This window comes from Takifugu flavidus, chromosome 12 (genome assembly GCF_003711565.1).
Source record: "Takifugu flavidus isolate HTHZ2018 chromosome 12, ASM371156v2, whole genome shotgun sequence".
Classification (NCBI taxonomy): domain Eukaryota; kingdom Metazoa; phylum Chordata; class Actinopteri; order Tetraodontiformes; family Tetraodontidae; genus Takifugu; species Takifugu flavidus.
In genome coordinates, this window is record NC_079531.1 from 7,762,662 (window position 1) to 7,884,557 (window position 121,896).

At 44.1% G+C, this 121,896-nt stretch overlaps 5 protein-coding genes across 10 annotated transcripts; 3 read left to right on the top strand and 2 right to left on the bottom strand.

The window, feature by feature from the left end:
- Positions 1 to 17,401: 17,401 nt before the first annotated feature.
- Positions 17,402 to 23,879, bottom strand: shox2 (short stature homeobox 2). 2 transcript variants are annotated; one of them, XM_057050150.1, is made up of 5 exons: positions 23,160 to 23,879; positions 21,584 to 21,792; positions 19,548 to 19,605; positions 19,264 to 19,352; positions 17,402 to 18,675 (listed from the first exon to the last, which is right to left on the bottom strand). In XM_057050150.1, exons 1-5 carry the CDS (start codon positions 23,413 to 23,415, stop codon positions 18,418 to 18,420), a joined length of 870 nt encoding a protein of 289 aa, XP_056906130.1. In that variant the 5' UTR covers positions 23,416 to 23,879; the 3' UTR covers positions 17,402 to 18,417. The 2 variants fall into 2 exon arrangements, with proteins under 2 accessions (XP_056906130.1, XP_056906129.1); XM_057050149.1 differs by having other exon boundaries at positions 17,402 to 18,711; positions 23,160 to 23,878.
- Positions 23,880 to 25,475: 1,596 nt separating this feature from the next.
- Positions 25,476 to 104,189, top strand: rsrc1 (arginine/serine-rich coiled-coil 1). Its single transcript, XM_057049444.1, has 10 exons — positions 25,476 to 25,616; positions 26,111 to 26,288; positions 28,640 to 28,762; positions 42,101 to 42,262; positions 55,918 to 55,954; positions 63,943 to 63,994; positions 87,497 to 87,568; positions 100,530 to 100,636; positions 102,322 to 102,432; positions 103,593 to 104,189. The coding sequence occupies exons 2-10, from the start codon at positions 26,116 to 26,118 to the stop codon at positions 103,683 to 103,685; spliced, it is 930 nt and encodes a 309-aa protein (XP_056905424.1). The 5' UTR covers positions 25,476 to 25,616; positions 26,111 to 26,115; the 3' UTR covers positions 103,686 to 104,189.
- A 141-nt stretch (positions 104,190 to 104,330) lies between these two features.
- Positions 104,331 to 110,442, top strand: mlf1 (myeloid leukemia factor 1). Of its 4 annotated transcripts, XM_057049446.1 has the most exons (9): positions 104,331 to 105,145; positions 105,686 to 105,830; positions 105,983 to 106,145; positions 108,628 to 108,672; positions 109,128 to 109,211; positions 109,287 to 109,415; positions 109,536 to 109,695; positions 109,788 to 109,926; positions 110,007 to 110,442. In XM_057049446.1, the coding sequence occupies exons 2-9, from the start codon at positions 105,769 to 105,771 to the stop codon at positions 110,065 to 110,067; spliced, it is 843 nt and encodes a 280-aa protein (XP_056905426.1). In that variant the 5' UTR covers positions 104,331 to 105,145; positions 105,686 to 105,768; the 3' UTR covers positions 110,068 to 110,442. The 4 variants fall into 4 exon arrangements, with proteins under 4 accessions (XP_056905426.1, XP_056905428.1, XP_056905427.1 ...); XM_057049448.1 differs by lacking the exon at positions 108,628 to 108,672; XM_057049447.1 differs by lacking the exon at positions 105,686 to 105,830.
- Positions 110,443 to 111,000: 558 nt separating this feature from the next.
- med29 (mediator complex subunit 29) lies at positions 111,001 to 112,207 on the bottom strand. 2 transcript variants are annotated; one of them, XM_057049450.1, is made up of 4 exons: positions 112,016 to 112,207; positions 111,888 to 111,946; positions 111,717 to 111,801; positions 111,001 to 111,493 (listed from the first exon to the last, which is right to left on the bottom strand). In XM_057049450.1, exons 1-4 carry the CDS (start codon positions 112,169 to 112,171, stop codon positions 111,266 to 111,268), a joined length of 528 nt encoding a protein of 175 aa, XP_056905430.1. In that variant the 5' UTR covers positions 112,172 to 112,207; the 3' UTR covers positions 111,001 to 111,265. The 2 variants fall into 2 exon arrangements, with proteins under 2 accessions (XP_056905430.1, XP_056905431.1); XM_057049451.1 differs by having other exon boundaries at positions 111,310 to 111,493; positions 111,892 to 111,946; positions 112,016 to 112,204.
- A 739-nt stretch (positions 112,208 to 112,946) lies between these two features.
- ppp2r1bb (protein phosphatase 2, regulatory subunit A, beta b) lies at positions 112,947 to 120,863 on the top strand. Its single transcript, XM_057050713.1, has 15 exons — positions 112,947 to 113,105; positions 113,728 to 113,818; positions 113,947 to 114,047; positions 114,312 to 114,544; positions 114,658 to 114,805; positions 114,885 to 115,040; positions 115,724 to 115,838; positions 115,940 to 116,010; positions 116,736 to 116,870; positions 117,706 to 117,879; positions 117,993 to 118,053; positions 118,881 to 119,035; positions 119,116 to 119,258; positions 119,338 to 119,429; positions 119,524 to 120,863. The coding sequence occupies exons 1-15, from the start codon at positions 113,028 to 113,030 to the stop codon at positions 119,553 to 119,555; spliced, it is 1,785 nt and encodes a 594-aa protein (XP_056906693.1). The 5' UTR covers positions 112,947 to 113,027; the 3' UTR covers positions 119,556 to 120,863.
- Positions 120,864 to 121,896: the final 1,033 nt, after the last annotated feature.

Sequence of the window (121,896 nt, forward strand, 5' to 3'; positions counted from 1 at the left end):
GTACTGCCCCATCACCAGCACCACCACCATCAGCTTCAGCACAAGACTGATCCATCAAGGAATGTTAAAGGAGGTTGTTCCTCCCCAGTGCCTCCAGACAAATTAGACATAGACCCAATCAGTAATTTAGACATTCTCCAATTATTACAAAGAATAAAAGAAAATATTGTCATCGAGAATTATCCTTGTCCGGATTGTGTCATTTATGTGCACACTCCCAACCTGATGTCTAGAAATCAATGTCATCAATGACATTTTTTTAAGTAAATACTTTAAGAAATCTGAGAGGTTCAGTTTCATATATTTTAGTTTAGTTTAGAAGAGCCATTTGTGGATATTTGGAATAAAACAAACTGGGAAGTGCAACAAAGGCTCATGGAAGGGATTGAAAAGGAAACTGCTGCGCAAGCAACGATGGGCTCGTTTTTAATCAAAACTTCAGTGAAGAAAACGGGTGACGTCTAAAAATCTGTCATTTTGACGACCGTGATATTTTTGTAGAATTAAAGAGGAGAGGGTATCACCCTATGATGTGACTGCTGCATTGATGAAATTATCTATCTTGAAATAAATTAATATGTTTATCAGGTACAGAGGACAATTTAATAACTCACCTGTCAAAAACAGCAGATTACGTCTGGAGGGGCTGGCAGCTGATAATTACCCGCAAATCACGCCAGAGGTTTCAATATTTGTGAAAGAAAATTGATGAAACACAATCTAAATTGGGTACAGTAATCCGTTCCAAGTTGTGATGGGAAAAGGCCTACGCAGCCAGCTTGAACGAAAAAGATTCCTGGGGTAGATTTAAAGAACCTTAAGAGCTTTTACAAGCTCAGTTTCATTCAATTTACTGTCACTCTTGAGTTACGAAATCACTCCATTAGGAACAGTTTTCTGACCCCATACGTGCTCCAATGTGACGGATTGAACTCCAGCACTGCTCCCCTCTTAGACCACATGCTAAGTGCATCCTCGAGTCTGTATATCTTACTGTCGTCTCACTATCGGGTTAACGCTGCCTGGTCCTGATAGATCTCTCTTAATGCATCTTGTGGTCATTACTGCAGGAAAGAAATATCCGCCCAAAGCCATTCCCACTGTCTCGGATATATTTGAACACGGCCACGCGTACGCCGCCAGACACGTGCCGTGGATCACTCTTTCTGTCGCAAAACGTCGCATTTGTAGCTATAGAGTGATCTCCATTTAGCTCAGCTTAAAGTTGGGAAACCGTTCACTTAGCTTTGTCCAAATTCAGTAAGTGAATAATATAACCCGACCTGCACTTATAAAAAAGAATTTTTTTGTTTTGTTTTTTTTGCTTAATCTGCGCGAGACCCACAACCCTGAAATGTAATTGATCATGTCAAGTGCTATTTCTTCACCAGGATTGTTGCCAGGCAACCACAAAGGACCCCAGGAAATTATGGCTCAAGATACACAAGAAGGTAAAACAAGACCTGGGGAATGCTCCATTTTCAGTTCGCCGAATAAAACTATTAAGATTAAGTTCTGTCAAGATGAAACAACCAGTAATGAAAATCAATTACCCAGCATCTACCAGTTAGAGCCACAACTTATTACAATACAATTGGTTTAAATATATGGCTTCTTAATAGTACTGAAGCAACATTTAAAGGGTGCTATATGCATGCCAGGCCAGTAGGTGGCCAGGATTGATTTATTAGTGAGCAAAAAGGTGAGCCTCAAGCAGCCCACAATGAAAGACCCCTCTGGGGTCCGGGGTGAGAAAACCAATAACACATAGAGTTGATTGGGTTGTTGACTGTGGCCTCTGGACTGTCGGTCCAGTCCTCTAAAACAGCTGTGCAAAGTTGCTCAATAGTGTCAGAAACTGGAACTCACGCTTGTACACGTTGATCCAGAGCATCCCACACATGCTCAATGGGAGACGTGTCCAGTGTGTCTGCTGGACATGCAAGAACCGGGATGTTTTCCAGGTCCAGAAATTGCGTGTAGATGTGCGAAAATGGGGCTGTGCACAATCGTGCGGCAATATGAGGTGATGGTCGCGGATGAATGGATGAAACCACTCACCTATGCTGTCTGCACTGTACAGTCAGGTCATCCGTGAAGAGAACACTTCTCCAAAGTTCCAAATGCCATCAAATGGAACCATTTGCCCAAGTCAGTTACGATAAAGAACTGCATTCAGGTCGAGACTCCGACTCCGATGCCGAGCATGCGCATGAGCTCCCCTGAGACAGTGCAGGAAATTCTTTGGTTGTACAAACTGATCGTTGCAGCAGTCGTCCAGGCGGCTTTTCTCAGATGATCTTGGAGGTGAAGATGCTGATGTGGAGGATCTGGGCTGGTGTAGTTGCACGTTGGTTGGTTGAGAGGAAGAAGGGATTCACAGAAACAGCTTTGAAGGTGGCTTATGGTAAAGAAACGGACATTTCATTCACGGACAGCAGCTCTGTAGGACGTTCCTGCAGTCGGCATGCCAATTACACACTCAAAACTTCTGTTGTGTTGTGATGTGTGTCTTTTATGGTGGCACAGCTGTGCAATAATCATGCTGCCTAATCAGCCACACCGGTGAGGTGGATGGATTATGGCGGCTCATTAACACGGATTTTGACAGATCTGTGAGCAATATTTGATAGAAATAGAGAAAATAGATATTGTGGAAATAGAAAAAAACTTAGATCTTTGAGTTCATGAAAAATGGGAGCATCATTTGCGCTTTAATTTCGTCAAAATATCATTCTGCTGCATACATTTTCTCCACAACTGCAGTAATCATGATAGTACCGGTAATAACAGATGTACTACCTATAGCTTTTTTTCTCAAGCAATACAAAAGATACCACGTGTATCGTCATCAAACTTTGAAGCTTCTTTCCAAGGAGTGCACTTGGCGAGCAGACAGAGCATCCGCCAGCGACTGGCAGAGAGGCGCGATGGCCAGCAGAGTTTTTAATCCGTCTGTCTCTGTCTCCTCTCTGTTATTAACCCCACGCCCTGACTGCCTGCTCCCCGTGACACTGGCCTGCTTCACCTAATGAGCTACCAATTACTACAAATTAGGCGAGAGACCGCTCCTATCATGCACTGCAAAGACCTCTCAACAGTTCTGGAGATCTGGATATTATGGGATAAGGGTCCTCCGCCTGAAGAAGGAGATCTTAGGCGATGCCGCTGTCAGTTTTACACGTGCATGTGTTGCTGTGTTGTGCACCGCTGGCTGTGTCAGGGTGTGTTTAGCCTGGCACCTCTACCAGCACCTCGGATCATTTGTATTTGCACCTGCTCTCACTTTGCTGCATGTGTGTAAATGTACACCCACATAGTTGGTCTTTGACCTTGTGCACCTGGCTGTTCCGCAAGACCATCTTCACCCTGGCCCATCACAATGTTTATTCATTTATTTATGGAAAACCATCACCCCTGCCTTGGTCTCCTGCGGCATTGAGGGAAGGCAGCCCAAATATATGCATGGCAGCCAAAATTAATTAGGCATCAATTAACTCATGCTAATGCGCGTGCATCCGATGTTTTTTTAAAGAGGCCGTCTGTCAACTAATTTGTAAAAACTGTTCCACAGAAACGTCAACAGCGAGGAACAGACAGTGTATTGTAGGCGATTTTTCTCTCATAGATGGAGAGCAGTATGAAATCAGAGTGGACGAGAGAAAAGCCTTGAGATGTTAATAAACAAAGCTGGAGGAGGGAAAGAATGTGGCCTGCAGAGGTCACAGCTCTGCAGCCCCGCTTCTCCTCCTCATTTGAGTGTGTCCCTGGCCCAGAATGGCCTGCAAGCTACCCACACATACACACACACACACACAGACAGACACACACACACACATACTCACACGCAGCGAGCGAGAATGTGTGATCGAGGGAGAGGAAAGAGAAGTGAGGCGTTTATTTGTTGCTTCGCTCTTAACAGGCTGCTGGTTCGGCAGGGAACCCCCAAAGGTAGTAGAGACAAAGCTTGTGTGCGCATGCATGCCTGCGTGTGTGAGTGAGTGAGTTTGCGCGCGTGCGTGTGTGTATTTTGCACCTGCTGTCTTGCTACTTTCTTTTGCCAGGAGGTTTCCAACAGCTCTTGTGTTAATAGCGGGCTAGCCCCTTCAATAACAAGGAACACTAGTTGTCTGAATAAAAGTCAAGAATTCATCAATATTGCATGGCTGCATTCAATTAAATACTGCGTGCTACATGTAAAAATCTTGAATTATAACTGAATTACGTTATTCAGTCTTCTCAAACATTTTTTGCCCCCCACTAAAACAAAATCTTGTAGAGATGGTTTAGCATTTTAGCAGCAGTCCCATCTCACTATGTGTCACAACAAACATGAGTGGCTTAATATCTGGATGGATTCAGTTGATTTTTATTCAAATCACTTTATTTATCCCCAAGGGGCATCTTAAGTGCACGCTGAGTACTCCAAAGTCACCTCCAAGTCCTCATCGATGGCCAATCACAGTAAAGGAGCCGGTATAAGGGACAACCATAGCTGTTTGTCAACACTAAGTACACAAGTACTTCTTAAATATGGACTTCAAAGAACATGAGGCATGAGCATTGGAATAGCCGCAGAGGTGAAATGCATTGTTAAGTAATGTCTGATGCATACTTGATAAAATAGGTAGAGCAATTTCACACCCGGACACTTGGAGTGTACTTGGTAGTTTGCGTACATTGCGCCTTGTGGGTTATAAAAGCACTGGAAAGGTTTTGATTTTTGGATGTGATGTCACTTCCTTATTCACTCGTGCATTTTTGCATGGATTCCTTAAAAAAAAAAACATTTATCCAACTTGAGTCCATTTTTGTTCAACCTAGAGCCATGTTGTGGTTTATAGGAGAGTGTTTTGTTTTAAATTAGACCCATATTTGAAATCTACTCTGAACCAGACATGATTTAAAAAATCCACCATCCAGCATCGGATAAAATGCCGTGTCATCCGACTGCTGATGGGCAGGATGGTAATCTGGCTCTCTTGCTGTGTTCTGTTAACCTCAGCCTGTTCACATTGAGGACTCTTAGCAGTGTACCGACAGCTTGATCAATAGGTCAGCGTGCTGACAGCAGTCCTTTGGGTCCTGAGAGAGGGAGAGACCGGTCGGATCGAGGAAGGGGCTAGTTAAGTGATCATCTAGCCTGCAGACAGCTGGAGTTCCACGGTTACAAACAAAACCCACAAAACATTTACCGAATAAGAAGAACCTCGACCGCCTTAACACCCACCAGTGTGCTCCCTCCTTCCTGGAGGTTACCATTTTTTTCAGTGTAACCTTTTTAAAATGTGCAGGGACAGCCTGGCTTGAATCATTCCTGCATGCGTATTATTAGATACCCTGAGCCGTCCTCGCGCTACTCTTAAAGGCTAGCGCTTGGGAGATGCCTCAGCAGATAACCCCACATTTACATTCAAACAGAGCTTTTGACAAAGCCTTAGCAACAGGCTTCTTCAATCAGCGGGCCGGCTGCGTGGCCCCGGACTGCCTCCTTCTCTCCTCTCCTTACAGCCGTGATCTTGAAAAGGAGCCTCAAATTGGAAATTATTACACATTAAAGCCTCTGCGCTCAGGCCGGGATCGAATCGGATCGATATCTTGTCCGGCACAATAAATCAGATGCTTTCTTTACCTGTCTCCGCTTTCCCCTTTCTGCTTTTCGAAGTGGCTACAGGCCACTGCTCAACTGGAACATATTTAAATTTTCTTGTAACAAATTAATTCCAACATTTTCTCTTGATTGAATTAGGGCAAGTGCTGGTGCTGTCACAAGTGTTTGGGCTGCTCCTGGGAAGAGACAAATTGCCAGGCCTGGACATGGGTAACAAGCGGCGGTGTTGAGTCGCTGATAATCTCCCCACTAATTCTCCATTACAGCAAAATGAGGCCATAAATCTTCCTGACAGCTGATCGATGTAAACATTGTTTCCCCCATGATTGCCAGCTCTCCCAGCGGAGCTACTGTCCGCTCACAATCCGCTGAAATTACTCCGGCACCAGCCCTCCCTCCCTTCTTCTCCCGGAACTCGTGCATGTGTATGTATGTGTGTCTGTGAGTGCATGTGTGTGTGTGTGTGCTTGTGTGTCCGACTGGCCTGGCGGGGAAACCAAAGTCACTGCTGTCCTGTTGAGGTTGCCATCTAATTTTAGCTCAAAGCTCGCTAAACAAATGGAAAATATTAATCAAACTGTCTGGTTTAACCAGTGGCACCAGCAATCCTCTACAAAAGCGGTCACAGGGTGTTGAATGAAATAAATAACAACGGAGAGATTTGGGGGAAAATTGAGGCTATTGCATTCCAGTCTGACGCCGATTTCTCTCTGCGTCAGGAGTCACTCCTCCGCCTTCGGTGGGTTTAATGGCATAAGGCAGAGTAAATGGCCCAGAAAGATTGAGTTGTCAAACAGTGAAAGCACAAGGCTCGTTATCAGTGTGTTCGCTGCCTGATAATATTCTGCACCATTATTAAAATCCAGCAAGCGCACAAACACAGGGAGAGCGGTGACTAAAATGTATGCGTACATCATGTTTGCACATTTGTTTTTGCAAACAAACAGTTTAAGACTGCAATCTCCAATTGATTTAATTAGATTAATGGTGCGTAAATGTTGGTGGTCGGTCACAGTCGTGTACACTGAGTGCTCATAGTTGGCTAGCCAGCTGTCTGCTGTAATACCACATTCTGCCACTAGAGCAACAGGCAGCGGGCTCAACACCAGCAATTTAAACACACAATTAATTTAACGCAATCTTACATGCTAACATTCACCTTCTGTATCAACATTTGCCTTAATCGATCAGCAAGGCAACCTCAGATATTATAAAAACTCGGCTATTATAAGTTGCAATTTACTGATCTCAACTTTAATGATGATATATATATTCTTACATATATTTTCATAATGATTTCTGAAGAGAATCTGAATTAATGCTCCCTACTATATCAATGATTTCAAAATTGTCAGCACAGGTCTAAACCCAATATATTTCAGAACAATGTCTTTCCAACCAATCTCTCCAACAAGCCTTTACACCCAGCTATTAGGCCACTTTAATTGACACACCCTCTACTTTGCAGCTAATGTACAGCCTCTCCGTCGATCTGATGTGTAATAGAGCGTTTATGAGTCCTGTGACCATCACACACCCCGGGGGCACATACAACAGTCCGGGAGACTTCCCACACTGGCTTTAAAGGTTACTCAGGCCAGCACTCCATCGCAATCGGTCCCCGTCTGGCTCCGTCACGAGAATTATGACTTCATCACCCTCGAGAGGAGAGGAAGACAGAGAAAGAAAAACAGTTTGTACTCATTCGTCAATGTCCGTCTCAAATTACTGCCCGACCAATCACTGGCAGGGATCAATAGGGAGCATCTGAGATGGTGGTGGGGGGAGGGGGTCTACGGCAGCGTGACAGGGGCATGCTGTGGGGAAGGGAGAGTCTGAAGATGCCGCGAGACAAAAGAATAACTGATCAATAAGGCAGGATGGATTTTGTCATTTTGAAAATGGCTGTCAGGGCTGTTCACTCCCACCTGCTCAGAGCTCAAAGTGGCACACCCGTCCATCACGACACTCCTCCGCGCATCCTTTCTTCTTTACAACCGCCATGAATATCGGAAGGGATATCGAATGTAAATCAAGAGTGTCTTGGTTTGGCTTGTTTTGAACTGCAGAGCCCCACCCCTCCCCCCTTGAAGGGGCCCGTAACTGCATGACGAGAGGGCTGCACGTACCTGGGCGATGAACTCAATCGGAAACAAAGATCTCCTTTATTTGGATGCTCTTCCCTGTAATGGGTGTTTGATTGGGAACTGAAGGCCTTATTGACAGGAGAAGTGGACTGATTAATGAGGGCTTAAGCCAGTAAGGATAACAGTCGCTCACACAGCTTATTTAACGCTAAAGGAGTGACTGATGGTCCGCCACCGTGGTGTTGTCTAAATCAACCCAGGGCCATAGCCAGGGGGTTGATTGTACGGAAATGGAGCCATTTATTAGCACACTTTAAGCTTTGAGCCGAGGATTCTAGCCGAGGATTCTAACACAGCCACGTGTATCTGCTCTCAGCGTGCAGATACCTCTAACAGACTTACCAGCTAATTATAATTAGATAATGAGCAATGTGAAAAGTTTCATTATTCAATTTTAAGGTCAAAAGAGTGTTTTATGTTATTATACATAACGTGGGTACATTTCCCCAACGGCTTTAGAAAACTCAATATAACACGCTTTCAGCAGGCTGTAATTACTTCTGGGTGCTAATTAACAACCTTAAAGGTATCCGTGGTCAAGAGTGCAGCCATAATATAAACATATAAGTTACTTGAGACATAGAACAAGCATGCCTCGCTAGCAGCGGGCACGCTGTCTGTTGCACTCAGCTGTATACAGTTTTATGCTAATTGTTTGGCCTGAGGTGCAGAGTTTTAAAGAAGGGAGCAGTTAAAGGCAAAGAAAGCGTGCAGAGAAGCTGAATGAATATAGATTATCAGTATTATGTCTGTCACGGGGGTCAAAGGTGACTTGTTTTGGGCTCGGCTGAAGCAATGGTTTCAATTCAGCGGATCAGAATAGCACAAATTGACACCAAGACCCATCTGCCCACTGAATTAATCCTGCACTCTCTTCCATTTGGCTGTTTTTTGTTTTCTTTATCAGCTCTATCCATTTCTTTATTCATTCAGTTGACTTTTGAAAGGGGAGAGGTGACATGTCCTGGGGCATTTATCTGCATGTGCGTGCGCTTTTTTTTTCCCCCAACAAAGCCAACATTTCAAGTGTAACATTTGTAGACTGAAGGGTCACCAACAGTTATATTTTCTCTCTCTCTCTCTCTCCCTCCCTCTTTCCTTCTCTTCCTCCTGCCTGTGAAATCGATCGCCCGTTTGTAGGGAGCTCAAACGGAGCGGGCGAACAGATTTGGAGCTCCGCCGGCAGCTCGAGCAGCGCAGAAATGCTGCTGGGGAAAGAGGTAGGCCAAAGTCAGAAGCTCTCCCCACACTCACCGTCAGTGCTCGTGACCTTGAGGCCACGGCGAGCATGCTAGCGAGTGAACGGGTGGAGGAACCGCCCGGCATGCCTTGTTTCGTACACAGAGGAATTTTGGGAGGCAGAGTGGAGGGCAGGTCTGTGATCTTTGGCCTTCTTCTTAAGTGAGTGCAAATTAACTAAAATAAAACTTTTAAAGGTCAAAAACATTAATTACTTTAGAATAAGTCAACCGGGCTCTGGCAACAGGTGAGGGGAGTTTCTGAGGAGGATTAATGCAGACAGAATACATCATAGCTGCCACTGTCAAACAGCACAGAGAAGATGTCTGCCAAGAAACCCGCCTTTGGTTTATAAAAATAAAGTGTGTGTGTGTGGGGGGGGCAGAAGATGACACACGGGATGGTTGTTGTTTTTTTTTAACTATCCTCCCGTCTGTGTGGGGTACACAAGTGTCTGCACGCGCTCCGTCTCTTCCTTCCTGCTCTGTCATAGCCGTCTCAGTGGCGACCGGGGCGACGGAGCCCCACGGGGGTCAGCCATGTAAGGAACATAAAAGGCCAATTTAATTTAGCACGTCCGCGGCTACAAAGTATTTTAATTTCGACAGCTGTGACTGAGGAGTTAATATTTGACTTGTCAGAAGTGGGGCCGGGGCCAGTGAATCATTGTAATTCTCATTAAGAGGCTCTCCCCCAGCAGCACCCTAATGCAGAATAATGAAAGCCAAGACAGAGTGAGCTTCTAATGCCAGTTGAGGCCTATCTTTTAATATTCCTCTCTTGATGGATTAGGGAAGCGGGAAATTCATCTTGGATCATAGGGCCTAATTTAATAATGGATCATTCCAGGAGTATTGCATTTTATAATAATCTCATTTTAAGTGTCGTCTTCCATTTTTACTGTCCCATATGTATGCTTATATAATGGTACCAGAGGGATGTGTTCTTACAGTGCTCGACTCTTTCCTCGTGTCCGTGTGCTCTCGCCAGACCGCAGCGCGCCGTCTCCCCGCGGTCTGCAGGCCCGCAACTCAGGTTTTCATTTCATATTTCGGTCATCGGGGCAATTGAGTGAGCACTTTCGAGAAGTTCGGTCTGTCCGGAATGTTGCTCTATCCGCAATTGAGTCTTAATTGTGTTTAGGGAGGTCAATGTTGTGATTGCAAATGCCACCCAAAGGACCCAAATATTAAAAAGATGCTTTGGGTTTACGCTAGACTGAAGCTCTCTTGGTAAGAGTAGTTGCCTTGTATTAACTAACTTTTTAGAGGGACTAAAGCAAAGAAATCTTACTATGTGTAATAAAGTCTAGTTGGATGAGCATGCAAGATATATGTTTTTTTAATGCACATGCAAAAACAGCCAACAAAAACAATCGGAGTGCCATATTTCTCATATAGTAGCTCACATAAACCCTATTAAACAAGTCTTAAACCACGTTATGGGAAAAAATATAGTAATTTTTATATTAGCAGCAATGTAGGCAACATTATTATAGTGCTTGTGCTTTTCCATATCGCTTCCAGCTGCTCTTATATTACTCAGTGGTCTCAGTGTTTCCAGTCGTCCAGGTCCTGAACTACTAGCACTGCCTCAAGATAAAATAATTAGCAACGGCTCAAGTTCAGCTCACAAAGTTGGTATAATCTTTAGCTCCATCAAATAAAGAAAAAGAACTGCATTTTTGTATTTTCTATAGTGATGGCATAGTTGGTTTTGTTTTAGTTTTAGGGCAGAAGGGGGCAGCACATTTTACCACAGCAACATTTATCATGGAAGCTGTAAAAGGAAGGACCGATCATGCAAAGAAAGCAATTGGTATAACACTGCGCAATATTTGGCTGTATTATTTTCATAAAACAAAATGAAGCAGCTGCTTTTGCCTTCACATTTCCTCAGTAGGGACACAGCACAAGGTCCCACCATCATAAATGGGTAAAGAAATGCACAAGTCATGAGACAATGCCTTTAATAACGGATTTTTAGCTGAACGACCTTTATGATTCACTTTTTTGTTCAACTATGCTTTGTGCGAATGACAAAATATTGAGGCAAAAGCTCAGTTAGCTACACCTTGTTATTCAGCAAAGTGAGAATGGAGACTAAAATAGACAGCTCAGGTGAGCTCAAAATTGTTTCTTATTATATCATAATTTCAAGCACAGCACAATTCATTCATTTTCATACTGATCTCTGATGACACATACAGAGCAACACCTCGAACCGGAAAAGCCGTCTTGTTTAAAAACCGGAACCTGAGCATGTAAATGGTTAAGGAGGACACTTCAGGCACCAGGCTTGATCTCTTTCAGGGGGTTGGGTGAGAAAATCTGCACACACCAGCTACATATCAAGCAGGGAGTAAGACTGACTCACCAGAAACACCTGAAAACAGGAGAAAACAGCCGGCCTGGGTTTATCCAAAGGAGACACCTACACCAAGCAGCCAATTAGCATGTCATAATTTATTTGTTGAGCCCAAAGAGAGTTATATGAGGTTATGCGTCTGTTTTTTGTCAGGGTAAAATGAGGTAGTCCACTGATTTGTTAAATGGTGAGCTGTAGAAACGCTAGTAGGTGGATTTTATAATGCTCCTGTCTGACAGATCAAGGCTGTTTCTGCTAAGCTGCAATAACCAGCTGCTGGCTGCAGCCTTCTAATTACCATCCAAACATGACTGTGGTATTTAACTTTCCGTAAACGCTGAGATTTCGTTCAACTGCCTTCAGTATCATGGCTTATATCAACACGTCTCTCCCGTTCACATCTAGTCAAACACGACAGGTTTCCGCACGTACTTATTACAGTAATGTCAAGCCAGTAAACGAGCCGTCGTTATCGTGACTTCCCAAAGGTCACGTTGCAATTACTGTGTGTTTGTATGCGAAGGTGCTGTGACCAGCCAGCGTGGATTTAGCTTACATTTCTGTCTCAAGACTTACTTAGGTGGTCCTACAACATCACTTCCAGCGCACAGTGTGATACATGTGACCCTTTAAAAGGGTCCCTGTCATCATTAAGATAAGTGGCCGTCTCTCAAACATGCTTTAGCTGTACAAAGTGCCTCCTCTTCGAAGCACTCCTGTCTTTGGCACCTCTGTGGAACTTACATCTGTCTCTCTCCATTCTGTTCCACCACTCATCTGGTGCTCTTTAGTCCTCTGAAGTCCAGATCCAGCACCAGTCAGTCAGTCAGTCAGTCAGTCAGTCAGTCTCGGGGAGCCAGGGAGCGGTTTTTAAATCGTAAATGTCACTGCAGAGAGATATGGTTGTTTTTAATCGGCTTGTTTCCGTGCTCTGTGTAACACGACCGGTTATCTGCCGCAGCAAGTGTCAGCTATTTTAGGATGCGTGCGATTTTCACTCTCTATACACGTGTCGCTTCCTTGATGTGTTTCCCATTCCACTACATAAAAAGGGGAATGTTGTTATCTGCTGGAGTGCGCGAAGTAAAGTTCACTCTTTCTCGAGTTTTTGCAGTAAAGCACCCACTAAACCAACACGCAAACATAAAAATGTTGCACATTATCAACGCCGACAATTGTAAACATGTTGTTAAGTGGAATGAAAACACGTGTATCTGAAACCACGCAAGCGTTCCTTGTTCCCAGCTCACTAAAGAGAGAGTTGGCTGGGAGCAGGTAACAGATCAGCATCAGCCCGATGGAGTAATTTTTTTTTCCTACTGCTTAAGGCATTCAGAACACACTAGTCATTTCTTTATTGACATATTTGTGCCCTTAATACTTAACTTAATTATCAGTTGATAATTAGCATCACAGGGTATTGTGAGAAACATTGAGTGCACTAATGTGTGCGCTTAACATTTCCACCCCCCTACAAAATGGCATACACCCTACTTATTGCACTATATAGGGAATAGGGGTGATTTCGGACACAGCAGGAGAGACAGAGAGCTGCTGTCACACACCAAGAAGTTGCGATATGGCCGGACGGGGGGGAGGAAGGAGCAAAAGTGTGGGCCAAGTTGCAAGCTCTATTTTTACATCCCATTTTTGGAATGAGATAGTGTCCTCCGCTCACACCTCCTGCTGTGGAGGCCTATTTCATTAGACGTTGGAAGATTGTTGAGCATTTGCTGTAATCCATTAGACATCCACACCGCTGCAGGGCCCTGCTTGCATCCTCCGGTGCAGTTCAGCCAGTTTGTTTGTCCTGCTGGCAGCTTGTGGCATCATTATCATTACATTAGAGTGGATGTTCGCTCAAAGATATGCACGACCTTCCGCTGAAATTAGCTCCTGACATTGCAAAGTTGACATTAGCTTTATGCTAAGCTAATTATCCCATGTGCAAGTAGCAGGATCAATGAAAACTTGCCTGCTTTTAAATTCAAGCACATCTAGTGCAGCTGACCTCCTGCTCCTTCCTGCAGCGGGTCACAGATATAAATATACAACAGACATGAAATATAATGGTTATAACAGTCCAGAAAGTTAAATTTAATTACTAGAATTTTATGCAAGACAGGGAAAATGCATGTGGTGCAGAATGTGGAAACAAAATGATCCTTGTAAATGAGAATGAATCATAAATTAACTCTATGTTGTGTCTATGGAACAGATTGCCTTTACAGAGGAGATGCTGCTGCTGCCTCTTTTAAGAGTTTTCATCCCTCTGAATTTATCCAGCGATGTAAACAATGCGTTTGTGAAGAACAATCGGTAACAAAGTTGTCTGATCTCTGTGAATGACTTAATCGCTCGGACAGATGGGCGCCTGGAATTGTTTGCATTTGAAATGATTTACAGTCCCAAATTCATTGTTAGCATTCTGGGGTGGGGGAAAAAAACATTTTTTAAATGAAAAAAACACAGACTCGCATGTTTTCTAACATCAGCAGGATGCGTGGAGTTCTACCCTGCAGATTAATGACGACGTGAGAACAACCAACGGCTTCATGAGCAGAACAGCCCAAACAGGTGATTGATGCCACCGCTGGAGAACCTGGGGCCCTTTTCCATCACATGTAAACTTTGCCTTGACCACACGTGTCTGTCACCGGCTCAGAGAGCATTCGAGCTCAGCTGACAGATATATAAATGGTCATAAATGGTTTCCTGGACAGAATGTTGAAAAAGCGTTTAACCCTGGGGATGAATGATCCCGGGACCTCCCGGAATTCAGCCACATTAAAAAGACACTCGAGCATCCTGATGCAAATATTGGGTGATTTGTCGGCTTCTTCGGTTCGGATCATGACATTTAAAGATGGCATTTTTGTAAACTACAGACAGCACCAACACAATCAATACAGGGAGAGTTGGGCCGGGGCTTCCAAGAGGCTTTTTGTAATTCAAGAGTCTGTGTACAAACATCTTATGATTGAAAAGCAAGATTTCGATTATACTCACACACAGATGATTGGATCTTACTGCTTTGTAAATACTGTTTAACATTTACCGTGTGTCCTTAATCTTCCTCTCATTTCATCTTGTTCCCTTCTTCTCTCCATGCATGAACCTATGGACAGAAAGTGCACGTAATCCCACCCTTTCTGATTCCACAATAGACCAAATGTCACATTTTTACCCCCACTTTTTTTTACCACCAACAATCAAATCCCCTCAGAGGTGCTATCGTGCCTGCAGGTCTCAACACATACACCCTTGTTATGTCTTCCTCCGAGGGCAGGGAGTTATACATTATGCTATCTTCCTAATCTGCAAGCCAGCTGCAACAGGAAATGAATTAATAACAAATAAAAAGCGCCCAATACATAAAAATGTGTAGATTGCCCCAGGGCCCCTAAACAGGAAAAAGTGAAACAATTAGACTTCTTGTTTTGTTCTGACCTCTGTTTTGTTTTGTTCCGCTCTGCCTCTGAATAGCAGGAGTTGCAGATAGAGGCCGTCGTTTCTGTGCCTGTAATCAACGCGGCGAAGCCTCCCTGGTCATAGCAGGGGTCAAATCTGTGCGAACACCCACTTTTCATCCATCAGTGAAATGAAATACAGCGCTGCAGCACCGCAGCCCACACCGAGTGCCGCGGTTAGCCGCCCAGGCCCGCATGGTGCACACATGCGATAACAGGCGGGTACGGTGTCCTAATTGCCGGCCCGAGTGCCATTGAGGGAGTTTTCAGCAGGTTCCTTTTCCCGTTTCGCTCCGTTTGATGCCTCTGAAGTCGGCCTTTTATCTGCCGCCGCTCCTGATGGCTGTTGTCTTTTGGCGCGGCGCTTGTGTGTGCTCTGCTCTTTGGAGCGCTCTAACATGCAACAAAGGCAGGCCCTCAGAGAGGAACAAGCAGAGGGAGCTCTCTCTCATACACACACATGCCTTCACACACTAATGCACAAGCATGGATACAAACAATGCAATCACATTTAGCCGCAGACAACAAAAAAACAAGTGCCCGTGCTGTCAGTAATACCACTCTGTGTGACTGTTTAACTGGTCTTGATTTGATAAAGGGCCAAGTGCGGGAAATGATAGTAGTGTTTTTGTCTCAGGGGTTGTAGTAGAGTAAATATAGCAACAAGACAGTGCTGGATGATATGAAGGATTCCGTGGTGTGGAATGCCGCTGTGAGTCACCAGGCTGTGATGATCGCCGTGTAGATGTGTGCGTACGTGCACTCACGCCTATTGCTTCTTGCGTTCCTTTGATGAATTTGAATACTCAAATGTAATTGCTCCTCAGCGTGGTGGACAATTATCCATTACAGTCCAAAGCATGTGTGTGAGTGCGTGTGCGTGTGTGTGTGTGTGTGTGTGTGTGTGTGTGTGTGTGTGTGTGTGTGTGTGTGTCAGCGGTTGACAGTGAGAAGAAGCCAGAAAGAGAGTGAGCCTGCATGGCTGGCTCCTGACTGGCTACGTGGGTGTGTGGGTGTCTAAAGAGTGTGTTGAGAGGAGAGTGAGAGCCCCGGTCGTCTCTGTGTCTAATCGGGAGAATACTTGCGTGTCCCCGTCTCGTCGTCTCCTGGGCCTTTCGTGGTGGAGACCTTCCTCTCCGTCACTACACCAGGACGTGCTGGTGTGGCTCACATAAGCGGCGGCACGGAGATGCGGAAAACCTCCCAGAAAACTTTCGTTCATGTAAGTCCAAAAGAGGACACAAGCAGAAAATTCTCAATGCAGATGATGTGTTGTTTTTAGTCAAATATTTGGAGGAATAATAATGTTTAATGCAGCTCAGCCTGGTTCATGAAGTCCTAATGATGTAATGATGTGACCCAACTGCTCCCAGAAACATGACCTCACTCTGCAGTTGTTCGCAGCAGTGCAGCTCCAGGGCAGGCGCGCCCCCGAGCGCGGCGTTCCAGAGAAGCCGGGCGCGCTCCCGGCCCAGCAGTTTCCCCCGTTCCGTCTCTTCTATTACTGGCGAGGCTCCCGATCAATAATTCAATAGTTTTGGCGTCTAAATCCTTCCCAAACAGACGAGACGCACAAACACTCCAGACTTATAGCGCAGCCCTCTGTAAGATCAGTATTAATTAAGACGTTTTGATTTAGTGTGGAAATATCGGAGGAGCAACGGGAGCTGTTTTTTTTTTTATTTTAATATGGTCTAATTATAAGATCTGGTGTCAGGTGTTTATTAAATGTTCAATAAGAGGCGGTTAAGATGTCAGGCGATGAATCAGGCGGAATTTGTAAGTCAAGTGAGGCGGGCGTTCATAAATTATTTTTTACAAAGCCGTCGTCTTTGTTTTACTTTGCAAGCTGCCTCGACATCACCATGCATAATTCCAAACTTCAGGTCACGACCCGAACACCGCCAACGTTGCCATTCTGAGATCGGCAGGGAGGTCGAGGGGGGCGCAACGAGAAGAGACATCGAATACCATTACCCTATATGTCTTAATGTAAAAATATTTATTTATGACAGGAAAAAACTGTGTTGCTGCCTGAAAAAAAATCGATTCAGCCTCAACATAATCGGGACATTGAAGCACTTGAGAGCAAAGTCAGACCACCAACAGACGCCGGCTGTAATTAAATTAAAAATGCATATTTGTTTCATATAATCATCAAGCCGTGTGGGTCATCGTTTGCTTTTTCAAGATTCTCTGAAGTTCAAAATCTGAACGATTTTTAGATATTAATAAGCACAAATGGACCAGATTCAAGAGCATATTTGCTGCAAACGGTCTTTGAAGCACGGAACGGCCTTTGTCTCCTTATCCCCGATCTGTCCCTTTTGTGCAGCCCTACTGGAAATTACCCGTTCTCCTTTTCAAGTACCACATAACCAATTTATGAATTATGCATCGGTTTGGCATGAAGGCAGCAACAGACCCCCGTGTTCCTGACTAAACGGGCCTGTCACAACTGAGCCGTTATCAAAGTCTCACTCTGGATATTGTCACTTTAAAAAAAAGAAAAAGAAAGAAATCCTCCATCTTAATAACAAAAATAATGATAATAATAAGTGTCGTCATTAAAGAAACTTTAGTTAATTTATTGTAAGAACGAAAAACAATTTGTTTAGTTAATTCACTTTTCACATGAGATGGAAAAAGTAAAACAATTTCATGGATATCCTTTTTTTTAGAAACCCGTGCTTCTGTTAAGTTCACTTTCACTGTTATAAAAACATCAAAATTACATACAAAGCACATGGTTCTTTCCTTTAATACACTGAAATGAAGTGAAATAGGCTACAAAATGAACAAATTCCCCACAAGGCATTCATAAAGCCACTAAATAATAAAAAATAATGCGTGTGCGTGTGTGCGTGTGTGTATAAACATATTGTACACGTGCCCGTACCGGTTTATATACAGACTTTTTCGTTTTTGTGGCATTTATGAGCATGTTCTCCTTTAAAAGGGGCGAATCACCATTTTGTATGGACGCTATCCTGTGGAACTTCCGCCCGGCTTGCGCACAATTTTATCTTCAGATGAACTTTTCAAACTCTGAAGTGTGAGTTGCTCTTCATCAAAGACGGGGAGAAGGGAGAAAGTAAGGCAGAAGAGGGATGGGGATTGTGGCAAACTCATGCAAACGCCGTTCGGGCATTTGGAGGGGAAAAGTCCTCAATTCCTGTCCTTTTTTTTCCGCTCTGTCCTTTTGCAGAGAAAGTGTTCTATAAACGAGGCCAGCCTCTATATATAAGTTCAACAAAAAAGAAACATAATAGCATAAACAGAACAGAACAACAGAGTGGTTCGCCAAATTGACCGTCCCAGGCGCGTCCTTCTCGGGAGTCGGTCACGTGTCAGCATCGCTGTCCATCCCAACCGTCCAAAAAAAACAAAAAAACACGCAATAGTCTTTTGTTCTGTTCTTTCGTCTCATAAATAGCCTATATCTTCATTGTTATACTCGTCGTCCATCGTTTAAAAAAACATAAATATAGTCCATGTTTTGTTTTTTTGTCACTTTGTAGCCTAAGTGTTTATGTTCAGTGTCTGACAAGCGGACGCGGCGTCCTCCCGTCTATACCTGGCGTCACAGTCCCAGCGCCTCTGCGTGCTTTTTGGCCTTCAGTCTCAGGTCGGCGATGCTGGAATTCTTGCTCGTGTTCTTGGCGGCGGCCGCGGCGGCGACGACGGAGGCGGCGGAAACGGAATCCGCCGCGAGCGACGCCAGCGGCAGGCCGAACGGCGGCGCGGGGAACATCATGTAGGGCGCGTGCGCCGCCAGGTGAGAGTGCAGGTGATGCTGCGCGTGGGCCACGGCGCTGTCCAGCTGCAGCTGAGCCTGCACCTGAAAGGAGAAGGGCGGCACGTTGCAATGACTATCCTACGGGACGGGACGCACGGATGGAGAGAGAAGGGGGAGAACATGCGTTAACTTGGCTTGTTACATGACCTGCGGCCTGCGCAGGATAACCTAAAGAGGCCCATAATTCAATGGGGTTTGATGCATCAATCCAACCATACTAGCGGCTGAATCACATAATTACTGCAACTGCCGCTATGTTGTCATAAAATGTTAAACATATCAGTTGTATAGTGAGACAAAATTTGACCTGTGCGCAACCACACACGATGATCCTGCACTTTATTGGAAATAAACGGAAAGCAAGGCTAAAGAGGCTATTCAATGCACAAATCTAGAAAACGAATACTAATTAAAAGTCAGATAAATACCCAGCAGGTGCACCAAAATCATCATTTGTGATCCATGCATGTCCATAAATACCCAACTCTGCTTCCCAATTAAATAGCACGCTTAATCTCTTCATTGGAGCTGGAGGTCTGCGCATGGCATTGGGTATAAGTGCCATGTGCCAAGACAGCACTCCGGGGACCGGTCTGGTTTTAAGACTATAGCTGCTTCAAAGTAACTTGCCTGTGTGAATGGCATCCTCAAAGCCCCCACGTTGACATATGGCGCTACACGACAAGCTTCAAACTGGTTCGCAGCTCCAATCAGGACTCCTGTGAGCGGGGAAAAGAAATTAATAAAAATTACCCATTATGGATGTGAAAGAGACACTAACGCAGTCCAACATCCACAGTCACTAAAGACAGCAGAGTGTTTTTGATGGAGTAATTAACAAGAAACGACCCCAAAAAAATAAAAATAAATAACAATGCATGAAGAGGACATGTCACAGGATTTTTTAAAGCTACCTTTATGTAACTGGTTTTCCTGTTTTCTGCATTTCGCTCGTCTGTTCTGGAACCAAACCTGCAGGGACAGAAATTAATTAGAGACCCGCTGATTGGCAGATGCTTTTGAGACCACGTGTAATTCCTCTCAAAGTGACACAACAACCGCAGATGGGGGGAAAAAAAAACACAATATCCCAGAGGAGCGCTGAAATATTAATGCCACTGCTTAACCCTCAGATTTGAATTAATACATTTACAACAACCAGAGCGCAGGATGGAATGGAGAGGCAAAGACACCGGAGCGAATATCCGCCAATAATGGGAACATTAAAACCTTATTAGGAGAAAAGAAGCGTCCTTGTTGGAAATGTGCAGGCCTATTGGACTATAATAAATAACCTTGTCAGCGTTGGTTTCATCTTTCTATGGATTAGTGTCCCCGAAGAGTTGAATGGGGGGTGGCTCTCAGATATCGAATAACAGCAGCGCTATTACCGATCTGGACATCAGAGCGAGGCGATCCGAGAACATCTCCCTCTATTTCTCTCTCCATCTCACTCTCACTAAATGACCGATGAAATTAATTACCCTTATCTGCAGAAAAATCCATGTCAGAAAGACGCTTAAACGCCTCGCAGTTCCGTCTAATCACCGCACTCGCGCGCTTCAAAGACGCGCCTCTTCTTCTCTTTCTGCCTCCGTTCACGTCGACGCGCGTCAGTTTCACATGAACGCCTTGAAACGCGGATTAAACGGACGCGTCGGCTTTGGATCTCCAAGACAAAGCTCTGGTTAAATTTGCCCACAATGCAACATGTCAATCTGGAGCCTCCATCACACGAGGTCCGTGCACGGAGAGTGAGAGCGCGGTGGATATTTCCTACTTATTCGGCCGTCATCTTGGCTTCATTTATTGACCACCATGTATTTCATTCGGAAGTTCGTGATGCGCGGCGTCAAGTATAATATATTACCACAATAAAATAAAATATAGTTATCGATTAAGACATAAATTTGGAGGGGTGAAATCAAATGTGCCTCTCTGTTAATGCAAGATGCACAGAGAGAAATCGAGAGGGAGCGGCTCTTGATTTGGGTTTAAAAAATACATAATTTATGCAAATCCCTGAGCTGCTCTTCTTGTTCGACACAATGCGCCTTACTGGTGAGATTCCAGTCCAGTCCGACGGAGTCCTGCAAAAAGCTGGCTTTAACTTTTTTAAAGGGGGGCTGAAGGGCGAATTTGGGAATGAGAGCTCTTTTTTTAGAGTGAGACTTTTTTATGATTCCTTTTCTTGAGCGCCATGTTCAATATGAAGACAAATGCTCAGTCGTCCCCTGAGCCGGGGCAAACACAATCAAAGAGTATGAATAAAAAATATATTATAGGCTTTTGATACATCAGATGAGAGGAGCTGGATAAATGTTCATTGTGTCCCCCCCCTATACCACGAAGTCCCGTTACACAAGACATATCTGAGCCCCCCTTGTGTCCCCCGCTACCCCAACTGGCTGAAGTCTTACTGGGTTTCTGCGCAGATGGCCTGAACTCATGCAAAAAAAACATTAACGACAAAAAACCCCTGACAACTCTCTCTCTCTCTCTCTCTCTCTCTCTCTCTCTCACACACACACACACACGCACGCACACACACACACACACACACACACACACCACACGCGCGCGCACACGTTGCAGGCAAATATTTATCGGCGGATCTGTTTCACTGGATTTTGGACAAATTAGTAATAAATCAGGTTCCCTGGTAGCAGTTGGTCTCAAATTAAGCAGTAATTACGCAATAATAATTACAAAAAATCTGGAAGGTGGGGAATCAATCAGTAATTTTCAGGAAATAGTAAACTTCACAACACCCCTGGGGGTTTCCCTGATGAATTTCACAACTTCAGATGTGCTTGTCCCTATAAATGCATTGATCATCTTATTATTGTTGTTAATATTGATGATGAATTAAATACAAGTTTTTTACCTAAATATTTCCATTATTACCACCCCCACTCCTGTCTACTGCCCCCCTGTGCGCCTCCCCTACCTGCACTCGGGCCTCCGACAGTCCCAGTCTCTGGCTGAGCTCCTCCCGCATGAAGGCGTCCGGGTAATGGGTCTCGTCGAAGAGCCGCTCCAGCTCGTTCAGCTGCTCTAACGTGAAGTTAGTCCGACTTCTCCTCTGTTTGATTTTGGTCTGAGCTTCGTCCTCTACAGGTTTTGAGTCCTCTTTTCTTTCTTTGACGTCTGTGTTGCCTGCGAGTCGCAGACGAAACGGAGTCATCAGTACCTGATCATCCATGTGTGCGCATGCACACACAAATAATTACACACGTAGACGTGTACAAATTTCAATACTTCAATTAAAGTACATATAGATAACATAAAAAACAAAGCAAGAATAAAAGATGGATATTACTGTTTATATACAGTGTATATAGAATCTATCTATATTGGAAAGAAAGAAAGAAAGAAAGAAAGAAAGAAAGAAGAAAGAAAGAAAGAAAGAAAGAAAGAAATGCCCTTCCGGAACTCAAAGAGCACAATCAAACCCGGGATATTTTGTAGAGCTACATAAAGCTGTTTAATAATTTACTGCTTATAAATATGTAATACCGTGCCCAATGCTGGATGTCTGATACATGCTTGTCGCGGTTCCGCGTTTAAACAGGCTGCCCATGATGAACACATGTCATTTTAACAAGCCCCCTCCCTCACAACTGTCCTGTTTGTGCGTTTGCAGATTATTTTAGGACCAACTACACCTGAGAGGCTTCACTGAAACCCAAGACGGAATCCATCGGCTTTTATCATTGTATTAAATTGAATGCATTTCTTGTTATTTGATAGCGATATTGAGTCGTTTTGATATATATATATGGAAAAAGAGGCTTTACATAGATTTATAATTTTGTAATTTTCATGGCGCAACGTCACAATCTTGAGGAAAAAAAACAAAACAAAACGACACAAATCGACTTGGATGTTTTTGCCTCGGATGTTATCACCATCGGATTTTTCTTCTTGGTCAACTTTTGTGCCTCCATAATAAAACCGAAGCGGGCAGGCCTCCCACCAGGGGACCGAGGAAGTGACAGCGCCTGCGTTCCACCTTTCATGCGCGCTGATGTGCATGTCAGATGCTTGATACGCCATACCTTTGGCTTCCACCAAAGAATACGAGATGACTGACAGTCGAAGGCTCTCTTGTAATGAAGCGAAATTAAACACCTGGTCTGCTTTTAAGGCGATTTTGGATCCGTGTCGGAGCGATTTGGTTAAAAGTTAAAGTCATTTCAGGATGATTTTCCATTCATTTCCCATTTTTAAAAATGGGAAACGTGATTTAAATGCCACCATTGACGATAATCACCCACGAAAGGCCCTGCTGATGGTTGGGATTATATTTAAAAAGTTTTAAATGGTGTCAACCACATTTTTTAATGGCTCAAACGCCGATTTATAGTATTTTATAAAATGATCTCCTCCAAATCGAGAGGGAGGCTCTTTTCTGAATAGAATCTGCCGTTTAAACTCTGTTTTGCAGCTAATAGTTGCTGCTCCATCATCATTCCCCCAGCTGTAAATCCTCCAGACATGCCTCCAAGAACAAGCGGTCCTACCGTCAATGAGTTTGGGGCTCCCGGCGTCCCTGATCCTCTCCGGCCCGTGCATGTCCGTCTCTCTGCCCGGTGAGATCGCAACGCTCCGTGCGACAACCACAGCCTCCTCTCTGCTCCCCGGCTCCGCCGTTAAAGACTCCCTGCTCCCCGCTCGCGTCGAGCTGGTCTCCAGCACCTCCCTGTAGGTTATCACTTCCTTCTTCTCCTTCACTTTCTGATCGAAAGACTTTGAGACGAACGCGGTGAGCTCTTCCATCCCTGCCGCACCGCGCGCACACACACACTCTCTCCCACACACACTCACATTCACGCACGCACTCTGCCGTCGCTCCACGGTGGTTTAAGACATCAATGGTCGCGGTTCTGTTTTCAAGTCGACCCGGAGACGGTTGCTGCCAACTCTGGGAGAAGGTATGAAAAATGCTCTCGACCAAGTCCTCCTTTTGGTTGCGGAGTTGGGAACCTGCTGGTGATCCGCTATTGAAGTCACAGTATTTATACTTTGCGGCGCCTTGCCCCCTTGATCCGTGCAAATTACCTCCCCTCAGGATGCCGGGATGAGCCCCCCCCTTCCTCTTCACTGATACAGGGGAGAGTGGGGAGAGAGGTAAAGCACACATGCACAAATTTGAGCAGCAGCCTCGCTATTGGCCATTAATCCAAGATTGACAACAAGGACTAATTAATTTAATTAAACGCTCATTCACTGCTATTGTCCCGAGTTAGTTTTTAAACACCCGGGAAATGGTCATGGATCCCCCCCTCTCTCTCTCTGCAGGGGTGTGGCTTAAAATCCAGAAAATGACAGGAAGGAGAGAGAGAGAGAGAAAGAGAGAGAGGCACATGGATGAGCAGTCCGTTCTCAGTCTGTCTCTGTAATCGGAATAAGTCGCAACGATGACACGGAGAAAAGAGGTGTTAGAAAACGGGGACAAGCAGCTGGGCATGCCAAGTCAGGACTTCTGCTGGAAAATTTCTAAAAAAGCTCAAGCGAACATCTTTGTCTACGCGTCAAGTCGAGTTAGGTTTATAAAAATAGAGTCTCTGTTGCAAGCACTCATTCTTAAAAATGCGAATGTAATACAAAAACTAACCTCACTGATATTATTATTGTAAAATAATATTAGAACTGGGGATCACATTTAAAAAGCAAAAAAAAAAAAAACACGAGCTATGCTTCTGAAATTGTCATTATTGGCGCGATTAAAGCCTTAATATTCATTCTCAAAGGACTTTTTAAGCCATTAAGATGTTAAATAGCACGCTGAACGTTTAATTATAATGCCCTCTTGCGATTCGTTGCCATTGGGCTCTCTAATTAATGTTTTCATCCCCCCACCGATCGACGAGCGGATATTTGGGAAAATAAATAAACAATGGCTCACTTGCGATAGAGAGGTGAATGCCAGGGAGAGAGAGCAATTAAGAGCAGGTACGATATGGCAGAGGAAGAAACAGGATACAGCGGAACTTTGACAATGTCGAGGCGAATTTGATGCAAAATTAAGTGTGTTTATTGATAATCTATATAAAAACCCTCCACACCAGGGCTTTAACAGTCCTCCTAATTAAATATTAACAGTGTTTTGCTCCAACCATAGGCATTAATTGCTTTTTTTCCTGCTGCATCTGAAGTGAAGAAGAATTTCTAATAGCAGAATTAGTCTTTTAGAAAAAGCAGATACGTTCTTGGTGTCAGTAAAAAACACTGGTCTTTTTTATTGAGTCGTTTATTGTGCCGTTTTTGAATTTTATAGTCATTTTAACACTACTTTGTAAAAAATCATTTAGAGACTATATTTCTGCCTTGTTGTATGTTTTAGATTTAGCTTTTGAGATAGTTTAACCGAAATTGTGATTGATATTGATGTATATTTAATTTCAAATCGAAATTTGAACTTTTAAAGAGACATTTTGTAGTCCTAACTTAAAATTCTATATCTGTCAAGTCATTTGTGTAAATAAATTAGAATAAGGGTAAATAACTGTTACAAAAAACACAAACAGGCAATAATCGTCATACAGTCTATTTGAATTCACCTTGATTTTAACTGACAAAGACAGAATATACATTACCATTACAGAAAAATCTATCCTAAATCAGCTATTAATGGGTTAGAAAAACCATACATTTAAGGTACATTTTATTTAAATTATTAATGACGTAAACTATTTTTTAAGAATTTAAAGCACTTTAATTTCTTATTTTTGACTTGATTTACATAATCATAAATACAATTAAGCATTCCTTTATTATTTAAATTGTTCTTCGGGCGAATACGAGAATACTACGCCAGATGAGCGCCTTAAATCGATGCCTCGGTGTGCTACTATAGCGCCTGAACTCGTCGATCGATGCAGTCCGGTTCGACTAACATAGTCTTCAAAGCCAGGCATGGTTGAATTTTGAAGCTCTGCAGCAATTTAAAGCTGGGGAGCGGGATTTTGCATTTTAAGGTAATTTGGTTTTGTTGCCTGAAGCTTTTCTCTTCCTTTTATTTTGTCCCGTTGACACGAAGCGTTTTCACTGTCGGCTAGAAGACTTCGGTCTGGATTTAATGAAGTTAGCACTATTAGCCTGTTAGCTAAGAACATTAAATCATGCAATTGTTTGTTATTGGTCATCTCTCTAATATCTTGTGCAAGTATGACAACGGTTATGTTAAAGATGTGCACGAGGTTTAATAACGCAAATCATTCTTTGTCCTTTTATTTGTCAAACTGCAGGGTATGTGCTAAGTGTATTAGCGATTTCCAAATCTCGTACAGCTTTGTTGGCTTGCATAATAAACGAATCCTAAAAACAAAACAAAACTCACAACATGAATTAAGGGCTTTCATTTTATTATGAACATGTCGTAAGTTGTTTATCTCAATATTAGGAGTCATGATTAAAATTGAGACGCATATTCATCAGGGACTTTCTTGTTGTTTGTATTCCCCCTGTACAGCCAGCATGGGTCGGCACTCTGACAGTGAGGACGATAGCCGGAGCAGGAGGAAGAAAAAACAGCGCCGACGGTCATCCTCCTCCTCCTCTTCCTCGTCTTCATCGTCCGGCAGCAGGGTGACCAGCAGTCGGAGTCGGAGGTCCAGTCGCCGGAGTCGTTCTCGCTCCAGAGACAGAAGGTTAGAGCGCTCAAATCTCAACTGTAGCCGAAATGGTTTTATTTTTTGACGTGCAAGCAGGAGAGATTCTTAACATCAGATCAATCCAAATCATTTGGCATTGCCCAGATCTCTTTTGTAGTTTATTTCAGAAGCAGATTTCAGAATCAGAAGCAGATTTATTGCCATTGTTCATGTAATACACAGTATTACACAAGCTAGGAATTTGTCTTGGTGTGATGCTGCGACATTCAACATAAAGAAGACAACACTAGAATAAGATAAATAAAATAAGACATATATCCATCCATGTTTGATCAGCACATTGCAGGATGGGTGGAATACATTATGCAAGTGCTACTAAGCCTGAATAGCTTCCACTTGTTGCAGACAGACACGATAATGTGGCCACTGCAGGCACAAAAAAACATACGGTAATCAAAAGTGTTTTTGTGTTCGTCTTCAGGAAATGCACTTTCATTTTCAAACTGTACTGAACCAAAACTTGTGCTGTAGTAAAACTTTTGAATAAAATACAACCCAACTTTAAATATAAGGTAATAAGATCCATATGGCCAAGTAGCAAATGACATTGTTCCCTTTTGTAAACCCAGGAGTGACTGTCAATGTAAATGCCTTCCATTCAATTATACCTACTTACTGTATTGTTGTGTTTTTTTAGTTTTATTTTTTGCTTTGACTACAAAATTGTTTGTGCATACGCACGTATGGCTAATTTACCGAGGAAACAGTAACTCAATGATCATTTTGGATTTTGTTATAATTTAATGTTTTCTGCAACATTCACTAACCTAATATAAAAGCCAGACATCAAACAAAACGTGTTCAATTCCAGGAAAGTCATTTTTTCTTTAACCGAGTCTTCAGTGATGTTTGCTGGTTTCTTTTTCTTGTTTTGGTGTAGTTTCAGGGTTGTTATAGATGCCTTTCAGGATGGAAAATGAACTTGTAGGTTGATGGATATAAAAATAAGGTTATGTTTAATGGCATATAAGCAAACTTACTCTGCTTTCAAAAACTTCTTCTCATTTTAAAATCCAGCACTCTTTTCCTGAGTAGTCTCCATGGATCATGGTTCATGTCTTTGCAGCCTAACCTCCACAGCTGCCTCTGACTGCGTGCGACTGTCCAGACAAGGCCGTTGATAGTAATTATTTATGAGCCTTGGTCAGGGTCCATTAACACTGATTGCAAGTGATTGCAAGGCTGAGCAGAGCTGGATTGGGTGGACAGCATAAACCCTCGCACCAAAGCCCCTCATCTAACCTCCATATGTTTTGATTAATTAGCTGAGAATATGTGTATACATGTGAAGATGCAGAGAAACTGGACTTTTGTCCATGACTGTGCATGAGACATGTGTGTGTGAGGGTAAAACATTGAATGCTTTCACTAAGCTTTGGTGTTAAAGCCGTGCTCCTTTTTGGTTTCAGAGCATTACATTTTTAGCTTTTATGTAGGATTTAAAAGGAACCCGAGCTAAAAGGGAAGCCACCTTTTGGATCGCCACAGCTCCCGACTGTGTATTCACCACGCTGATGCGTGAGGACGTCAGGCTGTAGAACTTGTTCCATAAAAGCCTGCTCGTGGGACCCAGCCTTTGGAATACTAATAGATATTATTTGCGTCACTCAAAGTGATACAAATTTGGTTTGATAGTTTTGGCTTCTGTTATTTCTATTGCTTTTCTCTTTCTTCTCTTTGGTCTTGAAGAGCTCCCATAAGATCTTGTGTGTGTTTTGTGAGTGTGTCTGCACTGAAATGACTTTATGAGGATCAGTGAGTTTAAATGAATATTTCTCCGTTGTAGAAGTGATTTTGGGTGCAGATATGTGCCTTGCTCTATGGCATCAGCCGAACAGCGAGTGTGCGAAGACCAACACACATTAAAGGACCGCAGGCTCACGTGCATGAACTCGGGGCAGGCAGCGTGGCCCTGCTGCTCTCAGTTCTATTGGAAGGGGCCCACAAGTGTAAAGTAGCAATGAGCTCTCTGGGATGTTTGGATTTAATGAGCAAATGGAACAATTAGGAACAACCACTTTTCTTTGATAAGAATTTCAGACGAGAGTCTGAAATAACATGGGAAATAAAGACCAAGAGAGGCTGCTGAACTTTCTTATCCATGCATAATTGCAGTGAATACATGTTCCTCTCAGCGACTTTCGGATTTCTTTTTTCTTTTCCTGAACTGCCCTGGGTGTTCTGACTGTTGCGCTGATGCTGATTTGTCAAAAAAGCAAAACAAATGACTGCAGAAACCAGAACCCAGCGTTTGAGTGATGTTTTGTTTAAAGGGGTTCTGCCAATGCTCAGATTAAATTAGCGTGTTTGTTGTTTGCTTGCTCCAGGAGGAGAAGACGTTCCAGCAGCAGTTCGTCCTGCAGTTCATCCCGCAGGAGGAGGAGCCGCAGCACCGAGAGAGAGAAGGGGAGGAGCCATCGCAGGCGCAGGTCACACAGTCGAGAAAGGAGGTAATGCTGTCTCACGCGCACACGTCACACAAAAACTTAGAGCTGCACTTTTGTTAGGTTTATTTATGAGTGTTTCAGACTTCATTATCAAAATGTTTTCTTCACGATGGGAACCAAACGAGTGGGAGTGGGCGAGATGAGTGATGGCCACATCATTTACAAGCAATATCAAATTTTTGACTTGAAGCACTTTCTGGTGTTTGTATTACAAATCAGTACGTGGAATGCCATTACAGACTTTTCTTATTTAAAATGGCAGTAAGACTTTTGGAAGTTTACCTCAGCGTAAACAAACACATCATTTTGTATTTATGTCTCATGTCATCAGATGGCGCCACATGGAATCTTAGGGCTGAATTAGTATGTTGCGCACGCCGCGTGTCTCGGTGTGCCCTGACAATTTGTCTTACTGCGCGAATATTAATGAAAGGGAGACACGCAGAGACAGCAGGTCATGTGCAACAGCAGTCCAATCCTCTCCAGCGCTCTCCTGGCAGCGGCTCTCCTTTCACTCATTAATGCAATTAAAACATCATTACCCATACATGCTTTGTTGAATTATGATTATTATTGCTGTTATTACCATTTTTTCACAAGCAACGACTTATTCATGCAGGAACAATGTGTGCACACCTGCAACACACACACACACACACACACACACACACACACACAGACACAGACACAGAAGCGCGTGTATCTCTTTCAGAAACATAATAGCAAAGTCTCTGTGTGTGGTGATCCATGTCATTAGCATAGCTAATCTGGTGCTAATGAACCAGTAAAATGTGTTGTTTTTAACCCCCTTCAACACAGAAACACACACAGAACATGCACACATGCGCAAATGTAGAAACGGCTGCTTTAATATATGCACGAGTGAGTCCCCTTGTTTATTTGAGTATAGCTGCAGGGGAGATCATTTCAATCACAAAGAGGAAAAATTGTTCTGTTAAATCCATGACAGAGTTGTCAGAGTCCAGATGATGCACCACTTTTGGCTATTAAAGACACCACACTTTGGCTTTACAGTCAAAAGGCCACAGATCGGGCTTCAGCGAGCCCCCTCTACTTTGAAATTAGACGGTAAATGTTGCAAATTAAGCCAAAAAACCCTTCCCCCGCCCATTGTCGATGCAGTGGCGGTGTCACTCGCCGCGGCTCCGGTGATTAAAACATCAGTTGAAAAAGGCATTAACGGTACTGCATGACATGAAGGGTGGAAGGGATTTGGAGAGATCTGAAACCACGTTCGATGACATGTTTACAATTGCCGCACTGTGATTAGGAGAGACGCGTTGTGTAAGCGGCTTAGCGGAGAGCGAGGAGCAGGTGGGTCGGGGCTGATTGTGGCCGGACTTGGTAGCTGTGTGCGGAGGCACTGTTCAGGATGTAAATATAAATATATGCATAACTGTTATTGATAGCCACATGTGGGATTTCATATGATAATTAGTGCTAAATATTCACTATTCTCTTCTTTGACAGGAAGCTACTCAGCCATAAATTTGCTAATTGATGGCAAAGGGCTAATTATTTACTATATATTGAATATTTTAAAATCTGTCTGTAGTTTTGTAAAGAAGTTGAATATAGAACAGGCTCCACGCTGTGGTCACATGATGAAAATAGGTTTGTGTCAGGTGCTCTGGCTACCATTTGTCAATGGGGAGGGGGGGTGGAACGAGGCAACCCACATTGGCTGAGCGGCTGGCTGATGGATCAGAGCGGGATTGAGCAGACAGGACCTCATGATTGATAAGCAGATAGGATATGAGGTGCTGCCCGCCACCCTCACCCACAGCCCTGGAGCCGCCCGGCAACGTCTGCGGAATACGAAAGAGACGGAGCACGCTGACCAGTGAGGAAGAGAGCGGATGAGAAGTTGGAGGAGAATGGCAAAGTGTGGGGAATAGATCGAATAAGTGCAAGAGGGGGAGGGCGCAAAGGAGATCCTAAAGGGGGGGAAAATGAAGAGGAAAGACAAAAGCGTTGCAAGAACAGATAGGCTTGAGAGGGGGATATTATTCAGAAGAAATGAGAATAATAACGCCCGCATCGGAATATTGCCAGGGAGAAGATTAGGACCATAGTGGAGGCCGTCATGGGTTGAAGGGAGGGAATATTATTACCTCCTTTCTTTTCAATCTCTCATGGATAAATAAAAAGTTAAAAAAAATACATGAAATAAGAATAATGCTCTATCTTGTGTTTACCATCTATCGTTGCTTACGTCTTCTCCTTTTTTCTTTTCACTCTGTGCCTGCAATCAGAGAAACAGCCCCCCCCCAGAGGTAGCCGGTCTTGCCCTGAAATGTAAAACAGACAAGAGGAGCAGATTACCTATTTGCCATTAATGTTTATTCTCTTTGATGTGAGCAGGCAGAGGTGTCTGTCTGTGTGTGTGTGTGTGCGCGCGCGTGTGTGTGTGTGTCTGAGGTTGATCGCGGGTATGCATGTACGTACAAAACTTGCGCGAATGAGTGCTCGTCAGTGGGTGGGGGTGGTGTCATGATTGAGTCCACGGGGGCAGCAGCACACAGATCTGATGCGTACCCGTTCCAACAAAGCTGCCGCGGCCCCTCATCACAGTGGGATCACAGGCGCGTCTTTAGGTGAGCGGCAGGCTTTTACGGGCGGCCGCAGGGGTTAAACGCGTGTGGCTCCGTCAGTCATTGTGTCAGCCCTCCTCTCGCTTCGCTGAGGGAAACGCCGCGGAAACGCTGCTGGGAGGCACTGAGGTAAAGCAGGTGTGACAAATCCACCACTTAACCTTTCACCGGCAGGCCCGAGAATTGGTTCTATTGGTGGATACGTGCCACATTACCACGTGTTCACGCTGACGTGCGTACACTCCAGGGCACGCGCAAATAGTTGCATATTTTTTATTAATATTTCAGGCGTCTGTTGACTTAGCAGGGAAAGAGTGCTAACATTAGGGTTCAGAGAGCAGGGTTCAATAAAAGATCATGTCACCCCCACTCTAATGATCAGAACCTCTGAAGGCTGTTTTTTCATTTAAAAACTTTATGAAAATATCAATTTTTATCTTTAAATGATGACATCATAGTTACGTTAGAATCTAGAACAAGCTTTAGATTTAGATCATAAATTACAGCTGACATTAAAATTAAAGGCAATGACACATTTGATTGATCCCTTCAGGGACGTTGACCTTTCTGCCTTCAGAAAGGTCATAGGTCAGAATTGACCCAGAGCAAGCTTGATTCACCTTTTTACTCTTCTGGTTATGAAATGTTTGTCCATTATGCTCCTGGTGCTGCTTGAACTTGATAATCTAGATATTTTAGTTTTTCAACTTCAGCTCTGCGTTCTTTACTGGATCACAGACAATGCGTGTGCACGCACATACGTGCGCTTGCTGGGACTGAGCAACGGCTTCGTATTTATTTCACGCAGCAATTTTCTCCCTGTCTACGATGAGGTGTTGTACATCTGCTGGATAGCTTTTCAAGCCCAGTGCCGACACAGAGCTGTCACAAGGTCATCCAGGCACCTCAGAATTCAGGGAGGGCTGGAGGAGAGGCACCAAAGGGCCCGAGATGGGGAGGAAAGGAAGACGGGGCGGCAACGAGCGCGGGAAGACAGAGCTGGGGTGAAGAAAATCCCTGACATTATTGTGGCTTCTTGGCTTCTCAGCTTTTCATTGCACCTGGATCACCAATTCCCCTGTTAGGCAGTAAGGTGGAAATATTCCTGCACATGTGTGTCCAACAGTTATTTATCCAGTTGTGTGTGTATGATGTCGCAGGTGGTTTCGGGTGTTGCTGGCTTCATAAGGGGAAGAGCCCTGAGTGTGTTGTGAAAACATGACAGGTGAAATCTGGATTCTTCCCAAAATCGTCGAGATTCTGTGGAGCGAACCCTAGGTCCATACGGCGGTGCTGATAGATATGAAATAAGGCAAGTCCCTAAATCCTTTGTGTTCTCACAGTTGCACAGCGGTCTCCAGCGAGCCATCGCAGAATTTAATAGCAGGCTGTTTTTCATTCATCTGTCTGTTACACCGTGGAATCCCAACATGTTTTCTCATCCCACTTCTGCAGGATGACACTCAGCCCTTTCTTCCTTCTTTCCCCATTACCGGAATCGCTGCGTTGATTCCGACTGAAAGACATCCTGGTTTACTTTGGCTGCGTCTTATCTGCTCCATAAAAATCAGCACACTTCCCGTCCTGAGATCTGAATGCTTTTGTCCCCCCCCTCCCCCCCGTTCCGTGTTGCTGCATTTCTCTGTGTTGTCTTTTTTTATTTATCCTCTGTAAAGGCCAGTCAAGTGCTGCTCAGCTTTGTTGTCAGAAACCTTTATTTACCAAAGGGAGGAATAAGTGAATGACACAGACAGCCTCTTTCATCCTCGTCTAGCCGCGAGCAGTGTTCCCCATCACCGCCAGAGGAACCCCTACTCCCCCTCCTCCCTGCGCCTTCTCTCCTCACCCTTCACTTTTGCCGAGCCACCATACCCCTGCCCTGTGCTGCCTCACACACCCATCCTGTAGACTAGCCCACTCCCCTGGGTAGCAGCCTAGGTATAGACTGCGCTGGTCCCAGTGGGCTTTACATCAGTCTGTCACAGGCGGTCAGTAGGTCCAGGGGTCCTAAAAGAGCCTCAGTGGATTCACAGAGACTACCCTGTATTGCTTATGTCCATCTGTTGTACAAGCGGCATTAAAGGTGCTTTGATCATAGGGCAGGCTACTATGTTACATAATCTATTATGTATTTCTGCTGCCTACATATACTATACTACAGGTGTATGTCGGAAAATGACCTGCTTGGCGGAGGTCGGCGCTCTCCCAGGCATTCTCTAGTTCCTTCCCCCCGAGGAGGTTATCTGACGGGCAAAATGAATCAAAAAGTTACGATCCGGATTTTAATGAAATCTTTAGGAGTTGTTGATAATGGGCCAAGAGCTCATTAAATCAATTTTTTGTTATTTATATTTTTGAACAAGGTGTAAACATAAAAATAGAATTTTTTGCTTTTGTTCTTAAAGCGGGATTATTTTACCAACTTCCCAAATGTGAAAATTAATAGATTAGATGATGTCTAATTGTACAAATGTTTCAATTAATAAAGCCTTTTAAAGGATTTCCAATTTAGCTTTAAATTATGTGACACTTTCGAGATTAGCAAAACCTAGAGTCAGAAAAGCACACATTTATAGTTGTACGATCTGGGAGGATTTAAAGTAGCAAATAAACCAGACAGGTTACTTTTGAAATTGCAGGCAAAATATCACTTTTTGATCACACTTGCGTAAATAAAACTGCCATAATGCCAAAGACTAATCCGCAGCAGTCGGCACGGCCTCCATGACACCGTGTTTACTTTTTGACGGTGTAAACCTTTTTATTTTTTCTGTCTGGCCAGACGGAGGGAAAGACAGAGACAGAAACAGTTTTAGCTCTGGCATTGAAAATTGAACACCAAATCCATCCCTCTTTTCTGCATTCTCCCTCTCTCTTTCCCATTTAAGCGTCTTGAAGTTCATCCAAATTGGGTTTTAAATGCCAATTAGGGGGTTGAATGTAGTAAAATAAAAGCAAATGCAGGCAGGATGGCCTCACCTTCTGGCTGGTTAGGCTTCAGAGAGAGCCGAGTTGGACCTTTGGCTCCCAGCGAGGCTTTGAGAAAAATATCCCGCCTAATGAACACATTAATTAGAACCATAACTATTTATAAGATGATAATTAGAAACGAAGGGAGGTAAACTAGGCTTTTCCTGCAATTAATGGAGGATTAATTACGGGAGCTAATGAAGTGGATTTTTGAAACACGTGGAGGTGAAGTACAGAGATGTGCAGCCCGCTTTGTGATCACTGGCATAATTATTTTCTCCAGCGCCAAAGCGTTTGAGGCCCCGGTCCTCGCTGACTCAGGCCGCCTAATAAGCATCATTGCGTCGTTATATATGCACTTAAAAAGACCTGCCACCGAAATGACTGTCTAATTATTTCTAATTGGCAGGCCTGGCGTGTTGTCATTGAGCTGTTTGGAGCCACGGCAGAACCCCGGGTCTAGTAATACTCTGGGTGGAGGGGGGGCTGGGGGAGAGAGTGAGAGAGGGAACTCGGGGAAAGTTAAAAAGAGAGTGAGGGAGGGGAGAGGGAGCTGTAATGGTTGTAGCCAGACCTGCATATTTGCACATTTCTTCCCACAGCAGGACAGCAGGTTCTCATGGTGTGTGTGTGTGTGTGGCCTTCTCAGATAGATGATTAGTTTTTTTATTCCCCTCATCTTAAAGACTTCTGCTCTTAATTTATATGCACATAAACAGCGTTGTATGTTTGCAGTTTTTCTTGTAACTCTTTATCATGCACACACTGTGTGTGCATGATGAAGGGCGGGTGGGGGGGTGGTGGCGCTCCTTTATGGAGCGTGTGATACAGTGGCCAGGTTTTGAGCCGGTCCGGAGAGAGCATACATGGACAAACCTCAGTCAGTCGTGTTTACCTTGTATTCTGGTTGTGATCTGGCTTGAATCATATGGACGCCATCATTTTCCAGGACCCCGAGAACGTATGTGTCTACAAATATGGTTCAGCCTGACGATATGATGCCGGCCTGGCATTTTTATTGACTCGTAGTGCACTTTAAGAACCGAGTAATGGAAAGCATGTGCATTTTCTAAGGAGGCGTCGATCTCCACTGAGGCTCCGTCAAATTGACAAATAAAGTTGTTTTGCAACAGTGTCTTAAAACACCCTCCATCTTCCTTCTGTCGCTCCAGAATGACTCCAGAACAGAAACACTGGTTTGTGGAAGCAGCACCCGTGCTTGTCTGTTCAAACAAGGACACACACAGGAACACAAGCATGTGGTTTCACTCACGATTTCGATTTAGTTTCAGGCTGAAAAAAAGCGAAAAATTATAGAGAATAGTGAAGAAATGAAACAAGGATCATGTGTGCCTTGACTGAAACCTTGACAGTCCTTTTTGAAAATAATGAAACACTTTCTCAGCGTGCGCGGGAGTTCCTCTGTTCGAGATTTGTCTTCTGCCTTCGGTCTGTTCCATCCGTTCTGAGGTTCTTGGCAGAGCTGAGGAGGAACTGGAGATGGATAGATCGGTGGAGGCGAACGACGAGCAGAATCTGCCGTCCACAGGCCAAACCGAGAAGCGACGCTGCCATTTTGACTTTAATGCAAAGTGTGAAAAACGAATTATTTTAAATGCATGGACCAGTTTTTGACCCAAACGGGATAAGGAAAATATTGGGCATCAGGAATCCCTTGATGCTGTTAATACGATCATGATCCAGAATATAGATGATTGGATTTTTATAATCGTGAAAACAAGTTCATGTGACATCAAAACAATTAAAAAAAAAAAAAAAAATCAACATTAAGTAAATGAGATTCATATCAAACTGTACACTCTCACCCCTCACTATTACAGCCACCAAAGTGATTAGCAGACAGGCTGGAAACTGTCATTTCTACAGGCTTCTTCTAAATGGGACATTGGGATGACAAAAAGTGACACATTTTGTGCAGGGAAGAGGATTTTTCTCCCACTATGGACGGTTTATTTGTCTCTCTACATCTTTTTGTTCACTGTCTACAGCTTTTGTTTTTTTATTTTATTTTTTTTAAAAGATTTTTAGAAAGTTCTTAATGAGACGAGTCTCTGTTCTCCTCAGAAGACAACTTTGTTATTCCACAGAAGGGAAACGAATAGTGCCATGTTTTTTATGGTGCAGTATTCCAGTTTTGTCTTGGGTGTTTAATTAAGTGTAGTTCCCCTTTAGTAGTGGAATGTGTGCCTGCTTTCTGTCGGCCCGGTCCTCAGTACCTTTTACAGTCCACCCACATGGTTTGTCTCAGCATTTATGATTTTTCTTATACCGTAGTTGTGAGGTTCCTAAATCACTTAAGCACACGGGGCCCGACGGTCCACATTTAAACAATAAAAGGCTGTTATGCCAAGGACCCTCAGATCTCCCACCACTTCATAAATGCGTTCGTATTAAAGGCAGAAAAATACATCTTCCTCCACGGGTGGGGGGGAGTCTGAGAGCACACCTGCTAATTGGAGCCAGATTGATGTGAAGTATGACTGTTCTGTCTTTTATTTCATGGCTGTAGTCATTTTCCCCTTCTTTTCTGTTTTTACCTCTTTTTTTTTTTGCTTTGGTTTTATTTTCTAACTTTGAGGGCCGTTTTCTTGCATTTCCCCCTCCCTCCTTACCCTCCTGCTGACCTTCCAGCCTCCCCATGGGCAATCTTAATCCGCACCTCACCACACACCCTGCTCTCCACCGACAGCCAAAACAACTCTCTCCCAATGTGGTGGAGCTAATTGTTGTGGGCTGTGATGGATGGAAGCAGGATGGAGGGGGAAAGTAGGGTTTCATCTGCATGAGTGGCTGTGAGCGAGTTGGCAAGTTAGCACCTAGGCTAAGTTTGACCTCCCCTTGACTTGTGTCTGGGCAGCTTGGTTGATCCAGGCCCCCCCACCTCAGCTCCAGCTGCTAATGGGTGTCATGTCGAGCTGTGGCTGCAGAGGGGTCACAGGTCGCTGGTGCACACCAGACGGCCAAGTTTAGGATTGCGGGGAGGAGGCTGAGTGACACTGTGCATACGCGGCGATGGAGACGCTGGGCAATCAACATGTGTGTGCGTGGTAAAGTGCGCACACACATGCACACACCTGGAAACTGCAAGAAGTCATCATTCTCCTCCTCGTCGGGTCCCTGTTGTAGGTTCATATAGATCTGAGGAGCCCATGAAGGCGTTTGAACTCTGCTAAATGACTTGACCTTGTGGCTGAGCGCACGCATGTGATTGGGTGGGTATGTCGGCCAGGAGGAGTGAAGCGAGTGGGTGGCCCGGGGGCTCATTTGCGCTCGCAAGCATAGCAGGACACTGCAGACGTGTGTGCTAAATTAAAAGCAAACTGGAGATTATGACAAATCTAAACATTGCTTTTATGAAGCTGAGGGCGACAAAGAAAAAAATATTTCTGGGAATCTTTCATCGCCTGTCTTTGCTGTGTTAATTGCGCTTACAATCAGCTACTTTGCAGCATTTCCTGGTGCGCTGTTCAGCACGCGCGTGCGTATGTATATTTATGTGTGCGCGGGTGGGAGACTGTGCGTGTAGCTGCGTACTGTGAACCAAGGGAACAAATAAATGTGGCTGCTTGGAAGGGGGAAGCAGCTTGGGAAATGAATTTCAACAGCTCTCGTAATTAGAGGAATATCATAAATTAAACTTGTGTCTGCCGTTGCGTTTGAAGAGCACTCAAAAGCAATAAATTCTAGATGGTTAACATATTTGCATTCCATTCAGCAGGCAGCATCAGGCAATAACAGCTGTTTTCCACGTCTTTTGGCAGCAGGAAATGCACACTGCTCACTCAAGGTGCTTTTAGACACAGGGAAAAAAAAGGGAAAAGTGACTTTTAACTCGAACAAGAAGCTGCTGCCGCACGCGCTGTCACTGGAAATAACTCAACGGGGAGCGGCGCATTAATGAAGTTCTTCAAATATGGATCTTCTCACTTTCAATAGGCCAGTTTCTATTTCAATCTGTGTATTGCTTGGAAGGAGTCATTTGGCAAGCTTTTTTGTAGCCTCTTTTGCATATGTGTGCTCCTAAACAGTATTTAATTCTTAGGTTTTACAGAGAACAGTTCTCCTCGGCGTTGGTTAGCTGAAGCTGCCTAATAGAATAAATTACTGAACAAAATTTTAAATTATGTACAGTAACAAAAAGTATATACCCAAGTTTTCGTATCATTAATAGCCAGGATGCCAAGAAGAATAATCTAATGGCCCCACTGATGACTCCTGTGTGTTGTATGTGAGAAAGATTATGATCGGGCAGAGGTCACATCATCAGTGTCCAGTGAAATGGCTTAAAGTTACATGGTCATTAATCACCATGGGATACTGCCTCTGCTGAGAAGATCGCCACATTAGAAAAGAGGACAAAAATAAAATGGACTGTTTTTAGCTCCCTCTCTTTGTGGGTGCGGCATGGAGCGCTTTCCTCCGTTTCCACGTCGTGACTTTTTGGGATTCTTTATCTGTTTTCATTTAAATAAATGACTTCAACACCTGAGGCAGAATTAAGATTTCTATTTTCAAAACGGCAAAAAGTGCACCAATCACGTCGGCACATTAACCCGAGCAAATGTAATCCGTTACTTTCGCCCCAGGTTTTCTGTCCCCACGCGGCTTTGTGCGAATAATGATTTAACTGGAGTCGGATTCCATTGGAGACGTCCACCTTTATCTGACACTAGTGGTATCGCGTAGCTTCCATTAATGTCCAATTTTCAATGAAAACAGAAATAGAATACAGTGCGATAAGGCTAACACACCATCCAGCTTCACACCCGACCGCATAATTACTGCAATGGGCTGCGGTGAGGGATCATATCCTGGCACACGGGGGGTCAGCGGCGATAAGCTTTAGCCGAGCTCCCAACATGCAGCATAATTACTCTATTGATAATTCTCCAGGAAAACTGCCTCAGCCAATCGCGGAGCTCCGATTTTAATGGATTGGATGGTGAAATGAGGGAGGGATGGAGGAAGGTGGTTGTGAGGGGGCAGCGTCTGGATGTGTGTGTGCGTGCGTGTGTGTGTGGGAGTTGTACAGTATGTGGTGGTGACCAGCAAGGGCCTTTATTAGAAATGAAAATATGTTTAGGCCATAGGGGGACCCATTTTCCCTGGAGATAATAAGGCCAGTAAAATGTAAAGCAGGGGAAGGGCTTGGCATGAGGTCTGACTGCGGCTGTTTATCTGTGTGTCCCGCATTAGCCCATTTATCCCCAGCCTCAAATTAGCTAATCATTCTCCAAGGGGAAGGACTTGGTCAGGAAATTGACATTTAGCAGCATCGGCTCACTCTATTAACTACAGTAAATTTAATTTGCCGCACACCCCAGAAGTGGGCCGCTTTTCTGTGCCATCAGAGTGAGAGACGGCGAGGGAGATGGAGCAACGGGCAGAGAACGCTTGTGTTTTTTGCATCTGCTGCTTCTGGCTACAATTTGCTTGGCTGAAAATATAAGACTTAGGCTTGGAACACTGTAACTCTGCTGTATTCCCTCTCATGTCCTGTTGATTACAAACATACGCAGGCATTGTCAACACATAGATTCACTCATTCCAAGGTCTGCCCGGGCCATTGATGGATAATCTCGCCTAGAGACTCTAAGCCCCCCAACCAAAACACTAGTGTTTTGCTTTTCCCTTTTTCCTATTAGCTCTGATAATCCGAATAGCTTAATCCAATTAAAAAAAAAAAACATATCACAAGTGCTAAATCAAATACCTTGTGACTGAATGACTGGTCTCACCTCTACTGCAGAATCTGATGTTTCATAAACATCATTTTTTGATAATCTCCACAGGACGTCTGCTTCGGAATCTGTTAATGCAGTGATGTTGCCTACACTTAGTTTATGTAAGGAACAAGACTGTTTGAATCAGTAGTTGCTAATCCTATTTCTGTCCTTTCTTTATGCCCTATCTTCCAATCACCTCCTCCTTTACTCAACCAGACCATATGAGCCTGGTCCTGCTCAAGGTTTCTTCCTGTTAAAATGGAGTTTATCCTTGCTGCTGCTGCCTGTTGGCTAGGGAGGGTTCAGGCTTTGGTTTTTTGTAAAGCACCTTCAAACAATATGACGGTAACAGATGCTGTATAAATAAAAATTGATTTGCATCCAAAACACTAAAGTTGGGTTCAAATGATATTTGGCCAGCATGAGAACCAAAAAAATTAGAATCTCTTTGAAATCTCACTTAATAATTGTTGTCTAATGTAATAACATATTGTATTACTTTCTTTTCTGATTATAAATACTTTACAGATTTAGCATTTAGACTTACCTTTTCTAATAGATAAGCTATAAAAAATTTGGTGTTATGTCCTTTGTTTTATGGACAAAAAGAAATTTACACTCAGAGAAAACTCAGGTTGACTGTTGAATTAACAATAATGACAAGTGAAATTGACCAATATTGAAAATAAGCTGTATAGCCCTTTATTCTAAATGAAAATACTAGGAAGCATCTATCATTCCAGCCATCCCTCTGTGAAATGTTTGTGGAAAAATGATGGGTTTCATGTCATTTATTTACCATCTGACCTTTTCTGAAGAAGCAGATTCATTTCAAGGTGGGAGCCCTCCTCCTCATCCTCCTTGCACCGCAGCCGGCGATGGCGAACGCCATCTTAATTGATTGCAACAGTTGTCAGAGTGTTGTCTGTTAGAGGGGTGACAGGCGTCTGAGGGAAGTGATTAGTTTCTCTGTCAAGAGGGAGACAGCTGTGGATGTCCCAAACTGCAAACTAATAAAGAGGGGAAGCAATAAAGCTCGTGGGCAGCAGGTTTGACTGTTTTTATAGACAAATCAATAAAATGATAGATGATGGAAAATAACGGCATCCCGATTTCTACTGGGATTTAGAATCACACACACACATACAGTAGAGCTCGATTATTTTAGAGGGTTTCCAAGCACAACGGAGGTGTGTGCAGTTAAATATTGGGGGTAATTTGTATCTCTGTGCAACCATATTGAGCCATGATTTACACTTTCAATTATCCTCTTTGTTGATTTTCAGATGATGACTGTGATCACATTGTGAGTGTGTGTGTGTGTACGTGTGTGTGTGTATAAAGAGTAAATTTCCTGTTGTAAATCTTTTGGAGACCAGAGGGTCTGTGTCAGGATCAATACCCAGCACAGGCCTTCCTCTGGGCCCGCCTCTAATTGGCTCCATTTCTACTGTCTCCATGTGTGTGTGTGTGTGTGTGTGTGTCACAGCATGTGATCGTATATAACACAACTATAGGGCTCTGAATGAAAGAGGAATTTGTTGAAAACTTTATTCTGGTATGAGGTTTTTTTAATTAAAGTTTGTTCAAAAGTTTACGGATAAGAACTGTGATTTAATATTATGTTTCCATCCAGACAAGATGCTCATCATTTGCAGTAAAGTCTGTTGGTTCTTGTTTTTAGACATATTTTCAGCATATTTTGTTCCACTTTTTCAGTCTTTATAGATCACAAGAAACTGCATTTTTACACTTTTTTTATGTAAGAAAAGCTCCAGCATGTGGCCTCTTTGGCTGCTGCAATTCAAATGAAATCTGAAATACTGTAGTGACTGTTTATTTCAGCTAGTTTCTGTGTTCAGCCCATCATTCAAAAGGCTAAATGTTGCAACCTTTTCTTCACTTTTGCAAAGAATATCAGCGGCTCGCTTCTTCACGCCTCGTGTGCATTTAATGAGCTGCTGAACGCGCCTCATAATTTTTTTCCCTCCCTTTCATTCACACCACAGGAGGTCTGGTAGCAGGAGCCGTGGCGGACGGAGGAGCCGCAGCCGAGAGCGGGACCATAGCCGCCGCAAAGGCCACGACCGGGAGAGGGAGAAGGAGCGGGACAGAGCACAAGGCAGAGACAAGGAGAGGGACAAGACTAAAGAGAAGGCAGACAAGAAGAGGTGAATTGACTTTTGACACACGATCACTCATGCAAAAGTAGACTCAAATACACCAAACATGGTAAGGTACTGAGGTGGCCCAGCTCAATCTAAACTACAAAGAATGGACTTCAAGCTCCATCTCACTTCCTCCTGATGTCCATCCATCACTTGCTCCTTCTATCCATCAGTCCATCATTACCTTCTTCCTCTATTCCCCGTGCAGTCAAACAGGAGGAACCGTCGTCCTTATAACGTGGCAGAATTCCCTCATGTAGGACAGGATATCATGGTGCTCCACAAGTCCAGTTCATACAGAATGTTCTGGCCTCCAGATGATGTCTGATGTCTTTAACTCCATTTTTCATCCTCTGAGCCTGCCTGCAATAAGCCCTGAAAAATAACATCACATGCGTCTCTGCTGTACTTACACACGCAAAAAAGCTGCACGCCATATTGGGACTGATGCCAGTTTGGCTGTTATTATCACTGACCTGACCACAAGTCAGGCTTCCTCATTTAAAACAGTTTTTCTAGTGATGTAAACATGCCATGTGACGATAAGATGTTAAAGACTTAAGAGATGTTTCATTTCATTGTAAAGTCATCCGGTTAGTCTCCTGCTGATTGCTGTAGCATGTTTTTAGTAAATACTTAACATAAATTTAGCAAAACTACCATAAGGAAATACAATTCTCTTTTTTTGAAGATGCCGCAAAAGAAATTCCACACATTATACTAGAGCTTGGAGTTCTGCCACCAACGTGTCCTTCGAGGTGGCATGAAGCGATGCTGATGATTCTCTTTAGTGTCCTCAACAAGCTCAGCCCTCAGAGGATTGACACTTTCAGGAGGTGGGTGGCTGAGCTGAAGAGCAACACAGAGCAAAGGTTAAAAGGAGCCATATTACAGGAGTTACAGTTACCGACCTTCTGCCCAAATACCCAGACCCTCTAGCTGCAAGCCAGGGAATTAATAAGAGAAAAACCTCCACAACTTCCAGCTCTGCATGACACAACAAGTGTGTGCATCCTGGCAGACCGAAGCGGTTGATAGGCTCTAAAGATCAGCATTGTAGCTACACATGCCATCTATTGACCAGTGCAACAAATCCTCGACCAGGAGGGTGGTGGTTATAGGTGTAATCGTGACGTTGATGCGCGAACTAAGCTCCCAGTGTGGCCATCTTGGACAAGTCGGTCTTGAGTGATTAACGTCATGACAGCAGTCGCAGAAGCTTAACTAGAATCAGCTCAGCATCAGAACATCTGCTTTGATCTGACTGAGAACCTTGCTTTTTCACCAAGAAAATCTGGGGTTAAATGGAACATTGAGTTTTGGTTTTGGGGTAAAGTTCAACATTTATTGAAAGCTCCATATACCATATATACTGATATATATTGCCTTTCTAAGATGAGTATCGGGCAAACAAATAAAGCTAAAGTGAAATGTACGCCCAGCAGACCATATCTGCTTTCATATTAAGGTTTCAATATCCTTCAGCATCGATAGGAATCTCCTCCTTTATCTCCGATTCTGCTTCAGCTTGTCTGCGTGCACGCGTTTGCTGACATGCATAGATAATGTGTTGGTCTGTGCGTGCGTGTTCCCACCTGTAGCAGCGTTAATATACCAGCGTTAAACTGACTTAAATCTGTGGTGTGATATTGGCATTATTCCATCTATACCAACCGGTGCTGACCTGCTGTCAGAGGTGACATTTACGTGCACGAAGAGCCACGAAGATCAGACCTGAGAATCAGTACTTCCACTGCTTATTTAAAGTGATAAGGTGAAAGAGCAGTCAGTTACAGTATATCATACTTTAATCATCTAATCGGCACAGGTGCCATAAATTCAATGTGATCCAAATGATGTAGGTCTGTGGACCTTAAAAGGATGTTCAGAATGTCCGTAAGCCACCTGACATGGATGCTCCTGCTTTTCACCAGATACTCCCTCAGGAATTGAGGTGCCTAACGAGTCCCCTTTTAGCAGGAGAAAGACCGAGCAGCCAGATGTTTCACGCATATGTAAAACGGTACATCCTGAAGTCACATCCGCTCTTTAATCTTTTGCTCCTAATCGTGATGCATCTTCTCACACACAGACACACACACACACAGACATGCACTATTTCAGCTTCATTTAGATCCAGTTTTCCTTGTTGGGAAGGAGGAGAGGATTGATGCAGGGTGGGGTGTAGAAGAAGAGGCTCAGGAGCTTTATACTGTCTGTCAGGATAAAAGAGGGGCCCCTCGGAGTGAACCGTGACACCGTGTCTGTGTGTGTGTGCATGTGCGTGCAGTGTTGTCGTCATTAAACATTTATCACTCCTCTAATATGACAGCAGCCGACTCGGTGCTCCAGCGGCATGTTTTCATGCAAAATTTATTGAAAAAGACGAGCCGTCGTTAGGAGATCTTGTTGCCTTTCACATGTGGCAAAGGCTAAGTGGGTGAATGTCGGCTGGTGTGTTTGTGTTTACCCAGAACAGTGTACCCGGTCAATAGGTCAGTTTGCTCTGTGTAATCCACGGTCTTGGCGTTCGAAGACAAGATCAAGGCTTCCTTTAAGAATTTAACCTCCACAGAACCCATTTAGTTTGCAGTTTTTCTTTTTTCAGTGAGCAGAGCTGCATGTGTGCTTTTGTAAAACAAATAGCTCTTAATCAAAATCATCCATCTTGCTTGAAATATCCTGACTCTAATCGGTTCAGAACTGGACACAAATGTTTATATGAACCCGCACTTTTCTTATACAAAACATAATGATCTTAAAATTGTCCGTGCTGGTGTTTCATCCATTCCACTTAAGTTATCATCATTTAGATTTGAAAATGAGCCGAAGGGATTTATTTTGCTGGCTTTTATAATGTTATATTAATTAGTTATAAACGTTGCTGGGAGGAAACTGGTGCGCGGCTTGCTAATTTGCAGTTTTGCAATATTTTAATTACGTATGAGTTTTTTCTTTACTGTGGAAAATACCATGACTACATTCCAAAGATGAAACATGTTACTGCATGTATAGAGCCAACATGCACTTTCTTCCCGAATTCAGATAGCATTCGATTGATGATTTATTTATTTATTTGCTTAAGTCAGCAAAAAAAAACCTTGTATGGAAGCAGGTATTCCTTCCAAGCAGATAAAAGACGCGAGCGCAATTTAAATGCAACAACATTTGTAACTGAGTCCCACCTGTAATTAATGAGCACAAGCCCAGGGACTACGGCATATGACAGATGGCTGGTCCTTCAGTGAAATGGACCACTTTCTAAAAATATTGAATTTCTTTGGAGGGGGCAGATTGTGGGATCATCATGGGTTGCGTTGGTTCAAGGTTTTTGAACAGGCTTAACACACAGATGCACATTAGCGTGCACCACTCCGCTTTACGGCTTCTAAGGCAGAATTTGCCAGCTAATAAAAGAAGTATTTTCTGATTTTCTCTGCGCGCAGTACCTCTGTTACCGACCATCAAGGTGGCGGACATGCGTGGGACGGGCGGCCCCACTCCACATCCTCAATCAGAGAGGTCTGTCCAATTAGGCTGAACTCCCTGTCTGTGCCAGGTCACGTGAGCAGTGTTCGTCCATCTGGCTCAATTTCATGTCATTTGAGCGTGAAGCGAGCAGAGGCTGGCCAGCGTAGGCACGGAGGGCAGCACAGAGACCTCTCACGTTAACAGAGAGATTTCTTTTCCCCGCGCATGTAGAATGAGAGTTTGTATAATGAGCCCAGGGTCAAAGGAATGAAGTGATTACCTCTTATTTGATGTCTTTGTCTATGATGGAATCAGTTAGAAATTTCTCACCGAAGGCCTCCAGGTTTATGCTCATGAAATGGCTTAGGAAAAAGAGGCTTTAAAGCCTGTTTTTCTTTTATTTTTGCCCACCGAGGAGTCACTTTTTCAAAATAAGTGTTTAGTAATTCTCCTCATTAAAGATTTCCCCCCCCCACCCAACAAGCTAAACGGCACCCATCATCCCCACAGGGGGCTCATCTGTATCCACAGACCCTAGTTTGGCTTGCTTTTCTCCATCACTCAACCTTAACCTATGAAAGCCTAGAGGGCTGTGAGGCAGAGTGAAAAATAATAGAAGACCCTGAATGCAACCATAGAAACACACACGCGCGCACGCACACACAGAGCTGTTGATTTTCTCTCCCTCTACTCACTCTGAGGAAATGATTGTCTGGTTCTCTGCCTCTGTTGAACATCTATCGGCTCATTAGTGTTGATAATACACAGGGAAAGTAAGTGTATTGGTGTGTATTTGCGTGTATGTAGCCCCTGCCTGCGGCATTGTTTTAGCCTATTGGGAGAATGCGTAAGGGTGGTGGGTATGGGACCACTGGCTGCTGTGTGTGTGTGTTTGTTTGTAGGACTCTAGGCTGTGTCTGGCTACGGGAGTGGGTCTGGGGAGGTAAGAGAGACTTCAAATACGGTCCTCGAAAGGTTAGGATGTATTCTTTGTGTGTGTGAGTTTTTGCGTTGGGGCCAAAAGCAAGAAAAGACATGGTACGCATGTGTGTCTCTAATAAGTTTATCTGCACAGGGTGGCGGGGGAGGGGGTGTAAGAATGATGTCTATTCAAAAAAAGGTGGACACGCATACACAGATCCCATTAGACAAACCAGCATGCACCCCAATTGGTCCAGTTTTATTGGCCCGTGGCTGTATGCACTAGTCATTAGCCACACACAGATAATGAGCAGAGATTGGACTGAGAACAGATAAGTTGTATGAACTTTATCTTTACTGGATGGATGGTTTTTTCCACAGTCATTCAAGGGAGGCGGAGATTCTGCCCCCTGGTTCTATTAGCAGATATATTGAATAATTCTTGGTGTGTGTAATGAGCCTAGTTAATACATTTGACCCCAAAGTATTTTCTGCTTTAAATATTTTGTCAATGATTTGATTAAGCCAGTAGTAATAATTTTGAGCTGCTGTTCTGAATGACCTTTCCTTATTCTTGTGGTTGTGGATGGTGGAAAAAACACAGGGGAGAGAAATCTGGCCACGTTTAATCACAGGAGAGACACACCGAATGGGCGATAGAGAGCTGTGACAATCCACTTAGTGCGCTCTGTAATCTGTTTAACCATTTAGTGAGTTGTTTAAGGACTGTGCAAACACTCACACACATACACACATGCGGACACATTAGACTCGCTGCAGGCTTCTGCTGGGCGCAGAACACTCAGCGTCCGAAACTGCTTCTCGGTGCAGTAACATGTTTAGAGTTTTGTGTGTGTGTGTTTGTTTGCGTATGTGTGCATGTGTGTACTGTGTTTGAGACCTGCTGCATTGAGAGAAGCCAGGAGCCTGGAGCATGATGACAGAGACCAGACCTGGCCAAATAGAAGACCCCCCCCACCCAATCCAATTTCTCTCCTCTCCTCTCCTCTCCTCTCTCCTCTCCTCTCCTCTCCTCTCTCTCTCCTCTCCTCTCAAGAGTAGAAGGATAGATAAAACAGACAGAACAATGTTACTTTTAACTTGTGCTATCTTGAGAGAAATATGGCATTGCCAGTACGGCCTAATGGCATCGATTATACAGTATCTCCTCCAGACATACTGTAAAGTACATTGTCTCGATAATGGTAGTAAGTAATAACAAGAATGTGAAAATAAATTTGGATGAGGCATGTGAAAGCTATTTATCCCGCCTTCTCTTTATTTTCGCATTGATGTTACTAATGGACTAATGGTTTCCCTCGTTCATGTGCTCCTTCACTGTGCCACTGTTGCTTGTTTCATCGCTGCAGTCCTCGTTTGAACACACAGACTGGATCTGAGTGGTGTATCGTGGTGATATTCCAGAAGTGGCAGGTCAATAATGCAGGCTGGGTAGTTTAAGGAGTTCTTTGTTATAGGTTAAAACTTTCCAGCTTAAATACAGCCTGTGCACTCTACAGATGGAAGTTTTGAAAATATTTGCTTTCGTAAAACAGTTTGTAAAGACCAACACAAACTTAGAATTCCATATTCGGTATGAAATAGACATTAAAATCTGCTGTGTTGAAGCAGGAAGACTTATAAAAGTGTTGCAACCAGACTAAGAGTCAAATCCACTACATCATTTTTAAAGAAATGTGGGTTTAATACAAGTTTTTGCTTTATTTATTTCTATTTACCAACTTTTAACATTTTTCCTGAACATTTCCTTGTATATTATGTTACATAGAAAAAAAGCCAGTTTGGCTGCTCTGATTGTGTCTGTTCTTGTAAATGTAAGCTAGAAACTTGCTTCGACCTTCCTGTCTGTTGCCGTGCCTTGAGAAAACTTGTTCCTTTATGCGTCTGTGAGTCGAGTAAGTTGTTGAGTCTATTTGTTTTTCTCAATCACGATGAGTGTTTGTGATTCCAAAGGGTTGAAATTGTGGGGGAAAAAATTAAATATTGGAAAAATCTCAAGCGTCCAAGTTGACAACTCTCTTTGTGACCATTAGTTGCTTTGCTACAATATTCAGTAGTTGTCACATGTTTGACTGTAATCTTGAAGTATGGACATAAATGGATTCTATATGCAGCACGTGTGTCTGCATGTGTGTATCCTCCCAGTGTTTGTCCATCTGCATTAGTATGAGACCCCTGTTAACTGTTTTAGACCTCCGTTTCTTAAAGTCACACAATCACCGCAGAGCAGACCGCAGAACGCTCGGGGCAAAGTTGTTTTGTCTTCTGACGGACAGAGAGAAAGAGTCTTATGGAGGGGGGGGTTGGAGAATCGGCGCATGAAGAGAAGTGAAAAAGGCAACGTAGAAAACGGTGCGTAGGTGATATGAATAACAATGTACGTGGTGTGTCTCTCTGGACCATGATAACCTGCAGACCAAAGCCCGCTCCTTGTGACAGGCTGGCCTTTGTGGCCACTTTATCCCGTCTGTACACTTGTAAGGTAGAGCCGGGATAATCGCACCTAATCTAATTAAGACTAAAGAGGGCCATGACTGAAGCTGGCCAGAAGCAGACTGAGCACACACACACACACCAGCAAACACAGCTCAGCAGCAAAATCCTGTTTTCATCAGAAAAATAAGGTTGTCATATTGATTATGCAGATGAGGTGCTAACGGGGACTAACTGCCTCTTGGCCAGCCGGTTACAGCTGACACGAGGAAGAAAGGATTAGGTCAAATGTGGCTTGCAGTTTTACTTCTTTATGCATCAGTTTAAGGGTAAAAGGCCTTGTTGCCAGTAAACATGACAGGCGGACAGGCAATTTACATGTTTGTTTTAATTCTTCTTCCAGGTTTATTTTTTATTAAGTCATAGTTTGAGTATACATGAGGTGCAACAATGCAGTTTCATCATTTCATCATTTAATTAGTTTTGGTTGAGCTTTGTAGCAAATATAAAAACATATTTAATATAATTTAAAAATATTTCTCTTTAAGAATATTTCTCGTATAGTTTTGATAGAGAGAAATGACCAAAGTTAATAGTAATATATAGTCAGTATATTACAGATAGTAATAAATATGGTGATTATTTGTGACTGTGACAAATGTACACTTTTGTCATTAGGGTGAAACAGTTACAGTAGAATGCAGCCTAAAGCCCACATAAGTGAAACTTTTGGTCATCTTCATTACAGTAAAAAAAAAACACTTTAGTTTGACTAAAGTAATCACTTGACTGCTGCATCTCGGGACAGATAAGGACACGCTGTATATGCACGTCAGTGAGGATACGCCATGTGCACAGACTTGTCTTCAGGTGTAGGTGTTGCCAGCCAGCAGCCAGATTGCTGTTTCACCCCCCTTCACTCCTGCTCTATAGAAAGGCCTGAGTATTCTCTCTGTATGAGGGTGTGATGTACAATTGAAGGGCAGGATTGAAACTGATTACCTTGTTAACTCCTGGCACCCGCTGGCAGCTTGAAATAGACCTGAGCGCCAGGGACTGATTTGCAAATGAATTACCCCCTTGCCCAGCCCCTCCCTCCCCTCCCTTTCCTCCTCCGTGCCGTCCTCCTCCTTTTTCTTTTTTTTTTTTAAAGTCTATTCGGTGCCAGAATCATCTTTTTATATTGTGCCATGACAGATGCTGTGCCGGGCTGCCATTGTTCCCTGTCAGTTTTTCTGGGACCGCGAGGAGAGCCAAAAGATTTCCACATGTGATTTTTTTTTTTCCCTAACACCAGGGTCCCTCCTGCAGTATAGCCCATCGCTTTATTCTTTGTGTACCAGCGCTGCAATCTACAGAGTTACGGAGCAGGCGGAAATATTGGGGACCACCATTGTCTCCATTTCAATGATGGAGAGGTATTTCTCTGATTAGGAAAGGTTCTAATTGGGAGGATATGAAAAGGAGCGGCAGCTATTGAAGAAACCACAGGGAAATTGATTGCTCTCCATGTCCCCCTTTTGCTTTTTCTCTCCCCGTCATTGTCCCTCTCTTCCTTTATGTATCAAATTAAAAAGAAGTCAATTTTCTTTCAAACTTGGCCCCAGCATTTAATTCCCATAAGCTCCAGAGTCACTATAGTCCAGTCTTGACGACGGATAATCTGCCGAGATATTTTCACTCCACAATGTTTCATTTGCGAATGAAACTTTCACACGATTCATCAATACTGATATATGATTTAGTGCGTAGTAAATATTGTATAACCTACCAAGTATAAAGCAAAAGATTGTTACGTTTTCAGCAATTGAAGGCTTATTGTCAAAAAAGTGACCAAATACATAAATATATCTGTTGAAAATTAATTTCAGAAAGACAGAAAGTATTGGGGGTTTTACGTGATATAAATCCTGTCATTCTGTTTATATTCTGGCTCCACGAGTGTTTCTGTTACTACACAGGCCGCAAATGAACAGGTGTCTGTGGCGTGCGTTTCTTGTGGGGAGCCACAAATCCCCCTTTCTTAATTTCTTTTTTTTCCCTGACTTTTTTATTGACTGCGCTTAACCGCCTGTAAGCAACATTAAGTCCTGGAATTGTTTATCCTGTTTTTAATAGACTTCTTCTCTGCACCATTTTGGGATTATGCTAAATATACCCCCCACCCTACCACCACTCCCCCATTTCAACTATGGACAGCTTGCAAACTCGCCCGTGTGTGTGTGTGTGTGTGTGTGTGTGTGGGGGGGGGGGGGGTGTATCCGCACGCTGAATTACATAAAAAGCACAGGTCTGTGTTTTGTGTGCTGCATAAGAGACTGACAGCCCTGAATGCACACATACATTATCCCTCTGTGTCTGTGTGTGGGGTTCGTGGGGGGTGTTTTCCAGACCCCTCCCCAGCTGTACAAGCCCCTAAGAAGTAGATGAAGAATACAATTTCAATGTCAATTGGTAGCTCTTTTTAAAAGGAGCAGTGAAGATGGTGATCAGGACTCTGTGAAAGCTGCACAAGTTTTTTTTTTTTTTTATCATGTATGTTCGTGTTTATCACCTTCTCAACCAAATGTCAAGCCTCAGTTCTGAGGTAAATAGGCAGATGTCACTGAAGTGTGTGTGTGTGCGTGCGTGCAGGTGTGTGTGCAATGGTGTCCCCATCACATTGACTGTTTAATAAATTTGCCTGCAATTCTATCAGCAGTCAAACAACATCTCAATGACGCGCTTGACAAGGCATGCAATTGTGGAAAATGGACACACACACACACACACACACAGAAACACACACAGTTATCTGATGAATGATGGCTCTTTCATAGTGTTACAGTGTCTCGTTTTCCCTTTGATGCTTTTCTTTTTCTCCTCTCATCACTATCAGACTGATATCAGGTTGAGAGGCTGCCATAGAGAGAAACACTGTTTTGGTAGCTGAGAGAGAGAGAGAGATGGATGTATTAACTATTTTCAGTGGGAGAAATGCATGATGTCATCAACATTGTCAACAGTTTGGGAGAAAGAAATTCCCAACTTCATTCTGTACTGTGTTTGAAACCGACCAGAGACAGCAAAGTAATGAAGTAGCAGAGATTCAAATATTTTAATTGCATGGACATCAGGTTGTATTTAATAAAGCCATTCACTGCCACTTGTCTGGGAGGATGGCCTGAGCAGTGTGCAAGTAGAATCACGACAACTTCTTGTCTTCCAATGATATTTTTTTAATATTATTGGAAGATATTTCATATTATAATATGTACTAATGCTGTTATGATAATTCAAGGCCATTGCTTGACATTTCATACACATACAAAGCTAGATTACTCATCATGCCCGTCACAATAAGGTATTGCTGTGTCATACTGATGACAAGTAAAAGAACATTAGTGGCCCCTGTGACTTCATTGAAAAGTGGCGTAGACAACTCGGGATAAAATGTCCACGCTAATGTTTGGCTGATGATCGCCGGGCTAATGGGCAGCTCTGTTAGCTGCAAATCAAATAACTGCCTTTGCATTTTAAGTCTCGCTGTCGCCTCCATTTGACTGACTGAAAGAATTTACCTAATTTATCTCCCCCGTGCCAGTGGTTGTGTGGAAGAAGAGGAGGAAAGGGGATGGGGATCTATGGAAAGCTGGCAGACCTGTAACTTGAACAGGACTATCAGCTCATTTGGCAGGGAGTCTGTAATTGTCCGTTAGCTGCAGCTCAGGGGTTCGGGAGAGGAAACCAAAACTGCGAGGCAGGTTTGTGATCGGGTCAACGCAGACTGAGGGAGGCAGATGAGATAAGATTAGGCACCAGTGGGAGTTACACTTTTCACAGCAAAACATTACCAATGTGAAGAATAGGAGCTAGGACAATCTACAATGATGGAACAGAAAGTTGATAAATGGATGAATAAACAGAGCTAGGAGGAGGAGATTGCAGACACTGATGTGTTTAACTTGGTCAGTATTGGCTTTGCCAGGCCACAGATTAACCTTTACAGTCGTTCATTCAGTTTTACTTAATTTAACTTGGGTAACAATTTATTGCATCCTGGAGCGATGACACGTGACACTGCTCCTTTCTCTCCATCCTCCACTCTGTCTGGTACCCTGATTCAGCACAGCTCTTCTGTACATGGTGAAAATAAAGAAATAGCTTTTTCCTCTACGTCAAGTCCAGTGACGGATGAATGATGATTCAATGTTAGGCTTTTCTTGATCCGAACAAACTATTTTTTATGTAAAAATGATGCGGGGAGTTGTATCATGTTGAAGTCGAGGAGGATTTGACGTGTGACTCAGCGGGGCACCTGATAGGTCAGATTCTGTAGTCATGGCTGGTTTAGCAGTAAAGTGAAGAGGAGTTGGATGTTTTTTGAAATGGATGTTCAAATAAACATTCTTATAACTATTGTAATAACTCAAGGAATCTGCTGGAAAGCAGAAAATGATGGGCTGACGCCCTCAAAGGCTGAACCTCGAGCAAATTTGGGGTGAGTTTGAAAATGGTTGGACAGAGCTGCCATCCAGTTTTTGTGGTCAGAACAACCATCTGCATATCAAAATCATGTTTTTCTGAGGCAAAATATTTGCTTAAAGTTAGGAGCTGTATTCATTTCACACCGCTGTATTTCATGCCCTACTGCAATAATAGACAAGCACTGCGGCGTGATAATCTCTGGTACTCTGCATTACTGTTTGATTCCTGCTCTCTATGTCTTCACTCCTTCCATCACTCTGCTGCATCCCTCGCCCCCGCTCTTGGCCTCGGTCGTAATGCGCCCCGATGGTTGTAGCGAGCAGTCCACAGCGTCTCTGAGGCCTTGTGCTACACCACCATTACTATCTGGCTTGCCTCCACTACAAATTGGATGAACAGGCACTGACACATTTTCAATATTATTACATTAAACCAAGTGGATTTTGATTGATAACCTAATATTGGGCTAATGCAAAACATCAATCATGGCAAGTATATTAATTATTTAATATTGTGGTGTAATTCAGAAATCGATGCCGCCTCGGCACGGAAAGCGGAGGAAGGGAGGGAGCGAGGGAAGCGAGAGATAAGGAGGAAAGGAAAGCTCCGTCCCTGTAGACCTCAGCAGATTATATGATGATTTGAAAAGAGAGATGAGATGTAAAGCGATGAGTCTAATGGATGGATCCCCTCAGCCCGGGTGCGGACAGCGACGCCCAGCTTGCCCTCGATAACATCAGGACAGCAGATGACGAGGTGGAGATATTAAATGCAAGTGAAGAGCTTCATAAAGGGTAGATCAGTGTGAAAAAAGAATGGCGAGGGAAGAGGAGTGCGAGAGGAAAGAAAGCAGAGAAAAAAGCTCAGAGAAACAAGTGGAGGAGGAGGGATTGAGTGCAGCGTCTCCCCTGTGTTAGATTGTTTCTCACTAATTGCGCTTCATTAGTGGATTACACACACTGTCACCACGGTAACAAATGTCTTGCTGTCTGGTTGCCCGTCATGTATAATGAATGTGGCGGGGTGTTTGTCACAAAGTAATGTAATTACAGCTAGATGAAGTTTGCCTTAAGTGGTCGACTTGCATGTGGCTCCACGACCAGAGTAAACAAGGAAACATCCCTTTTTTCCCCCTCAACACTTCCTGTTACGTACAAACTCTCTTTGTTGAAAGGTTTCAGCTTTCTACCAAATGCAGAAATACAGTTTTTAAGAATATTTCTGTGTCTAGCATTTGTATGTTGTGGTGGAAGTTTGCAGCCTCAGTGTGTGAAGGCTCTTCCGGATGGACGGATGGACGGGCGGGGGGAAGTAGGAAGGCTGGGATGGATTAGAGAGCATGTAATTTTAGAGATGGTGTAGATTTACACCGTGATGCTGCTGGCTGCATTAGCGACTGAAGCCTGTCGATAAACCTTCCTCCTTCTCTTACACACACATACACACACGCGCACACACACAGTCTGGGTGGAGTTGTCAGTAATGGGGGCCAGAGTTGGAAAGGGTGCTGGGGTGGTGGGGTGCTGTGTTCTCTTGATCTGTTGATTTCCACTGCTGCATATTTGAAATGTGCCAAAATTGCATCTATTATTTACTGCCAATTTGCTCGTTTTAAAACCCACTACCCCCGCCCCTCCCCTCCCACTTCCTCGGCTTGCTATTCTGCCGCCGCTACCCAGATAATCACACACACATTTTTTATTAATTCATAGATAATAAGCTCCGAGTTCTGTCTTTGTACTTGGAAATGATTGGGACTGCCAGCACAGTGCGGCATCGGTGCTGGTTAACCCCTCTCTGGTGTTGATGCAAACACACACACACTAAACACAATTCAGCCTGAAAAAGGTTATGGTGGGAATAATTCCTTCATTATCTGTCTTTTCCCCTTTTAAACAACATTAATTAACCTTTTTCGTTCCTTCATTACACATCCTTTTCTCTCTTTTTCGCTTGATCAGTGAAACTTGGACTAAGTGTCTATTTCTCACTTTACCAACAAGAAAATTAGTTCAAGGCAAAAAAAAATAAAAATTGGCAATTAAATGTGTTCAAGGAAAATCTCTGCTGCCAGTTTAGAAAAATAAATTTCCCCGTGCGGCCCCTAAATGTTTACATTTAGCTTAAATTGCAAGAACAAATTGCGAATTACCTAATTAGTGAAAAAAGCCTTTAATTAGTGATTAAAATACTCGAAGCCATAATTCCAGACAGAAATGATTATGATGCATTTCAATGGTTTGTTTTTGTGTGTGTGTGCATGTGTGAGGAAAAAAAGTCCTTCTATGAAATGACATTTTGCGTTGCGACTGTATTTACAATGGGGGAAATGTGTTGTGTTGCAGGGATGCCGCGAACATCAAAGGCGGGCTAGAACATCTGGTAAGTTCTATTTGACACCCTCCTTTTACCCCTAAACGCACACACGCACCGACACACACTCTCATGCACGTTATGCTCTTTGATATCTGCATCCCTAATGAAACCTCCGGAATGGGAGCTGAATACCTGCAGCTGACAGGCAGGCAGAGAGGGAGGAAACACTGATTGAGGGAGGGTAGTGGCTCCTCCAGGGTCTTGTCCATCTTTAATATTAGCTTTTCATTTATTCCCAATCCTGCACTCACGCGCAGGTTATTCATTCTGTTCTCGCTCAGCTGCGAACATTTTTTTTATGTGTATGTACCTGTTTGCTGATGGATGAATGAAAGGAGGTTATTTTCTCCTCCTTCCTCCCTTCCTGCCAGCGTGGGTCCTGCACTCAGTCTTCCGCCATCTCCGAACCCACTGGAGACGTCCTCCAGGGACCCATGTGAAAATTTAATGGTTTCCAAGGTTTCTGCTGCTCCTCCCTTTAATATGGGGTCAGAGAGAAAAGGTTCTCACTCTTTTTTTTGGGTGGGAAGGAGGCGAGGGTTTGATGTGCCCCGTATTCCAGGGTATGAATTATAGAGCGGGGTCAGCGAGGGTCCCGACTCTCCGCGGATGTCGCAAGCCCTCCCTCCCTCACCTCGTTGCATACTAAAGTGCCGCTGCTCTGCCGTACGTAAATGACTGCCCTCACCCCACCATGAGTTACACAAATGACCCTGGATCTGCCAGACCGGGCCGGTGACCCTAACAGTTCTTCAAAACTCTCCACCAGCAGGCGAGGTTGACTTGCCTGAATCAAGCCTGGTCTTCCACTGACAGGTGGTGTTCCTCCTTTGGCAGCTTGTGGCACATCAACGCTATAACTTTTTTTTTATTTTGAGTCCATTATGTCATGTATAGATTTCTCCTAAAGAATCCAACATGGTAATGGCCTGGCCTGTGTTCTGAGATAGCGGCGCGAGCGTCCGGAGGTGTGATTGATGTGGTTCTTCATAAAAGGTGGTGTGAATTATTCAAGAGGGCATAGCGTGCATAAACAAGAATAATCAATACGCCCATTGGCACTTAAAGTACATCTGGGCAAACATTAAGCAGTATGGACTTACCCTTAAAGCCAAGTGGAGGAATGCCAGCCGATTTCCATAAGACACAGATGATTCTGGGTCAGTATGGCTGCATGGTAGAGCACAAATAAATGCAATTTATACAGTATAGGTTATTTGCATAGCAGTATTTTCTTTGATGGCTTGTTTTCATGGCAGAGGTCAGAACGTGTGTTTGTTTATTGTAGACCTATATGGACAGATGGAAACACGCTTCTATTTTATGTTTTTTGCTTGATGCGCACATTGGTTTTTTCCTTATGGTTCCTTTATTTGAATCTGACATTGCAAACTCCAACAGTATGATAAAGTTTCGAATTTATGGATGCGTTGATGCGTATAGGGAGATTGCTCTCCTGTAGTCAGCCCGGGGAGCACTGGATTCTGATTAGGATTCAGAACCGTAAATAATGAAGCCCATCTCCCTCCGAGGTGGAGTTGTCAAGCCACTCTAAATGTTCCCCTTCATGGTTTAAATGTACGTTCCCATAGATTTCAGGTGTTTGGATTTTATTTGGATGACCTTCCTGATTGATAGCACGTTGACACTTAGGACAGTTTGGCCTCTCTTTGTTATATGATCTGTTGTCTGTTGTTTTTCCCAATTAAATTCATTCTGTTTTTTGGAAGTCGTCACATTTGTATGGATGTAAATCCTCTGCTTGATTTTCCTGATGAACAATCTCTGCCTGTGAAGCCAGTCTGAGTGGCTGCAGCACAGTAATTAGGTTGGCAATCAAGATGTATGTGGTCTGAGACTTGTTTCATTGTTCACATTTGTTTTGTTTTTCACGTCTGAGCGGCTCGTTTGCGATCTTTGTGGCTAGGCAGGGAAAAGACTCAAAGTTAATTGCTCCCAGTGCTCTGCGTTATTCCCGGGCTTTTTGTAAGCGCACGGAACGGGGGAAGCACCGAAGTTTGAGCCGAGCGATTCCTCGCTCTGGGAGGATCGGCGCGCTGGTCAAAGAGGTGGCCTACAGCAGCTAATCAGTCCAGATGCACCGCTTCTTAGCAAGGGAAGAAGAAAGCCGGCAGCTCGATCAATACGCGAGGAATCAGCCTCATCAGGATTACCGTCTCAATCAGCAGCTGGACCCATCGTTCTGCCTGAGGATGGATGAGAGATGTTGGAGAAGAACGGGGGAGAAAGAGGGAGATGTCATCAGCCCTGGGATAAGTTTTAGTAGTTGCGGGTTAGTGTAAAACTTCAAGATGAACTACAGTCTAATTTCAAAGATGTGCTGTTATTATGCTGTTATATCTTTACTGAACTACGGGGCTACTTGTAGATAATTTATAACAGTGGTGCTGTTAATTAGAAAATTACCCTTATTTGGATACATTCATAATACTTCAAAATCAAATCTCAAAATGTGAAAACGGCGTATTTCCAATGAATGTTTCTTTCTTTAAAAAAGGAAAGTTGTATTCCTTGGTACCTGTTGGTGAGCCTTTTTTCCAGTACATTCAAGGATCCTGGAACTAAAGAAGAACATCAGCTGCAAGAGATATACTTCATTTAATGTCATTTGTGTCAGATATTTTATCCTTTCTGGTGTTCCGACATAGATTTAGACTTAGAACTGTCAGTTATTAAACAATGATTGCTAATATTATTCATCAGATTTGATATGTTTTACTACAGGCTATTAGAAATCTAAATAACTAAAAGTTTAGACATGAACTGGGAATGTATTCCATTAATTCTTTAGAAATTTATTTGGGCCTGCACAGCACTCCTGATCCTGTGTTCTATGTGGGTCGGCGGGGAAACGGGATGGTGGTCCCTGTGTTTGACAGGTCACATGGCTTTCTTTACAGAGGGCTGATGGCCCTCAGTGAGTTGAAGAGTTTACTTGGGCAAATGGCCTCTGCGGCCTACTGACAGATACACAACAGCAGCTGTAGACAGGACAACACTCAGACACCATAAAAGAGACAAACCGGGGTCACCGGCTGTGCCAGAGGAGCAACCTGATCTTATCAGAGTTCTGCAGAGTTCAGACTGGAACTATATTATGTGATTATTTTTGTTGTTTCCCACTTTTATCCCTGTTCTCAGGCTTGAATTGTCTTATTAAACATCTTTATCTCTTCCTTTTTTTATTTCTCTCTTTCTCCCCATCTAATGTGCTGAAGAGATGGGTAAAAAACCTCTGGATAGATAAAGGATGGGATAGGGGGTGGCTTTCGTGTTGATCATCCGAAAACAGATTTCCATGCTTATTACACTAATGATTTCAGGATTTTTGATGTATCAGCGGGGGTTGGGAGGACTCAGAAGCCTGATTGGCGTCTGTGAGGGAGTCTCGTTCTCTCTCATCTCGTGGCATTGCTAAGTGATGGAATAATTTGAGTAACCTCTGACTCCATGCAGGATGTTCAGAGCCCCTATCGCCGCCCGCCGCCATGCCACAACGCCTCTCCCGCTCCTCAAGTGTTCCCCCAAAAATCGCCCTCCCAAACAAAAGCACGATTGCATTAATTTTCAAATGATGATATTACATTAAGCGCAGGGATCTCATATATCAAAACGTGAGAACTACTCCCTTACTGTATGTGCTCCATCTTAATGGTATCGCTGGATGTCAAGGGCATGGAGGAAATTAAATCGGAAAGTGCAGATAGACCAAAGAAGATATTATCTCTGGATGATTGCAGTTTTGATAGGTATTCCAGTGAATTTCATTTTCTCCGGATGGGGAGAAGATGAGTTAGCCTGCACATTTGCTCATTTTTCTTCTACATGATTTATGTGAGTTGAGTATAAAACTCTCTCCTTCCACCCGCCAGCCCCCCTTTCACCCTTTATCAGGAACACACACACACACACACACACACAACACACACACACACACACACACACACACACACACACACAAATGGTAGTAAATTACCAGCTTTGAGTCGTATCTTGGATACAGCAGTTTACCTGATTGTATGCACTTATCGTATATAGCTGTGTGTGGGTGCCCTGCAGTGTGTTGCGTTTGCATGTACACGCATGTTTGAGTCATGTGTATTTCCCTTGGATAGTGGGGGGCCATCAACGGAAATTATTCCGGGGGGGGGGGTGGTGGGGTGTCATTACTCAGACTTGTTTACATTCTAAATGTGTAATGAAATCTTGTTGGTAATAATGACGGGAATAAAAGTTTGGAAAATTGTAAAAGTGGTGAAGTTTGAGAAATGAGCCCCGGCCTGTGAAATAGCATTTGGGGGCAGGAAACGACATTATTATGCAGTGCTCCTGCCCGCCTTAGACATGAAGATGAACTACTGGCGGGCCATAAAATGCTGTTAGCCCTAGCCTGAAGTATGGCACATTGTAAAAGAGCCCTGATCCCATATTGCCATTATATATAAAAGTATAGCCATACACAACATTATTTTTCACATAAGATGAGCTCCGATACGGCGGCCCAGGCCCCCCAAATACAAACATTGATAGGCAGATTTCCCCCCACCCCCTTATAAAATATATAAATAAACATATTGCCATGGAACCCATCTCTGCCCTGATCTTATAGACCTCGATATTAAAAACAGAAATATTGCATTTTCTAGGGGCTCTGTTTTCCCCTGTCCTCTTTTGGGTATGGGATGCATTTGTGTGTTTGTTTTTCGGGAAGGGGGGGTTGAAAGATGAGGAGGAAGCCGAGCGGTATGCAACAAATGAAAGCAAATGGAAACAGATGAGGGCGTAAAAAACACAAGATGAATATTTAGCACTTTAATTAAAGCTGATGGTGTGTTTATATTGGAACTCATTATTGACAGATATAATGGAAACTCTGCTTCCATTAGGGTTCATCACAGCAGATAATGATGATGTCATATGTCATTGATGTTCTTCTCTGTAAAACAATCTGTATTGTGGTTTTATTATGTTTTAGCTGATTCACTTCCACATTTTCAACTATTTTTAACCGAACCTAGAGAGGTTTTTTTTTTTGTTTTAAAGGGACATGTTTATTTTTGACCAATGGGACTCGCCTGGCTCTTACGTCCAGCTGAACACGCCTGAGATTGTCTGTCATCGGCGGTGAGTGGGCAAACCGACAGGCCTACTGTGAGGTTACAAGGTTCTCCTCACTTCTGAGGCAGGAAGTTAACTATGTTAAGTGTCCATGGTTACAATAATAAAATAATTCCTACAGTATTTTATACCTCCATAGATCATTAAGGTTGCCTAAAATCCTTGATGAGAAAATCAACTTATGCCTCTTTGGTACCACTGTGTTTTCTCCCTTTTTCACAGAGTGTTGATCAGTTCAGGACATGTGAGAAAACCACTTTGCATTTGTACAAACACAGAGAAATCGAGTCCTTGTCTTTGTGTCTTATGTTTGTTTGTGTGCCTCGAAAAAGCACAGCGGCATTTCAAGAAAGACTGCTCTCAATCCCAGCAGGGGGACCTAAGATCTGCCCCTTGGGAGCCCAGTTAATGACTTGTTATTGTTTACTAATGAATTAAACACAGAGCAAGCGGGCACATGTGTGAATTAAAGAAGAAAATAGTGTATGGGAAGCAAACAGACTCACCATTGCATGTGGGTTCTGCACCATTATGGTGCTTGTAATGATAGTTTAATATAAATTGACCTGCATTAGCTTTTTCTTCCTTTAAGTTCTTTCAGGCTGAATCCATTTGCACATGTTAGAGAAGGTACCACCATAAATCTTTGAGATTGTAGTTGGTAACATGAAATCATATTGTAGGATTTCAGATTGAATGATGCTGGGAGCCGAATGTGTTCTTCTTTTTCTTTTTTTGACTGACTTAATAAGGAAGCACCAGCGATGCAGCTGCTAAGCCTTGCTAGTAGATCATGCAAGCATGCATACACAGATGGGGTGGTGTTCACTCATTCAATTCATTTTGGACAGATAGTTTGATCAAGCTGTCTGATTACAGACCTGCACACAATGAAAACATGTAATGGCATCACTGTGTCTTCTCTACAGGAAAACAAAAAAATCCCCATTTGAGGGTTTGAGCAGGCATCATAGCCGTTTTCTCTCCTGTTTGCGTTGCTTTACCCACAACCGGCAGCAGTTGTGTGCACGTGCATGCATGCGTGCGTACATCAATGATGTGCGGACTCTTGCCTAAAGGCCAATGTAAACAAATGCTAATGTAATTACCAAGGGGGCGTTGTAATAAACTGTAACTAAGATGATTGCACGGCACACAATGGTCAGGTTTGTTAAGCCGTGATGTACGATCGCACTAAGTGACTGATTGCACCAAGACTGATTTCTGTAGCATTCCAATTATTCAGGAGGCTAAACCAGTTAGCATTTCAATTCAGCTGAATCCCACCAGGACCTCATTTTCGTGCCACGCAATCCTTCCTTTTGCTATAAAACTGGTCCTGTAGAGCCAAGCATGCCAGAAAGGGGGAATACAATAGTCTGATTTACGGTGCTAAATTGCATCTCCGCAAGGAGGACGAAGTGGTGTGAAAAGGGTGTTCACGCTGTGCTCGCGTGTGGGTAAAGGCCTCAAGTGTTCTTCATCTTCTCTGATATAATAGTGATTAGTAATTTTAGCTGTCAAGCAGTGCCAGTCAGTGTGAGGCTGATACTCCATGTCACCTGCTGCAGGCGATGCTCATGCACGGGCGTAGACACATCCATGTTGCATTAAGCAATCTTCAATCTGTCTGCGGTGCCTTGATGTGCGTTCCTTCTAGGATACAGCACTCTGACACTGCTGCATTAAAGGGGGTCATTATATTTCTCGGGCTGCCACCGAAAAAAAGTGACATTTTTGCAAAGTGACAAGTTTACAATTTGATAAATCACATTTCATCGCTCTGGGCGGGTGCTGGAGCCCCGGAGAAGGAGCGGGAGGAAGAAGAGCCATCTGTGGGTGAGGAGGAGGAGGAGGGGGGGGGGGGGGAGTGCTGCCTGTCAGCGACGCCTCGGCCCCGTCGTCTAAATGATGCTCCCAGGCAGCAGATTCAGATCTCATCCCCATTAGCATTTAATTTCTCTCTAATGCTACACACAGTCGCCACCGCTGCATGGTAACGAGGCCCGCGCGCCTCGGCACCATCGAAGGAACCTCCGAGAGCAATCTGCGAGCGGCGCCTGCCTTTTACAGCCCCGCTCCCTGTCACAGCCATCATTCTTTCTTGACAATTAAGAACCTCAAATCTAATAGCAGAGATATTGGAATTACAGCGGGGCCCTTTTGAGGGCACGTCAGGAGAAAAAGGTGCACCCCTCTCAATACAGCTGTCAAAGCTTAAGCCTCCCCCATTTATACCCGCTAAGCGTTTTTGATGCACACATTCGCACGCAGACTCACACACATATGCCGTGAACGGGAAGGGGAATATGTTGAGTCTCTGGCTGTGATCTCTGTAAAATATGGTCTCGGTGCCCTCTTATCTAACTCTCCAAAGACTTGTTACAGCAGCTTTTGTTTTCTCTCTCTTCCTCTCTCCCCCTTTGTCTCTAAATTTCTCTTCATCTCCTCCTCATTGATTCTCCCCGGTGTGTCGGGGATGTTGTTGCCTTTTTTTTTTTCAAGAGCAGGGCGTTTAGAGACGACTGGAAGAGTAGATTGGTGAAGTTGTCCCCTGGTGCCCCACAAGGGCAGTTTCACTATAATGGCTGCAGTTAAAGATGATCTTGGGTAAAATATATCTGAGCCTCAGGGATATGGTAGTTTTTAGTATTAGATTACGAAGAGTAGATGAAGTTGTAACAGTGTGTGGCTGTCTGGGCTGTCGCTGGCTTCTTTTTGTGTTATTTCGGGCAGAAGCTCCTCCTAATCCCCACTCAATTAAAGCCACACTCAAGGCTGTCCTATCATTTCCTGTTTTCTCTTTGGGAAGCTCTCTCTAATACACAAGAATTCTGTTCTCTTCTCTTTTACAGACTCCGGCAGAGCAGGCTAAAGTTCGAATGCAAATGGTGCTGCAGGCTGCAGGTAAGTGCATCAATACTGCAAATGTCAGGTGCTCGCTCATCTGTCCCGTCACACTGAATTGAGAAGCGGTTTGCGGAAATACAGTCGGGATCTGTGGCAGTCTGTCGTCAGCTGAATCACCAATTCAGCCTTACTGTATGTGCAGCAGGGAGAAACGAGTCCGTCAAAAAAGATCACAGATGTAAGCTACCGGGTGATCCAAGCAGGGACTCAAAGATAAAACAGCCAGTGGGTTTTGCTTATTATTAAGTAATTTTATCGTATATGTGAGTAATAAATCTCAGACACTCAAACAGTTCCTGCTTTGATGTGAAAATGAGTAATACACTCTCAACTGTGTCCCCCAAAACCCCCAGAAAGCCACAAACGCTCATTCTCAAACACTCTTGGTCACATATTCACTTTAGCCTAATTTCAGACCCTCCCCTCGGTACATAAGTCATAGGTATCCTCCGGCCCATGGGGCACTGTATATAGTCCAGTGTGTATTTGAGAGGTAGTGTTGCAGGCCACATGTGACAGGCAGAGATTGACTGTGGAGAGAGATGTGCTCATGTTTACACATACACACACACACACACACACGGGCCCAACTCTGCAGAGCGGGGCTCTGATTTCACCACAGGAAATATATGAAAGAATGGAACATCTATACATCATCCATAAAGTACACAGCAGCCATACTTTCCTCAATCAAGGCAATGTTGTGTTTCTGTGATTTCATCGATTTGACGTTTTTATGCATGTATTCATCGCCTTACGTCACCCGCCTGGACGCTGATTATGTTCTGATGGTCGTGAAGTGATATTAAATTGAGCGCGCGGGAGGGTACTGCAGACACAGACCCAGGACCAGGCGACAGGCTGCAGCAATGTTTCATTTCTTGGACAATTCTGATGTTTTCCTCTTACCTGTAGTCTGACTGTCAGTGGGTGGGCCCTGCTCATTTGTTACAATATCACAAAACCCGATAAAGTGAGAAATAATTCTATTTCGGCGCCCATTGAAGCTTCTGTATCTACAAAAAAAATATGGATCTGTTCCTCCAGGCCGCCGTTTTGAAATCTTCTCATTCCACTCGGCCTCACGCTTTGATTGTCTCTCCCTGTAATTGTCCCGCCACTTTTTCATCTTTCCATCTTTCTTCCAGCGCTCTTGGAGAGAGGGAGGGATGGAGGCTGAGGAGGCAGCAGCAGATGTTGGGAGGTTGTGTGAATGTTAATGTCCTGACGTAGCCATGGAGCTTAAGCCACCTCCTCCTCCTTCCCTCCGCTCCTCTCTGAGCGCCCGCCAGGCTTTCTCTCCCGGGGTCTCCTGACATCCTTAAAGCCCGTGGCTCTCCACTCCTCTCCTCTCCTACGCTCTCCATCTCCCCCCCACCTCTCCCTCCTTTGTCTGTCTATGGACTCCCTCTCAGTAGAGAGCAGATCATCCCATGGCTAAAGCAGCTCAGGCCTTTGTGTTTGGGGGGCTCTGTGGACCTGTAATGAGCCCCCTCGGCTGGCCCGCTGGCCTGCTTAGCACTCACTGGGGCTTTCTGTGAGCGTGTGTGTGCTTGTGTGTGTGTGTGTGTGTAGAGTGGGATAAGGAGGTGAGAGGAGGAGGGCAACACTGGCCCCCAATGAAAGAGCTGGATGGATATGTTTATGGGTCACTTCCTGCTTGGCCTACATATCAAACACACACAGACACACACACACTAGCTCATGCTTCCAAGACTCCCTCACTTGCTGATTTCATCAAAAATAAAAACAAGTCCTTGCGATTGCATTTCCTATGAACTTAGTAGTTTTTAATAGTCTTAATGAGATCTGAATAAAATGGGCTTCATGTTTACAATACAGATATTCTACCTTTACAGATAAAAAAAAGAATTGTTTGGTTGTTTTATAGCGTCATCATGTACAGAACAAAGGTTAGTGTGTAAACATAGAGCCCTTTAAGCTCCACATCAGCACAATGTTCTCATATCTATTATATTTCCCTCTTTTCAGTCGCTCGCTGGCCTCTTTTCACAGGGCCGTCCAGTCCGCTCAAAGGAACGCGAGCACTGTTGCGCGGCGGCGGGCCCCTCTTATCCACCCGTCAATAGGCAGCATTTGCAGAACACCCACCATGGACCTGAGGGTCAAGGGTCATCAAAACCTTCATCTTCTCCCCATTTGAACCTTTGACAGCAGTAAAGCAAACAGTCCTTAAGATCTCATCAGAGGCTTGAACTTGGCAGGGGCTCAGAGGTACAAATTAACGCTCTCCTCTGGTTTGTTGTTTAGTTACCTGGCTGATGTTTATATGGACACTCACTCTTATTTTCTATTTTGATAATCTATTAGTACATGTGGGTTTAAGATGCATTTACACACACTTAAGGATGATTGAGCTTTTTTCTGACGAATGACAATATTAAGCTAAATACAGCTGTTTTTTGTATAGTTTTAATGTAATTAATGCATTAAGACAAAAATACACACTATATCTCATTTATTATTTAGCTGTTTCTCCTCTCCTGGCAGTGTCAGCTTGTCACTGTGTTTTGCACTGCACTGTGGTATTTAGAGAGATTCTGTCCGTATTTCTGCGCAGCAAAAACAAGTTAATTATTCATTTATAATCAAATTCTGAATGTTTAACTCAGTATGTGTAAATCCCATCCTCTCTCTGTCACTCTCAGATATATATGGGCCGTAGTTATTGAGATTCTTTACCTTTTTTTAAACAGCCAGTCAGGTGTGTGTTGCCTTTGTGCTCATTTGTGATGCTGTTTGGATGCTTGTGTTAGCATGTGTGGGTCTGTGTTCTGCGTTTCTATTTTTTTAATGTTTTTATATCAGTCTTCTGATCGAGTGACAAACATAAAGAGGCAGTGGGGGGACCAGCCAAGCTTAGCGGCATCATACGATCAGGCTAATTCTTCCACAGTAAATACAGGGTATTAGGCTTCTCTGTCACAGCAGGGGTCCTGTAGAGAATCACACCAACACATATAAACACACACACACACTCTCTCTCAAGCTCTCCGCTCCTTCCCTCAGCCTTCCTCAGTACCGCTAACCCTCCCGCTGCTCCCTCCCACCCCCTTAGGCCCTGACAGATGTGTGCTGAACAGACCACATACATGGAGGGTGTCACCTTACCCCCTCTGGAACTAAAGGACTAATGCACCACATTTAGGAGGCTGCCGCCCTTTGTTCTGCCGGGAGAAGCAGTGACGGAGATGCAAAATTTGACACGGTGGCCAGTGGTCGCCTTTATCCACCAGAATTGTGTACTTTTTTGCTTTAAGATCTTCCTTCCATTTTTAATGAGGGCACTAATTCTTTGATTGGGGCAACACAGGACTGCAGAATTCCTCTCACTTCATCTTTACTTCGGGCATCCTGGCAGCGTCTTTCATGTTCTTTTGTAAAAAGGGGGATTTCTCTGTAGAAAACATGACATTTACAGTGTAATAACTCCCAACAATGTGCTATTTTCACAACAGTCGCCATTCATCACTTGAGTTTGAGCATCTTTAACTGAAACTCGGACAACTTGAAGGTTACCTGACATTTTTCAAAGAAGGTGAACGTTTTGTTAAATCGCAGGATCCGCATTCTTGTTTCACAGATGCAGAGTGTAGTTGGTAAATATACAAAGATGGAAAGGAAAAAAAAAAGTGACCGCCTTTTCCAAATAAAGCAGTTTCCAGTGTATCAAACACACTGTAGCCAACCAGTTGCACAAGCTCAGAAATCCCCTTTGCTTCTGTGCAGGAATGTGTCTCCTTTTGTCCTTCGGGACTGTAATGGCACATGAGTTGTCCTGTAATTAAGTCTCTGTAACCATTGATCAGTTGGATTTATGTGCCATTACCTCACCGTTCCACTCAGCGGCTGTAATTATGTCCCGCAGAGAGACGGAGCGTTAGCGCAGCGCTTCCAGTTACACAGGACCAAAATACCTGAATAAGCTTTTATTAAACAGCCCCCGCCCGCTCACTCGCTCAGCCCCCAACCGAAACTGGTAGCAGATGAGAGGGGCGGATGGATGGATGGACGGATCTGTCGAGCTCACTTGCCATGCCTCATTAGCCTAGCCCCTCCCCGAAGAACCGTGTTTCCATGTTAAAGGTACACATGAGTAAAGAACGGATGCGTTTAAATTTGTCACATTTGAAACCCCCCCCCCCACACACACACACACAAACACATGCACACACACACACACACATGTGTCAGCGAACCCACTGACCTCAGAGCTGCTCTCCTCGGTGTTTTATGTCTAATTGATTTTTGGTTTGTTTTGCGGGCGTAATAAAAGCAGATGTTTCTCCTCGCCACCCCCCTCCCGCTTTTCCAGTCACAGAACATTTACAGTAACGGAGGCTAATTTTTTAAACTCAACACGATGTGGTTGGCTGATTGAACTCGCATTAGTAACGTCGTCAATAAACACAAAAGTGAATAATAGGCGCTTTTATTTTTCTTCCTTGAGTGAAAAATAATTGACTTAAGATGGTTGTTTAGGGAAACTGACTGATTCATGAGGTATTTTTTTGGGTTTGACCTTTTTTTACGTTTGCATGTGTAGGTCCTCTAAAAGGAGCAGGTTCACCAATGAATGACTTTTGATTTAACCAATTTTATTTTGGTGACGGCCTTTTACATGATTTCCTTTCTGTGGGAGGTTTATTTGATGAATTGCTTACCTCAAGCATACATTGTTCCCGAGGCCCTTTTCCTAGCCTTCCTGTGTGTTTGTGTAAATAGTTATTATGTTGAGGCAGGATTTTAATAGTTCTCATCCATGAGATGTTATGTCACGTTAGTTATGAGCTATAAAAGTGTATTTCTGTTAGGATTTATTGCAAACATTTACTGCTACTACTGACAGGCAGCATCTTGGTGTATTCTTGGAAAAAACAGAGATGTTTAAACTCCTCTGTTTCACGTCTCTGTTTATGTGTTTGGAGACACCTGGTGATCCCCCCCCCCTCTCTCTCTCTCTCTCTCTTTCCTCTACCCTCCTTTCCTCTCTCCTCTCTCTCTTACTCCCCCTCTCCTCTCAAGATTTCCATAACAGAAAAAAAGGGAATATTCCTAATTTGCCGCCTTCCATAATTTAGCAACATATGGTTTAAACGATTTTGATGCAAATGCATGTGCTAATTATTTGCAGACGAGCCTGAAACAGCCCAGCCATTGAAGTGAAATGAAAGCAAATTTGCAATCACCTTAAATTTTGCTAACCATTTGCTGTTAAGTAAACTTTCTAAGTAATTTAATTACTTGGACCGCTGGCAGGCACTCAGGGGCTTTTCTTTTTGCCTCCCAAGGGGGGAGAATGCATACGCTGAATGCAAAGGAAATGAGATGAGTAGGTGAGAGAGGACGGCGTCTTCCGCTATCAACAGTATAGCTGAAATCTCACTGTGTTGAAGGTACCGACAGGGAAAAGCATTTTTTGGTCTTGTCCTTTTTTTCCCCCACTAAATGGTGGCGAATCTTTTAACAAGTCATCCCGTAACCACTGTTGTGTTTGTACGTGTTGTTCCAGGGGTTGAGCAGATGTCGCGGTCTGATTGGCCCTGGAGCAGACATTAATGGATCGCAGCAGAGTTTAAACGGCGCATTTCTGCCTTCATGATTTGTAATCATTTCTACCGTCTGACAAACTATCCCTCATAGCGGCGAGGGCCAAGGAGGCAGTGATGGCAAAAGTTAAATTGAATTTTGACTCGTATTGTGTCCATGCAGCAAGTTTTCGGCTCCAGCTCTTCACTTTTGGCTGCTTTAGCACTTTTAATTGATGTATGTAAGATGACATCATCAAAAGTTGAAGAGAATATTGTTGGCGACATGTCGCGTTTCCTCTTCTGGGAGGTTAATCAAGCTTGGTTCAGAAATGATTTTGAAAAACACAAAATCAGGCTCTCGGCCTTCGAAATGCAAACTAATGCTGTGGGTTGTGCTTGACTTTTAAACCCTTTATTAAGTTGTCATCATTTAAATGTTTTTAAATGACCATTTCCAGATGAGGATGCAATAATTTTGAAATAGTATAAATGGGGCTTTTGAAAAAGACATCTAATCAATTCTCTTGCTCACAGCGATTTTCTTTATTGATGACATCATCCGGTTTATGTTTAAAATCTCCATCTCCATATTACATCAGCTCCACAGGCCTGTGAAACAAACACCTTTATTATGCAAATAACGATGGATGTGCATGTTGGATAAGAGATGGGCGGCTCATTTGAGACACTTTCCTCAGCTTTTTCCCAGTGCATGCTGGGATCCCCCCTCCCCCCCTTGACCCTGAGTAAAAATAAGCGGCTATCGGAAATGGACGATCTGTCATAGACGGGAGAGGATGGAGATGCAGGAACCTTGGCCTTCACACACCAATCATACTTGCTTCTTCTGGCGGCCCTTTTGATGATTGAATTGATTTGTTGGATGACTTTTAAAGGCGGCAACAACTCCAAGGCTTGTCTGATGTCCTCTTAGAGATAACATATTCCCTAATAATAGTCGCTGACAACGTGTTTTGTGTTGTGTTCACTGTTGTTGCGGAATACTAATTAATTTGGTACTTTGCCTTAAACATTGAAGTGTCGCACTTACAAGGCCTTACAAATCCAAATCCAAACTAATCCAATCGCTCTCTTAATCAGATCTGATGCACTTCAGAAATGTAATTTAAAAAAAACAAAGCATAGTTTTTGTGGTTCAGTACATTTGGTGGACTTCATTTAGAGTACGCACATTCAGACTCAAACATCCGGTCTGAACATTAGCTGTGCTAATGTGGTTATTAGTTCTTCATTATTCTTCTCTCCAGAAGTGGCTCTTTGTCGTCTTTCAGCTGCTGCACGCTACGATTGTCTATCAGTTGCACTGTTACTATGTTGCTTCTGGTTGGTATGATTTCTTTATTCAGACGTGCGTGGATGCAAAATAACCTAAGGGATCAGCCTAACGGCAGATATTGGATTATTGGGAAGGAATCTTGGCAGGTTAATCCGATTTCTCATAATCAAATCACTGACTGATAAAGTACATGTCGTTTTTCTGTTTACAGGGTAATAATGTTGAAACTCCAGTCATCAGATGATCCGATTTTTATGGTCACGTAAATGCAACATTGAGATCTGGGCAATTTAAAAAAAAAAAAAAAGTCCATTATCAGTCCTGCACAAACTTCCCATTTACACTTACACTCACTCAATCTTTACATTTGAAATTCCCTTGTAGTTTCTCCTCAGAGCTCCTCGTTAAAATGTCCTTGAGAAGGAAGCTGAATAATGTGTTCGCGTGACACGTAAAGTTGTCACGCTCCCATCAAGCTGTCACACTGATTAAAATTTGGCAGCGGTAACATTTAAAGAAACATAAACATGGCTATAAATAAGAAGGCTGCTACTGGGCACGGCAGTATGTAAACGATGTAAATGTATTTACCCAGCGTCAGTCACAATGTACATAGAGTGGAATCATTACCTTTGTTGTTTACTGGTTTTTGACCTTGGATGTAGCAGAATACTAAACAAACATGGTCTTTTCTCAGGGTAACCATAAAAATGCATTTTCAACGTAAGCTAAACATAAACATTGTCAGTTAACATGTACTTCCTGTCCTAAAACACTGCAAATCATCTGTAGATGTTCTTGCTAGCATAGCTCGGCTTAACTTTTCTGCAGCTTCTGCAGCTCCACCTACATGCCTGCTCCTCCACATACAGGAAGTCCAGGGCTGGGATGGAATTAAAGTAATAAAAACCTCTTTGTTTTAGTTTGTATTGGACCATTCATCATCAGATTATTTAATACGAGGCTGTAATTGTGCCATCCCCAACCATCACTAATGGCCGTGTTCGTCTGTGTTTGCTTTGTTGATGGAAATGAATGAAATTAGGATAAACAACCGCAGAGTCGCATGTAATCAAGCCTTGATTAATGCGCCAGCATTTCAGCACTGTTTCTCATTCCACAACACCTGATATCTTTCCCATAAACAAATTCTGTTTGTCTAAATGAAGAAATTAAATGACGCATTTGATGAGTTTATGATTGACCCGGTCCAGCTAGCGGCTCATTATTCTCTGTCTGTTGAGGCCAAGAGGTATGTGACTAATGCTCTGTCACTTCCTACACCAGGATTTATTGCCGCCACTGATTAATGGCAGCCGAACAGCATTTTAATAATTTTATGATTGTGGTTTCTGGCAGTCACAAAGAGAGAGAACGGAAGATAGAGGGTAGCAGGAGGGAGAGGGTGTGTTCGTGCATGTGCGCGCAGAGTGTGCGGGGTGGTGGCGGGGAGTACGCGACAGAAACTGTTCATCCAGATTAAATGTTTTTTTCTTTTTTTATGCAAACGCAGGCTGTGCAGATGGGGGCCTTGATGATGCGTTACGTGAACCTCCACACAAATCTTCCTGTCTTGCACTTGAAATGTAATTCGTGCTCTTTACAAAAAAAACAAAAACGCCAACTCGTTAACGCGTTTTTTCGGTTCCAAAGCGACAAATTCGTCCAAAGTGGCCCATTCCCGAAACGATTGTTTCCCACCAAGACGTGGAGAGCACAAGCGATCTGGCTAATGACGATCAGCCGCTGCAGGTTGGGAGGTGCTGGGGCCCGTTTTGCTACAACTGATTTAGATTCTGATTTAAAAGAGCAGAATTATTGTCCCGTATGGAACATTTCCCCTGACATTTTCCTCATAAACCTTCACATTCATCTCTTTCTTCATCAGGGGCCAAGTTTCATGTATTTTTTTTAAATTAAAAATCAATCTTTCCCCCTTATCAAACTCCTTGAATATATGAGAATTGTAGTTGAATCAAGAGTTCACATGTCACCACTAGCTTGGAATCAGTTTTTCATTTGACTAAACTTAAAAAAAACCCCGAAAGAGCTGGCAGATGCTCGTTCATTGCACTGTCCAAGTGATTCACATAAAAGATTTCCAAAGACTTGATGAGGGGAAGAGTTAAGACGACAACAACAGCCTCCACGTCCCCTTTGTTGGTGTATTAGCCTAATTAACTCAACTGTTGCTACATCCTCCATGTTTTAATTTAGCTTAAAGGAACAGTTCACTGGGAAATAATAATGCATCGTTCATTCCTTATTCATGACTCTCTGCTCTGTGGGTGGAGTGGTGGGGGACGTGGGTGGACTCATTGGCCTTCTTGAACTTTTTGAGCACTTGTATACAGCACCCATGTTTACAGCACAACATGTTTCTTATTTTAGCCCTGAAATTAACTCGGTGTCAGGAACGCTTTAATGTCCCGATTATTTAAGCCTTTTCGACATATTATGACCCTCTTCTGTATGTTTGATGTATTAACGTGCACGCGCGGGCTCTTGTTTGTTTTCATTCTCATCAGGGCCAGTTAAACTCAGCATTCCAATCCAAATATCTCGCAGAGGTTTGCGTTCCTTTCCTGCCACAACAGCGACCTTTCAAAGTGAGCGATAGTTTGAATTAGATTAACAGAGGTCATTTTTCCTGACTGGGAGACACGCGAGTAAACGCAGAAGGGCCGATAAACATTTAGACACCTGTCGTCTCCAATCTGGAACTCCTGGCCTCAGGAACAGATGGAAGCCAGGAGTCATTTTAGCGTGATAAAGTCCTAGTTTCATACAGATTGTGCTTTTACACACCACACACACACATTGGAGTATAATTCTTTGTTTCCCAGCCACACAATACCGGGAAATCTGGGTTATAGGTGGAAAAGTTGGTGCTAATTAAACAAAATTCAAGTTTTCCTTAATGTGCAACCATCCTGGAGAACCTATTGTTTTTATAGTTATTATACTTCATGGGTGAGTAAAACCTTTTTCTACTGTCTCTAAGTTACTTAATCAACAAGTTACTGTACTTGGCACTTGTCCCCTGTCACCATTGCCCGCCCCTCCCTTCCTCACGTCGTCACGTCACGTCTTTCATTCAGTTTTGGCGTCACGTGTGCACGGCGCGCTCAGACATAACAACTCGCATAACTCATTTGCGCCATACATGAGGCCGATGACAGCAACATCCACCCCCGCTCATTCAAAAGGGAGCCGCCGCCACATTGTTTACAGTGGACCAAACGCACACACACGCACCCATTGCCAATTGTTCATTGTCTGCCACCCCCTCCACCCACCCCCATACCTCTTTGCCGGCCTGAACATGCTTTCTGCATCAGAGGAGTAAAGAAAAATAAACAGCTGATTAATTCTGTATCAACCCAAACATCTGCATTTTGGTTTAATTAGTACTGTAAATCAGGCAGCAAAGCCCCCCTGGGTGCTGTTCTCCTCCAAACCAGCACCCCCCCACCCTAAAAATCCGGCCATGTGTTTGAGGAGAAACAAATATCAGAGTGTAAGCCGGTTCTCTTTCATCTCCTCGTGCAGAAGAAGAGAAATTATGTCCACTTAATTCCGCTCCTTCTTCTGCCCATGTATTTGCATTCTTCAGGTATTTCCCCCCCGTCTGTTTCACCAACTCTTCACGCGCAAATGGTTCCGTTTTTCACAGCTCCGACATCTGCAGGACACATGGAGCGCAAAGTGAGGGGGGTGAGTACGGGGAAGATGTAATGTGGCTTTATCTGGTGAAGGTGGCAGCAGTTCTTATTACCAAAGGCTAATCTACTGCTCGCTGGTCAATTGATGGTTTTTTACACCCCGCAGACAAATAAATTTGTCACTCTGGGCCATCAATTTGTACAATCTTCAAACTGAATCACTTTTAAACTATATATTTCATCTATTGGGTGTATAGGTGTGTATATATCTATAGCTTTATCTTGGATTAGCTGTGCTGCAGAGGTGAATTAGGTGTATAATCTCATTTTAATCCCCATTCTGATGGGATTTGACCTTTAACCCCTGGGCTGAGCGAGCGTGTGTGTGGCAGTGGGACCGGTTGGGAGCGATAGCTGGGCATACAGGGAGATTGTCGAGTCCGAGAAAATCAAGTGGCGGGGGGTGAGGGGGAGGACATATGTTGGAAGGTGTCTGCAGGATCAGAACGGGAAGTTGCGTTTCCAAATGGGGCGAATGTGTCGTTATATGAGAAAACGGGGGATTAAATCCCTCAGCCAGCGTTCTTAGGCTTTCCTTACAAGCTGGCTTTTCTCCACACTCGCTGATACGAGAGCATTCACGATACATATATATAATCCAAACACACACACACGCACTATTAAACTGGGTGGATTACAGCTCGGGGAATTACAGTCAGGGTTTCTGTTGTCTTGCTCGGTTCCTCTCCTCTGCTTTCACTGCCCTCGCTTGTCAACAGCCCCACTTGGCCCGGGCTGCCAATCCCGAGCTTTGATGAGGCGGTGTCAGCTATTTGTTTGGCCGAGCACAAACGGATTTGTGAATAGGAGCGCGCAGAAGAGGGGAGAAAGAAAAGCCGGAGGAGAGGGAGAATGGCCGTCCTGGCATGTGTCGGGATTGAGAAGTAATCTGCCACCTTCTTCCTCTTCTCCTCCGTCTTTTCTCTTGTCTCTCACTGGTTGCTCTTTCTGTTCCGCTCCCTTTATTCTTAACTCTCCCCGTCACCCTTTATCTCCTAAACGCAGACCACGCCAGCATCGGCTTGCAGCTGATTACCGGTGTAATCACTCACATTTTAGATGATCTGATAGGAGAAAGGGCCTACAAATCATCTTAACGCCCTCCTGAATCCACCCAAACTCCTGTTGACGGCAGCCAACAACCGCCACTTTATTTCTGTCCTCAATATTTTCTTTCTTGAACAGTAGGCCAGAAAATTCTCCCAGAAAAGCCCAGTTAAAACAATGGCCCAGTAAGCCCATTCTGCCAATATCCAGCGCTCAGTTCGGTGTAATGTAAGCCCTGGATTTGCCGCTGTAAGTAGATTTGGGGCACAATGAAAGTACAAGTGGAGTTGACGTAGCTAAGTTTGTGCTGTGTCTTAGCAGAGGCTGATCTCTGCTTTTGCATGGACTTTTTTTTCCAAATCTTTTTTTTTTTTTACAGTTTTTCCAGCTTTTAGGACGTAAAATTTGGATGCGGCTACAAAAGCTTCGATTCTGCAGGTTGTTTGCTGTGACGGTGTTTTGATATTGACAGCAAACGACACTCGCAAACACAAAACTTTTTCAGGCGCTTTGTTTCATGGCTCCATTTGGAAATTAAGTTTTAACTTTCAGACGGGTATTTACAGTTAAAAACTTCTCTCAATATCCCATCTGTATCCCACATAAATGAGTCCCACTTAGTGGAAGTAACTGGTGTAATTTATAGACCAGCAGAACTACTGCTGATGGTACGACTAATTAGACCTTAAATGTGGCCATTTTATAGCCATTTTGTGCTGTTAACACTGATGTGTGTGCGTGTGCACGTGTGTTTCGCGGGTCTAATCTAATGTAATAGACAAAGATCACTAAGAAGTTACGGAAACAGGAAAGAAAGATGATAACTTGTGTTTTTGGATGTATTTTTGACATAAACATCAGAAAACACATATTTAAATGCACTCAAACAAAAAATAATGTACTTTTCCTTGTGATCTGAACAGTGAATCACACACTCAAGCCCCCCCCCCCCCAGCAGCACCCTCTGGGTCCGGTGGTGGGACTTGCTGCACAGGGTAAAGACAGATTAAGATGGCCTCAGAGCAGCGATACGTGGCTCGATGAACCAGCGGGGGAGCCATTCTTGTATTCTTCCCCCTGGTGGACCCCTCCACAGGTCCCACTGACCCGCTGACACGAGGCCAGGGCCGCATTATCAATCAGTCATTGTTATGTTGAAGTTTGGGTTTTCGTAAAAATAAGCACTATATTAGAGCTACTTGAAACCCCCATTAGGGCCCTGAGACTCCGAGAGGATCATTGTTCTCTGAAAAATGTTTGTGCGTGTTCGGGTCTCCTGTAAAATCCTACTAAGCCACTTCACTGGTCTGGTTTTGTGGGGAACCGGCGCTGGTATGATCAGTGGGTTCAAGCTCGCTCCTGACCGACGCTGATGTCGATGTAGCGGTTGAAGAGAACAATTTCAGTGTCGGCTCCCTGGTCATTACGTTACTTCCACTGTTTCCAAAAGTGCGGCCGAAGGTTGGATTACTGGAAAAAAGTAAACACCGATTTCAATTTAAGTTTTTTTATGCATAATTAGTGCATATATGGACATAATTACACGATATTGTGCAAGTGAGACGGGCCTCAACTTTTGCAGGCCTCTCAAGAGAATTTATATCCCATGAAGACTTAAAAGAAAACGTGTGTCACATGAAGTATCACCGGATCTCAATTTGGCTGTTAAACATGTAGCTTTGCTGATTTTCTCTGTTTTTGTGCAGACTTTTAATTGGGCGGGAGTGTGATTGATCTACTACAGTCCTGTTCAGTGCGAATTACAGAGCTGTCGACGTCTGGAGGCAACTCCCCTCACTTCAGCCTGTCATTTAGTGGGCAGAACTTCTTCCTCCGGTTTGCTAAAACAACAGAAATCTGAAGTGTGTCGGTTGTCGGCAGGCACACGTCAACATAATAATGTTCATTAGCGAAGTCACGGTCGCCTGCCATTCAATTTTAGCTGCTACGGGTGATACTTTTTAAGAAAACACGCTCATTTTTAGCTAATTGTTTGTGCCGCAAACTGCTATTTTTCAGTCTGAGAGTGTTGATTTCTCACACTAGAAGGAAATAATTTCAAAAATATCTCTCTCAGAGTTGAGTCTTAATTTGACCGTACCTGAGGTCACACCCTCTGATAGTGAACTTGTTACCGACTTGTTAGCATTACCGACTCGCCGCCTTCTCTTTCATTTGCCTTTCTTTCTTTTGAACTGCTGGTCCAGAGCCTGAAATTATCACCGGCCTGTCTGCAGAGGACCGATCAGCTGCTCGTTACAGAAACAGCCTTTGAGTTTTCATCGGCCTTTTGTCGAGCGTCGGCACTTAGTGAGATAACAGAGTCGGTGGCCTTTAACCTTTCGAGCCTTTCAAACGTCGCCGGGCTGCCTGTGTGTGCACGCTGAATGCTCTTCTGAAGTTTACGCAGACAGGGCATGCGGCACGGCTGCAAGTACTTTCAAATGAGCCCAAACTAAGCCCATATGCAAACAAAACCGGGCAAATTAAGAGAACTCTCCTGGCCCGTTACTCCTGAGCCGACGCAGAACCGAGCGAGAGGGGAGGGGAGGAGAGAGGCTCTCTGTGTTCTCATTGAAGGGCCTCTTCCTTTAATTGTGTTGAACAAAACAACGGGGGCTAAGTAATGGGGTTCTCAAGTGAAGCACATTTGGATAGATTGTGTAACACCTCGTGTGGGTGTGAGGTGGGGAACGGCAAGGAGAGGGAGAGAGACACAGGGCGAGTGGGCGGCATTGTACGGCGAGAACAAAAGGCAAACGTTGGCAAACGGACGCATCCGCTGAAAAGCCCGGATCCAAACTGGCCGGCTAATTGCCGACATGCATTGTCAGGGAGGAGGCAACGCAACAAAACAGGGATAAAGATTAATTTTCAACAGCGTCCCCCCTCACTGTCACACAGACAGAAACAAATCCTGTAAATTGAAAAAAATGAGGGTGAATAAACCTCACGGTGATCAGCAGATACACACACACACACACACACGTACAAACATCTTGTAGGCTTGTGTTGTTTGCTGCTATTTTCTCGTCAGACGGAAGAGAAGCGGCCTGTGGAACTGATGCCAACGTTCATATTTTTAGGTCAGCTGTAAAGGAAACTCAAAGCTAATGTTTTTGGCTGCACAAGTGCCCTGGTTAATATAGTCAGTGTTCATAATCAGCTCCCATTAGGAAAGTCAAAGGTCAATGAGGGGTGATTCTCTGGCTGGGAGGGTGTTTTTGTTAATATTGCTGTTTTCTGGAGACAGCTCTCATGTCTCCTGACACGTTTGCTCTGCTTTCAGCTCCCTCAGACCTCCTTGTCCTCCTCTGCTGTTCTTCATCGCCGTAATTGCTCGTCATTCATGCGAACAGGTTTCCCCTTTATGTCTTTTATCACAACAGTGGTTTTTAGAAACGCACTTTGGCGATTTGGAGATGAAAGGGATGAAATCATCCCAATTCCTGCCCTGCCACTGAGCCGCTCAAACTCTCTGACAAAGCTGTCAGGCTCCATTTTGGTTTCGGCTGCCAGAGAGAACTTAGTCTGCCATTTATAATCAACGTGAGGCAGTGCCAAAGTCCCACTCCAGCCCATGTCAGAAGCCTCCAACCGCTCCCTGTTTTCAGAAGTGCGAAATGCTTTTTTCTCTTCGGCGTGTCTGTCTGCATTCCCGTCTCTACCCTTTCTTCTTGGCTGTCTCCCTCTGCGTGGCTTGCTGTGTTTACTGAGAGCACTGCAGGATAAACTCCCAATATCTTTGCGTTTTCTTTGGTTTAACCGATTTACAACCGATTATTCCTCTGTTCACTTTTGCAGACAGATGAGAAACATGAATCGCAATAATAGGAATGTTCCTTTATACAACACGGTATAATCTACTCAACCATCACACCGAGAGGGCCTTTATGTTGTGTAGAGAAGGTCCATCTTTATGGCACAAACAGCGTGGAAGTACTGATAATCACCTTTTATTTAAATACACATCCCCAAAACACAGCAGGTACAGAGTGGAAGTTTTCCACTTCCGCCCTTGAACCTTGTAACCTTTGTTCACGTGAAGGATATTGTTTATATGGCGTTAAAAGAAGCGGGCCTTCACAGAAAGCTCACAGTGAAGCATCTGATAATAATTTGATAGAAGTGAAGGCTCTTTTTACAGTTACTGCCTGCTGATCAGTCAGAGCACACGAGGAAGACACCAGGTTGTAGAGTCTCCCTGTCCACCAGTGTTGGACACAGCCTGTCTGTCATAAAGAGCCATGCAGTTGCAGGTGTCCCACGATACGCGGTTAAAATGGTCCATCGATCGAGATCATTGGCAGTTGATGATTCTTAAGGCTGCTCCTTAAGTTTGCTAAGGCTGCTTTTTGAATGGATCTAACAAAGCTGCTGATGGGGAAGAAATAAAAGAGGTCGGGCATTTTTTTGGCCTTGGAGTTCTGTGACAGGCTGAGTGAGACTCTGTCATTGTCAGAATTACATAATTGTATTTGTCTACCAGGACAACTGGAGTAAGAACACCTGTTTTAGGTGCACCTTTATGTTCTTGGTACATCAGTCGTTTTTTGTTTTTTTCATGTCTTTGAAGTCATTTCCTGTCCTGCTTCCTCTTCCCTGCTCAGCCCACCACTCCCCCCAGCACCTCGGATCTCAGCGTGGCCCCGCTCGACTAAAACCGGTGCGTCCGTAATCTCCGTGCCGGCATGTTAATTTTCAAGTCAAAGGGGCAGCTCCCTTTTCATCACGATGGAGGTTGCGGAATATTCAGCATGCTGCAGATGTTCATGAATAATGTCTGCGGCCAAACCCCTGGCTGAAGCCGGGGGGGACAGAGGGGCGAGGAGAGTGTGTGTGTGTGTGCGCGTGTGGAGGGGGGGGTGAAGCCAGATGAATTACATGTAGGGGGGATCTGACAGGCGGCGTGGAGCTTTGTGATCATTCCAAAGTTCTAATAATCTCTCTCACCTTCTCCATCTCCCCAGTAATAAAAGAGAATAGGTGATTGCACCCCGGGCTATGTTCCCCACGTAATGACTCCTCCAAAGGCGCAGAGCTGCCAAGAAAAAATGAACTTTGAATGAGCGTCGAATTGGCCCTGACAGAGCGATACACCGTGACACAGATTCTGTAGCAAAACAGACGTAGCACTAATTGATTATCAATATTTTAAGCAAAGTGATATAAATAAGCATTAAGGGATGAGAAAGAATGGAGGGGGGACAGGGTGCCTTGGAGGGCGGAGCTGTCATTAGTCCAATATCTCTCGCCTTCTCCGCGCTTCAACCCCTCCTACATCCAGACGGCCTCCCCCATCTCTCCTCCTCCCTGGTGCCACTCTCAGCCCGGCCTCTCTAATACTCACCGTCTGGCTGCTTTCATCATGTTTGTATTCATTTCCAAATATTTCCCTGCACAAATTTCTACATTTTTGGCTTTTTTCTTTTCTTTTTTTTTGCAGTCCATGCAGGTTGGCGATCTTGAGCCTCGGGATCCGTAATTTGGAGTCCACTTATTTATGATCAAGGTTGATAACTAATCGTGACCCATCATTTGTTATGGCGATGCTACGGAGCTAGCAAATGCTAGTGGAGACCACCAAGTCGGTGTCTATTGTGCTGCGTGTGTTTGTTCCTGTAGCGTGCTCACTTGTGCTGAGGCCCACTGATGCGTCCAGGGTCCTGACTCTCTCCTACTTCTCTTTTCTGAGCGGATGCCCTTTCAAACCGCCCTGCTTCAGCGCACCGATCAGCGGCGCCTGTTTACCTTTCACGCGTGAGGGTCCTGATAGGTTTAGTCCCATCTCCGCCTGCACAATGGCGTCCAACCAGCTTTCAGCAGGGGGACCACAGCCCATTCTCCTCGATTCAACAGCAGGCTCAAGTGCATTCACAGTGCAAAAAATGGAGAAATGCAACACACACATGCGCCTGCACAACGGATCATATTTTTGCATTTCTGTACTTTATTCAGAATAGCAAAGTTTTTATTGACTTATTTAATCTTCAGAGTCAAAGTCGGGTTTTGGAGAGTGCATTTTGGACATTTTATTGTGTTTATTGAGAACATGCCACAGACTACAGGCACTTGCTATCAACCAGCGGGATTATATTCATACCAACAAAATTATGACAGCAATCAAAAGAAGAGAGATCTATTATAACAACATTTACATGTGTAGTTAAATCATGAATTAATATTGATTCATTGGACGCTTGTGACTCATTTCCAAAGAGAAATAATTTTTGGGAGACGAATGAAATGAAAAATAAATTAGGAAAAGAGGCCGCGGCATGTGAAGACATGGCAAGGTTAAAGTTGAGGTTGAGATGTCATTCAGGGGCCCCAGGCATGCTTAATATTTCACCGCGTGATCCCTGCATTATGGATTCGCTCTTGATTGCTCCTCCAAGACCGTTTATGCTCGTCCGAGTGAATTCCTCATGATGGAACTTTTGGATTCTTTTCAAAGACGTCTCTCCTCTTTTTTTCTTTATCCAATAAAATGATTGTGATTCCACAGCAAACATGCCCATGTGCTGTAATAATTCCTGAAAGGCATTTACAATTAACATGAGGTATTTCCATAGTGAGATGAAGCGCTTGAACTTTGTTTGACCCAGTGGTTGCGTTATAGTTGCTTTGTTGTCGGGTTCTTCCCTCAGGCTTTCATGGCGTGTGTGTGTGTGTGTCTGAGTGTTTGTATGTGTGTGTGTGTGTATTTCTCAGGTGAGTTTACATGTATATGTGCGTGCAGCCCATGGCAGTAACCTTCCCCTCAGATCTCTCCCCAACCGCTGGAGGCCTCTGCTCCTCCCCACCTCTCCTGTAGCTCCTCTCTGGCCCAGGGTCCAGGGCCTCCACCTCTCCGGAGCGCACAGATGAGGCTGCTGCAGAGTCATGGGATCCGTTTTTGCCCTTGGGTCTGAAGGGCAGGCTGTGGTTCTGGACCCAAGCCACCCACTACCATACAAAAGAGCCTACTCTTTTCCACAAATCAAACCTGTTTTCACCCTTTTGCAACATTTTACTTGAAGAAAAAAACGACATGAACCCTGGTGTGTTTTAAGGAGCACAGGGGTTTAGATCGTGTGGCTGTGTATTATTAAAAAGTGATGTTTTTTTTTTAATCCTCTCACTGAAATCAAGAACCAAAACCCTGCCTTTAGCCCAAGTATTACACACCCAAATAAAGAAAAACAATGCAATGTTTGCATTGAAGTAAATCACTTTCATGGATTAGCATTTTTATTGTAATTGCAAATATTGGCCCTAAAAAAAAAGTCTGTTCGCTGGTTGTCTCATTCCTCCTTGATTTAGTGTATTGTATTAATTTTTGCATTTAATAACAATAACAATACATGACTGCAACAATTGTGTCCTGGTAAAGTCATGCATGCAGTAACTGTACAGACTGCACAGGCTCACTGTTTGTTTTTGTTTTTCAGCCAGCTGTTCATATTCATTTTGTATTTGTAAAGGGTTGTTTCATGGTTATTTTCACGTCCATGTCACCGTTTCTGTCTGGGCACAACAAGCGCCGACTGCAGCGGTCTGCCTGTGTCGCCTGTGTGCTCTGCCACCTAGTGGCCGATTTTGGAACCGCGTCTTCCCACGATCCATTTCATCCCTGTCCACCTGTTGTAGATATTTCACCCGTATCAACAGATATAGCAGGCATCTGTGTCATGGTTCAACTTAATTGCCTCAAAGAAGAAAGCATTTCTGCACCTCTTGGACCCCATAGTCTGAAGGTACAAAGGTCAGGTCATGTGGAGGGCACTTATCGTGATGCTGAGCTGCCCAAGCTGTTATTATTCACAGAGAGATCACAGAATAAAGCAACTGCAAGCTGTTTGATCATACTGACACAATGTTATATACCAGTACTTTTCTATCACTTCAGTTTGCTCTCAGCTCCAGTGTAACTGCTGAAGTACAGTTAATGTGATCTCAGCCCAGGTTTTGTGTAACCCAGGAGGACAATAAGCCTCTGGTTGCAGCCAATTTCTGTCAGTAGTTCAGCTGATACACAGTTATATCCCAACCATAACCTTCAGACATCCTCTTCTCAGTACTCGGGAAGCAGTTTGTTTTTGAATTGTATTGTAAAAAACGTGTTTAAATATGTAAAATGCACCACCCAGAGTCATATTTGATGGCTGAAGTAAGATTTTAGCCGCATGTTGCGCTGTCCCTCTGGAACCAAAGCATTCCGATCAGGAGAGGTGTTTTCATTTGTGATGAGTTCGCACATGAGCAGAGAGTTCTTAAAATGACAATTGCGTCACTCATCTATAAAATGGTCAATCCCTCTAAACCTCGACGTTTTCAAGCTGAACCAAACAGAACCCACCGTCGCCAACTGGGCCGCTTTGTCTGCATACGGATATCTAGTCCAACGTGTTTTGTCCGATTCTGGCACACAGTCTAAGTGGATAACTGCTGCGCTGCCCTCTGCGTTGAGCATGGCTTGTTTGTGAGTGTTGTGTTTATTGACCAGTGTGGGCCCACTGCTGCTCCTCTCTTGTTCTCTCGCCTCACGAACTCTATAATATGACTTTTAATACTTGCTGCAGCAGCCTTAGGCCCCAGCTAGCGTGTTGAAAAACACCTCTCTCCTTCTTTTTCTCTCACCCTCTGCCCCCATCCTTCCGTAATAACTCTATAACTCACCTCAGCCTTAGATTTAATTGCTTATCTGTGTGTAAACGTATTAACCCTCTGCTATATCTGTTTTGCCGGCGTCCCGGGGGCCCGACGAGCCTCTCCGACCGCCGCGCCTTACATCCAATGAATAGTCCTTCTCTGAGTGGTAATAGGGAATCAGCATTGTAGCAGCAAGCATCGGCGGTGTGTAAGAGATAAATCAGATTGGGGGTCTTGCTTTGCCAGTTTATTGAATCTAAATTGCGTGCGCTCGTGGCCCCCGCCGGCCCTACACGGCCCATCCATCTCCCGGCTGATAATGGAGCGGGCCCGATTCCACCTGGTGGGAGCATTATTACATTTCCCCTCTAACGAGACCCAGCTAATCTTGCCAAGGGAGGAGGACAGTGAAGAGAGAGGAGTGAAGAAGGATGTCGGAGGGAGGAGCGGAGAGCCCCAGTGAGGAGAATAGCGGTAGAAAGGTAGATTTTTGAAAGGAGGGGAGAAATAAAATACATTTGCAAACATTCTGGCAGCCCGTCTCTGCCTCCCAATTTCGCTTTTCTCTCTTTTTCCCCTCCTCTTTGTGGCGTTCCTACCCTCCGCCGCTGAGTTCAAAACATCTACCGGAGCCATCAGAGCCACACGGCCTTCCCCCCCGGGGCCCCTGAGCTGCAATTACACCCCTAATCACGATGCGATTTCACCGTCGGTCTCTGCCCAAGCTTCCCACCGTTGGTCCACAAAGACGGAACGAAGTGAAAATGAAGTGACTGGCCTCTTCTGCTGTTTATGAACCACTTTACAAAAATGAAGTGGATGCACTAATTTAAGTAAAACGCTCTATATTCTGCAGCAACATTAAAGTAATATGTCTTAATTATGTGCACAGCATTAAAGTACTGCAACCTACCTGTTTGTAATGTACCTTTTTTAATGATAAACTGCTTATTGATGTAATTAAATCCCATCCGTGGCTCCGTGCTCAGGCCTACTTTCATTGTTTTGAGGGGGCAGAAGCCCCGTGAGGCAGTGTACTGATGAGAGATGGATAAACAGTTTGATTTGCTGCTATCGCCCCCAGGCACAGTGTACTGGAGAGATGAGCAAGAGGAGGAAGAGCGTGCATTAGAACGGGGAGGGGCGGGCGAGGGCAAGCAGAAAGAGAGGAGAGAGAGAGGATGAGAGACCCTGTTGGGGGAGGGATGAACGGATGGAGGTGGAGGGATAAACACGGAAACAAAAAAAGAGGCGACAAATCGCTCCTGTTGTTTGTGCACAAACAGACGAGGCTTTTCCTCTCATTTCTGGCTCATTTGTTAGTTTTCACTGTAAGTTTCTTTTTTTATTTCTCCTTCATGGACCTGATCTGTCAGCTTGTCCTCCCAGTTTCTACCCTCACATTCCCCCCTGCGCAGTTCACTCTGTTTCCTACCTTCGTCTCGCTAGCCCCGAGTATATTATGAAGAACTCAGAAAGGAGTTCACACACACGCGCACACACACAATTAATTATGTTTGGACTTTTATAGATGTAATACATTATCCAGCTCACCCTGTAACCCTAACCTTAACAGCATGTCTTAACCCTGAAACAGCCCTTTGAAGTTGGGAGGACCAGCCCAAATGGCCAATCTTCCCCAAAATGTCCTTCCTACCTATCTAGTAGAATATGTATGTTGGTACTCAATTTGCAGCATGTCCAGAAATGCGCACACTTGTACTTCTATTGATGTGAGGTAACCATAGACACATTTCATTTCCCAGACCTTTGAAGTTGTGGGGACCAATAAAGTGTCCTCACCTCCTGAAACTGTCTTCACTTTGCAGGTGCTACACAGTGATGTCGCATTTACGAAAACATACACACAATTACACGAATACAGGGAAACTAGCAGACATATATATTTTTTCAATTAAACTCACAGATAAATATAATTAATTAGGAATCTTTTGGTTTTATGTCTACTAAATGCTTTATTGGATGCAGTAAGAAAGCACAAACTTTTCTAAAATGTATGGTAATTTTCTATTTGTGGATCTAAAAGTGGTTGCTTCTAATTCAAGATGTAAAAAAAAACAAGTATTCATTTATTTGTCTCCACACACACATACACGCACACACACACGGAAACGGAGGAGGCTTTAGTCATCAATGTAGAGTTATTGTTAGTAAAGATGTGGAATCTCCAGACCTAACCAGCCATAACGGCAGTGTGACGGGTTCTTTGTCTCCACCAATTACTGAACAAAACAACCCAACAGTTCTGTCACAGTGAGACCAGCTCGACCCCTCGGCCTCCTGCATCACACAGACAACAGACACACACACAGGCGCGCACGCGTCGCCTTCTCATTTCCTCCCGGCGCGGAATCAAACGGGCGAGGAGCGGATCCAAACGTGCGCACGCAGGTGTCGAAAGTGATGCAACAAACCACATTTGGACACCCACGACTGTGCCCCCAACACAAACATCCAGGCACACTCACGCCCACTCTCACGTTGTGTAAACTTCCCCAAAAAGCAGCGGCGAGCGTCGTCTCTCCTCTGCCCGCTCTCTTCGGCTTCCTCTCTTCCTTGTTTTTTCCCCTCTTCCTCTCACAAAGTTTAAAGTCATTAAGCGTAATGATATTGGAGACTCAATTTTACACAGCTTACTCATCAACCAAGTAAGATAGCAATAAAGGCAAATGGCTCCACAGAGGCCTGAACGCCGCAAAATAAATGATGCGCTGCAACGGAAATGTAATTAATTTAGAGGCAGTATTGATAGTCCTGCCATACATGGCATTATATTTTTAATGTGGCTTAGCATTTTGATTATTCAGGCTGAGCAGCGGAGGGGAAAGGGGGAATTGAGACGCCCTGACGAGTGTTAACTCCCTCCGCATCGTTTGCTTTTAAGCTTTTCATTACGCTGACGATAAACACCTTTAAGAAAGATGTGTCGCCTTTAACGGGGCTGCGGAGGAGCACCAGACAAAGCGTGACGAATATTTATGCCGACGTATTGAACGCTTCCTGCTCTGTTGATATGTTTGTCCTGTTTTTTGGGGGCTTTCCCTGTGATAAGTATTTTTGGCCAACAAATATTTGCATTTCCCCTAAAATGATCTTTGAGTGGATTTAGTTTAAGACTGATGCCATTGTGCAACAAAAGCAGTAACAAATATTAAATCTACAGATAAAAGGAATAAAAGACCTGCTGCATCGCATCTACAGTAACATTTTTTTTTTCTTTCAGCTAAGACGGACGAGGTGCTGAAAGCTAAAATAGCGAAGAGAGAAGAGGAGGCCCGGAAAAAAGAAAACCAGGGTAAGTTTATGGTGTGTGTGCGTGCGTGTGCATGTGCTAATGAATACATCAGAGCTAATTAATATCGTAGCAATTCTAACACTTTTAATTGGGTAAAAAAAAATCATTATTACTAAAAAGTTATCATGCAATTTAACAAAAATGCCCAAATTCATAATTTGCATCAAGTCAAGATTTTGACTGACTAAGATTTTTAATGTTCAACTTTTCATACTTGACAAAAATGACATTAAAGCCTGCTGTTAGCAAATTTTATGTGCTCATTAACTGTAAGGACAATCAAAGGCGTCCTTGTGCTCTGAGGAACAATTGTTCCTTTATTATTCAGCTATACTTCACACACACGTGCACGTGCTGACAGGTACAGCCTCTGCGCTTGCACGTCCAGGAGATTTATAAAGCAAAAATGTGCTCGGCGCTGCAGGCAGTAAATCTCATCCTGGAGAAACTTGATGCACATTTAAATTAGGAGTCAGTTGTTGTAATAAAAGTCTTTATATAGAATAATGACCCCTGTTCTGACCCCAGGTGTGACGTAAACTGGAATACCAATTGCGGCGCTGTACGTACGTGCGCGCGCGGCAGGCACGGGCAAAGGGGCAGTTCGTTCCACCGTGGGTTTTGTTATATCGCTGCATTTTCTCACCACTCTTTTTCTTTTTAGCAGTGCGAATCCACGGTAGCGTGACCTTTAAAGTCAGCTGACCTTTTAGCCCAATGAAAGACCAACCATCAGAAACTAATTAGCTGTGCACTGATGCTTTTGCCCCCAAATTCGAGGAAGGATTCACTCCTTCCGTCTCTCTGTTGGACCTTTTTGGTATATCATTGTGTTTTTATTTCAGGCTCACCGTTCACGCTGCTTTTTTTTTTCCTCCTATGAGGCGTTTATGGTCCCAAATGTTCTTTCTACAGACACCACAGGCAGTGATTGTGAATCTAGTTTTTTTTTCTTGTTGAAGATGCGTTCCAGAGTTCTTCCCTCGTAGCCTAGAGTCATGAAAAATTGCGCTAATGTGGAAATCCACATGATGTTGACTGCAATTTCTGTTGACAATTTCCTTATTATATATACAAACACTTATGGAAAAATGGGGCCTTCTAGCTCTGTCTCCTCCTCCTCCATTGTCTTCCCACCTCCATTCGCTGTCATCTGCCATCACCGCACCTCTCGGGCACTTCTTTATGTCTTGGAGCGCCTCTAAAAGTGGCCCCGATCACTTGTTACTGTCTCGGTTAGTGGTGCGGTCACAAATCCACACCAACACAAGCAGAACCAGCCAGATCCATCTTCATCCTCTGCCCTTCCTCCCAGCACAGCTAACAGGGAGGAGGTGGGCCACTGCTGCTGCTGCTAAACAACAGATCACCGGGGGTCTCCCGATTCCCCGCAGGGCCACTCGGAGGTCAACGCAACTAGAAAGTTTACACTTGAACCGCTAAGTCAACTGAAATGAGAAAACCTTTAAAGAGAACAGAGGGGAGAAGCGAAGAACACAACCACCTACACTCCTCGTTCATAAATAGATCCACATCCCAGACTGGCAGCGCGTTTGAGTTAGCCGAGCCCTAATCGAAACCACCAAAATCTGATTCATGTGAAAGCTATGATATGCAAGCTATTATTGTAGAGGAGCTGCGGCGGTACACAGCAGAGCCCTGTGAGAAAACAGCGATTTTTATCAGCAACCAAGAGAGAGGAGAGGATCAATAACTGCCCCTGTGGTCATCAGTTAACAAAGTAGTGTTCACTTGAAAGGAGTGTTTTGGCTCTCTGGTAAAGGGCAGCCAGATGATGCTAGTGGTTGAAAAAGGGAACATGTGATATGAAAGAGTGTGAGACTGAGAGGGGTGGAGGATTTCTTTGTTAGTTTCTTGCCTTGTTTAGGCTATTAAACCGAGAGATGCTATGTGTTTGCCCGGGAGTCTTTTAGACAGCTCAGCGCATCCAAATATCGGATGGACCGACTGCCAGTGTGAAACGGGAGGTTGCGTGAGCTTCAGTGTTAAACTGGCACTTCGTAATGAACAGCCACTGTGTGTGAGTGTGTGTGTGTGTGTGTGAGTGAGAGAGAGAGAGGGCTGCGATATGTATCAGATGCATGAAAAAGACGTCCTTAAAAACAATAATACAGTAACTGTTTAGTCCTTTCAGTCAATACTGGGCAGGAATGGGTCAAAGTGATGAGATAAAATGCCTCTGAACCTGTTTTAATAGGATTGTTACTCCCACTTTGTGTGGTTTGAGTTCAACACAGACAAAGAAGTGTGCTAAGGAGCACGAGGGCGCGTTTACAGCCCCTCCTCCACTACAGTAACTTTTATCGTTTACCTGGGATTTAAACCGGTTTCCACCGAAATTACCCAGGAAAGCAAGTTTCCCTCAACCCGAGACAATGCCTAAAAAGTACCTAGTAGAACATTTTAGATTCCCCAGACAGTAATAACAGCTAGGTATCCCACGATGCATTTCATCTCAGCCAGTGACAGCAGCAGCAGCAGTGGAGGGAAGTCCATCCTTCCGGGTCGTCCTTCAGAAGTGTGCAAGTCCATACTAGCGTACTTCACACTGAGAAATGGCCAACGGGTCAGTACTTCAGTAGCACTTTTTTGATTAATTGTCTCTCTTTCTGCACAAATCATTGGCAGTGGTGTCATTATGGGACAATTACACATATCGAGTTAAAACCAAAGACTGGCGCGCCTCGATAATGCAATTAATGCTAATCAATTTTGACCAATCACTTAATTATCATGTAATTAAGTTTTTGCTTCATAGAGTAGCATGTAGTTCATATTAGGCCTTTTTAGCCTCCAAATGTTTTTATTTTAATATTAAGTGCTCCGTTTTAAACATGCTAGCAGGTTAAGTCCTAAATCAATGTGTGATCTCCGTACCGTCTGTGTGGCGCCGTCTCCCCCCGCGTGGCTTCGTTCGCACCTCTTATTAATTCCCCATGCTTTTTTTCATGCGCAATTTTTCCTCCAGAGTATAATGCTAATAAACGCACCTGTTGCCCTGATATTTCAGTGTTGAATTTTTGTTAACCCCGACTCATTTCCTCTCACGCCAGGCGTGCACCAACAAACTTTGGTGGGGGGGACCTTCGGTTTGCGCAGCCTCTCGGCTGCATACAGATGAATGCAGGTATGAACTGGACATTAGGCTGCAGTTTGCATTTTAGTTCCTTATGCTGCTGTCCCCCCCCCCCCCCATTACCTCAAAACCGCCACCAGATTGGGAGATCATATATTTTAATGAGACCTATAATAGCTCTTTAACCCATATCATTAGGGGAATATATACCTATGGTTTGCTCTTTTGGCTGTTAAACGATAGGACTGTTTCCCTAATTACGCAGTGTGTAGGACAGGTCACGGGTTGGGTGTGTAACTGTCTGTGTGCGTGCACCGTATGTGTGTGTTAAGGAATTATATGACCATTAAATATTCAGCCGCACCACCCCCCCCTCCCTCCAGCCGCCGCCCACTTCCTGGACCTAGCATCCATTAATGCCTCATCACCATTTAACTAGCTCCGTTGTCAATCACCACAGGGCCTCCATTGAACCAGAGCAGGTCTGGATTTTCCCGTCTTTTCCCCGGGGTTAAAGCGGCGAAGATGCGCGTTTGATAACTCCGGGATACGAAATACCAGTAAAGACACGACTCCGCGTGTTTTAAAAGTCTCTCCTGTTCTTTGCAACTGCAGCCCAAATACAAAAGTGCACGATGCACGACGCGATCCCGTTTTCTAATTGAAAATAACAACCAATCCCTGGATAACGAGCTCTTGTACAATCCCAAGCCGTATCCCTTCAGTTGCGGCCTATCTCGGCTGTAATAAAAGACAGGAAATGAGAGGCAAGTGAGAGCGCTGGCTTGGACATTGATGCTTAATGTAATCTGCCTTGAAATCAAATTATTTGACCTGGAAAGCCTAACAATACAAAAACTCCTGCCAGGCTGCTGTTAAATATTTAGCACGTGCCTGTCATGAATACAAATGACGCGCAAATTAGAATCTACAGGCGCGTGACCCCCATATCACACCACAGGAGCACCGGGGTGGGAGGGTGTTTTAAATGTTTTAATTACAAGGGGCCGCGGTGTGGCGCGCCACACCACCGTCCATCGTGGCTACTTGAAGGACAAGCGGTGAAATTCACCCGCTGGTAAACACGTCCGCGCTCTCATCGCATTAGCTAAACACGCGGAGATTCGATAAAGAGCGTCGGAATTATACTCGGCTATAATTATAGTTCCCAGCATGCTCTTGAAGAGTAGCGTTATACCTTCTTTTAAAGCTATGCGATCCAGCCAAGGACTCCGGGGAGGCGCCGTGTTGCTCTTGTGCACTCTGTGCCGAAGGAAGATCTGTCTTGGTGATTTTGATGTAAGAAAATCTGTTTTGTATCGACCTGGTATTGATTGGCGGAGTTAGCCTCATCTCCTGTCGTTACTTTGGATAAATGGCCTTATTTGTTGTGTTATTATGTTCAACACAATCATGCCAGGAACAGTCAGGAATATTGAGCCGACACTTCATTGGTTTTACGGCTTCTATTAGTTCCCAGAATTAAAGGGATTGTTTTTAGCCGCGCGGTGCTAAAGAGAGCGCCCTAACAATCAATTATGATTCCGCTTTTAAGGTCTCTTTAAACTTATTTCATTTTTCCCCTCCTGATTGAATAATGATTGATTTAGACATGAATAGTGCTACAGATTCAGTCCAGCCATCTCTCTTTTTTTGATTTTTTTTTTTTTTTTACCCCCTCTCCTCCCTTTTCATTCAGGTCTGTGGTTCCCTGCACATTGAAATGATTTGTTATGCAAGGCTTGTAAGCACTAAATCACAGTTATGGTCCCAGGGGAAATAAATTTGGCAGAAAATCAGTGTGAGAAGATTTAATTATCACGAGAAGACCTTTTTTTTTTTCCTTGCCTTGGCCCAATGAAGCCCAACCTAGCTCTCTCTCTGTCTCTCTCTCTAGCCTTTTCCTCCAGATTTGTTTCATTGCACTCTGATAAGCCAAGCAATTACCGCTTTATTGATTTTTCATCAGCACAAATTTAAAGTTGATCCCCTTCCCTACCCCTCCCCCCCCTTGTCTCGCCCACCCCACAGGGCGATTAGGTGACCTCCCTCGCGGGCGGCCCCATCAGCAAGTGGAGGCCCAAACTGCATTCTGTGGGAAAACCCCCTATGTTTCTTTGTTGTCCCGGGTTAATGGGATGGGGAAGCTGCTGCTGTCACTCCTGCGGCCTACGATGGAATCATTTTTATGAGGATATCTTTGGAATGACATTTTTGACCTGGTAGCGATTAAGCTATATCCGACCGTAGTCCAGATTACACAGGAATTGACCGTGCGGGCCTCCAGCCTGCGATCACTTGGGTCAAGCAGACAAGTGATTGACAGCGCCCTTTCACTCCCCACTGAATGGTAATCGTTTCTCGGGTCACCCTTATCAATTAACCTTCTACGGGTGGACCTTGCTCCAGATGCTTTTTCTAGATTTACAGTCCATCTGAAGGAACTTTGTCCTAGAATCGGACATGGGACGTGACAGTTAATTTAGCTGATGGTTCCAAACTTCAGAATTAAAGACCCTGTGTTTTCCAGTCCCCACTTTTCCTGCGTCTGGATATGATCAGGCACAGCGACGGTTACTCTTTGCAGGCCCACAGGGTGGTCAGAGTTGCTGCGGTTAAACACACCCTCAAACTGTCACGGGTCAGAGTTCTCCGGCATCCTGGGTGGCTGCGGCCACACGTCTCCCCACCCCGTCTCCCGTCAGGTGGATCGTTAGACATCAAGAGTCACTTTAAGCCTCTGTGTATGCCAGGTTATGTGTATTTTTGTTGGGGAGGAGGTAAAAGGGCTGCCTGTGTGTCTCTTTATTTCGGCCTGTGTGATGTTGTATTGCTTGAGCCCAGTAGGGGGCGTCAACTCCGTCATAAAACACAAGAAGACTTCAGTAAAAGTCTTTTGCTACGTAAATTTTTCAGGGTTATTTTTCTGCCACTCAAGTTATAATGCAAAAATGTCTGCAGTTCTATATTTGCACAGCTAATTAACAGGCAGCGACATTTACTTAAACACTTTTTTGTCTTGAGAATGAACAACATCACTGCAAATTGTGGCGTTGCTGTTTTTTTTTTAACATTCCCTCCAGGAAAGCTAAAAACAGACACATGCTAAATTTTATAGCACCAAGGTTATCAGTCTTCATTAGGTGGAGGTGGGCTGCATTTCCCTAATTAATTACTGCTCAAACACACACACGCACGGCCATGACCTTTACTAATATAGTTTGTGGCCGTCCATAGCCCCCCCACACACACTCAAACAGAGTGAAAGGAAGAATCAATTACAAGCTAACTAAGTGAAAGAGTTAGCCGCTTGATGGCTGCATGTCAAGAAGACTATAGGTCACGGTCCATGCACGTGCGTGCACATGGGCTCCTTGGCGTGTTGACGTCCAAGCCCGTTTCCTGGATTCACATGACATCATTTTCATCTTAAAGACCTGGCCCCAATTAAGTAATGAGCTGCGCGATGTTTTCCCTAATGACAGTGTTGTTCGTAAAAGAGCTGCTGACCAGCCAGCGACCGAAAAAACAACCACTGCACTTTTTTCCTCCCTCCTGCCTGCGCACGCAAACACAGAGAGCTTAGTTTAACGTCAGGTTAATGCGTGTTATTTCTGGTAAAGGGCAGGACTTTATATTCGAATCACAGTAAAACGGCGCACCGCCTTTTAAGAACTCCATCCGACAGATTGTAGCAAACAGATCTTGGATGGGATCACGACATGACAAAGTGGCCCATTGACGGAGAAATCCACAGTGATCTTGAAGATCTCACCCCTCAGCCTGTGAAAGCTTCACTCTTTAATGAGATCCTGTGACGCTGCCCAGACTCAGAACATCCACCAACACTCATATTCCTCTTTTTACATGCTGACACACACGCTCACACACCTGGTTTTGGTTATGGACTTTGTTTTTTTTCAGCTGGCTCAGCGGGAACGGTCGGTCATAGCTGGGATTTCAGATTAATAGCCGGGTTATAGTAAATTAATTTTAAACTTTATAGGCAATTAATCTCCCAAATCTATGATTCTGCTGTGATCAATGCATTATTTACAGTATGTTGCGCAGCGGCTATGGTGTCAACAGTGCACCAGTAAACACGTCAGCCGTGATGAATGGCGACTACTAAATGCGAGCAAATGACAAGTAAATAGCCAAGGAGCCATTTTTTAATCTCTAATCCAAACCAGGTATTTGAACGATAGAATCTGGAATCTCGGTTTGTCGTTTCTTCCAGAAAGCTTTTCTCATCCTGGTTTCACGTGCATTCGAACGTGCAAATACATCTTCTTCCGCCATTAAGGGCAGTTCCAAACAGCCCACATCCCACATTCATCATCAGTGACTACAAACAGACTTTGTTCCTTCAGTTACTCGTGATAATCTGAGAAACGGAAGGAGAGATCAAGTCAATCCACAGGCAGAACCGGGGTCAGCCGAGGTAAGGCAGTTAGGGAGGCAGATGTGCAAAATGGGGGAGGGGAGAACCGCAGTCGGGAGGGATGAGGCAAGATGTGGAAGGAGATAGCCGAGCCGCGGCTCGTGGCTGCCATGTCAACCTGTCATTAGCAGCTTGTTTGGGCATTTAATTCATCATTTAGACCTTTATTGACTGCTGAGTGGGAGATCACTATCACCTGAATTTAGACACCAGAAGGCAACCGGGGGGGGCTGCTCATTCACAGGCTGCTCTTCCTTTCCCGACGCATAAACATCGAGGCATTTAATACCAGAAATGTGGGCATAGATGGTGCGTTTTCTCATTTCTGGGGAAGGAATATGTCAGATGATTAATTTAAACGGTTATGTGGGAACAGCTGAGAATTAGCGGTGCGCCACAGAGGCCACAAAGCCCTCAGAGACCAGTTGACACGACAATAACAAGGCAAGCACCGCGGGGGATCGCTTGGCCCTGCATTTGCGGTTAAAGGTGCATCATTGGGAGACTGCCTGCGACACACGTGCACGTAGGGTCTCCCGGGAACAGGCTCAGCCACCTGCTCAAGCATCGGACGTCTCCCTGCTCAAGCAGGAACTTACAGACTTATACATACATATGCAGGCACTCCCTGGGGACCTGCTTGGGACATCTGGCTCAGGCTGTGGCAGTCTTTGTGTGACCTGTTGACCCTCTGGCAGCCAGCAGCATCTGCGTCACATCACGCCAGAACCCGACGGCTGCTTTACAGACAATCGGCAGATGAATCGAGAGAAAGCTGGTGAGGGCCTAGCTTCATGCCACCGTTTCCAACTCCAGCGCACGTTGAGGTCTCATTTTCGGATTAAAGCTGTGGGCTGTTAGTTATGCTAATCTTGACACGCGGCTTTGGCCTGCTAGCTATCAATGGGAATCAGCAAATCAATGGGCCTAATAGCTGCTCATTAGCCACTCCATGCATTTCCAGGGCGAACATCATAACCTGTCAGCAGTCCCTAATCAATGGAAGCCAAAAGTATTACCTTACCTCAGCCCCCACTGGACTGATGTTTTTGCGTCTGACTCAGGGCCCGAGGACCGGCCTGAGCCGCTCCGTAGCATTAATATCAGACTTTGTCAGAAACATTTACAGTTAAGATCGCTCTTCATTTACATGTTTTAGAGAAGCAATAATACTTAACCTATTGCTTTTTTGTTGTTGTTTTGGCTCGTTGTTCAGTCTAGCTGCCGAGCATGCTCTTCGGAACAGCCTGATGTTTGCGCCCGGAGATTTGCACGTTCAAGACTTTGAAGCAGCCAGGATGCTGCTGCTGTTGCCGCAAACGAGGCTAGGCCGGAGCCCCTCTTTTGCCCCCAGCGTACAGCCCCTGCTAAGCTTAACCCAGCTGTTTGATGCCAAGCACTGCAAGTGTGTGTGTGTGTGTGTGTGTGTTTACGCAGCTTAGGGGTTACATAAACAAGAGCAGCTAGCCTACAGGTAAGAGCCACAGGAGACCAGACGAGAGAGAGGGAAAGCAGCCGCAGCGCCGGTCTCTTTACCCTGGCGTTCCCCCGGTATTGTCACTTTTGGAGCTGAGAACTCGCTAATGAAGGACGAGCGAGAAAATGACTAAAGGAGATGGCAAACAAACACGCGCACGGAGTCCTTGCATGTTAATATAGTTAACTAGGAGGATGCGAGTGCCGGTGTGTGTGCGAGTCCGCGATGGATCTGGGGCTACCGGAGGAGAGACAGGGAGATGTGGGCGGATGGGGGATCGGAGGCGGAGGCTGGCAGCAGGGCAGTTGGCCGCTGGTGCAGAAAGAGAGAGAGAGCAGGGCAGGGAGGGGGTCGCGCGGTGGGGGTGCCGCCGAGATAAATCATTAGAGACCAGGTTATTGAAAATGCAGGGAGATAAAAGAGTGAAGAAGCCAGTAATTGCCTTAAAGATCAGACTACAAAGCATTACTTTGGATTTTACAAGGCCAGCCAGCAACAAAAGAGCAGTAATTTATGAGCTCAGCGTAAAAGAATAGCATAATTACATTAAAAATTAATGCTAATGAGGGCTAAAATGGGGAAGGTGGTTATTATGAAAGTTTGTATTCATCTTCCCGGGGTTGAATGATGGCTAGTGGCTTGATTAATGGCTTAATTTCTATCAATTAGCAGGCAAAAAAAAAAAGAAATCTCTACCGAGACGGGCCTAAATTGAGCATTGAATTACACATCTTTACCACGGTGGGGTGGGGGGCAAAGGAGAGGGCATGCTATTGAATCAGTGGAAAACAGGAGACGTGCACGCATGAAAGCCGGACACGGGTTTAAAAAACTTCCACCCGGGGAAGGTATGATGTGTCTGTTCTGTCCTGGAGAAGACAGACAGGGATGCTGAGGGGAAGGGCATCAAATTTAGCACAGATCTCAGTAAATTACTTGAAATTATTCCCAGTTAGGCTGTCTAAATTAAATAATTCACCTTTTTTGAGCTTATCCACTTCTGCCCACCAAGGCCGACCACCGCTCCATGAACTGTTAGCCCTTTTGCTGTAGCCTGGAGATTTAATACATTAATGAAAAGCCTTAAAGCTCTCTATTTACCATTTGATTCCAAAACCATGTCAAAGATTCTCTGCAGTTTCAAATTCAATAAAAGAAGCACTTTTTTTCCAACCCCACAATCAGAGCAGCGCTAATTGAGCCGGCGCACCAGCGAGCTCAATTACTGGAATTCCTCGGCAACGGCAACATATTCAGCCGAGTTGCTTTTGATTGACAAACCGTGGATGGAAGTCAAGTGTACAAAGACACAATGATGTCCTCGCTCGTATGAATGTGCACTTGTGTTGTTGAATATCGCCCCCTTTTGGTGAGGGGGGGAACTGCGCATCTCCTCTTCCAGGCTGAAGGAGATGGGATGAAATGCGGTTTCATTGGCTGGTTTGATTTTTTTCTCAGCCGTCCTCTGGTCTTAATCAATGAGGTGGACAAACAGCTATTTAGGGAGAACAATAACCTATTGACCGTGAGCCGCTCATCAGCTCGGCTGACTGTCCAAAGAGATGGCGGGAGAGCTCCCTCCACTGTGGACGTGCACGGAAAGATGCAGGTACGGACTGGTATCCGTTGCTGAGCTGCACTTCCTGATCCCCGATTCAAAAATAAAAGTGTTGATTAGCTTTGAGCTCATTAGCATTTGTGCTCGAGCGCCCCAGTGTGCCAGAATTACCTCATCAAAAAGGAGCAAAAAATCTTTTCGGTCTGTTTCCCTCCTCCGTCTCCCTCTCTCAGCTTTCACTTTTTCCTCCTCTCATCGCCGACCGGGACGCATTCCTCGCGTGGCGACAATTGAGTCGACCTGTTAAATTAATTTGCCGGATAATGTGTCAATATTAAATATCAACTCTGACCTCTCCGGGCTGTTGAGTGCACTCGCCCGGCTGCAGTATCGATCTGCGTCTGCCTCTCAGCCCACCAAGCCTGCACTCAAAGTCCATTATTTTTGATTTTCTCATGAAATTCATATCTTTTACCACTGACATCTGACAAACAGCATATGGAAGTCATTTTATCTACTAATAACAGCTTTGTCAGAAAGTCCGCGGTTTTAATGGATTCCTACAGCGGATGGCTGCTGTCGTGTGCGAGGATGCACGTTTGTGGATAAATGTCACCGCTGGGAAGCGCTCCTTTACGGGAGTTAAAGGGCAGCTAATGTAAGGACTTAAATAGTGAATAATGTGGATCACATGAATTGTTGGTCAGTTTTCTTCCGTTTCCATGTGCAGCAGACTGGTTGTACCAGCGTGAAGGACAGGCCGCAGTCTCCAGGAGGATATTGGGCCAGTGTTCATCAGATCTTCATTAAGCAGCCCAGTCAAGGCTGCGCAGCATCTCTGCACACCTCCTCCCGCACAGGATGACAAGCTGATAGTCTGTCAGAGAGGAAGCCTTCATTCCACTTGTCACTCAATTGTCCAATTTTGCAGCGCATTAAAATGAAAACTGAGTTTGTTTGAGTGCTATTATGAGCCATAATAGCCCGTGTGTGTGTGTGTGTGTGTGTGTGTGTGTGTGCAAGCAATATTTAGCAAAGCTTGGCAGTGAAACTGGAACAAATATTCATTTATTCATTAAACACCAGGACCATGACAATTTGTTGTGACACCCTTTCTGTAGTCACTAATGGATTGAATTAATCCATGTGGGGGTGTGGGGGGGTGTTTGCACAACCCATCGAGTACTAAAATATCCATTCTATTAGCAAGGTGAGGACATTTTTTGGTTAGTTTGGGGTAACGAGCTGGTGGCCTGCAAGTCCTCACAAAGATAGAAGTACATGGAAATGTGTGTGTCAATGAACTGAGCACATTTTGGCTGGTCCTCACAACTTTAAAGGTCGATTTGATGGACTTGTAAGGTTAAATTTAGAGGTAGGTTAGGAGGTGGGAAATGCATCATGTCTATGAAAAGTCCTTACAAAGATAGAAGTACAATATCTATGTGTGAGTGTGTGTGTGTGAGAGAGAAGCTGTGCTTATTAACACCAGCCAGTAATGTGACTTCAGAGTATGAAAGTTTGAAATCACACTTCAATTACATGTGGGAGTACTTATATCCAGTTGTTCGGTGCGCGCGTGTGAGCCCGCTTCCACGACACAGCCGACACGATGGGAGCAGGGAAACACGGATGTCTGCCGGATTGACAGACAGCGAGATGGGAGAGTGCAGGAGAGGACGGATGGATGGGGGAGCGAGGGATGAATATTGACTGATCAGTGGGGAGATTGACAGCTGGAGAAGAATGGGAGCATTCAGACTCCGTCTTGTTTTTCCCTGTCGCTAACTTTCCCGGCACACCTATTTCTCTGCCCTCCTACGCTCCGACGGCCGCTTTTGAATCCTGGGAGTGATTTATTATCCGTTATGCAGGAGCGTGATGTGTTTATATCTGAGAGTAATTTACTGGAAACCCTTCCCGTCTCTTTGTAGGATTGGACAAGCCGGAGTGAAATCCTTTCTGATACATGAAAACCGTATGAAACCTAATCGTGTTTAGTATCCATAATAAAATTCCATTGCGGCGAGTTTCTGTTCATATTTTGATTATTTTAAAATGCATTATCCCGGTGTAATTCACTGTCTGGCTATTACCTTGTTAGTATTTTAGTTTTTTTCCTTTTTGGCTTTGCTCGATGCCCTTGGCTAAGCAGGAATCCTTCTTTGCGGTTGCCAAGATTAAAATAGGGGAATATCAGATATCTCATATTGTGGATGTCACAGAGCATCGTGGAAAAAGATAACATACAATCGCCTCAGCCCGATCCAAATGAAATCTGGCCCCTTTCAGGGGATGACAGGGGATATCCGTGTGTCTGCGTGTGTTCCAGGCGTGTGCGCGCTTTTGTTCACAGGCTTTCTTCTGTCGGAACATGTGTTTCAGAGGGAGTTTCTCTGGAGGAGCAAGTGCGAAGGATAAAGGACATCGAGGCCATCGAGAGTGATTCTTTTGTTCCTCAGGCTTTCAAATCATCCAGGGACGACGTGAAGGTGCGTCCCGTCCCTCTTTCTCTCCCTTCCTCTCACTCTTCTCTCCATCTCTTATTGAATTTACCTCCCTGCATTGCCACATGCCGTCTGTCCGGAGACGGCCCAGACCAAATCAAACATTCACGTGAGCGCCGGGCGTAGCGACCCGAGGCGGCTCCATCAGGCACCGTGGCGTTCAGGCGCCTCCAGAGCGGCGCAAACACAAAAGCAGCAGGAGGTACAGCGGCGCTCTGTCTCCCCCCTTCCACACACACATCGGCAGACATTTTCAGAAGGCACAGAAAGAATTCACTAGTTTTTATTGTGAAGCCTCATGTCAGTCACCAATCCCCACTCAGAAGCTCATGAGGACAGCCCAAACCAGAATCTGAGATTTTAATAAGATAATAATAATAAAAAGAAGAAACACAATTAGCTGTCTGAGGGGAATCTTCCATCGGTGCACTTTGACATTGTGCCCAGTTTTGAGCTGCATCGGTGGTCGTCGGCCTCAAACTTTCTCCGTCTCCATTCGGGATCTGTGGAGCTCTTCGTTCCCTCTCTGACCGAGACTCTTACCCCCAACTGATCAGCTCATCCAGCTGTACGAAGAGTCCTGGTTGACCCACACTTCTTTCATGATGAGAGTGTGAATACTCAATAGTTTGTGAACAATACTGGGTTTGAGGTCCTCCTGAGGTTCTGAGTGTAGATTGATGTAGGCGGGAATTCTTTACGTACCCACTGTAAAAGATGGCCGCCGGCACACCTGCACAGACCTTACAGGTTGAGGCCTATAAAGATATAAAAACATTAGTTCTTCATCATTGTGTTTTACTGTAGATATAGATTCAACTGTATTAGTTTATTCAGCCTTTGAAGACTTTCACTGTAAGTTACAAATGGCTGTTTTTCTTATTTTTCATTTCCTTAATGATGATTGATGAAACTCTGCATTTCTGTGATGACCAGTGCTGCTCTCTGATGTTTGGCGCTCGCCTCTCTTGTTAGGGAGTGTGTTTCAGATCCCTCTCACTTTTTTGAGTCCTGCCAAATGAATTTAAAATGGATCCATCCAACTGGGTAAACATTTGCTCTGGGGCCTCTCTCACTTCTATTTGGAGCCTGCCTGGAATTGGCCCAGTATTCATTCAAATATATATCAATTACAACAAAAAGCAGGAATTTCAAATATGGGTCTTGTTAAACCTTTATGTGATAGCTTGAGAGATAATTTAAGACTACTAAATACTGTATTTATTTACCTTCCATTAGTTTAAAGAGGGACTGTTTTTTTTTGTTTTTTTTTTTTACAACAGGCTCTGTTTAGTGATGACACATCTGAATTATTTTAAATAATTGTAAAATTAAGACTTCATTTGCAAAATCAGACATAATTAGAGAAGATAAAACATACAGAAAAAAGGACAAATCACGAACTTGGAGAGCCGCATATCCATTTGTCTGACTGTCGCTGCCACCTTGCGGCCAAAGCTTGTATTTCAAGTTATTTATTACGTGGCCTTGTGTACGTTTTCTTAGGTCCTTCTTATCTCACAAATACTGCCAAAGCTGCTGTTACTATATACTTATACCAGTATATTAACATTTATCACCTTGGCTTTAATCATATTTAACTGTATTTTAAGGCATTGTGACCTAAATTGAAATGATCTTTGCTTGTTTTTGTGCATTTCTGGACTCAGACCGAGTCCTGTGATGTGGCGCTGGAGCCGGAGCTGGAGCAGACCCATCAGGATGTCACTTTTCCTGTCTCCATTATCTACAAAGACGATGACACACTCGCTCACCCCAGTGTAAGTTAACGCACAAGGCCAGCATTCACCCTTACCTTTATTTATTTTCTGTCTCTTAAAATCCCCTTTTGCAGCGATGTTTACACCCTTCTGGCCTGGTCTGGCGCAACACTTTCCACAGTGTTGTGGATCTCAGTATAGTCGATTATAGCCTCCTCACTTGCTCGCAGACCAATGATGAAGAACAAGAGGAAACTTTAAACTCCAATAACGCTCCCTGGGGCCTCCCAGTCATCTATCTCCACTGGGGAAACTGAGTTATTCCCTGATGTATGCAGATAACCCCCCCTCAGATACACACAGCACCAATAAACACTTAGAGCACTTCAACCAGGCTGATGTATGGTTGCAATATGCCCCAGGCGGGCCCCCTTCTTCAGCCCCTGCTCCACTTCCAATTAGAACAGATGAGTCCCATTAGCCGAGCCCAGATACTATCACCCCACACACACAGCCCCATTAGCACCATGACACCAGCACGGCACCGGCTCTACAGACAGGAACTCACTGGCATACAATGGAACACGCGTTTAACATGCAGTGCAGCTGAAAGCATGACAGATCGACATTCTTCGGCGTTCTTCATACTTCATCCACGTATAGACTGACGATGCATACGGCAGAAGTTTTATTAATGCCCACTAATCAATATAAATGCAGCCACCACGTTATTGTCGATGAGATCAGAAATCTTCTCAGTGTTTTTTTGTTTTTATTTATTAATGGGTGAATTGACTTTCTGAATAATAAACTTCCGAATATGCAGATTCGATTTTACTTTGTATCCTCAAAGGTTTATTGACCAGATTAATTCATTTAGGTGATATTAAGAGATTGATGTGGCTAAAATAAAATTTTAAAAATGTTCATTAAAAGAGCTGATTTGTTTCATCCGAGAAGATTTTGACTAACTTCTTGGATTCCGTTTTATTTTGCAGTTTTCTGAATTGATAATCAATGAATTGTTCTGAGGAAGCAGAATTTTTCATTTAATTTAATGTAAACTGATTTTTTAATCATTTTCCTTCATTTCCACATTGCAACTAATGAAAAGATTTTCTGATTTTTCCCCCCCTATGTTTATGTCCATGCGAATGGTTCCTGGGGTCGTAATGTCATTTTCATGATGGTGTTAACGGTCTGTTTTTGTTGACCTGCAGTTGTTCATGGATAAGGAGAAGGCTGAGGAGCTGTGGCTGAGCAGGCTGACGTCACTAAGGCAGGAGAGACTCATGGGGAGTCCTGTCAGCTGAAGCAGGCTTCCAGCAGCATTCCCTCTGGTCCCAGGACTGCTTGATCTGTTTTAGTTTTCATTCTTATCTGGTTTAAATTATAAAGTCTTGTTATTATAGAAATCAACCATTTTTCTTATTTTCCTGAATTGTTTAGATTTTCTCTCTAAAACGCTGGTGTGTTACCATGTAAATGCATTTTCTGATGAATTTTCTTTGGGCCCTGATCCATAAAGTGTATTTGAGTTGACTAACCACAATCCTGCACTTTTATGGCTGTAAGTGGGACTGCTTGGATAAAAACAGAATCTGTGCTCATCCAAAACTTGACACCTTTTAATATTAGCATTAGATGGATTTATATCAATGAGTCAGTCACTGATATAAGTAGCCTGACTTGTTCTGATGTAACCATCTATGTCATTATATAAAACTGACCTCGGACTTTGCTAAATCGTGCTTTATGTGTGTTTGGTGCATTTGTTTCCTTGTTTCTATGGTGATTAAAAGTAGTTTTTGCTCTTACGCCGGGCCTATTTGTAGAACAACCACATGGTAAAGCTATACTGAGTCTGGAACATGGTGTCTTACTCCTTCACCCTCCAAATAGTCTGTGTTGTAACCAAATGACAATGTTCCAAGATGAGTACACAAACTGAGCTGACATGGCTATATATATATTTTTTTTAAGATCAACCTTACCATTGGATTCATTCCTATCCTAAACATGGTTTCTTTTTCCATTGTCTTTATTATTTTTTTTTTTTACATAATTTTGTGGCCACGGCTTGGGAGAAAACAAATAATTTACTGCCCCCCCCCTTTCACCAAAACTCTCGAGTGTCGTTGTCATGGCAGCGGCACAACATCATCCAGGATGTATTTAATATGAAAGAAGAGGTCTGCTACAGGCACATCACATCCCAATTACCCATTAGACACCACGATCTCTCTCACAAACACGTAAAACATCAGTATTTAGCTATTATTACTGTCGCTGGTTAGAACGAGTTTAATAATGATTTAACGGGACAGCACCTCATTCAGCTATAATGAATTAAAAGTACCGACATATTATAGGTGGTTTGAAGACGGACGCACGAGTAAATTACGTCTTATAGTTTGATTTAATTAGGTTTTAATTTAGATGTAAATTGAGAAATCTCTGTTTTCTGTCTGTTTACAAGTGACCGCAAGTCGCTTTACGCAGTCGACGTATTTCCGGGTTTGTAGTAAAGGGTGTAACACTGGCCAATCAGGAGTCCGGTGCGCGTCACGTGGGTCACTTCGGTCGAAGCTCCAGTGATCTGATCACCACCGCGACCACAGTGTTTATTACCGAGGCCGGAGCTGCAGCATCTGCGCCGGGTGGAATATCCCCTTAATTACTGCTTGGAAATTAATTGTTCGTCTCTTAAAACCTGTTGAAAAATGTTTAATAGCAATTTGCGCAGGGTTTTTGATGAAGACCCGTTCTTTTCGTAAGTAACCAACAACGTAAATAATTAAAACTTTGCAATGAATTGCATTTGTTAGTTGTTTTATGACTTTGTGATTTGTAACATTAGTAAGTAGTTTCCTTTTAGTACTTTAGATACTTAAACCACAGTTATGAGAATGGAGTCCTCGGTGTTTCATAATAGTTTACGTTCTTGGAAACAGAATATGTTGTCACTATTAATAATGTTTTAGATGTGGAGGGGTAACTTTCTATTTTTAATCATCAGTTTGCGCAGTTAGCTCTTAATCTTCATGTAAATCTGAAGATGTATCTGAATAAATTAGTCCATTTAGAACTTGTCATTGTGCAGTGCTCTAGATTATTTAAAGACTAGAGATTAATGGGGAACCTCTTGACCTGTTACGGACAGGACAACCCGAGAAAGCATCAATAATATTAAAAACAATGCCAACTAATCTTAATCTCATAATGATTGTACAATATACACTAAATCAGTCAGTGCTGCAGAGATCAAACTTTTGTGAAGATTGTGACATCTTTTCCTCCCACTTTACAAAAGTAATCCACTGAACATTGAGTGACATCCCCTGCGACCACAATCTGCAGAAACAGATCTGGAATTGGAAGTGTATCAACTTGCAGATGATACCTCCTCACAAACAGAGCACAGTTGTCAGAGGAAACCCTGGAACATGCAGCAGAAAGTAAAGAGAGAAAGTCCCTAAAATCACAGATATGATGGACCAAAGACAACCTTATGTTGACTTAATATCTAAAACCTGTCCACAAATTGCCAAATTTTCAAACTCGGCCTCCAAATCGTTAACATTGGCCACCATATTTGCTCGTTCTCCAGGGATCCATTCCAGGCGCACAGGGATCACATGCGTCAGATGATGCGTAGCTTCTCTGAGCCTTTCGGTGGGCCCACGATGCCCAGCATAACTGATGGGAGACAACGAGATCGGGACACGGGAGATCACCCTCATTCCTCCCGGGCGCTGCAGGAAAACCATAGGGTGAGAAAATGTGTTTGAAGTAAAAAAAAACTTCTTTGAAGAAACTGGGTTCAAGTATTTGAGTCTTTTAATTAGTTCTTTTAGTTTTATCCAGGGTCCTCCTCTTTTACTGTCTAGTTTTAACTCGACCTGAGCGTTGACATTTCTATTCTATTAGGAGCAACTGTAACGAACTGGTTTCCCCTTGGAGGTCAGTAAAGTATTTCTAATTCTGATAGCCCCAGTGATCCTCTCTGCGCTTGGGCCTGTAACCATAGATTAGTGTTTGGATGAAGTGCTTAGTTTACTAAGTAAAGTGGAAGTTGGCCACTGGCGGGGTAACTGGAGCAGCAGCCACTGAGGTATGGAGGCCATGTGAGTCTGGTTTAGTGGAAGGGCAACCCTCTTGGCCTCTCTGGACCGTTATATCTGGCTCCCAGTAACCCTATTTATAGTACATTGTTCCAATGACACACTGCTTTCTTGCAAATACACAAATGGACCTTTTCTTAAACCGTGTGACCCCAAAGAATCTTTTCTGTTTTGAGGCCAACTTCTCCTGAGAAGAGAAGCATACTTTAATTCCATTCAGTTTGTCACAATCCCCAAAATATCGCCACCAAACTCAAAGCTGTTGGCCCAGCATGCTTTTTCATTGCGGCATCCATGAAGCAAACTGCTGATTCAGACACAGAATCTTAACTTTGGTACTGATCTATAAACTTGAATGGCAATTTCTGTAAAATTATTTCTTGGATCGTTCTTTCTAAAGTCCCAAACCCGTGCAGAACCTGAACCGAGAGCTATCGTGAGAGGTCTATCTTATCGTGCATCCTTCTAAGTCACATTGAGTCACCTGCTGTCTCATGAAAGCCTGCGTGTTTATCTCTGATAATGACTCTCAGCAGCAGCTTAACTCAGGCAGCCCGATTTCTCCATCAGGTCACCGGATATCTGAAAGCGAAGGCATCGACCAAATCAAAGCCGTGCTGCAAAACGTCCATCCAAACACATGTAATCAAATAATGGTCTGTTGCTGAATTAAAGTGAATAAAATGATCTGACAGACTTCCACATATGTGAAAATTTAAGGTGCCAGATCTCCAGTGCTTGGAAAGCTGAACTTCTGGCACCGCCTGACTGGATTTGTAAAAGCATGTCTACAGATGTCACGGACACTCTGTTTTGTCATTCGTGCTCTTTCGCTTCATCTGTTTGGCAGGCCGTCCTGGCAGTGCTGCTGCATTAGCCACTAGATGACAGACCGCTCAGTCTCGCGCCGCTCTCCGATATCACAGGCACATGTGCTCACGGGAATATGCTCGACCTACACACACAGACAATACTGTACTGAAACTAGAGCAACCACGCTCGGACGCTTTAGTCGATTTGCGGTGTGTAAATAGCAAACCTCCTCAGGCATGTTGTCGTTAAAATTAAATGGCGGCTATATTTGGTTCTCTGCCATCCCGAGGAAAGAAAAAAGTCAAATCAGCATGGGGTTAACGTTGTTTCACGGGCGTGTTTGTAAGAGGTTCGTCAAGTTTTAAAAAGGGAGCAGCTAATTTTAAACAAGTGCAGCGGTCGGTCACTGCGACACACATGACATAATCTATACACTCAGAAAATGAACAGGACACTGCAAAAAAGGCGCGTGCTTCGCCGAAGCAGCCTAACTCCTGCAGTAGCAGCCTGCCTCAGAGGGCACCCATGCAGCTCCGGGATCAGATTGATCGAGAGCCACAGAAAAGATCAATCCACAGTTGTTCAGGCAGCCTAAAATAATGTGCCAAAGACCATTGAGTCGACATTTCTTATTTCGCTCCTCTAATCTCTCCTCTGCTCAACCTTAGTCTAAATATATGGTTGGCAGATATGTAAGTGCCATTTATTAGTGCATACATGCCAGTCTGTGATAAACTTGGCTCTGAGGCTTCGTTGATGCTGATCAGTAGCGTTTTGCATCAGCTTGACCTTTAGAAAAGAGCTGAACGAGCAGCCTTGGACTCTCTGAGCCCCGTCGATCCCTGTCCTGACTGGTACGTCCAGCCCTTTGCCGGTTTTCTAGAACCAAGCTCTGTTTCAGCGTTAAAGCCACGATAAGCTCCAGCAATGCGACCCAATTACGCATGGAACACAAGTCATTCAACACCCTGCTGATTACCCACAAACCCCTGTGCATCACATACACATAGCGACGGCTGCCAAGATTCTTCTGCGGAAGGGGCTCGGGTATAAACACCTGCACATTTGGGCCGCAGGCTGCTCCCGCCTCGCCAGCCTGGCACTGTTTTTGGGTCTGAACTCTCGCAGGGTTCATGGCCCTTGAGGGACTGCACTCAGGGCCACGCAGAGGGTTTTGGAGCTCTCAAAGGCTTAGGCACCAGTGTAAGACAACCTAACAGCTTACTAGTAGCAACCTGGGTAAACATCCCAGAGCTCATGTGACATGCTACACTTCCACAGCACTTTAATGCTGAACTGATATCATTTGAATCCTCAGGATATGAGCCGGTCATTGTTTCCCTTTGGAAGTTCTGACAGCACGGTCAGTACAGTTGTCTGCTGCGTGTTGAAACACGCTAAAATACCCATTTTTGTGTTTAATGTCACAGTGATTAACTGCATGAACCAATCCGTACGTTAATTTGTGTTGTAGCAGCCCTCATATTGACATTCTCTTTAGTGTTTCATAAACTCGGCACTAAATTGAAGCCATTCTGCCTGGGTCTGCAGGATAAATCCCAAAATAAAGTTGAAAATATCATTAATGATTGTTGGAATAGCCATTTTAATGCAGTTATGAATGTCACTGGGTCACATTTTGTGCATGCGAGTGTGACCGTGCCCCAGGTGGCTCACATGCAAGACATATTTAGCTCAGTGTAGTCTGTGCATGCACGCTTGTACGCATGACAGGGTTGTTGACGAGCTGATAATGCCTTTCCGACGTGCGGCATGTGAGCCCAGTCATGGTTGTTCTTTCCTCTCGCCGTTTTCTAGGACGCAGTGAGGAATCCTTTCAGCCTATTCGACAACATGATGGTCAACGTGAGAAACAGGATGGGGGAGATGAACAGGAACTTTGTGAGTCCGATGTTTCGTTGGCTCAGACTGCGGCGAGGCGGGCCGTCTTAAATCCGCCTGTTTTGTGCGTTTCAGGAGAACGTGTCCCTGGATTCAAACACGCACTCCTTCAGCTCTTCGTCGATCATGACCTATTCAAAGGTCGGTAATGAGCCTCCCAAAGTTTTTCAGGCGAGCTCATCAACGCGCTGTGCTCCCGGAGGGGTACGTACTTCACACATATGCGCCAACCACAACATTGTCTTTATGTTTTTTTCTTTGATCTTTGTTTTTCCTCCTCCTCCAGACCCTCCCGTCTATTTAAACATTTGTCATTGTCAACAGATCAAGGAGACTCGGCGAGCAGTTAAAGACTCTGAGAGCGGCGTGGAAAAGATGGCCATTGGTCATCACATTCACGAGAGAGGACACGTGGTGGAGAAGAAATATAACAAGAAAACCGGAGACAAGGAGCTCAACCAGAACTTTCAGAACATGGATGAATGTACGATGAAAAGAAACACATCTGGAACAGCCCACTATGCCTTAAGTGTGAATTATATGTTGCCTAACATCCTCCTCACCCTCCATCCTCAGCTGAAGGACAGTCATTTGAGGATGAGTGGCAGCAGAAGGTGTCCAAGTTTCATCCATCCGACCCCGTGTCTCAGCTGGAGGGACCGCGCCCTCGCAAAGTGCGCCACGCCGCCATCACCGGCGGCGAGCAGCCCCACAGGTCAGTATCATGAACTGTATGATACCATATGGAATGAGGTGGCTGTTTTGAACTATTTCCCTATGTTATTGTTGCTATAGGAACGACTCAGATGACAAAGCTGAGGGCAAAAGCGACATGAGAGTCTCAGAGATGCAATGAAACACCTGATGGGGATTAAAGTCTTCAAAACTCTCCATACGGCTTCAACACAATGGACATTTATTCTGCTCTTTCACTGGTCAGATTACTCCTGCTATCCCTCTATTGATATATTAAATAAAATAGTTAACATAAAAGCGGGACAATGTTTTTGTAATTATACCCAATCATCTCTATGTATTTTACCTGCTGTAATCTTTGTAAAAAAAAAAAAAAAAGGATTCTTTTTATATAGTCCCTTGGGTTTATTCTTCTGTTTATTTCAGTAAGCTGCAAACAACGTTGTGGTATCTGGGTTATTGAAAGAGCTTTCTTGTATATTTTTATAGCTTTGAAATTAAGTCCTGATGTCTGATAATAAATTTTATGAAGTTATCTGGCATCTGTGTCTCTGCTGTATGCCTGTGGAAGGCTGCCCATTACGCCGGGGGTTATTTTTGGATGCAAGCACATGTCAATAGTTCAGACTGATCTGAGAAGTGACACAGCTGCAGGCCCAAACACACCCTCACGTATCAGACCTTCCCCAAGCTTCTGCATAAAGCAAGGTGTCAAAGTGTCTGACCAATATAGGCCCAGTCCACTGGTGTGGACTCTGACGTGAGTGAAGGAAGACGTCGCCATCTTCATCAGGTCTAACATGTTCAGCGCCACTGAAAATATCACCAGCTGTAAGCAGCCTTTTTGTACCGACCCCTCTGGAAAGTCTCAGTTTGTTCTCCCAACAGCAGATTCGGCTGGCTACAAATTTATTTCCCTTTACTTCTAAACCTTTAACACGAACTTCACAAGTGCTACACAATTCAGCTCCGGATCTTTGCTAATCAAATGTGCTAATGCCTGATGTTGTCTTGTGAAAGCAAAAATCTTCCTAAAGGAGCGATGAAGCAACTGTGTCTAATCACAGTTGAGGTCTTACAGTTAAACAGGAAATCATTAGCAGAGAAATTATTTTATTTGCAATACAAAGAAAGGTACAAAAGACTTGTAAGAATTCATTTGGGAGTCAGAGTTCTGCTACCTCCCACACCCTCCTCAACAAGGCTCTCGCCAGGACTATTTACAGAACATTGAAAATAAACAAATTCTTCCAGAGAATATTCAAATATACAACTAAACATCTAAAGGATGCCTTGGGTGCTGATTGAGTTCTGAATACATCCTGCGTTATGTAGCGCTGGAACGCCGAGGTGGACCTCTAAATGATTCCCTGAGGTGGCACTTTTCCTGCTATCTTCTTGGAACATTCCAACAAGGCATTGTGGATGTCTTTGGCGCAGGTAATCTGGGACTTGATCATGCCGAGGTACTGTCCGTAAGACATGGACTCCGTCTGGACCGTGTCCGGCTTGGTGGCTGTCGGGACGAGGTTGGGAGAGTGTTTGGCGCTGTCAATGCTCTGAGAGAGGCACTCATATGCCAGCCGCTGCAGAAGGGGAAAGGGTGAGTCTGGATTGGATGGTATCAACATAAACAAGCGTGCATGTATTACAGATAAACAGGTAAATGTTTTAAAATTTAATGTGCTTTTAGATTTTCTCGAGCCTGAATGTTTAAAATTTTAAGTACTGAGGAGAAGCCTGATGCAGAATACTAAGTGTTTTGTGGTTAAACATGAAAAAGATATGTATTATGTTATTAAGTCTTACCAAACACAGCTCCACTTGATCGCAAATGGCATAAAACTCCTCCAGGCTTTTGTCAAATCGTTGCAGAGAAACGTCGCTGCTTTTCCTAAATCATAACAATCCAAATAATTTACTGAAACAAGTAAACACACACAAGCGTTTCCCTGATACTGCACCAATCCACCAACTTACGTGCCGTTGTCAATCGAGGTGTTCTGGGCCAAATTCAAGGATGCGATCCTCATTACATTCTACAAAGGCAAAATTGTGACAGGGGTTCCTGTGTCATCCAAAGCAACTTTAGCCGTGGGCACACTTACCTGCAGACTTTCCTTCAACTGAGGGATGAGCATCTTGAATCTGTGAACTGGGTCGAAATCTTGCTGTTGACTCAGCTGTTGTAACGTAGAAGATTGTTGTAGTCCAGGTTGAGCCATCGGACCACCGGGCTGAGGCTGTTGCTGTTGGGAAGCCATTTTGACCGAACGCTACAATAGACCGGAAGAAGATGAGATAAACATCCGGGTCGTTATTGTTTTCAAAATAAGTAAATTTTTGTCCCTAGACCAGAACGGAATTGTTCACTGATAATTTTTTGTATTTTTCTACACTTTAGTAACAACATATACATTTAAGGTGTTTTTAAATAACTAAATACAGCATTTTCTTTCACTGAATGCTCGTTCGGTCGCGGTGGCACTTCTAAATATATCTAAATATACAGTAAATATACAGTATATACATATACAGAAACTAGGTGAACGACCCGACCAACGACCCTGCTAACGACTCTCAGGTGACCACCCGGATCATTAGCATGCAAATGGTCCACAGGGGCTATATATTTTCAAGCTCTCTCCCCAGCGACTTCAGAACTGAAGAAGCCTTCTGGATAGAAGGCGAAACGTCTTCAAGAGAAGAAACCCAGTCCAGTTGACAGAGAAAACTACCTTGGATACAATGACCTGGATGACTGAGAATTTACACAGACAGTATATACATACACACACACACACACGCACGCACACACATACATACATACAAAATCCAAATAAAATCGGTAAAGAATGCAAAGATGTGCCTCGCTAACTTCATGGTTTGAAAATGCTGTGCGTTCTTTCATTCTTTGCATTTTTAAAGGGGTATTTTATTCGTACATTTCGATGAAAAGTCAATACAATAAGCGACACTTATATGTCGGTGGGTTCTTAAAGGCAGCAACAGCGACAGGCCAGACGCAGAAGTGGGAGGGGCCCTGTATCCTCTGTGTTCAAGCAGAAACCCCGTAGTGCGGCACAACAGCGCCATTAGGTAACTGCAACTGTATCCAAAATGGCAGGAGCTGATGGAGACGATTCTCTCTATCCTATCGCCGTTCTTATTGATGAACTGCGAAATGAGGATGTTCAGGTAACATTAATGTTTGTTACTATAGGTGCCATTATTTGTTTTTTTTACGAAAAAGTTCATTGTGACGCATTACATTTGTCGACATTTAATAGCTAGCTAGCGAAAATGCTAGCTAGCGTTCTCCGCCAGGGCCTAACAAAAATGTGTCTGTCGGGCGCACCCTGCTTTGCTAACGTAGCTGTTTATGTGCCAAGGTTTACCATTGTAATCGTTGATCCCCGTTGGGGAATGATGTGACTTTTTTGCTAGCTGTTATATTTGTATCTAGAATATTGACAAAGACACACCAATGAGGTCAATGTTGTAGCCGGTACCGCTAACATCGGCATTGACTAGCATAATGCTAGGCTAGGTAAATGACTTAACGATCATTAGCCATCACAACAGTAAGATTGTCAAGGCCGCAACGTATAGTAATTGCTTAAGGTCAATTTAAGTCTTAAATGCACCTATTCTGGGGGCTATGCAACACACCTGCAAATTGTGTAATAAATACTAATATGCTCGCTTGTCAATTAATGATTCGAGTTAAACATTTTCCTGATGCATTTTGTCAGAATTATATAATTTTCTCACAGTTGTGAAGGCCTGTTTTAATGCATGTGTGTACTTTTGTGTCCAGCTGAGGCTGAACAGCATCAAAAAGCTGTCCACAATCGCTTTGGCGCTCGGTGTGGAGAGGACGCGCACCGAGCTCCTTCCCTTCCTCACAGGTACGAAAGTCCATGGTCGTAACTTGAAATCAGCTGATGTTTTCAGCAGGTTTCCTTCATGCTGCGAGATGACGCCTTTCTCGTTTAAAAGCAGACTGTGTGCTCATCAGCCTTCCCTCTTCCCTCAGACACCATCTATGATGAAGACGAGGTTCTCCTGGCGTTGGCGGAACAACTTGGAAATTTCACCATGTTGGTGGGAGGCCCAGAATACATTCACTGTCTCTTGGTAAGGCCATGTAAAATAAGATTTATCTGTGCTATATATGACGTGGATATTCAAAGTCCTAACTGAGGGGTTAAACTGAGTTTATGTGAATTTCTCTTAAGCATGAAGACACCCTTCTACTGCGGCTCTGAGTCTCTATGAATTTAATATGTAGGCCTTTAGATTTGTCCTTTTAAACTGTTTAACATGCATTTCTAGGATAAAACACATCAATAATGTGTGTTATATATGAGAATTCAGCCCATTTCCTATTGTGTTTCACAGCCACCATTGGAGAGCCTTGCAACGGTGGAAGAGACGGTCGTCAGAGATAAAGCTGTGGAGTCCCTGCGTAAGATCTCCCAAGAACACTCTCCTGTTGACCTGGAGGTCCATTTTGAGCCCTTGGTGAAGCGGCTGGCTAGTGGTGACTGGTTCACTTCCCGCACATCTGCTTGTGGCCTATTTAGTGTGTGTTACCCCCGTGTCTCCAGCACTGTCAAGGCTGAGATCCGCCAGTAAGTGAAGCCAGCGTCTACATTAGTTTACTGCAATGTAATCTGAAGTTTGGCTGACTATTTTAAGTGGATTTATTGTCTGCAGTCTGGATAATAACATTTCTTTTTTTCAGACATTTTCGCACGTTGTGCTCGGATGATACTCCCATGGTCCGCCGTGCAGCAGCATCTAAACTGGGGGAGTTTGCAAAAGTTCTGGAGCTGGATTATGTAAAAAGTGACATAATTTCCCTCTTCACTGCTCTGGCCTCTGATGAGCAGGTAAGAGCTGTCCTGCTTTCTCTTCGCTCCTTTGGTTCTGAAGCCCCGACTGAGCTGATGGGTTTACCTGCATTATTAGGACTCGGTGCGGCTGCTTGCGGTGGAGGCCTGTGTCAGCATCGCCACTCTGCTGCCTCAAGAGGACCTGGAGACCCTGGTGATGCCAACGCTGCGCCAGGCAGCAGAAGATAAATCCTGGAGAGTTCGGTACATGGTGGCTGACAAGTTCTCCGAGGTTAGCTCAGCACACTTGATATTTAGTCATGTCTTAATGTATCATCTACAGTCAAGCCATGTCTTTAAATCCTTGAAGCCATTTGTGTCAAACAGTAGCTCAAACTCGTACTCAAATATGCTTTTATTCAACAAAATATAAGGCTGAGTAACATCAAGGCAAAACCAGGGTTTTGTTCTCCTGTGTGCTGGCCTGACCGGTCTCTCCCTTCAGGTTCCTTCACAGTATTTATAATAGGACTAAGAGCAGGCTATGAATATGCTGTTCCAGAACTTTGATGGTTCTAAGCTGATTTGGTTTAAAGCTGATGATGATTTTTAAAGATTTCTTAATATTAATTCCCAGATTACATGTGATGTGCTCACATCACAGCCTGCAGTCTTCAGTCTTCGCCTCTATTTTCAGCTCAGAGCTTCTGTTTTGTTTTGGTCACAAAACCTGAATATTTCTGCTTGGGGGGAGTCATGTTTTCTCCTTGTGTGACCAGTAACACTACCCAGTGTTTCACTACTTTTCTGATCCTGTTTTTCATTCAGAGCATTATTTTAAGGTTTTACTTTAGCTGTTAAAAACATACATTTACTAGTATTTATAGCAGTCGATATAAACTGGAGAATGCATTTTACTCACAAATGATTACAAGTTCATCCCACGCTCATTGCTCTGCCGCCTGCCTTGTCCAGCTCCAGAAAGCCGTCGGACCCGAGATCACTAAAAACGACCTGGTTCCAGCCTTCCAGAACCTCTTGAAAGACTGCGAAGCTGAGGTCCGAGCCGCCGCTGCCAACAAAGTCAAAGGTGGATCCTTTAATAACAACGCGTGTTTTCTGTCTGGGCATCAACTTTCTATTAGAACGAGTTGTTGAAGTTGAGTTTGATAACGTTTCCTTTTTTGTTAGAATTCTGTGAGAATCTCCCAGAGGACAGCCGTGAACAAATCATCATGACTCACATTCTGCCGTGCGTCAAGGTGAGTAAAAATAATCATTGTTTGGACCATAATCCATTTTTTCCTGCTCCTTCCGTTCAGATAAACTTAAACAGAAAAGGACACTTAATACAACATTGTATGATATGGTGCTGAAAGTAGTTCAACTTTCAGATCAAAAATAATGATGGACAACAACATATTGTTGTAACTGCCCAATTTCAAGGGTATCGTTGATAGCATTTACATTTTTATAAGACTTGATGAGGTAAATTTGCCAAGAAATGGCAAAAGATTTGATTGGTTTTCCCCTGAACACATCAATTATATGCACACAAGGATGTTTGCTGGTGCTCTTGTTGAACAGCAGGCGGCACTGTTGCTCACCAATTTCATTCTGCGCAGTACTCGTGTGTGTCCATTGAATATTGAACACACACAAGTACAGTGTGATTATCTCAGCAAGGGGATAAAGCAGTCAGACAAGAGAAAAGGTGACTCTTGAAACCTGCACAGGGCTTGTTCCACAGCAGGTGATTGATCTAAATGAATGTCAAATTTACTTCCTGGTTTGTCAGTCCTGTTTTATTAGATTAGAAGGACCTTGACTGAGTATTCATACTAATAATTTACTTCATTTGTTTGACTGTTGCAGTCAGTATTTAATAACTGACTTTATTTGGAGAACGGAAGCCTCAGAGCTTCGTAGTGTTATGAATATGATTCTTGTTTATGCACTTTGTCTGTTTTTGTGTCTGTTTCTCCAGGAACTGGTTTCAGACACAAACCAGCATGTGAAGTCGGCCTTGGCCTCCGTCATCATGGGCCTTTCAACCATCCTGGGCAAAGACAACACAATAGAGCACTTGCTGCCCCTCTTTCTGGCTCAGCTCAAGGACGAGGTAAAGGAAACGCTCAGTTCTGGCCTTTCACTTTTTCCTTAATGACTTTTGCAAAAAGATGGTTCACATGGTTCAGACACTTGCAAAACAAAGGCATGTTCTTTGACTTTTGTTGATCTTGTCACCATTACATCCGAGATCCAGACAGTTCCCCTTAATGGAAGCGAACAGATGTATTTGGCTGCTGCTCCACTCCAGTAGGATGGTGATTTGTGGTGTTGACAGTCAGACAGACCCAACAATTAGGCCGAATCACTGCGTCTTGTGGGAAGTGTAATGAAAAGCTTGGAGTCGTGCAGCTACATTAGTCTGTGCATGCTGCCTTTGGGTGTATGTACAGTCCTAAATGGAGGTGTTTACTATTTGCTTAGCCTACATGATATTTTTGGGTTGAAACTTGCTTGTTTTTGCAGAGGTATTTCAGATTGTTGTTGCTCTGTCTGGCAAATGTCAACCTCCCAGTCTGCCTAATGTTACAGTGGGGCTGATGCGATAGCACATTTCTTCATTTATAACACTCAGTCAGTGGTTTTTCATCTCAAGATAAGACAACGCGCGCATTCGTTTTTGCTGCAGTTCATCTCTTGCCTTGTATCCCATCTGTGGGAAGGAAACAGGACTGAGAAAATTGACTAATTAGATTAGAGTCCAGACTAACAAGGTTCGATTCTCAGGACAATTCTAAATGGAGCCTAATTGAAAATATTGGAATTCATTCAATAAGTTATTTCTTTAACTGTTGTTTAGCTTTTCTGTTGCGTTTTTTTGCTATCCGACTATGGACTGGACTAAAGAATGGAAGCCTAACCTGTGAATCTCTGTATTTCTGTGGCAGTGCCCTGAGGTGCGCCTCAACATTATTTCAAACCTAGACTGCGTGAACGAGGTGATCGGCATCCGCCAGCTCTCCCAGTCCCTGCTGCCGGCCATCGTCGAGCTGGCGGAGGATGCGAAATGGAGGGTCCGCCTTGCCATCATAGAGTACATGCCCCTGTTGGCGGGACAGTTGGTGAGTCAGGACAGCTAAAAACCCACGGCAAATATTTTAAGGGTCATCAAACCAGAAAGATTGATATTGACGGGTCATGAGGGGAGCTCTAATGGCAGTGTCTGCTTTCCCAGGGCGTGGAGTTCTTCGATGAGAAGCTTAACACCCTCTGTATGGCCTGGCTGATTGACCACGGTGAGTCACGATTGAATTGAGCTTCCTTAAAACCTGCAGCGTGTGCTTCTGTATGACCTTTTGCACCCATCCATTCGTGTAATGTTACAAATGCACAACTATTTTAATTACCTGTTTTTTCCTCTGTAATTTTTTTTCCCATGATTTATTATCAAGCTTGGGTGTCCTGCTGGTATTTCCTGTCTCCGAACGACATTCTTCACCGTGCTCTCTGTCTGACCTGTTCGTAGAGCGAGTTTGTCCATATTTTTGTGTTAATATCATAACAAAGAGTGACGTAAATAGCATAGAGGATGCCGCGTATGTGGAATCCTGTGCGCTGACACGGCAGTATCACCGCTGCAGGTAGAGGCGGTACACCAGTAAAGGATCTCAGAGCCTCGATACAGGCCACAGAAACTGTTGATTTATACTGTAGCTGCTAAAACTCACAGTTGGGTAACTCTGTGCCCACCAGGCAGGACGCGCAGGGGACGACACCTTGTTTTAGTTATTCAAACACTTTCCTTTGCATCATTCTTCACTGTTCCACAATCCCTTCACATGGAGTTTTCCTAATTAGAGAGACACATGCGTTCTCCAGGACTAAAGGCCAGCTGGGTTACATCATTGGAATGCTGCTGGTGTGAGTTTCTTTGTGAGTGTGTGTTGGGCAGTGCCACCCTTATGTAAGAGAGCCCAACTCCAGGCCTGGAATCCTCACCTCCCTGTTGAACGCCGCTGTTTACTATCTCAGGCTTTATGACTGTTTGCTCCCCGTGTTGCATTTCATGGTTCCCTGTATTATAATTTCTCTCAAAGAAGTTTGCCCCTGTCATTTTTTGCAGTGTACGCCATCCGTGAAGCTGCCACCTGCAACCTAATGAAGCTGGTGAAGAAGTTTGGACATGAGTGGGCCCAGAACACCATCGTCCCCAAGGTGCTGGGAATGGCCAACGACCCCAATTACCTCCACAGGATGACCACTCTGTTCTGCATCAATGTAAGGACGATTCTTCGTGTGGACAAAGCTAACATTTGTTCGCCTTTGGTCAGCTTGCTCATGTTTCTGTTGTGCCACAGGCCCTGTCAGAAGCTTGTGGCCAGGAAATCACCACGAAGCAGATGCTGCCAGTGGTCCTCAAGATGGCCAATGACCAGGTGGCCAACGTCCGCTTCAACGTGGCCAAGTCCCTCCAGAAGATCGGCCCCGTCCTCGAAAGCCTGTATGTCCTCTGTCCTCACGCCCGTCGCTGCCTTTTAGGTCCAGAAGCTGAATTAAAAATCTGATTTGTCTTATTCCAGCGCCCTTCAGACAGAAGTCAAACCAGTGCTGGAAAAGCTGACCACAGATACAGACATGGATGTCAAATACTTTGCCCAGGAGGCCCTCAATGGTAAGGTGCTCATCTGCTAACGTCCATCTAAAGTACAGAAATCCCTCCTGAACGTGACGCATGTTAAAGAAGTGGCGCTCTCCTTTTCCCACAGTTCTGGCTCTGTCGCCAACCCAACACGGCTAAACCTGCCACACCCTGAGACATCAACAACAAACACTTTTACAAGATATTTATTGATGTGCAGGAACGACTTGTTATCAGTTCTTTTATCCTTTTTCGTTGTTTTCTTTTACAGTTGTAGACCATGTCCGGGCAGAGCGCTGCCTTTACTTTGCTGTAAATCGGAGCTTTAACGAAGGCAGAGTGTAAAATCGCAATCTAACTGATGTAGTAGTTAGGCATTGCAGATCAGAACCCCTCTCACATTCCTCCCTTTTACATCCTCGGCCACGACCGTTGTAGAATCCTACACGTCCACGTTTGCCATGCAGTTGCACGTCGGCCGACACCCCAGCAGCAGATGCCTCGATGTTCTTTAGCTAAGCTTCTCCCCTGAATCTGCTCTCTTTTGGCACCGATGTTGCTCTTCACAGGCCGGTGCACGTCTCTGTACACGTCCTCTCCTCATTGGGCCCAATTTAAAACAAAAAAAAAAAAAAAAAAGCCGTCGTTTTACTGCATGTGATCTGACGAACTTGATGATTGCAAGTAATAACCGATCTCGTGTTGTGTTCTGAACTCAGCCAGGCCGTTTTCTCCCCTCTGAACTGTTCTGTTCTCTGCAGAATTGGTGTACTGATTAAATCATTTTGGCCCACCGTAACAGGAACCAGCTCAAGTTCACCCCCGTGAAACTGGTGTTTGGTTGTGCTGGGGCAGAACATTGTCTTGGTGATGCGTTTCCTCTCTCCTCAGCATCGTCTTAATCGTTGTGCCAATGGCTTTAAGAAGCAGTAGTGTTTGTTTCTAATGACCCGACTGAACAGATTTCGCCTCCCGATGCGCCGATCTTTGCGAGACGCTTATTCCCTGGATGTAAGATGCCGTAAATAACAGCTGTCGCGGCCGAGGGCTCAGTCAAATTTGACACTTGTGCCCCCCCCTTCTTCTTCTTTGTGTCACGCTGAATTTTGTCGCGTCAGATTTGTCCAGGAAGTGTGGAGGGTCTCTACGATTCTGAATCTGTGTTGGAGAAAAAGATGGGGCGGGCACGCGGAGCATGTGTACATAAGGCTGCGTAGTGTTTTATTATTGGGCGGGAGCTGGGGTGGTCCCGGGCGGGTTGAATAAATGTATCATCTGTGTTGATAAAAGAAACCTCTGTCCTCTACTCAGCTTTTCTCTTGATCCTAATTCAGTTTGCTCTACTAAACATTTATTGTTGGTTGTCCTGTAACAAAGGAATCTGTGCTTTTATTTTTATTTTGAATCCTCTTCACATTTGGGAAGCTGTACTACTGTAACTTGATCTGAATAAAGTAACACAATGGAGCTGGCGTGGCCTTCGTGAATCACTTGCTAACTATATTTACGTCCCGGTGGCTTGAAAATGACTGTCTGCTACAGTAAAGATTGTCTCTTGGAGAGAAACTGACTCTGGGTCTGAACCCTGAACAGATAACAAAAGAAGCCTCTTAACAGGGAGAAACCTTGAGCAGGACCAGGTTCCAATAGGGAGACCCTCCAGCTGACCTGGGTGAAGGGAATAAATGGGACAGAACGTCTACGGAACCATCGCCACGTTCTCACATGTGCTTTGAGTTCTCTAGTTCATAAAAACCTTCAATGTTGCTGTAAATCAAGTCTTAATTACATCCTTGATGTCTTTGATGTGGACACTCCCCCATCTGCACATCCCAGGCGGTGGGCCTTGTGCAAATCTTGATCCCGTAAACAACCGAAGGGAAAAATGTTTTTGATTATTGCCGTTACCGGTGTCACGCCTGGCCAATGTTAACCTGCAGGCAGCTGCTGTAGAGATGAAAGCGGAAGGTCTTTGATCCACGCGGGGTAGAAGCAACTCTGCAGCTGACACCTGACCGCCACTGAGGCGAAGAACGCTGCAAAACAAGGGCTGGGCTGCTGGACCAAAGTGCATGCTGGGAAACTTTTCCCCCTCGGCTTAACTGTGATAATGGACAAAGCTTTTTTTTTTCTTTCACCCACACAAGTGGTAGGCAGAAAAGACGGTTTTTAATTTCCCATCAGCCCCCCTCGGGCCTGCGAGCCCCCCCCCCCAATCCTCGACTCGGCCTTTTGGCACCTAAACACCGGAGCCTATTTTGCACCCATGCTGATGGAACTGCTGAACGTCAGCATGTTCTGCTGCAGCGAGACTGTCTGGAGAGCTGTTGTGAATCCGGATGGAGGAGGAGAAGATATTTAAAAACTACTGATCTACCCAGACAGGAAGAGGAGGCCAGACTCTGAACTCTTAAGGAAAGTTGGTCGAGGGCTAATCTGCACTCTTGGCTCATGAGACAGTCGTGAAATGGCAACCTGTTTAGACTCGGTTATTTGGAGG

Bases quoted from the DNA above. Each gene is read 5' to 3' on its own strand.
- ppp2r1bb (XM_057050713.1), top strand. From the start codon at position 113,028: ATGGCAGGAGCTGATGGAGACGATTCTCTCTATCCTATCGCCGTTCTT. The intron at 114,545-114,657 runs GTAAGTGAAGCC...TCTTTTTTTCAG, and splicing joins GTCAAGGCTGAGATCCGCCA to ACATTTTCGCACGTTGTGCT. The intron at 119,430-119,523 runs GTAAGGTGCTCA...CTTTTCCCACAG, and splicing joins TGCCCAGGAGGCCCTCAATG to TTCTGGCTCTGTCGCCAACC.
- mlf1 (XM_057049446.1), top strand. From the start codon at position 105,769: ATGATACCTCCTCACAAACAGAGCACAGTTGTCAGAGGAAACCCTGGA. The intron at 105,831-105,982 runs GTAAAGAGAGAA...CTCGTTCTCCAG, and splicing joins CCTGGAACATGCAGCAGAAA to GGATCCATTCCAGGCGCACA. The intron at 108,673-109,127 runs GTCAGTACAGTT...GCCGTTTTCTAG, and splicing joins TTGGAAGTTCTGACAGCACG to GACGCAGTGAGGAATCCTTT.
- med29 (XM_057049450.1), bottom strand. From the start codon at position 112,171: ATGGCTTCCCAACAGCAACAGCCTCAGCCCGGTGGTCCGATGGCTCAA. The intron at 111,947-112,015 runs GTAAGTGTGCCC...TTGCCTTTGTAG, and splicing joins AGTTGAAGGAAAGTCTGCAG to AATGTAATGAGGATCGCATC. The intron at 111,494-111,716 runs GTAAGACTTAAT...CCCCTTCTGCAG, and splicing joins ATCAAGTGGAGCTGTGTTTG to CGGCTGGCATATGAGTGCCT.
- rsrc1 (XM_057049444.1), top strand. From the start codon at position 26,116: ATGGGTCGGCACTCTGACAGTGAGGACGATAGCCGGAGCAGGAGGAAG. The intron at 55,955-63,942 runs GTAAGTTCTATT...TCTCTTTTACAG, and splicing joins AAGGCGGGCTAGAACATCTG to ACTCCGGCAGAGCAGGCTAA. The intron at 87,569-100,529 runs GTAAGTTTATGG...CATGTGTTTCAG, and splicing joins CCGGAAAAAAGAAAACCAGG to AGGGAGTTTCTCTGGAGGAG.
- shox2 (XM_057050149.1), bottom strand. From the start codon at position 23,415: ATGGAAGAGCTCACCGCGTTCGTCTCAAAGTCTTTCGATCAGAAAGTG. The intron at 21,793-23,159 runs GTAGGACCGCTT...TGCGACTCGCAG, and splicing joins GAGCCCCAAACTCATTGACG to GCAACACAGACGTCAAAGAA. The intron at 19,353-19,547 runs GTAGCTTTAAAA...CCCCGCTCACAG, and splicing joins GGAAAACCAGTTACATAAAG to GAGTCCTGATTGGAGCTGCG.